The sequence below is a fragment of the Dipteris shenzhenensis genome, chromosome 26 (genome assembly GCF_047967505.1).
Source record: "Dipteris shenzhenensis isolate YYH24624 ecotype China chromosome 26, Dip_SZ_1.0, whole genome shotgun sequence".
Classification (NCBI taxonomy): domain Eukaryota; kingdom Viridiplantae; phylum Streptophyta; class Polypodiopsida; order Gleicheniales; family Dipteridaceae; genus Dipteris; species Dipteris shenzhenensis.
The window spans coordinates 22,545,692-22,689,870 of NC_141621.1; the positions used below are offsets into that span (position 1 = coordinate 22,545,692).

At 42.6% G+C, this 144,179-nt stretch overlaps 3 protein-coding genes across 5 annotated transcripts; all 3 read right to left on the reverse strand.

Annotated features, from left to right (window-relative positions):
• Positions 1-22,390: 22,390 nt before the first annotated feature.
• LOC147884831 (uncharacterized) lies at positions 22,391-23,919 on the reverse strand. Its single transcript, XM_087397219.1, has 5 exons — positions 23,844-23,919; positions 23,386-23,507; positions 23,024-23,126; positions 22,874-22,934; positions 22,391-22,795 (listed from the first exon to the last, which is right to left on the reverse strand). The coding sequence occupies exons 3-5, from the start codon at positions 23,119-23,121 to the stop codon at positions 22,391-22,393; spliced, it is 564 nt and encodes a 187-aa protein (XP_087253345.1). The 5' UTR covers positions 23,122-23,126; positions 23,386-23,507; positions 23,844-23,919.
• Positions 23,920-42,848: 18,929 nt separating this feature from the next.
• Positions 42,849-92,556, reverse strand: LOC147884832 (uncharacterized). The gene is made up of 3 exons (XM_087397220.1): positions 92,401-92,556; positions 92,150-92,314; positions 42,849-42,905 (listed from the first exon to the last, which is right to left on the reverse strand). Exons 1-3 carry the CDS (start codon positions 92,554-92,556, stop codon positions 42,849-42,851), a joined length of 378 nt encoding a protein of 125 aa, XP_087253346.1.
• Positions 92,557-95,674: 3,118 nt separating this feature from the next.
• On the reverse strand, positions 95,675-104,896 carry LOC147884833 (uncharacterized). Of its 3 annotated transcripts, none has more exons than XM_087397797.1 (5): positions 104,825-104,896; positions 101,709-104,653; positions 101,172-101,364; positions 100,917-100,997; positions 95,675-95,951 (listed from the first exon to the last, which is right to left on the reverse strand). In XM_087397797.1, the coding sequence occupies exons 1-3, from the start codon at positions 104,853-104,855 to the stop codon at positions 101,341-101,343; spliced, it is 3,000 nt and encodes a 999-aa protein (XP_087253923.1). In that variant the 5' UTR covers positions 104,856-104,896; the 3' UTR covers positions 95,675-95,951; positions 100,917-100,997; positions 101,172-101,340. The 3 variants fall into 3 exon arrangements, with proteins under 3 accessions (XP_087253923.1, XP_087253924.1, XP_087253922.1); XM_087397798.1 differs by lacking the exon at positions 95,675-95,951 and adding an exon at positions 96,941-97,018; XM_087397796.1 differs by lacking the exon at positions 95,675-95,951 and having other exon boundaries at positions 100,807-100,997.
• Between the last annotated feature and the right edge of the window lie 39,283 nt (positions 104,897-144,179).

A 144,179-nucleotide genomic window follows, 5' to 3' on the forward strand; every position in this document is an offset into this window, starting at 1 on the left:
CAAGCATTTCCATCGAGCAGCAGCAGACACTATGAAAGAGATTGCCGCAAGAAGCAGTACGACCAAGGCGGTCAATCCAGCAGTAATCGAGGGAATTCTCAAGGAAGAGGAAATCATCGTGGTGGACATTCTAGTCACAGTCATTTTGCAAATGAACATGGCAATATGTTTCTTGCAAGTGAGGAATTGCATCAGACTGATACAATGCACCTAGACACTGATTTCAATCCCAAAGAGGATTTCAGCTATCAAGTCGACCAAGTGGAATAGGATCCTTGGTACATCGACAGCGGTGCATCATCTCATATGACAAATCATCAGGAATGATTCACAGAAATGAAGCCATTAGAAGGACAAAAGAATGTCATCTACACAGCAAACAATACACCGAATCCGGTTCAAGGGACAAGTGTTATCCCTATGAACAATTTCACTGACACAAAAGGATTAGTCAAAGATGTGCTCTATGTTTCGAAGCTCAGCAAGAACCTTTTGTCAGTAGATCAAATGACGGAACACAACTACAAAGTCATCTTCGATGGTGATGAATGCACTACCAGAGACAAATCCAAAAGAGGTCAGCTAGTAGCAAAAGGTGTCAAGGAAGGATGCTTATACAGGATGCTAGCAACAGTACCAGATAAGCATGCCATGTCAGCTCAAATGCAACAGATGCCACTATCTGCAAAATGGCACAAGAGATATGGTCATGTCAACTTCAAGTACTTGTTAGATCTAAGGAATCAAAATGTGGCAATTGGGATTCCGAAGCTATAGTTTCTTGGAAAATTTTGCGAAGCATGCTGTTTCAGCAAACAAAAGCGAACCAAATTTGTCAGAAGTACCTCACGAGGTATTCTTGATTTGATTCATACAGATGTATGGGGTTATGCCCAGACCCGCAGCATCAATGGTTCACTTTATTACTTGACCTTCATCGATGACTACAGCAGATATTGTTGGGTCTACTTTCTGAAAGAGAAACTTGAAGTGTTTTCCAGATTTCCAGAATTCAAAGCCATGGTAGAAAACCAGACAGGCAGAAAGATCAAGGTTATGAGATCAGACAGAGGAGGTGAATACATGTCTTCAGCATTCATGAACTTTTGCAAAAATCACGGCATATGAAGACAGTTCACATGTGCAGATACTCCTCAGCAGAATGCAAGAGCTGAAAGGAAGAATGTGACTTTAGCAGACAGTGCTAGAGCAATGCTTAGTGAAAAGCATCTTCCGAATCAGTATTGGGCAGAAGCAATAGCTACAGCTAACTATTTGCTTAATCGGCTTCCTACCGAACCGATACAAGGTATGACTCCTTATGAAGCATTCACTGGACACAAGCCACGCATTGGGCATCTCCGCATATTTGGTTGCATAGCATATGCCCACATACATGATGATCATCGTAGGAAATTGGATGCGAAGTCACGCAAATGCGTCATGGTTGGCTACAGTGAAGAAAGCAAAGCATACAAATTATATGATCCCATCAACCGCAAGGTCATTATCTCCAGAGATGTAATCTTCGATGAGGAATCAGAATGGAAAACCTCACCTACACAGGAGATAGAAGCATCGACTTCACAGTCATCTACAGAACAGGTTGATGAAGAAGAGCAAGAATTGCCAACAACACCCCAAGCAGCGCCACAACAGCTCAGACAGTCTACTAGGGAAAGCAGACCACCAGCCAGATTGACATATGCTCAGAAAGGCAAAGCAATTCAGGTGGAAACCACCAACTATGCTCTTATGACTACCATCATGGCCACATAAGAGCCAGTGTACTTTGAAGATGCAGTAGATAAGCCAGAATGGCAAACTGCTATGAATGAAGAAATTGATGCTTTGTATAAAAATAACACTTGGGAATTATGCGACCTTCCACCAGGAAAGAAGGCCATAGCCAACAAATGGGTATACAAAGTGAAGTGCAATCCAGATTGCAGTATTCAGAGATATAAAGCCAGATTAGTTGCAAAAGGATTTGCACAACAATATGGTCAAGACTATGATGAGACTTATGCTCTAGTAGCAAAGATGGATTCCACACGGTTCTTGATATCACTAGCGAGACTCAGCAAATGGAATGTGTATCAGCTCAATGTCAAGAATGCATTTCTTAATGGTTATCTAGACGAGGAAGTCTACATGCAACAACCCACAGGTTATGTTGAACCAGGAAAGGAGAACAAGGTTTGCCATCTCAAGAAAAGTCTCTATGGCTTAAAGCAAGCACCCAGAAGTTGGTACAGCAGAATTGACAAGTATTTTGCTGATCTAGGATACATGAAGTCCAATGCAGATCATACTCTCTACTACAAAGTTCAAGGGGAAGATATTACTATTGCACTTTTGTACATAGATGATCTGATTGTGACAGGAAGCAAGGATAGCTTCATCAAAAAATTAAAACAAGACTTATCTGTAGAGTTCAACATGAAAGATCTTGGACTTATGCACTATTGTCTTGGAATTGAGTTTTGGAGAGATTCAGATAGCACATTCATGAGTCAAGTATGTTGACAGTCTCCTGAAGAAGTTTCATATGGCAGATTGCAAGATTGCAGCCACTCCCATGGAACAGAGTTTGAAACTTACTAAAGATTCAGAAAAGCCTACAGTCAATGACAGATACTACAAGTAGCTCATTGGATCTCTTATATATCTGACAATCACACGGCCAGATATTTGTTATGCAGTAAGCTCACTAGCAAAATTTATGGCAAATCCAAAACAGTCTCACTGGAATGCAGCCAAAAGAGTATTGAGATACATCAGAGGTACAAGACAGTTTGGGATAGAATACAGAGGAAGTCATCCATGGTTGTATGGATACTGTGATAGTGACTATGCCGGAGATCATGAGACCAGGAGATCGACACAGGGATATGCATTTTTTCTTGGTCAAGGTGCTATATCATGGTTGTCAAACAAACAGCCAACTGTTTCTTTGTCTTCGATTGAAGCAGAATATAGAGCACTCACTATAGGTGCATGTGAGGCTATATGGCTCAGAAGACTATTGTCAGAAACAGATTACTTTGATGAGTCAAAGCCAACAACAATATACTGTGATAATCAATCGGCTCAAGCATTGGCCAAAAATCCAGTATATCACTCCAGGACAAAGCACATTGATGTCAGAGAGCACTTTATCAGAGAAAGAGTGTTACTTGGTGACATCACACTGCAGCATTGTGATAGCAAAGAAAATGTTGCAGACATCTTTACCAAACCACTCGGTAAAGACCTATTCGAGAAACACCGACTAGCTCTTGGTTTGATGCAGAGGAAGGACATTCTCATTAAAGGGGTGTGATGGAATGTAATGCTCAGTCCTTCTTCGATTCCCCAGAATCATCATCTTGAGGGAAGGCCTACTTCATGATGTTGATCTTGAGGGAAGGTGTGGAGAGTTCACGCTCAACATCATGTGATCATGTGTGCATAGCACCATCACGTGATCATATGTGCATAGCACTAACCTTATAGAGTGCTATAAAGGAAAGGGTTAGATCCCCTAACCCTAACCCTAAAAGGGTTTGTATATATTCTATTTTTTCAACTAAATCTAGTGTACAGTTAGTCATTTGTGGTGTGCTCTCTAGCTGTGCCCTCTCTCCTCATCTCCACTCTTCTCCTCTCCCCTCTTCATATTTTGTCAATAAGTTCTAAAAATGCTTGATAACACTCTCAAAATATCCATACAAGGGATGACCTAGTATCACTGGAGACTGACCAAAGGGATCTGCTATGATCCTTGATCGTGATCCTTGATCGGACATCTGAAACATGTCTTAATTCAAGGAGATAAGGCAATAATTTTTCTATGAGTTCAACATTGCCTTGACTATGAAGGGTGAATGGCTCTGGAATAAACAAGTTCCAAGACAATTTACACAACCCTTGTATGGACTATCATCGATCAAGATAGTGTTTGTCTGATCATATTGTCCTTTCCATGATTCCCACATGATATAAAGGGGCTTGAATAATGCTTCTAGATTCTACTTGTCCAGTCTAAACAATGGAGTATTTTGCCTTTTATAACATTCCTCTTGTCCCCATATCATGAAGAAAGGCAACTTTTTATTTGCTACCTCTTCTAGTAGTTCAATTCTCTACTTCATATTCCGCCTCAAGGCACAAGATCATATGCCCACATTAAAGAGTTCTAGAATAATGTGGAGAAACTCTATGCATCCATTTCGTAGCAATATCTTCTCTCTCCCAATGTTATAACATCTATTATTAGAGAAGCTCTTATCAACCTTGCATAGCAATAATCCATTTAAGTCTAGAATGATGGCTCGTTTATGAACTCTTTGAGTCTCCTTTGTATGTGATGAACCATGCATGGATTCTTGCATTGAATAATTTGTTTTGGAGGACCCTTCTATATTTTCTCTTGAATCCTCTTTAGAAATGTCCATCTTAATGTCCTCTTGTACTAGTAGAGTATTTGCATCATCCACATCATGGTTAAATGACTCATGTGAGCAATCTCTAAATATATGCATAGATTCCCTTTCACTTAATGTGCAATGTCCTAACCTATGGGATTCTTCTAATGTGGAATAAGCCACAATCCTATGGGGATTGTTAATATCTAAGTTTTCATGCACATAAAGACTTCTATAAGGATCTTATATATATTTATCTTATTGAACATTTTTCTTAACAATAGTTATTAATTGAGAAGCACCTGTCAAGTACCCATATGAAAAAAATTATAAGTTGTGTCATTTATATATTAAACAAACTTTCAAATAAATTGTGTTAATTAGAATAAAGTAGTCTAGGGGTGCAAGGATTATGTGTCTTCCTTAGTGCTCTTCATATCATTGCAAATTGCATTTACATATATTTTGAACACATAAGAAAAGTTTAGCATTCGATATCAAAAGACTATTCTAACAATAACAACTAATATCAAACTAATAAAGAGAAAATAAAAATTATTAGATGTACCAAAAATAAATGTCAAATATTTCATATATCATCACTATCTTGTATCATTACCTCTAGTATGCTCTTCATCATCTGAACTCCTTGGAGATGTTGGATGAGGTTTCTTTGCTTTGTTGTATGTTTGTTTTAGAAGCTCAACACTTATTATTGGAGTTGCCTCGATGGATGCCTTGCCTTTAGCAGTGTCTATTCCCATCCACACCTTCAGAGACTCATCAACCTCAATAAGCTGTGCACACATTGCCTACAAATCTCCCACATCCCCTTCTGATTTTGTGAGGGCTAGACATTTCCTTTTCTTCAAGAGAGCATCATGATACTATGAATCAATTAAACGATCAACATATTTCAAATTCCATCTTTCTTCGACATTCCCTGTTTCTATCCAGGAGAGATTAGGTTCGCAGTCTGATGGCATGAGTTGGCCACGATTGTAATCATCTCCTTTATAAAAGCAAACATGAAGCGCCATGTATTGGTGCGATGTCCAATTGGCACTTGTATCATATGACCCCATGCTAAGACGGTTTTCTAGTTTTGCTACTTTGCACATTCAATTAACTTCCCAATGACTTATAAGTCCTTGACAAATCAATAAGAATAAATTTATTATGCTTATTGATAGAATCCAAGAGTGTGAATAAGCGAGAAAAATCCTCTTGACTCCACTAATGTGATTCTTCTTCAGACACCGTGTTGAGGACAAAATGCCCAAAAAAATATCACATGGAAAATTATTTAAAACATTTGTGCTTTCAAAATGTGCTCCTTTTGTAGATAATGTCCATGGCACCTTTTTATCTAATGGTCCTTGTAATCCAACATGTCGCTTATAGCATGAGGTGATCATATCTGTCACTAGAATAGCCAATTGTGTAGGTCTCTTCATCTTGCTTAATGCATTTTTAATCCACTCTTCAGACCATCTACTTATTTTGTTATATTCATCATCTGTAATTGCACAAGTAGATACGATAACATCCCAACTTTGCTTCTTATTACCTCCAACAAGTGTACTGAAATGTGCTGCAATTGCTCCTTGGAGAACACGGTCTGCTTTCATCTTCCTTGTAGCATCTTCCATATCTATCAATTGCTCTTTCTTCTTTGATTTCTTAAGACAATAGTATGCTTCATTATCTTATCTTGTAATTCTTGAATGTTGTCCTTAGATAATCCCTCCAAACAACAAAACAAGTTTCCACAAACAGGAGCTATATGTTGAGATATCGAGCTCCACTCGTGATATGCCACGGTGACCGTTGTGCATTTATGTCACCGACTTGTTAGCTGCAGATGCGGTTGGTACACTGCCCATGAATAATAGCTGGATGAAAGCTATCCTTATGTACTCTAGTTCATGGCTCAGTTAGTATGCTGCCTTAGTTAGCTAAGTTTGGTTTGAGACCCACATATATGGTTCTTCTATTTCTTTGTACAAGAGTTCTTTTGGCTTTCACAACTAAGAAGAGGAAAATTGTTTTTAGCCTCCACCTTTGTGTGTATTCCCCCATTGTGTATGTGAGAAAGCCACAAGTGAGACTCCTTCCTTCTCTCCCACTATCTTCACATGGTATCAGAGCCTAGTTTGTGGTAAGGAGCTCAAGAAAGCAAACCAATTTCGTGGTGTCCTGGTAAGAGAACCAGTGTTGCTTTCCTTTTTCGAGTTTGGGAGCAAATCTCGACAGGTAGCATAGCTAGAAAGTGCAAGAGTGCATTGTCTCAGATTGAGACGCCCTTCGCAGTGTGTCAAGAGGGCAGTATATGCTACGTGCAAAGGCGAAGCCCTCGTTGACTTTATTTTTCTGATTTGAGGCCATTTTGGGGCCCGTTTTGGAGGCAGAAGTTCTCCGCAAGCACTGAGAAAAAGGCCCTGTTTTTGCTGTGCGACCACTACTCTACAGGTCGGTGAAAAGTTGCCACAGAAATTGCATCGTATGCCTATGTGCAAAGATACTGGGTTTTATAGAATCATCCTTATTGCCTGTTGATGCAAAATCGTCACTAGGAAGTGACTGTGTGGTCAAATACCACTTTCGTCAGTTTTGCAGATTTGCCCGTGTGAGGCAGAAGCTGTGTTCTTTGCAGTGACAAAATATTTTGCAGTGTTCTATAATGGCGTTTGATTCTCTTTCATATATTGTCACTGAAAAGCTTGACAAGAACGACTTCCAAGCATGGAAGTTTAGAATGACGAATTTCCTTGTGGGAAAAGGCTATTGGGAGTTCATTACAGGAAATGAAGAAGAACCAGTTCTTCCTAATGTTCCCAATCAACAGGAAATGCAGGCATTTAAAGGATGGCATGAGAGAGCCAGAAAAGTTATGTACTGGCTGTCTATCAGTATTTTAGATTCTATGATTGTGCATATTCAAGATGCAAGTACGCCAAAGGAGGCATGGGATACTTTGGCAAAAATGTACAGCACAAATACACAAGCTAGGAAAATGCAGCTTAAGCAGGAGTTGCACAATGTGCAGAGAGAAAATATGAGCATCAATGACTACCGCATGAAGGTGAAGAAAATTGCAGATGCAGTTGCTTCCATTGGGTTGCCAGTGGAAGATGATGATCTACTTTCTGTGACCTTGAATGGTCTAGGAAAGGATTATGCATAGTTTTAGACATCCATTGCTGTCCGTGAAAAATTTCCTGATTTTGAGTTGTTTGCTCTTCTAATTTCTAAAGAGCAGAGAAATGGTGGTGTATCTTCTTTAGGAGGAACTTCAAAAGAAACTGTCTTCTACTCAAATGCTGGAAGAGGTAGCGGCACAGGTAGAGCAGGCCGATCTGGAGGCCATGGTAGAAATTAGAATATGCAATAAAATCAAGAAAACCAGTCCTATGGAGGAGGACGTGGTAACTCTAGAGGCAGGGGAGCCAAAGAGGTCATGGTGGATGGCAGAGAGGCCAAAATGCAAACAGCAATGTTGAATGCTACTACTGTGGTAAAATGGGTCATATGGCTAAAGACTGCTACAAAAAGCAAAATGACATTATGAATGGAAAATTGCAACAAGGCAATTATGCATCCTCTAGTGGACAGGGTGATGACAAAATGAGCATTTGTTTATGGTGCAGCACATGACCAATTCTGTGACAAGTGCAGAAGAAAGTAATGATGTGTTGTATGTTGACTCAGGTGCATCAAACGACATGACAGGTCATGCCGAATGGATGCAGGATGCAAGGAAAATGGAAAGACCAGGATTTGTGGACATTGGTGATGATACTGCACATCCTATCGTGTAGATTGGTAAAATTCCTTTGTCTATGTAGGATGGGAAAAAGAAATACCTGTCTGATGTATTTCATGTCCCAAATATCACCAAGAACCTGGTTTCTGTTGGTCAAATGGTTGAGCAAGGCTTGCAGGTCAGATTTAATCCTTATGGATGCCTTGTTGAGGATATGAAAAATAACGGTCGCTTGATAGGAAAAGGAAAGAAGAAGGGCATGATGTTTACATTGGATGCCAACATGCCTAAATTGAGTGCAACAGTGTTTGCACATGGGACCAGTGTAGTTACAGATATTGATATCTGGCATAAATGCATTGGTCATGTTAATGTACAGTGACTTAAATCAATGTAGGCCCAAAATATTGTTGCAGGATTCCCTAATTTCAAGGTTGCAGAAATGGATAAGGTATGTGAAGCCTATCAATAAATAGGCAAGGAAACCATTTCCTAGACATGTTCAAGAGAGTAAGAAGCCATTGGAATTAATCCACTTTGATGTGTGGACTAGTAAAGCTGCATCTATTGGAGGCTGTCATTACTTTGTCACTTTTATTGATGACTACAACAGAAAAGTTTGGGTGCATTTTATGAAAAAGAAAAGTGAAGTGTTTGGGCATTTCAAAGCTTTTAAAGCTATGGTTGAAAAAGAAACAGGCCTGCAAATAAAATGCCTAAGGTTAGATGGAGGGGGAGAGTACCTCTCAAATGAGTTTGCAAGGTTCCTATAGGAGCATGGCATAAAGCAGCAATATTCATGCAGTCATACCCCACAGCAAAATTGACTTGTAGAAAGGAAAAACAGGCATATGGGAGAGGTATCTTGGGCCATGCTAAATAAAAAAGACCTACCAAATTATTATTGGGCTGAAGCAGTTGCTACCGCAGTTTACATAATGAACAGGACTCCCACTGCAGCAATACATGGCATGACACCAGAGGAGATGTATACTGGTAGGAAAGCAGATAATTCTCATTTGAAAATTTTTGGTTGCATTGCCTATGTTCATGTGCCAGATGAGTTGAGGTCCAAGTTGGATTCAAAAGCTGAGAAATGCATCTTTATTGGTTATTCTCTACAACAGAAAGGGTATAGATGCTATAACCCTTCTACTCATAAGTTTACAGTGAGCAGAGATGTTGTTTTTGATGAGATGAGCAGCTGGTATAAACCAGTAAATGTGATTGATGATGTAGATGCAGAAAATGGTAATGTTGCACAGAATTCACAGCAGTAATCACAAAATATTAGTGGACTTGCAGTGTCCTCTACCAGTGGTTCACATACTTTGCCATGGACAGGCAGATTGAGATCAGAAGAATCTCCTTAAAGCAATGCAGATAGTGGTATGCATGTATCACGAAAAGGAAAAGAGAAGGTAGATCAGACCATGTTTGATGTGAATGTAGGTCACTCTTATGTGGATGGTGAATCTAGTGGCTCAGAACAGAGCATTTATGATGAGATGGGTATTCCTTCTCTTGTTACACCTAGAGTAAGGAAGACCAGGGATGTTTTGAGAGCATCTGGAAGTGAGCCTATTTTGCGCAGGTCTACCAGAGCTAGGTATCCTGTGGATAGGCTGAAATATGATGGATTATAGCCATTCACTATGCCTATATAGTCAAAGTGATATAGGAATGAGAGCCCACTTCCTTTGAGCAAGCCATGGGAAAAGAAAAATGGGAGAAAGCCATGGATGAAGAAATGGATGCCTTGGAAGCAAATGCTACATGGGAATTGGTGCCTTTGCCTAAAGACAAGAATGTAATTGGCTGTAAGTGGGTTTATAAGGTGAAGCACAATGCAGATGGTTCTGTGAACAAATATAAGGCAAGATTAGTTGTCAAGGGGTATGCACAGACATATGGCATTGATTATGAAGAAAGATTCAGTTCGGTTGCAAGGATGGCAACCATAAGAGTAGTCATTGCTATGGCTGCATCAAAGGGATGGTCTTTACATGAGATGGATGTAAAGAATGCCTTCTTACATAATGGTGATTTGCAAGAAGAGGTCTTTATGTAGCAGCCACCAGGTTATGTTCATGTTGTTCAATACACCATACAAATCCTAAAATGAGGACTATGGCTGAAGAGGTTTATAGAAGGGGGATTCTAGGAAAGGCTTCCAAGCTAGAACTAAAAGAAAATAAAAATAAAGAAAAGAGATGAGTAGAAGTTAGATAGTTAATGGTGATGTTAGTAAAGGAATATGAAAAAAGCTTTGAGGGTCACAAGAAACTCATCCAAACCCATATTGGTGTAATCACCTTCACCTTGGAGTTGAATCCATCCTTGAGACTAGCTTGTGGAGAACTGCTTGTCATTCCATGTGTGAACTCAAATACAAGACCCAGAAGAATTAGGCATAAGTCAGTGCCCTATTGTGTTTTGGCTCTGCTAAAGGGATGTGTTATTGATCCTGATTGGTGTATTAACTTTCCATATAGTTTCTAGCTTATCTTCCTGACCAAGGAGCCCTTGGGCTGATGTAGTTGTGGTTTGCTGAGTGTGCTGTGCTGACAGCCTAAAGAGGACTAACCACCTATTTTTGCTTGGTCCTATTTTCACCTAGGACTTCCACATATGACATATTGACCAATTGTGACCCAGACCTAGTAAGAACATCATTTTGTAGACCACTAGAGGAATATGAATTATATAGCTATTTGGGACCTCATGTAAGTCTGATAATCACTATGAAGGAGAGTCACTAAGACAAATTATGTAATCTTTGTTGGCGAGTAGTTGTCAACCCGTTGGTAGCAACATTGCTTGAAGTTCTTTGAGATCCTTGATTGCAATAGCAGGTTCTTGTGGAGCTATTCCATTTTTAGGAGCAAGTTCTTGTGGATCTACTATTCGCATGTTTCTTATTGTTGGTGCTGCATCATTGAGCATTGCGATCTCCCACATGTACCACTTCTATGATACTCATCATAATAAAGTGATATATGTTCTATGCTCACAAAGTTGTTAGGGATGAAGATAATTTGTTTCTCACATTGGAAGGTTCTTGTGGGACTTCCATTGTGATGGGCTTTAATTGTGTGGCCAATTCTTGCATAGCTTCCCTGATGATAGATGCCAAATTTTTTAGTAAGGAAGGATCTTGTGTGGCTCCCAACGTGGATTCAGCTTTTGTCTTGGCAGGTTCTTGTGTTACTCTCTCTTCTTTCAAGATAGGTTCTTGTGTCACTGCCTGTTGCCTTGAAGATGATGCAATAAATTGACATCCCTTTTGATAAACTTGCGATCGAGTAGGTTCTTGTGTTACTATCTCCCTTTTTGAGACAGGTTCTTGTGTAACTACTTGAAAGGAGGTAGATCAATTCCTTTGCATATAATCCTCATACATTGGTGTTTTTTCCTTGTCCTTGCAAGCAGGTTCTCGCTCTGCTCCTACTTTTACAGTGGAGATGGTGTACATTTAGGCTTAGGGCAAGCATGTATGGGATGTTAATTACTCTGGAGAGGCTTGGGTACCCATATATAAGAGTTGCCAAGGTAATATCCCTAGGCCTCAAGTAGTCTTGTGGGAACCCATTGGTAATGTACCTTCCTTGTTGGATGGTGTCTTCTTCTTCTTCTTAGTTGAGGTTTTTTGTTTACATGAGAGAGTGACTTGTGAGGGTGAGGCTTGATGTTTAGAGGAGGAGGTGGCTTCATATGTTGAGGTTTCTTTGGAATTCAAAAATATGATTCACCCTCAAAGTATCCTTGAGCCTTCAATAGATCCTTTCAGACCCATTTTCTCTCGTTTGCATTTTGTCTTCATCTTCTTCCTTGGTGGCATCCTTATCGAGGTGGGGAGGTGGAAGTAGTTGCGGATGTTGATCCTTGGCTAGCAATTGGTGCATCTTGGTGGGATGATTCATCACCAAAAAACCCTTTGTAAGTGTGTTGGATCCAGCTTTTACCAAGAAGGTACCTGTAGGAGCGACAAAAAACTTGCAAGGCACAATGTAATTGTCCAAGGAAACATTCAATATTATAGAACCAATAACCTTAATAGAGGTACCCTCTATGGATTGAATTTCAAAATCACATACTTGAAGCCTTACCTAGCCAAGATGCTTTAATGTCTCCCAGGAGATGAGGTTGTGGCTTGTTGCTCGCCCATCTACCATGGCCTATATTCGGCATGTTGCACCTGTTGATGTGATCTCTACCCAAAGTTGAGATGGAATCATATGTATCTCATTAGGATCAAGGGAATTGTCAATTCCTAATTCAATTTGATTAGGTAGTACCACTCTTATGGTGTAAAAAGGTGTAATGGAGTTAAGTTGTTCATCATCAAGGTGCATTGTCTGAGTGCCCTCAGCAGTTGGTAGATCTATTACTACCAGTGTATGCATCCAATCAAGTGAGTCTTCTAGTTTTGGTAAAGGAGCACACCAAGGCTCATCAAGACTCTTTTCACAATCCTCTTTCTCATATTTCCTAACCAACTTTACCGGCAACATAGACCTATCGGTGGTATCGGATTGAGCTGCAAATAGATTTCCATACCTAGTGTGAGCCTTCCATGTTTGGAGATCAACCATCATGACTTGCTGATATTTGCTTAGATAAATGTTATTGGAGCACCAATCATGGATCATCCTGCCATACACAAGAAAGGTCTCCCTAGAATAGCCTCATACCAAGGGTTGTTTTGGAAATCCATTACAACAAATCACACCCGATATGTGAGACCATAGGTTTTTACTTTAATGTCCTTTAAAAAGATGGTCCACACCACATCCAGTGCACAATGGTGATGGCGTATTAAATGCTAGTGCAGATGTGATTGGCTGCTTACATTGCCCCTTATATGGACACTCATTGGCAAGGTGTGGCCCTTGACACATATAGCATTGAATGGGTTGTGTCTTGTCCAAAGTTCATATATCCCATTTTTTGAGGAATCGGTGCCGTTTGGGAGATCAGGATGTATCGGTCATCTTGTATAATGTAGTGACTTATAATGCTAAACCGATTTGCATTGTCACCATTTTGGGGACAGTTGTGTCCATTATAGGTAGGTTTGGGGTCTCCCCAATCACTAGATAGCTCTTCCACCAATACTTGAATTAGGGGAGTATTTCATGGAGGTGGTGGTTGAAGTACCAAAATACTGGTAGGGGTAATGGAATATTTTGAGCCTTACATTGCCCTTGATTGGCTGATGTGGCTCCTTGTATTTCCAATTGTGCTTGATTGGATGGATTGGGTAGTGTAGGCATGGTAGATGCGGCCTTTGTTGATAAGTGGGTTGAGAAATCACCCTAGGATAATGACATTAGGATGTGTCATGATTTCCCCAACGAGCACAATGGGCACAATAGAGTGTTGGCATGGATCTAAGATGAGGGCATTCCTTAGTGGGATGATTTCCAGTGCATACCACACACCATATGTTATCTCTTTGTGGAAATAGATGGGGGTTTCTAGGGGCATCTTTTGGTGCTTCTATCTTCCATTGTTGGCTCAACTTGCTTAACAGATCTGTGGCCAACTCTTCCATGTCGAGCAGCTTGGGCATCATGCTTGCATCCTTAGTTGCTTCTAAGGTTGAAACCTATTCTATTTGGTACATATGTGAGGAAGCTAAGGATTTATCCTTTTGGGGCTTCTCCCTTATGTTATCCCCTAAGCACATCGCCATCTTGCTCATAGCTCAAATGATGTGGGATTCATAGCAAACAAATTATCATGCAGCTTAGCATCTCGTAGCCCTATGAGGAAGCATGGTAGAAGCTGCACATCACTCATCCTCTCATGGGGTCCACATTATGAGTTTAGATGTTTAATCCTAGTGATATAGTCTCCTAAGGACTCAGTGTCCTGCTTCACCTCATAAAGCTAGTTAAGTGGGCTCCATTTGGGACCACTAGGGGAAAACCCCACAATGAAAGATCTATGCAAAGTGTCCTAATTTATTTTCTCCTCAGGGTTTAAGGCTCTAAACCATTGTCCAGCCTTGCTATCAAGACTCAAGATAAAAGCATTGACCTTGTCTAGATCCTGCAATGACAAAAAAATGGCCAACCCAATGCCAATAAGAGCCAAATTCCTCAAGCATAAACACCATCCATGGGCATAAGCATCAATAATGTCTCATCCAGGAGAGCATAGCTATCCCTCAACATAATCTGTGTGCTAAACGTCCATCAATAAAGCATCCACAAGGCAATATGGGCCTATCACTGCATCCAACAAGGATCACAATGCATCCACATGGTCTATAAAGCATCCACTACAATCCAATGCAAACCACAAATGAGCGCACATGGCTCAGACTGCAACCAGAGTGATCTGCATAAGGTATGTCCCAAAAATCACGGCCCCACGGCAATGATCACTATTAAAAATAGGACGTGAAATGCCTCAAAACATGGGCATCACTGCATAATCAAACTTAGCAAGACAATCTGCAAATATATCTCTTCTACTAGAACTCTAAAATCCCAACTGATGAATGGGAAATGGGGAGTCCACCCTTGCAATTGACCTGTAATCAAAAAATCAAAGGTTTGAACCTTTGAATGGATTTTTGACAAAGAAATAGACGATTACGTCTCATAGAGATAGAACTTCACCAAATCTCCACACGGAATCATGCAAGAGCTGATAGGTGGGGGGTTTTGGGCCTCCGAAATGCAATGGAATAAACGGTTTTGGAAACCATGGTCCTAATCACCAGGTCCAAAACACGAACCAAAAAACGTTTTAGCAAACATATATGTTTGCAAACACCACTAGAGTGCAAATAATGAGCAACATAGAAGTTTTAGGACATTTTGAGTCCACCAGAAGTTACAAATCTATGAATGATTGCTTCAAACTTGAGTTTCAACACACTGGTAGAAAAACGTTGAAGCACAGACAGTGAGTCTTAGTGGGTTTGAGCGTTTTGGTGGAAGGTTGTGCTTCGAGACAGCCAAAGTGGCTTTGGTAAATGAATCTCTGCTACTTCACAAGAAACTCATGGCCAATGAGCTCCAAAGCCCTCAAGAGGCAACCAATAGCTCTCGGGCTATCCAAATAAGCAAGCCATAGTGGGCTATCCAAAGAAGCAAGCCATAGGAATGAGCAGATTGTTTGAGTCCAATGTGCCAAGAAGTAGGGAGAGCAGGTTTTGAGGTTGCCTAGCTGGAAAGCAATGTCGGCTATTGCTGCTAATGATGTAGAGATTCCAACTCAGATTTGCAACTGCTGCAACCCAATCCTCACCAACATAGCCACTGCTGGCCTACTTTTTGTGCCATTCAACCATGCAGGTTCATCCATTGTCTCTGAGTAGATTTGTTTAATACCATTCTTTGCTGAGGAAATAATAGCTCTACCCCCCGCCAAAGCATTAAGAACTAGGGGGTGAGAGCCTTTGAACTCCTGTCCTGGCATGGACACTAAAGACACCATGCTCCATGGTACTCCATCCATGGCTTCTTATAGCCTCGCCAACCCCTTCAAAGACTCCAAAGCCTCATTGACCTCCACAACATTTAGTGCTCATAGTCAAGGTAGGAATAGACTAGACTCCAACAAGGCCATGAGTAGAGTCTCCACCAATGACACCCAACCATCTAACAAAGAAACATGCATAAACATGGAAAAGCTGATAAAGTATCATACATATAAAATGGAGTAAGTATTGCCAAAAACATGGTTTTAGTGGCAAGAGTAGACTATATATATAAGCAAAGAGCAAGTTAGGCTAACGAAACAAACAAGCAAAAGAGAGTGAAGAGGAAGCTAGGAACCAATAATATATGAGTGACAAAAGGCTATGGTGGGACCATTAGTAGATATCTTGATTTTGGAGCACATGCTTTTAGTAGTAGCAGACATCAGACAACATTGTAGACTCCTACAAGAGAGAGGCCCTAAGGTGTGGTCCTAGTGGTGGGTAGGAGTGGATGGATTTGCACTTACTATACTAGTCACTTTCCCCAAATGTTTTTGATAATCAATGAAGCTTATTGTGAGGGATGTGGTTTTGATCATCCTACAGATGGGAGATTTTAGGATCAGGATCCTAAATGTATATGTAGCTACTTGTTGAGAGTAGCTCCTCTCTTTCTATTAGCATCTTACAAAAAGATTTCTAGATGTAGATCTTGGATTGTTGGAGAAGGCAATCTAGATTTTGAGGAGGATAAGCAAGATGGAGCCACCTTCTTGGTGTTTCCCTCTATCAAGTGGAGTACTTGGAAACAATTCATATTATTGGTCAGAACCTTGGAGGGAGGTAGAATTGTTTAGACTTCCTTGGAGTATTTGCTACCCTGTTTTCTCTGGTCAATGACAACACAATGGTCTACTAGAGAGACTTGAAAGATTTTACATAAGGGATTGGGTGATGCATAGCCGGGGACCCATGGGCATTTTGGCAAGGATGATGATGTCAATAGAAAGAGGTCTACATTCTTGATTCTTGTTATAGGAGGAGGAGGTGCAATAAGACACGGCTGGCAAAGATTTGGTAGATCCAAAGAGCACCCCCCTAGGTTCGTTGGGCCTCTTGGGATAGCCGATGCGATTCATAGTCATCAATGTCACTCTCTCTAGGAGAGAAAGAGAGCGATGCCAATTCAGAGGGGTAGTGAGTAGCTTTAGGCCTAGGCTCTAGATCAGTGTCAATCTCTACAAAAGTGAGAGAGAGAGAGAGAGAGAGAGAGAGAGAGAGAGAGAGAGAGAGAGGGGGGGGGGGAGGAAGGGAGGGAAGGAGGGAGGGAGGGAGGGAGGGAGGAGGGAGGGAGAGAGAGAGAGAGAGAGAGAGAGAGAGAGCGAGAGAGAGAGAGTCACTCTCTACAATTGTGTGTGTGTGTGTGTGTGTGTGAGAGAGAGAGAGAGAGAGAGAGAGAGAGAGAGAGAGAGAGAGAGAGAGAGAGAGGGGGGGGGGGGGGGGCAGCACTATAACATGGGATTTGGCTTCCATAGAGCATTTCAAGGAGTAAGAGCTAGCCTCAGGATGGCTAGCACATAGGACTCGACTAGACCTTTAGGCCAAAGAGATTTGAAGGGATGAGTTCTCTTATCACTCCTGTAGGGCATAGTGGATTCAGTTGGAGGAAGAGATGACTAAAGATTTTCTCCATACCACTAGTCCTTGCTCAATAGGGACATAGCTTCATTGGTTCCCGAATGTGATTTGACATTTGTATTTAGACACATGATATATTTTAGAGATGATGTGTACCTTCTATCGATAGTTGTTCTAGTTAGAGGATGAGTACCTAAGGTCCTTTCAGTCAAGAATGTAGTTTAGGCCCTCAGTGATCTCCTCTAGCATGGGTAAATGTTGGAGGCCCTCAGCGGTCTCCTCTAGCATTAGTATACTATTGGATGCCCCTTTAATTCATGAGGAGCTCGTGGGGAACTTCAAGATCCTCCCTTTATAAAAATGCCTTGGAGAGGATAGATTCATATCATCTTTCTTTTTTTGCACTTTGGCACTCCCCTAGTCATTGAGTTGAGGGTGGATTTATTTGACCTCAATGAGGGGGGATAAGTTAGACATTTGATAGAGGATATTGATCACCTAATTGGATACTCTTACAGGATCATTGCCAAGATCTTGAGCCTATAGTTGTGGCCCCTAAAGTTGGAAGCTATTGATTTGGTGAGGGCTTCTCAAGAACACACCCCACACTAGAGGTCGGTGGTAGTACTCCCACAAAGAAGGACTCACCCTAATGAGATGTCTTCATAGGGTTTGGTAGTACTTGTCGGGATGACTCAACCTAATGAGGTGTCTTCATAGAGTTTGGTAGTACTTATCAAGACAACTCATTTGGGTGGGCTTGTGGTGTCAAGAGGAATTTGAGCGATTGCCACTCCTGTGGCATGGAGAGGCTAATATTGGGAGGGCTTCATGCTAGGGGAGAGGACACTTTAGTCAAGAAAGGAGGATAGTGGCCCAGCTAGTTCATACAGGGCATGGAGCCGCCTCCCCACTAAGACAAAGGATCAATGGAAATTGACTATGCAATCCGATGTAGTCTGAAATGTGCAAAGGGGTAGATGATAATTTAGGGGGAAGTCCCAAGAAAGAGTGAAGTCTCATAGTAAATCCAAGGCAGGGAACATTGAGTGTTACCATTGTGGCAAGAAGGGCCACATGAAAAAGGATTGCTAAAAGATGAAAAGAGAGCAAAAGGATAAGAAAAAGAAAGAAAATTGGGGTGCAAATAAGAAGGAAGAGAGGCCAAAGGAGGACAAAGGAAAAATGAAGATCAAGGAGATTAATGCAGTCATGGATTATAGTGATAATGACATTCTTTTCATGTCTAATCTACTTGCAGACTTGCTTAGCACTTAAGATGATGCATATTCCCAGGATTGGATTTTGGATTTTGGTGCTTCATTCCATGTTACTCCCCATAGGGGATGGTTCTCCACTTATGACAGTGGAAAGACAAGTTGTGTGCATCTTGGAAATAACTATGCATCTAAGTTGCATTAATTCGGGTGTACTTTTTTTTGATTTAAAAAAATGCTCAAATACGCATTTTTAACAATTTAAAACGTTTCAAACATTTTTTGATATTTTATTCGAATGAATAACTTATTCGTACGAATAACTGGCTATTCATATGAATAACTTTATTCGTACAAATAACATAGTTTATTCTACGAATAAACCTAGTATAAACATGCAGCCACTGCCATTTTTGGTATTCATACGAATACAACCACCTGTCTTCCTTTGCACCTTAGCCGCTTGCCAGCCTTGCTACCTTCTGCTTGCTTATGGTACCTACCAGGTCACCCACGTTTCATAGGTACCTTCGAAACCCTGACTGACACTCATCTCTCTCTTGCGAGAGATGTGTGTTGTAGTCTTTCGTTTATTAATTAATGTTTATTTTGTTTTTTTTTGTTTAGGACTGGCACTCATCTCTCTTAGGAGAGTTGTGTGTTGCAGTCTTTTTAAATTATTTAATGTTTGTTTTGTATTGTATTTTAGTGTGTAGACGGACTAGCACTCATCTCTCTTGCAAGAGTTGTGTACTGTAGTCTGTTTTTGTTATTAATGTTTTGTTTGTAATGTAGTCTTTTAATGTTTGTTTTCATTTATGTTTGAGACTGGCACTCATCTCCCGTATGAGAGTTGTGTGTTGTAGTTTTAATTTTAATATAAATAATTATTTTTTACGTGAGGCAACTCTCTCATCTCTCTTAAGAGAGTTGTGTGTTGCTATCTTAGTTTGTATAGAAATGTTTGTTTGTAGGAACTCTTGGGCTGGCACCCATCTCTCTTAAGAGAGTTGTGTGTTGCAGTCCAAGCTTAGTGATGTTTTCATAGATGCTTATTCTGGCACTCATCTCTCCCTTGAGAGTTGTGTGTTGTAGTCTAAGTTTAGAGATGTTTTCAAGCACACTTAGTTTGGCACTCAACTGTCCCTTGATAGTTGTCCATTGCAGCCTAAGTTAGATATCATGCAATGTGCTCTTAGACACCTAGTCTGGCACTCAATTGTCCTTTGATAGTTGTGTATTGCAGTCGATGTGCTCTTAGACACTTAGTCTCGCACTCAACTATCCCTTGATAGTTGTGTGTTACAGTCTAAGTTAGATATCATGCAATGTGCTCTTAGACACTTAGTCTGGCACTCAAGTGTCCCTTGATAGTTGTATGTTGTAGTTGAAGCCTAGTGTTAGATGGTAAAGTCCATGGTTAGGGTTATACCTATGCCAGTTACATGCTTATTTTTTGTGTTTTGATTTTCTGTAGTTTGTTACATGATGTGAGTTTGAGATGAGAGGTTATACCTAGGTCATTTTTTAGGCTACTTGCATTGTCAATTGTTATGGCTTAATGAGTTTCTTATCGCACCTAGCATTGAATTCTTTTTTGAATTCTATGTTGTAGCTTATTGCATATTAGATGGCTCACATAGGTGAGAAGAGGAAGTTTCAGCAACCTGATCTTAGTAAGACTTAGAGGAAGGTGCTAAAAAACAAGAATGTACACTTCTTAATGAATGTTGATGAGGATGTCATTGAGACAGCTTTCAACAATGGTGAAAGCAATGTAAAGAATTCGGTTAGTACAATGGTAGAGCATGGAGGGAGGACCTTGCTTGACCAATTTCTAGATGTATTTATAGTAGAGTCTATAGACCAGTTCATGCACCACTTCACATTGAGAGTCAACAATGCCTCGGTCAAATAGATCGTGACATCACCTCCTGTGACACGAAGTGGGAGGGTCTTGTTGTAGAAGCCAAGGTCATGTACATCAAGAATGCGTGGCAAGGTTTCAAAGGCAAAGGAGCTGCCTCGTCCTCCCTTCCATCAATGCACCCACACCCCCAAGCACAACCACAACCCACAAGCACCAATGCACCCACACCCTCAGTCACAAGCCACATTGCACCCATCGTAGCCACAAGCACCACTGCAGCCACACCACGCATATGCACCAATGCATCAACCACAGCTTGTCTTCCCCCGTATCCCCTTTCCCCAAGTTCTTCCATACCCACAAGTAGTTCCTCCATGCGATCCACGTCTCCCACCACATGCACGTCCACATTTTGCCACTTTTTTTGCTTCTCTGTTTGTGCCTCCTGCCGCACATGCACACCAATTTCCATCTCCTTCATACTTGCCTGCATTAAGAATGCATAATCTATTTGCATAAGCAGATAGATTCCCATCTCCTTCATTCTCGCCTGCACAAGCACCACCCGCATCACATGGCTTGCATGATCGTGCACCAGTGGCAAGAACCATGTAGCCCATATTGCTTTAGCGATGAGACATTTGATTTACACCTAGTGCGGCTGTGGGCACAGGCACACGCAGAATAGTCAACATGTGCAATCTTCTTGTCGCTCCATTTGATCCGCACAAAATTTATGCATGTAAGGTGCTAAAGATTTTTGTGCCCACCGATGCATTGAAGGGTAGAGCCTTGGAAGAAGCCATCGATGTCGTACATCCAGACATCATCTGAGCTATAGGTCTAGCCCATGATGGGTTTTATAGGTATCCGAGCACAAAACCATGAGCAGAGAAGTCCGAGCAAGCCTTTTTGCAACATTTTTTAATGTATATTCATTCAAGGAATCATATTGAAACACTATTACGGTGGCATATGTTAAATACCAACTATATTTATTCAATTCTAACAATACAAACTTTCCATGTATAGTATTTAAAGAAAATGTTAAAACAGGTCAAGGTCATTTGCAACCCCCCTAGAATGATACATTATCTTTCGAAACATTCATATTTTTGAATTCATTATTATTTTTCTCTATTCTCCTCACACCCAAAGTAGTCTGTTTCTCTAAGTTGGCCACTCATGTATGTGATTCCATCCATGAACAAGGTTTGAGCATATTGCATAAAACTTTTACTAGATGTGGAAGTTTTGCCCAATATATTCCTAACCAAAAAAACATTAAATCCAGATCATGAATCCAGGATTCCACACTAAAAATTGTAACCCACAAGCGTAATTTAAATTTTGAATTTCAATGAACCAATCCAACCAATAAATGTACGTGTGCACTTCAACTTGCTTACCTATATGTAAGCCGCCAAGTGATTTTATAAACCACATGCAATAAGTTTACCAGATGCAGGTAATATAACAAGAGTGACAACGTATGAAGGAGAAGAAATGCATATCATAGAATCTTACATTAAATAATAATGTCAACCAACAAAATAGAAGCTCAAGATTGTTTCCAAAAGCCAAAACAATATGTACCTCCAATGTAGATTTTACTTGCGCATTAATAAACTAGAGTACACCCAAAAAAAGTTTTTCGAACTATTGTCTCATACGCATAATGTCACAAAATTTTAGAATCAAAATGATAGCCACAAATAAATATTGTGTATGTGAGATAGCACCAATGTCTAGTAGACCATAAAGTATAACCATGAACTAATTCTCATCGGTGGAGTCATCCACAAATAAAGTCCGTCGTCTCCTCTTCTCCCTCAACTCATAGTTATATGATTTGTCGTTCCTTTCCATGTGCATGGCCATACTCTGCGTAAGTTGGTAATTCACTTCAAAATGAAACTCTTGAACTCCCTTACATGTGTAAATGAAAGGTATTCATTCAAAGTAAAGAACAAAATTTTTTACTCACTAGTCCAATGGCACATCAACATTGATTTCTTCCTCCTCAGCATTGACGTCCATGAGCATATGCTACTGTGTAGATGATCCCACACCTGCATAAATAGCATCCACCACTCCTAGAAGTAGTCCAGCACATATCTCTAGGTCATTGTCTATTGCCAAGCAAGGGCGACTAGAGTGGAGTGCAGCCCTCAATCCTGGTCCTGTCCCTGCCCCCATCTCAAGAATGGAACCATTTGGAGGACACAACATCTCCAAGAACATAAGTATGAATGCAGGACTCTTCTCAAGAGATCCACGCCATGCACCTCCCTTCCCAACTCTTTTGGAATGATGGACTAAAGGCAAGTAATGTGGAAGCAAGTTGCCATCTAAACTCATCCTCATCATGGAGGCCACACCCTTTGCTGATTGCATGTTAAATGTGGGTCTTTGTCCTATCCTCCTCATAGCCATAGCATGGAAAACATAAGACTATTCAAAAAAGCATGAGTCAATTTCTATGTGATTTATGATACAGAAGTAGAAGCAAACATACATATGAAGAATCACCTTCACACCAATCCCAAGTGTGTCTGAAATGCCTTGAGGTTCCATGCTTTGTACGATCCATCTGCTTGAAACAAAACAATATGTACCAGAATCAGACCCTAGCCTATAACCCGCAAGACTTCATGAAGTGTTCAACAAAAATAAATTTACCTGCAAGCCACCTCCATTTTTAATCTTACTGCATAGCGCTCCACAGTAGGCAGAGTAGATGGGGAACAGAAAACCAATGTCCACCCATTGTCATCCATCACAGCTGTAGCAACGTCCAAGAAAGAGGAGATATGATCTTCTGTGATAACATTCCAAGGTGGAACCTCTCCTTTATCACCTGTAGCATACCCTGTGGGAAGATCCACAATGCAACAGTCCACACTCCATGTGCATTGTTTAGAGTTTCGTTTCTTCCCTTGTTGGTGTAGAAGTGCAAAAAAATCGTGTAATTCTTGATATCCATCTGCAAGCTGTGATTGCACTATCTCTTTGCCCAATTTGATATAGTCAAACTCCCATACCCTTACCCAACTCCTAGGTGTGAGGGGATGTTTCCAACGTGGTAAAAAAGACAGTGGAACCCAAATAAATTCAATGGAGAAAGGCTTTCTCACTATCCCAGAGTCATCAACTTCCGGAGTATCTGCAAACATAATGCATATCAAATGATAATACTAGACTAAAAGGAATTGGAAACCCTCAACAAAGATTTTGCAGCTTACCATCTCCATCCAAGTCAATATTCTTTCTTCTCCCTGGTTTTGCAGGATCAAGATTCCCTATATTTTCCTTTTGTTTCTCCACCAACATCTTTTGTTGCTCCTCTAAATTTTTATGCTACTCCTCTGTCTCCAGAGGATCCAGAATCAGATTTACACTGACCTTTCGAATGCCTTATCAAGAAATCCATGGAGCAAGTCAATCACAAAAAACTAGTTAAGAACAAGAGGCACATAAATAACCAACATGAGAAATATACCTCTCTAGCATTAATGCCTCCTCCTCCACACACTTTCCACTACTCATCTCTATCCACCATGGACAATGCTTTCTCTCCCACTCGGAAAGCCTTATAGTTCCTTTTGTAGTCATGTCCTCACGAAAAAGACTTTATGTGTGTACATGCAATATGTAGGATAATTGAGCACTGTCCATGCCTTGCAAATAGATGGAATGGTCTGTATCTTTTTTGTTTCCAGCAAATGAAGAATAAACCTATTCAAAACCCAGGCAGTTGAAAGCATAAGAACACTATGAAACAGAAATTCAAGAATAAGGCAATGAAAGATGAATGCTTACCTATAAACAACTCTTCTGCTTGCATTCACAAGGTCAACCTGTTTTGCAGGCATAGTAGCCACAGACATGAAGGATGCAAAAGGCTCATACAAATCACTCCGATGTCTTGCCACAATATCCTCAAAATATTCGCATAGTGTAGGATGCTCTGGCAACTCCAAAGGAGAAACACCAACAAAGGAAGCCTGAACCTATGACAATAACCTATGACACTCTTCAAGAACTTGGTCCATAAAAACTTCCTTTGCAAGCCACCCAATGAAGGCATGGTCACTTGATGGCATTCCATAACTATTCTTCAAATTCAAATTAGACCCAAGTAAAGATAATAATGAAAGCTACCTAGCCTTGCTGCAAGAAGCAATGGCCACTTGATACAACTTGTCTAGTGTAATTTTAGCAGTTGTGTCTTCATATGGCAAGGACCATAATTTGTGAAACCAATCTTTACCATGTGCAGGATTTATTATTGACAAAATCTGTGAAAACCACACAAAAGAAATTCAGCGTGACATTTGAAAGCAATACATAGTAATACTAGACAAAGGAAAATGCACACTCACCCTATGCACCTTTCTCCTGTATGTTTGAGTGACTGTTCTTTTAATACCAGCTATTTTAACAACTCTTTCATCTTTATCCAATCCAGGAGGCAGCTTGTTACAAGCTACTTCAAAATCAGATTTCCACTTGCCCTACAAAAGCAAGTATGCAGCAAAGCTATAATTCAAACTATATAGAGGAAGTGATGAAGTAAATGCAGAAAGAAAGAAATCATGAGGTAGAAAGTATAAGAACTCACAGCATAAACCATGCGACCAAGAATGGCCTGTGTGAGGGGATACCAAACCCTTCTTTCTTGACCAATCTCCTTTTGCCGTACAACCTCAATATTTTTCTTTTCTTCTTCCGTGAAATCCTCTAGAAATACTTGTGCATCACAACTAACAAGTGTACTTATATGATACAAGTAATCTTTAAGATTTGTTGTGACAATTGCCTCCTCATTCAATCTGGACAATGGAATCTATTTTAGCATTAAAGTTGAAAATAGAAATATGTTCTTGAAACAACTAGTGGAAGAAAGAAAGATGATACTCACAAGTTAAACCTTTGTAAAGCTGCAATCAACCTCAACTCATTGTCAGGCTCTGGAGCTATAATATGTGCATGAATCCTGATATGCCTTGCCTTGTTATTAACAAAGACCTCCCCAATGCTCTCCATCCATGAGGCAGTTCGATGGTTTCCCTCCCACACATATAACATCTTGCAGGACAAGAATTCCCATGTAGGAGTTTGTTGAAGCTCATGCTCAAACTCATCATTCACAGCATGCCAATGCTTATCCCATGAAGCTCTTATCTCATCGTCCACCTCTTTGGTTGTCCCATCAAACATCCCAATTGAAATAATAAAGGACCCCTCTTTCTTCATTTTAGAGCTCCGCTTTCGACTCTCTAAGTAATCTACACAAAGGGATACGGGGAGGTACCATTCCTCTTTTGACAGTTATGGACTCAAGAAAATCACTTCCAACATTACTATCCATTGATTCAGGGACAAATTCATCACCTTCCGTATCAACCTTAGCCTTTCCACTACATTTGAGGTGCGTGTTTCATGTTCAATACTACCTCGACCACTTACTTTTGTGAGCTGCGGTCATTCTTGTTCTTTTGCTTTGGCACCATTGAACTTCCCTAGCATGTGAGGTATCTCCACCTTCAAAAACTTTCCCTTCCTTTTTCTGCATTATTTATGGGGCATTAGACGGTAGATACTTCCTGACTTCTACAGTCTACAACAATTGCTTTCATAGATTTTGAAGCTTCTTCTGCAAAAGAAAAAGAATTTATCCTTGTTCGAAAGCTTTCTTATGGAAATGGAGAGTAGTGCTTTGCTTCATGACGAGAATGGCGTTTTGTTACTACAAAAGGTTGCTCAAAATGGTGTGTGCATGCTTGAGGAGAATGAAATAGTTTCGGTCTTCAGTTTGATTTCTTCTACCATCAGGATTCACCAGTGTATGGATGTGTCACAGCAAGAGGTTGTGTTTGAAGTGCCATTTGCAATGAGAGGAGATGGGAGGGAATATACCTTGGACATTCAATTCGGAAATAAGTTCATTGTGACTGGGGATAGATTGCCTTCAATAGAAAGAGACAAAGATAAGCCATTCCACAGTGTCATTGACTTGTTACGTAAATTGCCACCTTCTAATTCTCTTTTTATTTCTTTCCAAATGGTCTCTTCAATTAAATTTGTCAAGGAGCTACCTAAGTCATATGATGGAAATATTCTGTTTGAGCTGCCTCCAACATTCCAGGAGCAAAAGACACTAGGATTGGAAAACAAGTTTGATGGTCATGTCTGGAGTGAGGATGTTACAACAAATATTGCTAGCTTCAATGGGATAGTTAGATTGAGGAAATGTGCAGGTCGATTGCAATGTGATAGTAAGATGTGTCTTTTCTTTCTGAGATCAGGTGTTAGAAATGAGAGTCATTGGAAGGGACGATTAATAAAGATTCCAGAGATCCACCAAGTCGCAGGTGGTACTCTCAAATGCTATCATTGCAAGACTAGTCCACTTTGCATTGCCAGGTGTCCTTGCAAATTGTACATATGTCTTCCAAAAGACACCATGAAGCATCCAGTGAGTAGATGTGCGATTCACATTGGTTTTCATATGCATGTGGTGGCAGAGGGATCATCTAGGAGTGAATTGGATGAGTTGAAAGGAAAGGTTTCTAAAATGGTGGAAAGTAAGCATCCTTCTAGGCCTAAGGCTTTATAAAAAATGGTGGCAGAAGAGATGGTGTTGGAAGCTATCATTCCAAACAATGATCAATCCAATCCTTTGATTGACACTGAACTGGATTCATTGCTAAAAAAGATGGAGCCTTTGCTTGACAATAAGAGGTAAGGTGTTCAGTACTTTTTCATTACTCTTCTTCTTGAATGCACAGTTCCTACCTTTGATTTTAACGAGTTTAGATTTGTGCATGTGTGTAGGGTGTCTAGATGGAAGAAGGATGTGGATGAACAAAAGGGTGGAGGTGAACAAAGCCTTGATAGTATTTTGGAATTGAAGTCAAGGAGTAGATACGAATACATCCAAAGTATTGTTTTCCCAGGACAGTTATCTTTTTCATCCTTCAATAGATGCCACATTTTCAAGATGTCTACAAAAGGTCCTAGTTCTGGTGTGGACCTAGTCAACAAGATGCAACCCAATGGAGAGCTTGGGCAGTGCTAGGTTTGCTTTGATCATGTGAAGAGGATTCAGGTTGGTCAACAATGGCTTGCCATGTTTACAACCCTCATCTTCAACAACTCCAAACAATAGCCATTGGGGATTTCAAAGGTGAGGACACAGAGAGTCAGGTGATTTTTTGGGAATTGTTGAACCAAGTCATGGGGAAAGAGGGTTTTCATAAAGCACAGTTTCATGGTTTCATGGGGGATGAAGCTCAGGCGAATTGGAGGGCTGTTAGGATTGTCTTTAATGGGGGCCCAGAGAATGTGATGATGGGAAAGGAGCGCACTTGTTTGTGGCATTGGGAGGATAATCTTCATAAGCATGCTAAAAATGCATCCCACCTCATGACCAAGGGGAGTTCAAGATGAGATGTAGACAATGGAAGAATTCTCCAACCAAGGAGGCTGCCATGTATGTATTCAAATCATTGTGTGAATGGCTTGAAAATGGTCATGCAATTGAGGGCAACATCCACTTTATTCAGACATGGCTCATGTGGTGGCACTCAAGATTTTACCACTGGGGAGAATACATTTTGAAAGTGAGTGACTTGAAAATTTTAACATTGTTAATCCATTGAAATCTTGCATCACTGCTTCCTCCTTACCAAAGTTGATTTCTTATTCTTGTGTAGGAGATGGAAGATGAAGAACGTTACCTTGTTCCTAGGACTAACCTATCTGAATCAATCCATGGTAGTTGGTTGAGCACAAATAATGGCATCAAGTATGTGTCGTTGTATGATGCATGCATCACTAACATGACTGTAGCAATCTTGCAAAGTAGTAAACAAGGATCCTACATGAGAGGCAAACATATTGGTGAAGGTACGACAGTGCAAAAACTGAGAAGAAGAGAATCATTGTGGAGTAAAAAATCCTATTTGAGAAGAAATTTTATTGACCTTACAAATGATGTGGCTACAGAACTTGGAGTGGCACATGAAGGTGGGATTGACCTTGGAGATATTAGAATAGTACGGAAGAAAAGACCAAAATCCATGTCCTCTGCAATCCATAAAGATGACTCCCACAGACGTGAGTATCAAACAGTTAGCACACCAATGCCAAGAAGAAGACATTCAGGTTTAATTATGATTGACAATAACAATCTTGATGGTTGTGAACAAGGTGTGGCAGAGGTGCAAATACATCAGACAAAGTGGGCAATTCGACGTACACAGGCAGGGAGTCAAGTCCGCTGCCAAGGGTATCTACATCGAAGGGGGGGGAAGTGTAACAAGTTAATTGACTCAAAGGGAAGAAAAGGAGCTTTGGGAGTCCCTGCACCTTCATTTTTTGGGAGGATTAGAACACCGATAGGTGTAAAGTTACAAATGATCTGGTTCTGTGGGGATAGCATGGACCACTCTTGGAATCCAACAACAGCAATTGAGGCATTGCAAGAACCAGCGCCAGCAAAGTGGAAGGTTGCTGAAGGAACTAATATCAGCTTGGAAGAGTTGCATATTCTTATAGAAGGAGGATTTGTTCTAGAAGAACCACTTCAAAAAGGGTCAAGGAAATTTGAGCGGGGCCATAAAAAATGTTTGGAGAATCAAGCGAGGCCTGAATTTTGAGAGGGCTAGAGAGTTATCTTTACAAAAAAAATAAGTAAAGATATGCAGGCAAGGATGGATTCAGCAAGGGCTATGGAATGTGAGGTGCTTCATGTGAATGAGGTGGAGCCTAAGGAGCACGAGGAGTTTATTGTTGGTACAACTGGTCTCACATGAGGGGGCTTCAATATACAGTGACCATATCTATTTTTCCATCTTGCACTTGCGAAGACTTCCTATTTAGGTCTGGAAGATTGGATCATTACATTCCTTGCAAGCACATTTACTACATACTATTGCAGTACTTGGGTCTAGATGTAGAAAATCACAAAGAGGTCCACCAAGCATCAATGACAAAACAAGAGCTTTACAATGCACTTTCAAGAATCCCATGATGTGGACATACGTATCTACTACTCTAGTCTTCTATGGATAGAAAACATTTTGTGTCGAGGCATTGCTCACCGAATTGTGGTTTTGTGTACTCTTTGTGGTCATGACATGTCTGCATGGGTCTTTCACTCTGCTATAGTTTTGCTGCTACACCTCAAATTGTCACTATGTGAATGGTGCAACTGAGTTAGTGTCTACATGGCGTAATTTTTGACTATTTTGTCATTTTATAATATAGCTCGGTTTGGTAAATGTGTTTTAAACATATAATAATGAAAGATTCTTTGACATTTTTAACTGCTGGTTCTTTGATATTTTTGTTATCTTGTAATATTGTTGGGTTTGGTACATGTGTTTTAAACATATTACGATCAGAGTCTCCTTCACATTGAATAATTAAATGCTAAATATACATATTCCTTGGAATAATATTGGTGACGTGATGTACTACATTTAGGTCCAAGAATAATGTTTTTGGCCATATTCTCTGACATGTCGCTCACTACTCGGGGATTTCTGCTCGGAAAATGGAAACCCTGGCCCATGATGATAATCCAATGATACTATTTCCGTTCTAGAATGGAAATCATTTGGAAAGATGGCTAACCTACCTCAGACCATCTCCAGTGTTTCACAAAGATGATGCAAAAATGCTTGCTAGAGCTCCACGGGTTCGTCAGCATATGTATATAATATTTTAAGTGCACTTGTTCACACTATTCATTACATGCACCAACACAATGTCTTGCATAATGATTTGCATGTGCAAAACATTATGCCATACACTTCTCCGAGTCATATGAGGAAGTGTATCTGGGCATTTGTGATAAGGGATGATGACACTGTGATGCCAAAAATTGCTATTTTTATTTGGCATTGGTATTGTTTTCTTCTATGTTTGATAATAGTTTGAGTAGCAAGTGATAGCCTAGCGGCTCTCACTTAATTCTATTTTCTAAGATATTGTATGGGATTGAGAGGATGAGTGGAATGGATCATTGTAAATACCATAGGTATGAATTATGAATACCTTGGTATGGGGTGAGAGTTATTTGTGTATGGGATATTATGGTGTTTTTAGAAAATAGGAAGAGTGAGTCATATAAAGAGGTGGGCTCATGTCCAGGTGTTCCAATAATATAAGAGAGGCCACATGCCAAGTATGTGGAAGGCATGTGGAGGAGTGTGAAGTCAAGAGGAATCCTTCTAGAATTCCTGTGTGGAATAAGGAGGATGTGGACATGTGGAAAAGAGAGGGTCCCTATGCATTGTACATTAACATAACCAATGCGTTTATGCCAGATATCAATATCTGCAACCACACTAGTCGCATGTGCAAACATTGTTGCACTCAATTTGGGCATGTTTGTATCCAACATAAACATCCTACCCTTCTTCTTCCCTTTTGCTATCAAGCGACCTTTATTTTTCATATCCTCAACAAAGCATGCATGAGAATTAAATCTGACTTGCAAGCCCTGCTCAACCATTTGACCAATAGAGACCAGGTTCTTGGTGATATTCGGGACATGAAATACATCAGACAGGTATTTCTTTTTTTCATCCTGCATAGAAAAAGGAGTTTTACCAATCTGCACAATAGGATGTGCAGTATCATCACCAGTCTCCATAAATCCTAGTCTTTCCATTTTCCTTGGATCCTACATCCATTTTGCATGACTTGTCATGTGGTTTGACACACTTGAGTCAACATACCACACATCATTGCTTTCTTCTACACTTGTCACAGAATTGGTCATGTGCTGCACCATAAATAGATGCTCATTTCTGTCATCACCTTGTGTACTAGAGGATGCATAATTGCCTTGTTGCAATTTTCTGGTCATGATGTCTTTCTGCTTTTTATAGCACTCTTTAACCATATGGCCCATTTTACCATAGTAGTAGCATTCAACATTGTTGTTTGCATTTTGGCCTCTCTGCTATCACCACGACCTCTTTGGCTCCCCCTACCTCTAAAGTTACCACGTCCTTCTCCATAGCACTAGTTTTCTTGAATTTGTTGCATATTCTGATTTCTACCATGGCCTCTAAATTGGTTTGCTCTACCTCTACCTCTACCTCTTCCAGCATTTGAGTAGAAGAGAGCTTCTTTTGAAGTTCCTCCTGAAGAAGATGCACCACCATTTCTCTACTCTGCAGAAATTAGAAGAGCAATCAACTCCTCCAAATCAGGAAAATTCTCACGGACGACAATGGATGTCCGGAATTATGCATAATCCTTTCCTATTCCATTCAAGGCCACAGAAACTTAATCATCATCTTCCACTGGCAACCCAATAGAAGCAAGTGCATCTACAATCTTCTTCACCTTCATGTGGTAGTCATTGATGCTCATATTTTCTCTCTGCACATTATGCAACTCCTGCTTGAGCTGCATTTTCTTGGCTTGCATATTTGTGCTATACATTTTTGTCAAAGTATCCCATGCCTCCTTTGGCATGCTTGCATCTTGAATATGCATAATCATAGAATCTAAAATACTGATAGACAGCCAAAACATAACTTTTCTGGCTCTCTCATGCCATCCCTTAAATGCCTGCAACTCTCGTTGATTGAGAACATTAGGAATAATTGGTTCTTGTTCACTCAGCTCCAATAATGAACTCCAATAGCCTTTTCCCTTAAGGAAATTTGTCATTCTAAACTTCCATGCTTGGAAGTTGTTCTTGTCAAGCTTTTCAATGACAATCTATGAAAGAGCATTAGATGCCATTATAGAACACTGCAAAATATTCTACCACTGCAAAAGAAACACAACTTCTGCCTCACAAGGGCAAACCTGCAAAATTGACGAAAGTGGTATTTGACCACACAGTCACTTCCTAGTGACGATTATGCATCAACAGGCAATAAGAATGACTCTATCACTCCCAATATCTCTGCGCACAAGCATACAATGTAATTTTTGCAATAACTTTTCAGCGACCTGTAGAACAGTGGTTGCACAGCAAAAACAGGGCACTTTCCTAAGTACCTACGAAAAACTTCTGCCACTAAAACGGGCCCCGAATTGGCCTTGAATCAAAAAAATAACTTCCCCCTGTAGCATATACTACCGTTTTGCCACACCGCAAAGGGTGTCCCAATCTAAGACATTGCACTCTTGCACTTTCCGAGTGTGCTACCTGCAGAGATTTGCTCCCAAACTCACAAAAAAAGGAAAGCAACGCTGATCCTCTTACTAGAACACAGCGAACTTGGTTTGCTTTCTTGAGCTCCTTACCACGAACTGAGCTCTGATACCATGTGAAGAGAGTGGGAGAGAAGGAAGGAGTCTCACTTGCATCTTTCTCACATACACAATGGGGGAATATACACAAAGGTGGAGGCTGAAAACAGTTTTTCTCTTCTTAGCTGTGAAAGCGAAAAGAACTCTAAGTACAAAAGAATAGGTGAACCCTATATGTGGGTCTCAAACCAAACTCAGCTAACTAAGGTGGCATAGTAACTAAGCCACTAACTAGAGTACATAAAGATAGCTATCATCTAGCTATTATTCATGGGCGGTGTACCAACTGCATCTGCAGCTAACAATTCGATGACATAAATGCACAACGGTCATTGTGGCATATCACGAGTGGAGCTCGATATCTCAACACTCCTCCCTCCTCGTCCTCCTCCCTCCTCCTCCTCCTCCTCCTTCCTCCTTCCCCTTCCTCCCTCCTTCTCCTTCCTCCTCCTCCTTCCTCCCTCCTCCTTCCTTCCTCCTCCTCCCTTCTCCTTCCTCCTCCCTCCTCCTCCTCCTCCCTCCTCCACCCTTCCCCCTTGAATCCGCGAAGGAGACTTGCTCTCCGCTCCTCAACCTTGGACTCCTCCTAAACCCTACAACCCCCTCTAAACCTCGGAACTCCTAGTTAGCTCTCTCAACATTATTCCCCTTTTGAACTCTGAAATCCCCTTCTAAACCCTTGAACTCCCGTAGAGGCGAGAGCCTCCATCAATCGTTATAATCAAGCCCTCTTTCTCACCCACACATACATGAGATCTGCTTTCCATGCTTTAGCCTACACCTCTCACTAGAACACGACCTGAGGACCTATGCTACACTTGTGAACACCTATGCTACAATGAGCAATGATAAGAATGTAGGTGACCAACACCCTCAAAACCTGCACTTGGGATAAACAGAGATAAAATTGGGGGTACTTGATACTATTGGACGCCTTTTCCTTTTCCCTACATCATTAAAGCTCTTCATCAATATCTACTTGTGTCTAGATAACAAAAGAAAATCAAGTTACATAAAATGAGAGTCTACCAGGTTTAGGATGCTCCATGAGGGTAACATTAGAACTAAAGTTCACAGTTCTCTTAGAGGAAACCCTGATTTTATCTTGTGATTCTAATAAAGAAAAAATATCTTAAAAGAGGGAAAACTTACATAATGAGTTGACGAAAAATAGAAATTCAACTTGATATGAGGCATTATTTTGAGCAAATTTGTTGAAGTGATGCTTCAAAATGTGCTCAACATGTTGAAATATCACTTGGTAAAATTATTAAGACATGTACTTAATAATGCGATTTATCTTGTTGAGAAAACCTCCAATTGGCCAAATCTCTTTCTAGAGCACATTTCTTTAAATGTGCTAAGAAAGCGATTTTTCTTGTTGGATGCTTGCTCAGCATGATAAATCGCTTTGTTAAGCACATTTCTTAATGATTTTGTCAAGTTTAACATGTTGAGCACATTCTGAAGCATCACTTCAACAAATTGGCTTTAAAAAAAAAGTATACTTGGAATAGGTTGGCCCAAAATCAAAACTTGTTGGCTTGGTATCCTTTTGGAAGCTCTTGCCCTTGTCTGTTAGACCATATAAAGGAAAAGTATTTCAATGGCATGAACAACCAAAAAAGGAGAAGAACTTGACTAAATATGTCCTTAAAAGATAAACTAGCAGACTTTAACAATAGATAGATTTCTTATGAGGGCATTAAATTTATCTAGCTCAAACCAATGCAAACTCTTTCTTAAGCACACTTTTGCTTTATATAGTATCTACATTGATTTACATACATAGTATCTACATTTAGTCAAAATAAAACCAACAAAGCAATATAACTTTTGACAGAAAAATTGATGATTCTATCTGGTATAGGATTTTGGTTGGACATAATCTGGGAGGTGAAATCCAGCCTCCTTTTTTGGGATATTCTTCCTGGATCCCTTTGATCTGAAAAGAAATATAGAATTTTAGAGTGCTGAGCTTAAGAAATCATCTAACCCAAGGGTACTCAAAAATGTGCTTAACAAAGCGATTTTGCTTGTTGGCCATATCTGAAGAGCCGAAAATCACCTTCTCAAGCACTTTGTTAGGATTGTGCTTAAGAAAGTGATTTGTCCTGTTGGCTAGGTGTCCACTCCCTCAAATCGCTTTCTTAAGCACAATCCCAGGATTGTGCTAAAAAATGGATTTGGCCTATTGCCAGGCATTTAAAAAAATAAATTTGCACTCTTGAAAACATTGGGTTAGTGCGTACCTCCTGGGTGCTGCTCCATGGCCAAAGATGTTTGCTCTTGTAATTTGAGAATTGATATGGTGGTGCTGAAGGCTAGTCGGATGAGCAGAGTATGCCATGGAGACGAGGAGAGTATGGATGTGCTATAGGAGGTCAAAAGGGAGAACAGAAGAGGCAAGCAAGAATCAGAGAGTGGGAGGCATTCAATAAGCCCTTCTAGCCTTGTATACCCATGGGCACGACTCCTAGTATCCATACTATAGTCGTTAATGGGCACAATTTTCGGTGATGATGCATGTACGATGGCCGTACTTGGGGGCTAAATAGGGAGTCCTATTTATGGCATGTATGGTGGTCATACCTAGGGGCTAAATAGGGAGTCCTTTTTATGGCACACATGTGTACAGGCATTCCAAGGTGCCTTGATCGTTTAGGAAGGTGGGTGCATATACCTCTCCCGGTAACTCAGTCGTCTGATTTTTTGAGCTCTCTACTATCTCATACCATCACTCCCTCTCCAATCCACTCCCTTAGATCCTATCTTGTTCCATCACGTGCACTCCGCATCCATCAACTGCACTCTCTCCACGCTACAAAAATCGACCATCATGCTTGGTATTTTGAAGTCCCCCCCTCTATTTTGAATATACTCAGATAGTAAAGTGTGCTCAAGAAAGCAATTTGAGCTATTGGGCCAGGCTCCAACAATCCAAATCTCTCTCTTAAGAACAAATAAAAAATTTCTTTGGTCAAAGCACAAAATGCACATGTGTTTGGATTCTAGTAGATTATATTGAAAATGTGCTAGTAAAGTGTGCTCAAGAAAGCAATTTGAGTTTTTGGGCCAGGATCCAACACTCCAAATCACTTTCTTAAGAACAAATAAAAAATGTCTTTGGACAGGGCACAAAATGTACATGTATTTGGAATTTGATAGATGATATTGGAAATGTGCTCATGTTGGTCTATTGGTCGTGTTACCAGCTCTGAAAATCTCTTTCTTAGGCACACTTCCACAAAGTTTTTCTTGGGGATTATTGCTGGTGATATTCTCTGTAATATTTTGAATGTATTTGGAAATTGCAATACTTTGGGAAATTTTGGAGACAGCTCAAGTGTGCTCAACAAAGCAATTTGGGAACATGGGCATCCCATCAACACCCAAAATCGCTTCTTAGGCACATGTATGAAGTTTGTCCCAAGGTAGTTTGTTTTGAAGTAGAAGCATTAGTTGCTTTTTCATTTAAAATTTTGGTGATGCTATTCTCTTCAAGCTTCTAAAAGGCAGTTGTCAATCGAAACTCTAGGTGAAAATCTAGAGTAATAGGTAGACTGTGCCCAAGAAAGTGATTTGGGATGTTGGGCATTCTTCTAAACCTTAGAAAGCAACATTCTCCTAAACCTCAGAATTTATTTCTTAGGCACATGTATAAATTGTGTAATGAGGGTAGTTTGTTCTAAAGTAGGGGCATCAATCTCTTAGTATATATGTATAATGGAATCATATATGATAGTGTTAATCAACGATCGAGATCCCATCCTGAGAATTAAATAAGGATGGAGCTCCAACTAGATCCAATCTTGAGGATTAGAGTGGCATTATCCTCTTATGAATTCAATCCCCAAGATTGAATTAGCATTGATAAACACACAATGCCGCTCTCAAGGATCAAAATTTTGTGCAAACTCACACTAATGTGATTATGGGATTTTTTTTTGGAAACTCGTACTAATTTAATCCCAAGAATTGATTTCCTATGTGCTTTAGGATTTCGTCCTTCCATTTTCTCATACTCATTACTTGAATCATCAACTCTATTTTCCATTCCACAAAGTTTTTGTATAGAATACTTGCTTTTTTACATTGACAAAGTCCATTTACTATTATATTTTGTGTTTTTGTTTAGTATATACACTGGGCAAACCATTGAAGCTTAAGATTATAAGCGAGCAGGGGCGTGCTTTAAAGAGTGACTCCCTATTGTCTTCCTGAGATGTTACACATGCTAAGCAACTAAAGAAAAGAAGAACCAAGATGAGCTCCCAGATGTTGTTTTATACGTTATTGTTTGTGTCATCTTTTAGCTGTGTTGGCCTTCGTATCAATTTAGTGGAATGTGATAGATAAACAGATTGTATGGGATAGTATTTCAATAATGTGCTTAAGAAAGACACTCCCAACCCTCCAAATCGCTTTCTTAAGCACAATTTTGCATATGTTTCTGGTTGCATATTCTATCTTGCTCTTCTTCCTCTATAGGGCCAATAGGGAATAACAAAATATGAAGAGGGAAGAGGAGAAGAGTGGAGATGAGGAGAGAGGGCACAGCTAGAGAGCACACCACAAATGACTAACTGTACACTATATTTAGTTGAAAATGTAGAATATATACAAACCCATTTAGGAATAGGGTTAGGGCATCTAACCCTTTCCTTTATAGCACTCTATTGGGGTTAGTGCTATGCACATATGATCACATGATGGTGCTATGCACATGTGATCCCATGATGTTAAGCATGAACTCTCAACACTTTCCCTCAAGCTCAACATCATTAAGTAGGCCTTCCCTCAAGATGATGATTCTAGGGAATCAAAGAAGGATTGAGCATTACATTCCATCACAGCCCTTTAATGGGAATGTCCTTCCTCTACACGTCAAACCAAGAGCTAGTCGTTTCTCGAATAGCTCTTTACCGAGTGGTTTGGTAAAGATATCTACAACATTCTCTTTGCTATCACAATGCTGCAGTGTGATGTCACCAAGTAACACTCTTTCTCTGATGAAGTGCTCTCTGACATCAATGTGCTTTGGCTTGGAGTGATATACTGGATTCTTGGCCAATGCTTGAGTTGATTCATTATCACAATATATTGTTGTTGGCTTTGACTCATCAAAGTAATCTGTTTCTAACAATAGTCTTCTGAGCCATATAGCCTCACATGCACTTATGGTGAGTGCTTTATATTCTACTTCAGTCGAGGACAAAGAAATAGTTGGTTATTTGTTTGACAACCATGATATAGCACCTTGACCGAGGAAAAATGCATATTCCTGTGTTGATCTTCTCGTCTCATGATCTCTGACATAGTCACTGTCATAATATCCATGCAACCGTGGATGATTTCCTCTATATTATATTCCAAATTCTCTTGTACCTCTCATGTATCTCAAGACTCTTTTGGCTACATTCCAATGAGACTATTTTGGATTTGCCATAAACTGTGCAAGTGAACTTACTACATAACAAATATCTAGCCGTGTGATAGTCAAAATATATCCAATGAGCTACTTGTAGTACTTGTCATTGACTGTAGGCTTTTCTAAATCTTTAGTAAGTTTCAAACTCTGTTCCATGGGAGTGGCTGCAATCTTGCAATCTATCATATGAAACTTCTTCAGGAGAGTGTCAACATACTTGAGTTGACTCATGAATGCTCTCCATAACTCAATTCCAAGACAATAGTGCATAAGTCCAAGATCTTTCATGTTGAACTCTGCAGATAAGTCTTGTTTTAGTTTTTTGATGAAGCTATCCTTACTTCCGAACATAATCAGATCATCTACGTCCAAAAGTGCAATATTAATGTCTTCCCCTTGAACTTTGCAGTAGAGTGTATGATATGCATTGGATTTCATGTATCCCAGATCAGCAAAATACTTGTCGATTATACTGTACCAACTTTTGGGTGTTTGCTTTAAGCCGTAGAGACTTTTCTTGAGATGGAAAACCTTATTCTCCTTTCCTGGGTCAACATAGCCTGCTAGTTGTTGCATGTAGACTTCCTTGTCTAGGTAACCATTGAGAAATGCATTCTTGACATCGAGTTGGTACACATTCCATCTACTAAGTGTCACTAGTGATATCAAGAACTATAGGGAATCCATCTTTGCCTACTGGAGCATAAGTCTCATCATAGTCCTGACCATATTGCTATGCAAATCCTTTTGCAACTAGTCTGGCTTTGTATCTTTGAATACTTCCATCTAGATTGTACTTCACTTTGTATACCCATTTGTTTGCTATGGCCTTCTTTCCTGGTGGAAGGTCGCATAATTCCCAAGTACTATTCTTATATAAAGAATCCATTTCTTCATTCATAGTAGCAGTTTGCCATTCTGGCTTGTCTACTGCATCTTTGAAGTACACTGGCTCTTTTGTAGCCATGATGGTAGTTATAAGAGAATAGTTGGTGGTTTCCTCCCAAATTGCTTTGCCTTTCTGAGCATATGTCAATCTGGCTAGAGGTCTGCTTTCCCTATAGACCATCTGAGCTGCTGTGATTCTGCCGAGGATTCTGCTTGGGGTGTTTCTGGCAATTCTTGCTCTTCTTCATCAACCTTTTCTGTAAATGACTGTGAAGTTGATGCTTCTATCTCCTGTGTATTTGAGGTTTTCCATTCTGATTCCTTATCAAAGATTACATCTTTGGAGAAAATGACTTTGCAGTTGATGGGATCATACAAATTGTCTGCTTTGCTTTTTTCATTGTAGCCAACCATGATGCATTTGAATGACTTTACATCCAATTTCCTGCGGCGATCATCATGTATGTGGGCATATGCTATATAACCAAATATGTGGAGATGCCCAATGTATGGCTTATGCCCAGTGAATGCTTCATAAGGAGTCATACCTTGTATCGGTTCGGTAGGAAGCCGATGAAGCAAGTAGTTCATAGTGGCTATTGCTTCTATCCAATATTGATTTGGAAGATTCTTTTCACTAATTGCTCTAGCACTATTTGTGCTAAAGTCCCATTCTTCCTTTAAACTTTTGCATTTTGCTGAGGAGTATCTATGCATGTGAATTGTCTTCGAATGCCATGACTTCTGCAAAAGTTCATGAATGCTAAACTTCAACACATGTATTCACCTCCTCTATCTGATCTCATGACTTTGATATTTCTGCCTGTATGGTTTTCTACCATGGCTTTGAATTCTTGAAATTTGGAAAAGACTTGAGATTTCTCTCTTAGGAAGTAGACCCAACAATATTTGCTGTAATCATCGATGAAAGTCAAGTAGTAAAGTGAACCATTGATATTGCGGGTCTGGGCATACCCCCATACATCTATATGTATCAAGTCAAGAATATCTCCTGGATGAGAGGTACTTCTAGAAAAACTGGTTCTCTTTTGTTTGTTGAAGCAGCATGCTTCACAAACTTTTCAAAGAAACTATAGCTTAGGAATCCCAATTGTCATATTTTGATTCCTGAGTTTTAACAAGTACTTGAAGTTGACATGACCATATCTCTTGTGCCATTTTGTGGCATCTATTGCAGTTGAGCTGACATGGCATGCTTTTCTAGTATTGTAGCTAGCATTCTATACAAGCATCCTTCCTTGACACCTTTTGCTAACTAGAGCTGACATCTTCTGGATTTATCTTTGATAGTGCATTCATCTCTGGTAAAAATGACTCAATAATTGTGTTCCATCATTTGACCTACTAACAAACTTAACAACCTTAGGATATGGTTTATATAATTGAGGAGGCCAAAAAACATTATTGAACATCCATAAACGTCCTTATCTTTAAGTCAAAAATGTGAACACTATCTAGTAGGTCCACATTTGGGGACAATGATCCAAGACATCCAATAATATTTTTAGGCCTCTGCAAGATAAAATCCTATCATTAGCAATAGTGAAGCAACAACTCAGAGCTTTATTTATATAGGGATATATCAAATAAAGGAAACATAAAGATCAAGATGTGTATGTGTTCCATAGAAAGAATTCATACAAAAGGCTTGTTTTTGTTGAAGATCAATACACACTAGGCTCCAATGGTTGTTGTAAAAAGAAAATAGATACATCAATCAACATTACAACAACAAATGATAGAAGAAATGAAGTAAAATGTAAAATGTATTATTCACTCAGAGTGATAAGGCAACATGATGAGAGTGATCAAGGGGAAGTCACTATGTTTAAACCACTTGACAAGATCACTTGTAGGAACTTTTGGATTTCTTAATAAGGGAGACATGCAGGGATCAAGTACATGAACCTCAAATTGTTGCCGCTCTTTTAACCCTGCTCTATACATGCTAATAAAAATATTGTTGTCAGTACATTGTATGAAACTCAGTCCTCCATATCATCGATTAATCAAGAAATTCAACTCATATTCATCACCTAAGCATGAAGATCAATCACCTGAGAATTAAAAAAAGAATTGTATCATCACCCACTCTCCTTGTGACATCTAAGCCCACAAATAGTCTTGTGTCAGTGGTATATCTCTCACAAGAGTGCCATCTTGAAACTTGAGGACAATATTTGATCCCAACTCCATTATAATTTAATTATTTTTGAGGTCCTTTAGATCAGTCTCTTGGATGATTTGCCTATTGGAAGCATTCGTCTACTCTATCATGGCCTCCTCATAAGTAAACTTGCCCCTTGTATCCTTGTGTGTCACCTCCACTATATTTATCCCTTCATCCTTTGGTTTCCTTGTTGGTGGCACAAATAGAATCTCCCTCATTTTGAGGTCCACCCAATTGCAAGGATGAAGGAGTCTATTGTATCTATAACGGAATCTCTTTAGTGTCTCACTATCCTTCACCGCCATCAAGGTGACCCTATGAGTATGAGTAGCAACAATCATGCTATCTTGGAAGAACTCTATCATATAATCTTCAGCTGACTCTTGGAGGGAAAACAATGCAGACCTATGCCATTTATAACCTAACTGATTGTCATTATAGTTTTCCCTCACAAGCCTTTGAAAGGGAGCTTTTGGTATTGCATATCCCATGACCTTTTGTGGCTTCCTTATCTCCCCTTCTTCCCCTCCCCCTAACTAGTGGGACTTAGAGCGTTCTCCCTCCCCCCCCTCCCCCCCTTTCCCCCCTGATTCTTGGAGGAAAGGTAACAAGATTTAGAGGGTGGGAAGTTTGGGAGCATCGGCCTTCGTCATGTCTAGAGAATTGCTTGTTGGGCAGAGGGTGAGGAGAGCAGAAGGCCAAAGGCAGAGAAGGGACTAAAAGGAAGGACAATGAATTGCTTGGAGGGGAGAAAAAAACTAAGGTTTTAGAAGGGTCTTTAAAGAAGAATATGCCACAAGTGTGGCATACAGCCACACATATGTGCACTCACAAGTGCAGCATCGTAGCAGCTTAACGTCCGGCGAGTGTTCCATGGTCACATGCCCCACACCCTCGTGTGCCCCCCTTGGTTTGCTTAACCACTCCCCTTTCCTCCTTTTACTTTGCACTACCCTAACCCATGGCTACCTCTCCTCACATTCAATCATAACCTGATATTCTATTTTTATTTTCCATTGTAAAAACTAAGAACATACCCACTCCACATTCCTCCTTTTACTTTGCACTAACTGAACCCATGGTTACCTTTCTCTAGAGCACCAGTTAGTGCTTGCAGAGCACTTGAAGGATGGTTTCCAATGGTTCTTGGAAGATGGAGGGGGCAAAAGCACCGATTTTTCCTCAAACTGAGAGGGTTTCTGTCAAACTAGTCGAGTCGAACCAAGTATCGAATCACAAGACCTTCTCACAGCAGCATTCACACCAGGAAATGAAAAACTGAAAGGAAGCTTCTTGGGTGAGGACATTGTTCCATCAGCCTTCCAGAAGATCTGTGAGCTGCTGCCATGTTTGCGTCTAAGTTTCTTGGAGGTATTTAGATCCATCTCATTGGTGATGGCTTTCAAGTTGCCACTTATGGAGTAAGAGGGGTTGACTATATCTCTGAGGGAGAGATCGTAAGGAATTTCAAAAGTTTGTTCAAAAAGCTTTTGCAAGTGTTGCTTGCATTGCAAGGGGTCCATGACATCTAGCATCACCACCCCTGCCTCTTCCTCTTTCTCCCTCTCCCTCTCCTCACTAGATGGTAGTCCTCTCTTTCACCTCGACACTACCATCACTTTCCAATCTTCTTCCACAATCCACTCCACTTCTTCACCCGCCTCTGATCTCATGGGCTCCTGTCCCCCTCCCTTTGGTGCCTTAGCTCAACTTCTTATCCTCTTGTCAAGGAAGTCATGGACCCCTTGCAATGCAAGCAACACCTGCAAAAGCTTTACAAACAAACTTCTAAAAGTTCTTATGATCTCTCCCTTAGAAATATAATCGACCCCTCTTACTCCATAAGTGGCAACTTGAAAGTCATCAACAATGAGACGGATCTAAATACTTTCAAGAAACTCAAATGCAAACATGGTAGATTTCTGGATGACTGATGGAACAACATCCTCACCCAAGAAGCTTCCTTTTAGTTTTTCATTTCCTAGTGTGAATGCTACTGTGAGAAGGTCTCTGATTCGAAAACTGGTTCAACTTGACTGGTTTGATAGATGCCCTCTCAGTTCGACAAAAAATTGGCACTTGTGCCCCCGCCATCTTTCAAGAACCATTGGAAACCATCCTTCAAGTGCTCTGCAAGTGTTGACTAGAGCTCTAGAGAAAGGTAACCATGGGTTGGGTTAGTGCAAAGTAAAAGGAGGAATGTGGAATGGGTATGTTCTTGATTTTTACAATGGAAAATAAAAATAGAATATCAGGTTATGATTGAATGTGAGGAGAGGTAACCATGGGTTAGGGTAGTGCAAAGTAAAAGGAGGAAAGGGGAGTGGTTAAGCAAACCAAGAGGGACACACGAGGGTGTGGGGTGTGTGACCATGGAACACCCATTGGATGTTAAGCTATGCCACCACACTTGTGAGCGCACGCATGTGTGGCTGTATGCCACACGTGTGGCATCTTCTTCTTTAAAGACCCTTCTAAAACCCCAGTTGCTATCTCCCCTCTAGGCAATTCATTGTCCTTCCTTTTAGTCCCTTCTCTACCTTCATCCATTTGCTCTCTTCACCCTCTCCCCAACAAGCAATGCCCTAGACATGATGAAAGTTGACGCTCCCAAACTTCCCACCCTCTAAGTCTAGTTACCTTTCGTGCAAGTCATAGTCGACAAGGTTCTGGAGGGCACCGATGAGGAGGATAGCCCAGGTGAAGAGGAGCTCACAGAGGTGGCTAGAGATGAGGCCAATGGAGTCACCGATGTCCTTAGCATTGCCTAGGATGTTGATCTGCTACAACTAGTTATAGTTGAGGGAGGATTTGAGGAGGGGGGAGTAGCTACCAAAGGCATAGCTGATGCCAGCACAAGCTTGGATGAAGAAGGAAGCTACAAGGATGAGCAAGCGGCTACACTACAGAGAAGAAAGGGTTGCCAATGGTGATCGAGTACAAAGGAAGAAGATGATGAAGAAGAAGACAAAGCAGGCAGGACAACCATCAAAAAATAGTATTTGAGGTATGTTATTCGAACATGCACATATCCAATCGGTACAATACTATTAATACAAGTCAATATAATAGATGTTGAGGATTGTGCAACGTATCGTTCCCATCAGATATGCTTTGGATGGTCAAACTTGCCACAAACCTCATTTTTCACCAGGTGTTATGCACAACCACCAAAAGTAGGTATGTTATTCAAATGCGCACATACTTGATGGGAAAAATACTTTTCAAGTGTATCAATACAACCTATTTTAATCTTTATGAAAAGTATTGTGCGCATCAAATATGCTCTGGATGGTCAAAGTTGCCACAAACCTTGTTTTTCAGCAAGTGCTATGCACAACAGTGAAAAAATAGTATTTGAGGTGTGCCATTCAAATGCCCTCAATCCTATGGGTGCTATACTTTGTATACACATCAATATAATATATGTTGAGGTGTGTGAAAAATATATTTCCCATTATATATGCTTTCGATGATGGTCAAACGTGCCACAAACTCCATTTTTCACTAAGTGTTATGCACAAGTGCCAAAAAATAGCATCTGAGGTGTATTATTCAAATGCTCTCATACCTAATGGACATGATGCTTTGGACACATGTTAATATAACCTAATTAGAGATGCATGAAAAATATCATGTCCATTAGATATGCTTTGGATCATAAAATGCGCCACAAATTCCATTTTTCACTAAGTGTTACATGCACATCTGCCAAAGAATAGTATCTGAGGTGTGTTCTTCAAATGAACTCATACTCGATGGGCACGATACTTTGCACACATGTCAATACAACCTATTTTGAGGTGCATGCAAAGTATTGTGCCCATCAGCTTTGGATAGTCCAAGGCTTTTCTGTGATTTCCTCCTGCAACTTTTTTGCGGGATCTTCTACTGTTATTCAATTGCAGAGATTCAACTTTTGGGACCTTGACTGCCATTAGGGCATGCAGAATGGATAGGTCATTATCAAAGATTTGATCTTCAATTTCAGCATTTGCAGCCTCTGATTCAAGGTCCCAAGGAAAATCTGAGTCATCATTGGTATGGGTACCTTCTTCAGGTTCATTATCCCACTCGAGGTCAGCCATAAAGAATGGCATCTCTAGATCGATTGGATCTTCATGTGTCGGTGGAGGATCGACCTATAGTGCGTTAGCATCTATCTGTGAGAAGATGGGGTCTAATGAATGGCAGTTGTCAATGGTTGCCAATGTTTGTATCTAGTTATTGACATTGCTTTGTGAGTCACCTGCTATGGCATGCTGTTGCAATGGAGCTGATTTGCTTGAGATTGTCGTGGAAGATGTGTCATCCAATGCTCTAGGCACAATTGGTTTAATAGCTCCTGTCCCCACATTCACCCTGACTATAGTGTCTCGATTCTAGATTGTCAGTCCATCAGTTCCCCAGTCATGGAGGACTGATGCTTCCTGTAACCAAGGATGTCCCAGTAAGATTTGATAGGATTTTTTGGGGAGATCCAAGATTGTGAATTGAAGGGAAAAGCGGACTCTTGTGATCTTTGTGGACACGCCATTCACTATTCCCAAAGGTTTAGCCCATGAATCATCGGCAAGGCGTATGTTAAAATTAGCCTTTTGCATTGGTGGGAGACCCCATTCTTCGTAGAGCTCCTTTGATAAGACATTGACACCTGCTCCACCATCCACTATGGCTTGGACTTCATTATATGCCTTGTGGATCAAAGGCACAGTAATGTTGCGTATGTCATCTCTCTCACCCATCCGCACAGGGATATCTTCCATGTCGTTCATAGTTGGAGGGAGATTTGCAAGTTCAACCCATCCTTTGAAACTCTCCGAGAGATTGGGACAGTTCTGTAGGAGGATTTTGATGGGAATTGACACAGGGCAACTCAAGATGCTAGAGAGTGCAGCTCCTTCAAGTTGACATGGCGGTATAGTCTGTTGTTGGAACAAAGGCTCGAGTACAGTATCAATACTTTGTGGGACCAAGTCATGGATTGGGTCGTGAGCTTGTTTCTCAGCCTCAAATTGAGCTTGTTCATTTTGGACCCATTGCTGAAGTACCTGAAAACGAGCCTTCTCCACCCCTGCATTCAGGTATGGAGCTTCTTTTATTTGAGGCTCGGGAGTTGATGTGGATGAGCTCGGCTGCTCATTGCTTGGCGGAGGTGGAGGCACTTGTGCTTTCTTTTTCAGAAGTCACTTTGGTTGGATTGGAATGATAGGGTCCTTCGTGGCGTCTTTCTGTTGGCGTGTAATTACATTGATAGGTTGTGACTTTACACTTGCTGGACCCAGACTTTGATGGTCCACCCCAATGATGCCGATGGGGATGTCAAGCTTAATCTTTGTTCATTCTGGGATCTTATTTTTCATGGGACAATCCATACAGGCATGTCCTATGCCACAATCTCTGCAGAGTGGTTGGAAAGTAGCTGGGCTACCATGATGAGGGCACTCTGCAATCTGATGAATTTCTCCACAACCATAACACTTGATTGGTGCTCGAAATGTGTTGGATTGTACTTGATTGGCATAAACTGGTATTAGACCCTCTGCACCTTCTACATAGTACACTGGGTACTCTACTTCATACTCAAATAGCGAGTCTACTTCCTTGGCTTGTAATTGATGTATTGGAACTGCCTGAGGAGCTGGGTTTGGTGCTCTTGGATACGGTCATGGATTCGGATTCCTGAGTAGTTGTGGGACTTGTGTCCAAATGGGAACATGATTTAGCCTCAGAGCTGGTGGCGTTTGTGCAAGTGCTGGTTGCCTATATACTGGCATGGGCACCGCTTGGTATTGTGGAGGTCGAGGCGGATTGTTGCGCAGGTTGAAGATGCATCTGTTCTCATCATGGCCACCAATGACGCAGGTATGGCACCACAACCGTGACGGTGGATTTGCTTGTGCAGTGATCCTGGCTCTTAGGACTGGACACTCATTTGCTATATGATTTGCCAAGTAGTGTGGACACCAGACATTTTCTCGCCGTGGATATGTTTGAGTTGGCGGCTGAGACAAGTGGAGTTTCTGATCCATAGCTGCATCATATCTTCTTTCAGCTTCAAGGTCATGGCATCTAGGCGATCTTCATTGGATGTTTCGGTAGTGTCCTTTGATTTACCTTTTTTCAAGTGCTTATCTTGTGTATTTGATCTGCGTCATCACTGCTAGTGTTTGAGTCTGTCATGCCATCTTCGATGTCAATGGCTGCCACATGAGCAGCACTGAATATTTCATAGCTACTTATCTTTTTCATATCCTTGCGGATTTTCTTTCTTAGGCCTACTATGAACCATGCTGTGAGGTACTTTGCATCTGGGCATGGGTCACATTTTGCGATCAATCTCTTCATCTTTCCCAGGTATGTGCATACATCTTCTCTTCGGCCTTGTTCGATCTTGCTGAGTTGGAGAGCGGGATCATCTTGTAGCCTCTCCATTTGAAAACGTCGTTTGAATTCGGTTTGAAGTAGTCCCATGTGGCACATTCTTCCACAAGAAGGTCGAGGTACCATTCTGATGCTTCATTAGTTAAGGCCATTGGAAACCAAGCCACCTTGGTTTCATGGGACTGATTGCCACCTGCTCGATATGTGGCATCAAAATGCTGGAGGAAGCGAGCTGGGTCTCCCCTACCATTATATTTGGGAAGTTCCAATTTTCCCAAGGGGCGTCGGCCTTGATTGTTGTGATTTCTTCGATTGAATAAGTTGTCAGCCTCTACATCAAGCTCGATATCCCCATCATGGTCATGACGGTGTCTAGCCATATTGGGCCATGGAGGAGTTAAAGGGAGTTGTTGAATCTCAGGGGGGGACTCGAGGTAGAGGATTGGCGGGGGCAGTGGTTGCAGCAGAGTTAGATGCAGATGTGGCAAGCATTGGAGTTGAAGCCATTGGCCGAAACGTAACTGCATGCTAATTGTGCGTGATTTGCCAAGGGTGTCGTTGCCTTAAGTGCGGGTGTGGATGTGTTGTTATTAGGAGAGTTAGAGTGGTGTTAGTTTGTGTAGGGACCGTCGTGTTAATAATGTGCCTAAGATTGTCCTACATGTGTAGGGAAATGTGCCGATGCAGACGGATCGTTAATCGGAGGTCACGGTGTGAAAATATGAGTGAATTAATGCAAAATGAGGCCCAGACGGGGGCACAAATGAACGTGTGCTAGGGGTGCCAAAATGGTGTACGATGGGTTGGAAAAATACCCCATAGCGTGGTATTTCCATGTGTGAAATCTGGGTTCAAATGGGGTTCAGTTTGGGTCCCAAACGGATGAGTTTTGAGGGGTAAAGTAGGGGTAAATTTTGTGTTGGGGGGTCCTAATGGTGGTGTGAATGGACTTTAAGTCCAACCAAGGGGTTGAACCCAAGTTGATCTAGTTAGATGAAGTGAAGTTAGATGCCTAATTAGTTAGGGTTAAACTACCCACAGTTAGTTCAACTAACCTAGTTAGTGTAACTAACTCTCAGTTATACTAACTGAGCTAAGGTTAAAACTAACCTAACGTAGTTTAATACTAACCTAGGTGAAAAATAACCAAACCTAGCCTAGTTTAACTAACCTACTTTAACTATAGTTAAACCTAACCGTAGGTTAATACTAACCTAACCTAGTTATCCTAACCTAACTAAGGTTAATTTGACTTTAGGGTTAGATTTAGGTCCTTTTTTTTTCTTTTTTTTTCCTTTTTTCTGTGGGGGGGCTTCCCGATGGCAGCGCCTAGGGAGGGGGTTTTCGCAGGGGGGGGGATTCTGTGTGGGGGTGATTGGAAGAGGGGCGGCACTGTGTGCGCCACTGGGGGCGAGCGCGGGTGTAGAGCGGGGGGTGAGCGGGGCGGGGGGTGAGCGGGGGGCGAGGGAGTTGCGAGGGGAGCGGGGGGGCGACGGGGGAGGGCAGGGCGTGGCGAGGGGCGGGGGCGGGGCGGGGGAGTGGTGCGGGCGTGGGGCGGGGGGTGGTGGGGGCAGGGGCTGTGAGCAGGGGGCAGCACTGTGTGCATCGCCGCGGGAGCGGGGGGGTTAGAGAGAGGGGGCGGGGCGGCGATGTGTGTGCCGCCGGAGGGGAACCAGGGGCAGGGGTTGTGAGCGAGGGCGGGGGCGACCAGGGGGTGGTGAGCGAGGGCTGTGAGTGGGGGGCGATGCTGTGAGTGGGGCCGGGGGCGGCTGGGGGGCTGTGAGCGGGGGGTGGGGGGTGACACGGGAGGGCGAGGGGTGGCGGGGGGCGAGGGCGGGGCAGGGGAGTGGCATGGGCATGGGGCGAGGGGTGGCAGGGGCGGGGGCTATGAGCAGGGGGCGGCACTGTGCGCGCCACCGCGAGGGCAAGGGGGTTAGAGAGAGGGGGCGGGGCAGCGCTGTGTGCATTGTCATGGGGGTGGGGGGTTAGAGAGAGGCGACGAGGTGGCACTGTGTGCAGCATCGGAGGGGTGGCGAGGGCGGGGGCTATGAGCGAGGGTGGGGGCGGTCAGGGGGCGGTGAGCGGGGCGGGGGGGTGAGTGGGGGGGTTTGGGTTGCATATGGGGAAAAGGGGGAAGAGAGGAGAGAGAAAAGAGAGAGGGGGGGGGAAGGGGGAAAGAGGAGAGAGAAAAGAGAGAAAGGGGGAAAGGGAAGAGAGGAGAGAGAAAAGAGAGAGGGGGGGGAAGGGGAAGAGAGGAGAGAGAAAAGAGAGAGAGAAAGAGAGAGGGAGGGTATGGGGAAGAGAAAGAGAGAGTGTGTGTTAGAGAGAGGTGGTGGTGTGGAAGGGGGGAGGTGGAGATGGAGGGGGAGGGGGGGTGGAGATGGAGATGGAGGGGGAGGGGGGAGGGGGGGTGGAAATGGAGGGGGAGGGGAGAGGGGGAGGTGGAGAAAGAGGGGGAGGGGGAGATGAAGGGGGAGGGGGAGGGGGGTGGTGGAAGGGGGGAGGGGGATGAAGTGGTGGAGATGGAGGGGGAGGGGGGAGGTGGAGGTGGAGATGGAGGGGGAGGGGGAAGGGGGAGGTGGAAATGGAGGGGGAGGGGAGAGGGGGAGGTGGAGATGGAGGGGGAGGGGGAAGGGGAGGTGGAAATGGAGGGGGGGGGGAGAGGGGGAGGTGGAGATGGAGAGGGAGGGGGAGGTGGAAATGGAGGTGGAGGGGAGAGGGGGAGGTGGAGATGGAGATGGAGATGGAGGGGGGAGGTGGTGGTGGAGATGGAGGGGGGAGGGGGGAGGTGGTGGTGGAGATGGAGGGGGAGGGCGAGGTGGAAATGGAGGGGGAGGGGGGAAGGGGAGGTGAAGATGGAGGGGAAGGGGGGAGGGGGACGCAGAAATGGAGGGGGAGGGGGGAAAGGGGGAGTGGAGATGGAGGGGGAGGGGGGTGGTGGAAATGGAGGGGGGATGGGGAGGGGTGGTGGAGATGGGAGGGGGAAAAAAAACGACACAAAAACTTGACAGACAGAAATTGAAAAGGAGGGAGAAGTGGTCACCTAAACGCTCTCCAAGTCTTTCTCGATGTAATGAGATTGTTGTGGAACAATGGACGGGTCGGTGGAAGGCTGGGTTATTACTGTGAGAAGGGCTCAAAGTCACTTACAATGCGAGGATGGGAGTAAGGTGGTGGTGGATGGACAGGGAGGAGTGTCTTGCGTGGGGCTCGGATGAAGAAGAGAATGGAGGCAAAAAGTGAAAGATGAAGAATGAGGGGGTGGAGTAGGTTTTTATAGGATTTGATTTTAGGTTTAGGGTTTAACCCTAAACTCTTCCCGAGCCATAACTCTTTATGGAGAGCTTGGTTTGCTGTTCTGAAAAAAGATAAAATGATCAAAGTTGCAAGCTCTACGCATTCGTGTCCACTACCTAGCCTGATTGTATATCATGTGGCTTCTATTTAAGAAATAAAGAAAATTTCTTAAGGTAGTAACCCAAGGTTGATGCCTGGGGTTGATATGTTTGGCTAGAAATGGGAAAAAATTTTTACTCTCCCTGCCCTTGAGTGTATGTTCATGAAAGTTCGAAGTAGTTTGTTGTTTTACACATACCTACGTATGTGTACTCACTACTTGAGATGCTAGTCTCCCCAGCAACGGCACCAAATGTTTGCTCTTTCCTACTGCTTTCGTAGGAAGAGCTGGGTATTCTATGTTTGTAGGGTTCCGAGGCTTTTTGTCACCTACAGATATATTGGGGTTGTTGGTTATAGTATATGTGTAGCTTAGGACCTCGAGTCGTGTTCCGGTGAGGGACGTAGGCTTAAGTGTGGTAAGCAAACAAAGTGCATGCATGTGTAAAAGGAACGTAAATCATCTTTGTTGAAGTAATAATGGCTTTCGCCTTCATTGGGGGTTGTAGGGTTTAGGAGGAGTTTAAGGGTTAGAAGGAGGTTCTAGGGTTAGAAGGAGGTTCCAGGGTTCAGAAAGAGGTTCCAGGGTATAGAAAGAGTTCCAAGGTTTAGAAGGAGGTTCTGGGGTTCAAAAGGAGGTTCCGCAGTTCAGAAGGAGGTTCCAGGGTTTAGAAAGAGTTCCAGGGTTTAGAAGGAGGTTCCAGAGTTCAGAAGGAGGTTGCAGGGTTTAGAAGAAGGTTCCAAGGTTAGGGGAGAGTACATGGTGCAGAACTCGTCTCCCTCGTAGATCATGGAGTTTTAAGGGTTGGGGAGCATAGGAGTGGGAGAGGAAGAAGGTGTAAGAACATGGGGGAAAGAAGAGAGAGGAGGGAGGAGGAGGAGAGAGGAGGAGGAGGAGGAGGGAGGAGGAGGAGGAGGAGGGAGGAGGAGGAGGGAGGAGGAAGAGGAAGGAGGAGGAGGGAGGAGGAGAGGGAGAGGATGGGTTGCAAGGTTGGAGGAGAGGGGAGGAGGAGTTGCAAGGTTAGGACATGCTTTTGGATGTGCAGTGCAAGAAGCATGGACACTTGAGACAAATGCTTGGAATACCAAAGTAGACTTAACACAATGCCCCAAAGAGTGTGGGCTTCATTCCATTATGGGGTATTTATACAAGTTGGAGAGCCTCTCTCTCTACATGTAACACAAAGTTGTAACACAAAGTCGTAACACAAAGTTGTAACACAAAGTTGTATCACAAAGTTGTAACACATTCTCTCTCTACATGTAGAGAGTTGTAACACATTCTCTCTCTACATGTAGAAGTTGTAACACAAAGTTGTAACACAAAGTTGTTACACAAAGTTGTAACACAAAGTTGTAACAAAAAGTTGTATCACAAAGTTGTAACACAAAGTTGTATCAGAAAGTTGTAACACAAAGTTGTATCTAGAGGTTGTAACACAAAGTTGTATCACAAAGTTGTATCTAGAAGTTGTAACACAAAGTTGTATCACATTCCCTTTCTACATAAGTTCATGTTGGCACAGAGTCAACAGTGCACCATTTATTAATCAATTAACATATATCCAATACATTATCCATATGTCAATTAGCCATTTAAACCTACCTAGCCTACCTTGTAATTATTACATTTGATCATGCTAGCCTAATACATTCTAGACTACAAAATTGTGTCGTGACATGCCCTCTTGCTTGGGACATAGATGTCCTCATCTACTAGGTATTCTTCTAAATTATCTTCATAGTATTTAACATTCATTAGGTTCTTGTATAAACTTCCATACAACATCTTCAATGTTTCATCTTTATGTCTAGTACTCCTGCCAAACAAGTCCAACATTAGTATATTCCTTCAAATCAAATTTCAAAATAAATCAATAAGAAAGACATAGTATTTATCTTTCATGTTGTGTTGTCCATGTACTCCTTTGCTTTGGACATTCTTGCAATGACTAATTTGACTTTATCCATTAGGGTTAGTAGGAATCCATTTTCCTTCTACTTTTCCTTTCCAATCGGATATTATTTCCTAATCTATCTCTTTCATATGCATGCATTGGTCCAAGTTCCAAATGACCAGTTTGGAACCATTAGTTTTAGGTTAATCAGACCCAAAACTTATAAGATAGGCCTAACTTACAAGATCAAGATCACCAGATCTTGCCTGAGTACTCATTATAGACCACCAGGTCTAATTGTGGATCCACCCATAGTCATGCATCCATGACTTACCACAATTACTTGAGATCTCTCTAAGGTCACCAGACCTTACTCAGCGCTTACATATCCACCACCTAGTCCAACACTGAGGTAGGACTATGGATCCTTTTAGTGATGATTCGAAATGAATCATTCTTTTAAATGTCCTAACTTCTTAAGATTTCAACTCAACTAATCTAGTCTAATTAAGGTTACCAAACCTATGGCCATGTATAGCACCCTCTTGCTTGGGAAGAGCCCAAATACTACCTTGTCTCATCAACCCAACCTAAGAGAATGACTTAACCATCTCTAGTACTCCAACTTCAAGACTCTTGGCACCATGGATGCCTTCCAAAGTCTAGCTTGGCAATGGTACGATACCGTTGTGTACAATTCCAAGGTACAATTCCAAGGTAATAATTGTGCATGTGCTCAATTCTTGAGTTTCTTAATTTTAAGTAAATCAATCCTTTGACCCTTGTCATCATCACGCAATTGTGTATTCCATTCGAGTTTTCTCCACTTCTGTAGCCTTCACTTTATTTTTTAATACTGCTTTGTAGCAGTCCCCTCGCTAATTGTGAAGCGACCATTTTTCATCTATTGTACCCCTTGATTTTATGTTCTCATAATCTTTCCTACGTTCTATATCCTACAAATTACTTCTTCCTCAAATCCCAATTCTTTTTATTTTCTTTGATATTCCCTTTATTTTCTATCTCGAATAATGCAACTATTATTTTCCCTATCACGTTTACTAGCCTACTTCCATTCTTTAATTGTCTAACCTCTTTTTTTTTTAATAAACCTTATTCCTTTTGTTTTCTTATTCTTCTTTTCTAACCCCTTTTTTTTAAATATTACCTAATCTCTATTCTTAAATTATTATTTTTTAATCCTTCTTTTTATTTTAAGTTCTTTTTTTCTCTTATTTTCTCCATTTTTTTAATATTTTATCTTTATCTCTCTTTTTTTTTTAAAAAGAATAAAATTGCAAAGAAAGGAGGGGGAAAACAGCCTTAAAGGAAGGGGTACTTATAGCCTTAGAGGAGGGGGTGCTTAACTAAAGGGAAGGGAGGTGATGGCGTGATGGCTTCACACTTGGCAACTTTGGCATGTGGCAAGGCAGAGGTCAGAGGCGACTACAGGAGGGGAAGAGGCAATGAGTTTGTGGGCATGATAGAGGGTTGCAGAGGCTGCACCGTGGCAAAGGTGACAACGATGGTAGGTCGACACGTGGCAGCGGGGCGGTGGGTCAGAGAGTGGTGATTGGAGGGGGGTATAGAGGGCAGAGGGAGGGCTTTAGAGCATGCAATAGAGCAATGCGCCACGTGGCTACAAGGGCAGTGGTAGAACAAGGTGCATGATTGTAGCCTTTATTAGGCTGTGACTGTAGGGTGGCCGCAATTTGCGACATGGATTGCATGCACCTTGGGGCATTGTGCACCACCCATGCGCCTCAAGCTTGATCAGAAGGCCTACTCAAGGGCCAAGGCCTTACACAAGGCCTTCTCACTAGTCCTTAAGTCGAGGATTGCACCATGATGGGGCATAATCAATGAGGCGCACCGAATCCCTGAAGGCCCACGATTGGCATGCGCATTCCATCACCCCTTTTCTTCCAACTATGTACTAAGCATCTCCTCCTGTATAGAAAGAAAGGAGAGATTTAATTTTAACCGAATTTCAAAGGGGGAAAAGAGAAAGAAGCCCCCTAGTAATTTCTTGATTCTTGTTCTCTCTTTGTGTCCTCGATGATGTCATGCTAATGTCAGCATGCTACAACATGGCAGGTCCACACAGTCAAAGAATCATTGCTCTGATACCACTTATCACGTACCGGTTGGAGGATGCAAATGTGTGAGGTAATGATGCATAAATTGGGAAGCATTGGCCCTCCAAATTTGGTGAAGTAGTGCCCACGTGAGTCTACTTTTGCTATTGACCAATGTAGAATGCTTGTGCAATCCACAAACTACATATGAATTTGTAATGCCTCATACACACGTTCCATGCATACGAGAGGTCACAACCTCTCATGCCTCTTGGGATCCATCCCTTGGGCATATCCCATTGTTCTACCCTTAGCCTATGACTCTTTTATGCCTACCATTTATTAATGCATACCCATGAATTCCTACCCATTCCTATCCTAGGACCTACATGTGTGAGTGCACCATTTATTTATGAATTAACATATATTCACTACATTATCCATATGGCAATTAGCCATTTAAACCTACCTAGCCTACCTTCTAATTATTACATTTGATCATGCTAGCCTAATACATTCTAGACTACAAAATCATGTCATGACATGTGCACACACTTGATGGGCATGATACTTTGCACGTGTGTCAATACAAACTATGTTTATGTGTATTTAAAGTATCATGATCATCAGATATGCTCTGGATGGTCAAAGTCACCAGAAACCCCGTTTTTCACCAAGTGTTATCCACAACTGCCATAAAATGTATCTGAGGTGTGTCATTTGAATGCACTCATATCTAGTGGGAATGATACTTTGCACACACATCAATACAATTTATGTTGAGTTGTATGCAAAATATTGTGCCCATCAGATTTGCTTTGGATGGTCAAATGTGCCACAAACTCCATTTTTCACCAAGTGTCATGCACAACTGCCAAAAAACAGTATATCTGAGGTGTATTATTTAAATGTTTTCATACCTGATGGGTAGGATGCTTTGCATACATGTTAATATAATCTAATTACAGGCGCATGAAAAATATCGTGTCCATCGGATATGTTTTGGATGGTCAAATGCACCACAAACCCCATTTTTCATCAAGTGTTATGGACAATTGCCAAAGAATAGTATAATGTGAGGTGTGTATTCAAATGCACTCATACCGGTAGATAGGCACGATACTTTGCACAAACATTAATCCAACCTATTTTGAGGTGAGTGCAAAGTATCGTACCCATCGGATATGCTTTGGATGGTCAAAGCTCACACAAACCTTGTTTTTCATCAAGTATTATGCACAACCACCAAAAAATAGTATTTGAGGTGTGTTATTCAAGTGCGCACCTACTGGATGGGCATGATACCTTGAACTCATGTCAATTTCACCTTTTTTGAGTCTTGTTCCACTTGTATCATGCCCATGGAATATGATTTGGAATGTCAAACTCGCTACAAACCCTATTTTTCACTGTCATGCACAACCATTGCCAAAAAACACGATCTAAGGTGTATTATTCGAGCATGCACATACCCGATGGACATGATACTGTGTGTAAGCATCGATATTGCATATTTTGATGCATGTGAAAATTATCATGCCCATCGGATATGCTTTGGATGGTCAATGTTGCCACAAACCCCCATTTTCACCAAGTAATATGCATAACTACCAAAAGAAACTATCTTAGGTGTGTCATAAGAATACGCTCATACTTGATGGACATAATACTTTACACATGTTAATCCAACCCATGTTGAGGCACGTGTAAATTATCATACCCATCACATATGCTTTGGATGGTCAAACTCACCACAAATGCAGTTTTTCACCAAGTGTTATAAGAATCTAAGGTGTGTCATTCGAATGTGTTCATACTTGATGGGCACGATACGTTACATAGGAATTGGAAAATTCTAACCATAAAGATGACTCTAGATGGCTTATGCTGATCGATTTGGGTACTTGGAGGGCTAAATTTGGGTCTCATATGAGGAAATTATGTTAATTTTTGGGCAAATTTATCAAATTTCAAGTTTGAAATATTAGCTAAACTAGAAGGGGAAAGGGGGGGGGGGGGGGAGGGGGGAAAATGATAAAGGTGGGAGGGGAAGGGGGGGGAGGATTACCAAAAAGCGAGCAAAAAAAGGCGAGCAGCCCCAAATAAGTGAGCAAGATTAAATAGGTTTCAAGCGAGCGAGAACCTCATCCAGCATCTTATTCCTCTCAATATCATTGGAACAATTGATGTGATCATAAGCAAATTAAACATATTCCAACAATGAAGGCATGCCTGAAACTCACAATTCACTTCTCTTTCATCCCCATACTATCACATTTGAGTTGTGGTGGAGAGGTAGAGACACAACAATACATAAAATTTGCGATAAAAAAAGCAAACACTACTCAGATTTGAACATCCACACAGCAAGATAATGATCGATCACAAGGTAGAATATATGACTGAAAATATGTAAACATGATCATGTGCTACATATACATATCATGTCTTTTATGCTTGTAGAAGATCGTCTATACATTCGATCCAAAAACATGGAAATAGAACCAACTATGTCAAAAGAAAAAAAACACATTTTCATCATAAGGATTAATATTGCTTAGTAAAAATACCTATGGAATCTGGACGATACCATGCTTTTAAAAACTTAGGGAGCCAAAAAAGGATTTTAGCCCTCCATACTTCTATTATGACCAATGTTTGAATGATAGTTCTATCGGAAACCATTATGTTGATTGCTCTAAACCATTATCGGAAATGAATGCATCTAAACCATTATGTTGATTGCTCATCCAGTATCCTATAGACTATTATGTTAAACTTAATACGTGACCACAAACTCAAGCATAAGAGGAGCATTCTAGCACTTGAGCCGTACATCAATTTCCAACACTTGAGGCACATAGTGGCTTTGCCCATGCAACGTTTCCAGCTGCAATCCAAGCATCAAGCAATCTCATATTCTATATCTAGAGACATCATGAGGGGTAGAGCCTCTTTTTGGTAGTCTCACTAGCAATATGTATTGAAAAAAAATGTATTCAATTATTATATTCTTCCTTGCTATATGAATGCTCTTAATGCATCCAAATTGTAGAACTACTTCAATACTACTTCTTAGTTATATTGTATAATAACCTCCATATATATGCTCGTGAGACAACAAAAAAGAGACCTGGCAACCCAAAATGACAGCACATTGACACGCTACCATTTTTGGGATACCATGCCTCTTTTTTAATGTCTCACGGACATAAGAACAAGCACTTGTGTTCCTTACCTTCCTTTCCAATGGGGGTCTTGATTTTGGGGGGTGTATGCCAAAAATTGATAAACAACATTATTTGATGCATATAGTTTTATTAAATAGATAAAATAAGCATGAAAACATCTAAATTGGCTCTTGCCATTCGATTTAATGTATGACATGACCCCATTTGGATTTGTAATTCCAAAGATACGAGGTCTTATTTTTAAAGCTTGAATGCCTGAAATAGCACGCTGCCTATTTCATACATTTAGGCCACAAAAGTAGGACCCCATGTAGGACCAAATTGTAAAGAATAAGGGAGAGAGATAGGAGACTCAAGTTCAGCTTTCTTCACAACACACAAGAGAGAGGACACAAGGTTGGAGGGTGAAGCCTTTCTTCACTTTTGCACACAACAACAATACAATAGAAGAGGGAAATACCCTATATGTCAAACCCTAGAATACGTGGTTCATATGTGAACCCAAACCAAAAACATACGTGGTAGTCTAACTACACCACGAGTACAACTAACATAGGTGGTGACATAAATGATAGTCATCCAGGAGATATATCGGGGGTAGAGCTTGATATCTCAACACTCCCCCTCAAGCTCAAATCCATCTCACATACACCAAGCAAGCTCCTAAATCTGCGAAGCTTCTCGGTACCCAATGCCTTCGTAAAAATATCAGCCACCTGCTCCTCAGTGCTGACATAGACAAGATCAATCTCACCAGCTAGAACCTTCTCTCTCACAAAGTGATAATGCACCTCAATGTGCTTCGTTCTAGCATGATAAACTGGGTTATTAGCAAGCATGATGCTGCTAATGTTGTCACAATGAATGACAACTGCTGCATGAATTGACTGTCCCATATCTGCAAGTAGCTTCCGTAACCAAGCTACCTCACATGCAGCCATTGCTGCACCCCTGTACTCAGCCTCTGTGCTCGACAAGGCAACTGTTGGCTACTTCTTGCTGCTCCAACTGATGGCACCACTCCCAAGGGAAAACATAAAACCACTAGTAGATCTCCTGTCTGAGACACTACCAGCCCAGTCAGCATCTGTGTATCCATGTACCTGTAATGCACACCCAGCTTCATAAAATAGTCCATAATGCAATGTGGACTTCACATACCGCAGTATGCGTTAGCCGCATCCAAATGTGGCTTCCTCGGTGCCTGCATAAACTGACTCACCAGCCCCACAACATAGCTCAAATCTGGTCTGGTTATAGTCATGTAAATCAAGCTACCTACTATGCGCCTGTACATAGTAATATCTTCAAGAAGCTCACCTGTCTCTGCATTGAGCTTCACATTCTGCTCCAATGGAACAGAGATAGGCTTACAGCCTGTCATCCCATATTTGGACAGCATGTCCAAACCGTATTGCCTTTGCAACAGCCATATCCCACTCGGGGATCTAATAACCTCAATGCCCAAGAAGTAACGCAGCTCTCCCAAATCTTTCATCTCAAATTTCTGCTTCAACAGCAGCTTCACTTCATTAATGTCTGCATCACTATCACCTGTAATAATCAAGTCATCAACATAGATGACTACAAGCACAATCCCTCTGTTTGTCCTTTTCACATAAAGTGAAAAATCTGAATTGGAAATCTGAAATCCAATAGTGACAAGATATTGCCCTATCTTGTCTGACCATGCCCTCGGCGCCTATTTTAAGCCATACAAGGCTTTGCGCAACCTGCATACAAAATCGGGGTGTGAATTATCCTCATAACCTTCTGGCTGCATCATATAAACCTCTTCCTGCAAATCACCATGCAAGAAGGCATTTTTCACATCCATCTGATGTAAAGACCATCCCTTTGTAGCAGCCATAGCAATTACTGCTCTCACGGTTGCCATCCTTGCAACTGGGTTGAAAGTTTTCTCATAATCAATTCCATATGTTTGTGCAAAACCTTTGGCAACCAATCTTGCCTTGTACCTGCTAACAGACCCATCAGCATTGTGCTTTACTTTGTAAACCCACTTGCAGCCAATAGCCTTCTTATCATGAGGCAAAGGCATCAAATCCCAAGTGTGGTTTGCATCCAAGGCAGCCATCTCTTCATCCATAGCTGCTTCCCAATTTTTATGCCCTGCTGCATCCTCAAAACATGTGGGCTCTGGCTCCTCTAGAACCTTGACCATATAAGCATAGTGATGTGCTGTATACCCATCATATCTCAGCCTGTCAACTAGATACTTAATACGAGTGGACCTCCGTACAACTGGATCAGTTGCAGGAGTCTTTAAATCATGCCTGCTTTTCCTTGCACCAGGTGTAACAACAGAAGGAATCCCAAGTTCCTCATCAAGGCTCATTTCAGAGCCGCTTGACTCTCCATCAACATGAGAGCTACCAGCAGACACATCAAACACTGGAGCATGGTCTACTTTTTCTTTTCCCTTATGTGATACCTGCACAACACTATCAGGGCTGCCATGTGACGATTCACTAGATCTCAATCTCCCTGTCCATGCATTAGATCCACTAGTAGAGGACTCTCTGGGTCCACTCAAGGCTTGAGATTGCTGCTCTGCATTTATTGCAGCATTCCCATTTCCTGCATCTGCATCTCCTACCATAACAGTTGGTGCATACCAGTTGCTCATTTCATCAAAAACAACATCTCTGCTCACTTGCATTTTGCGGGTGGAAGGGTTATAACAGCGATACCCTTTCTGGTGCAGAGCATATCCAATAAAGATGCATTTTTCTGCCTTTGGATCCAGCTTTGTTCTCTTCTCATCAGGAACATGAACATAAGCTATGCAACCAAATACCTTCAAGTGAGAAATATCTGGTTTTTGGCCTGTATACATTTCTTCAGGCGTCATGCCATGGACAGCTGCAGTGGGAGTTCTGTTCATAATATAAACAGCAGTTGCTACTGCTTCAGCCCAAAAATAATCAGGCATGTTTTTCTCATTTAGGATCGCCCGTCCTACTTTTGCAATATGCCTGTTCTTCCTTTCTGCAACCCCATTCTGCTGAGGGGTAGACCTGCATGAGTACTTCCTTTGAATTCCCTGTTCTTTCAGGTATTCACAAAATTCTTCTGAAAAGTACTCTCCCCCTCCATCAGATCTTAGCACTTTAATATGCACACCTTTCTCTTTTTCAACCATGGCCTTAAAAGCCTTGAAATGGCTGAACACTTCACTTTTGTGCTTCATAAAATAAATCCACACCTTCCTAGTGTAGTCATCAATAAACGTCACATAATAATGGCATCCACCAATAGAAGCAGCTTTGGTTGTCCAAACATCTGAATGGATCACTTCCAAAGGTCTTCTGCTCACCTTAGCATTTTTGGGAAATGCATGTCTGGCCTGCTTACCCATTTGGCATGCTTCACATACCTTTTGCATTCCCTCAACTCTGAATTTAGGCAAACCTGCAACAATGTTTTTCGTTTGCATAGATTTCAGCCTTTGTATATTCACGTGCCCAATGCGCTTGTGCCATATCTCAATATCTGCAATGATACCTCTCCCATGCGCAAACATAGCAGCTTTCACCTCAGGCATATCAACATCCAAGGTGAACATTCTGCCATTTTTGTTGCCTTTCGCAACCAAGCGGCACTTATTTTTCAAGTCCTCAACAAAGCATCCATCAGGATTAAATCTAACCTGCAGACCTTGCTCAACCATCTGGCCAACTGAAACCAGGTTCTTAGTGATTTTTGGAACATGAAGTACATCTGCCAAGTACTTCGTTTTGCCATCCTGCATAGCCAATGGCACTTTACCAACCTGCGTAATTGGGTGCGCAGTATCATCACCTGTTTCAACATAACCTGGCTTATCCAAATTTCTAACATCATGAAACCACTCACCATGACTGGTCATGTGGTTAGAGGCACCTGAATCAACATACCAAACATCATTGCAAGCTGTAGCATCTCCTGACATGGAGTTAACCATATGTTGCATCACAAAAAGGTGCTCATTTCTGTCGTCACCATGCCCACTTGATGATGCATAGTTGCTTTGCTGCAACTTCCCACTTTTGATGTCATTCTGCTTTTTATAGCATGTATTCTCCTTGTGTCCAGGCTTTCCACAATAATAGCATTCTGTGCTGCTATTTACTTGCTGGTTCCTTTGCCATGAACCACGGCCTCTTTGGCTCCCCCTGCCTCTAGAACTACCACGTCCTCCTCCATAGGACTGGTTTTCCTGTTGTTGCTGTTGGTTCTGATTTCCTGCACGGCCACCAAAACGGCCTCTTCCTCTACCTCTACCTCTACCTGTATTCGAGTAGAAAGCAGTCTCTTGAGAAGTTGAGGTGGCTGAACCACCATTCCTTTGCTCTTCACTCAGCAAGAGAGCAATAAGTTCCTGAAAATCAGGAAATGTTTCACGGACTCCAATGGATGTCCAAAACTGTGCATAATCTTTCCCAAGACCATTCAAGGTCACGAACACTAAGTCCTCATCATCAACAGGTGCTCCAATGGAGGCAAGAGAATCTGCAAGGCCTTTCACCTTCAAGGAATACTCATTTATATTCAGATTTTTCCTTTGCACATTGTGCAACTCCTGCTTTAGCTGCATCTTTCGTGCTTTGGTATTTGTGCTATGCAGCTTCACCAATGTATCCCATGCCTCTTTAGGCGTCTCTACATCCTGTATATGCACAATCATAGAATCTAAAATGCTAACTGACAGCCAATACAAGCATTTTCTGGCTTTTTCATGCCATTCTTTAAAGGCCTTCAATTCAGCAGGAGTGGGAGCAGCACCCAAAACTGGTTCTGCAGTTTCACCACTGATGTACTCCCAAACTCCCTTTCCCATAACGAAGTTTGTCATCCTGAACTTCCATGCTTGGAAGTTGTTCTTGTCAAGCTTCTCACTGACAATGGTAGACAGATTCTCAGACATTTTACAAATCATGAATTGCAACAGCAACCTGTAAACACAGCAAATGTCTCACAAGGGCAAATAGCAAAACTTCTGCAAAAAGCCTCACAGGGGCAGATCTACAACACTGACGAAAGTGGTATTTCACCACACAGTCACTTCCTAGTGACGATTTTGCATCAACAGGCAACAGGCATGAATCTGCAACTCCCAATATCTCTGCACACAGGCATACGATGCAATTTCTATGGCACCTTTCCACCGACTAGCCGCGTAGTGGTCGCACAGGGAAAAACAGGGCCTTTTTTTGAGTGCCTGCGAAGAACGTCCGCCTTCAAAATGGGCCCCAAAACAGCCTCAAATCAAAAAAATAAAGTCACCGAGGGCCTCTCAATCTGAAACAGTGCACTCCTGCACTTCTGGCTGTGCTCCTGCAGAGATTTGCTCCCAAACTCGAAATAGGAAAAGCAACACTGGTCCTCTTACCAGGACACCACAAACTTGGCTTGCTTTCTTGAGCTCCTTACCACGAACAAGGCTCTGATACCATGTAAAGAATAAGGGAGAGAGATAGGAGACTCAAGTTCAGCTTTCTTCACAACACACAAGAGAGAGGACACAAGGTTGGAGGGTGAAGCCTTTCTTCACTTTTGCACACAACAACAATACAATAGAAGAGGGAAATACCCTATATGTCAAACCCTAGAATACGTGGTTTATATGTGAACCCAAACCAAAAACATACGTGGTAGTCTAACTACACCACGAGTACAACTAACATAGGCGGTGACATACATGATAGTCATCCAGGAGATATATCGGGGGTAGAGCTTGATATGTCAACACAAATGAGGTCCTACTTTTGAGGCCTAAATGCATGAAATAGGCAGCACATTAACAAGCTACCTATTTCAAGAATTTAGGCCCTAAAAGTAGGACCCCGTATCTTTGGACTTACAAATCCCAATGGGATCATGTCCTATATCAAATCAAACGCGGCAAGAGCCAATTTAGATGGTTTTCATGCCTATTTTCTCCATCAATCAAAACTATATGCATGAATATTTCCATCAAGATATGCATTAATATATGCATCAATATATACATATGTATGTATGTATGTATGTATATATACATATATATATATATATATATATATACATACATACATACATACATACATATGTGTGTGTGTGTGTGTGTGTGTACACACACACGCACACACACACACACACACACACACACACACACATGCACACACGTATATATACACATATAGATATATATGTATGTATATACATACATATATACATACTTACATACATATAGCAAAACTAGGACCCCATTGGTTGCCTATTTCATGCATTCTGTTGTCTCATGAGCATAAGAACAAGCACTTATTTTCCTTACCTTTATTTGCAATGGGGGTCTTGATTTTGGGGGGGGTATGCCAAAATTTGATAAACAACATTATTTGATGAATATAGTTTTAGTTGATGGAGAAAATGGACATGAAAACCATCTAAATTGGATCTTGCCATTCGATTTGATATATGACATGACCCCATTTGGATATGCAAGTCCAAAGATATGGGTGCTACTTTTAGGGCCTGAATGCGTGAAATAGGCACCGTGTTAACGTGCTGCCTATTTCATGCATTTAGGCCTCAAAGTAGGACCCCATATCTTTGGACTTACAAATCCAAATGGGGTCATGTCATATATCAAATAAAATGGCAAGATCCAATTTAGATGATTTTCATGTCCATTTTCTCCATATATCAAAATTGTATGCATCAATATATACATATATGCATCAACATATACATACATACATACATACAAACATCAAAAGTAAGACCCCATTGGTTTCCCATGTCATGCATTTTGTTGTCTCATGAGCATAAGAACAAGCACTTGTGTTCTTTAACTTTCTTTGCAATGGGGGTCTTGATTTTGGGGGGGTATGCCAAAAATTGATCAACAACATTATTTGATGAATACAGTTTTAGTTGATGGAGAAAATGGACATGAAAACCATCTAAATTGGATCTTGCCGTTCGATTTGATATATGGCATGACCCCATTTGGATATGCGAGTCCAAAGATATGGGGCACTACTTTTAGGGCCTGAATGCCTGAAATAGGCAGCGCGTTAATGCACTGTCAATTTCATGCATTTAGGCCTCAAAACTAAGACCCCATTGTGTTGCCAATGGGGTCCTACTTTTGAGGCCTAAATGCATGAAATAGGTAGCGCGTTAACGCGCTGCCTATTTTAGGCATTCAGGCCCTAAAAGTAGGACCCCATATCTTTGGACTTACAAATCCAAACGGGATCATGTCATATATCAAATCGAATGACAAGAGCCAATTTAGATGGTTTTCATGTCCATTTTCTCCATATATCAAAATTGTATGTATCAATATATACATCAATATATACATATATGCATCAACATATACATACATATATATACACACACACACACACACATACACACACACACACACACACACACACACACACACACACACACACATGCACACACATATATATACATATACATACATACATCATACATACATATATATATATACACACATATATATATGTATGTATGTACATGTACATACATACATACATACATACAAACATCAAAAGTAAGACCCCATTGGTTGCCTATGTCATGCATTTTGTTGTCTCATGAGCATAAGAACAAGCACTTGTGTTCCTTACCTTTCTTTGCAATGGGGGTCTTGATTTTGGTGGGGTATGCCAAAAATTGATCAACAACATTATTTGATGCATATAGTTTTAGTAGTTTTAGTACACATACATACATGTGTGTGTGTGTGTGTGTGTGTGTGTGTGTGTGTATGTGTGTGTGTGTACATACATACATGGATGCATGCATGCATGCATACATACATACATACATATTGATGCATATAGCTTTACTAGATGGGGAAAATAGGCCCCACTCCGATTTTTGTGGAGAGACCCAACTAGACAAATAGAGCAAGTCCAAGGGGTCACTAGGGACACCCCTCGACAAATGGAGATGCCCGGTATGCAATTTTAGCACCAATTTTGGGACGTAAGTTGCATAGTCATGTCCAAAAAAAATAGTGTCAATTCTTGGATTAAATGTAGGGTAATGAATATATCCTATTCTGTCATGGGGTCGAAGAAGACGGAGGCAAAAAATTGAACCTCCAAAAAGACTTCTTTTACCAGTCTATGGGGACCGGCTCTTACTAGTGTTGAGAGTGGACAAGATAGCGACCATTAGTGTGATATGGGAGTCTCCCAGTCTATAATTTTAGCACCAATTTTGGGATGTAAACTGCATAGTCAGGTCCAAAAAAAGTTGTGTCAATTCTTGCATTAAATGTAGGGTGATGAATATATCCTATTTCATCATGGCGCCTGCAGAAGACGGAGGAAAAAAATTAAACCTCCAAAAAGACTTCTTTTACCGGTTTATGGGGCCCAGCTCTTACTAGCATTGAGAGTGGACAAGACAGCTACTGCTGGTGTGATATGGGAATCTCCAAGTCTCAAGTTTTGGGGTACATGAAATTAGATCATGGTGACAATAACTCTAAGAGGTTCCAAAGGTAGGCAACATTCTTCATCATAGCTAACTCAAATGCAAGGCAGTGAAAATGCCAGGAGAGTTGCTAGGTAGCAATGATTTTGGGAAGGGATATGATGATACTTTGTTGTTTTATGTAGGATATTAATTTCCATTAAATTTGGGACATGTTAGATATAACTTCATAAAATCCTAAGTCATGAAATTAATACATTACAAGTTCAAGCATAAATAATAGTCATGAAGTTAATGCATTAAATATTCAAGCCTAAAGAAGCATTAATCAAGACCTAATGCACCGTACCAAACTTTGGCCTTACCCTCATTCCATAGACTTGGCAACGTAAGGCCAAAATTGTCATTCTTAAGAATATATGGAAAGACCTTACGTTTGGCCCACTTTTGGCGAAAAAATTTCATTCTAAAGAATATGTGGAGTGAAATTGTGTTTGATAAATACAAATCAATGCTCAAGTTTGGACATAAATCAAGGTATCCTTTTGAAGATATTGGAACACATGAGAGAAATAATATTGAAGATACATTAATTTTTAGACATACTATTAAATACAAATGAACATACAATGGATGAAATCCTATTGATGATACATGAATTTTCAATAGAACTATCATTCAAAAGATTTGATGGATTGAATGCAGCTTTAATACATTATCCCTTTTACAAGGGTGTTTGAGTTTGAGGCTTAAAACCTAAGAATGAATCTGTGTTAAAGCCTAGTGGTTTGTTAAGGATATGTGAAACTTATAGTAAAAGTACTTACAATGGAAGGGATTATATCATGATCCTATTAAGGACATGTGAACATATAGTAGAATAATTCTACATAAAATCAATGGATCAAACTTAATGGCTCAAAAGCAAAAAAGGATGATGGTGCAACCTAGGGGCTACTTTATGGCACTATGGCAGCAATCTTTGTAGTTACTATCAAAGATAGTGTAACTTTTTTATCAAGGAAAGAGACACGAACCACTCCACATGACCTAGATCTGTATGACCTAGGTTGCACTGACATGTTTCTTTCATGGATAAAAAGTGACCCTTAGGTGATGCTATAGCACTCCCTTTTTTGGTCCATTATTATAGCACAGTTGGGGCCTTTTGACCTAATACTAGCTACCCATCAAATATTTGTTGTAGATGTTAGGGGTAGTTACCAAACTACTAATGATAGTTTTGTCACTACCATTAGTAATTTTATTAGAGTGTTCCTTAATGGTAGTTCTCCTACTACTACATACAATATTACCAATAGTAGTCCTAATCCCAATGATAGTACACATAATATTATTACGACCGTCCAACTTTAATCATCATTATATCCATGAATGCATATATATAGGTCTATCCATATCTATACCTATTTATTCCTCGTCCAATACATTTGCATTTATTTTTGGTGCTTTGCTTGCTTTGAAACTAAAGATAATGTGATTTCATTATTGTTTGCATTCTTGTCAAACATGAGGAGCTGGAATGCATAAGAGTTGGGAGGCACATTATAATTTCTATGCAAATTTGAGCCATTGAATAGCCTATTGATTCTGATTGTTTTCTTTCTTATTAAATCCTTAATTTTGTTATTTCACACCGAATATCGCCATATCAATTCATATTTTTTTAATTCTAGTAATGTCCTATCACAGTATAGTCCAGGGTTTGATCATACAAGATAAATGGGTGCTCACATTTAATATATTTTTGAGAGTCAGAAGATAGTGGCTGTAGACTACAAAATCATCACTTTGAATAAATTTAGCAAGATTCTTCTTATAGAAGGAATAATTTCTATTGCATTAACGATGAAAGAAAATTATTGAAAGGCTGATACAAGGCTCAAAATCACACTGGTGCTACTAGGCTTAATAGTCGTAGGCTAGTAGTAGTACTAGTATATTTATAAAGTAGTGTGCATGCCTCTCCTCATTAAAATTCATAGTCTTCAAAAATATATAATACATAAGTCAAAATATCCTAATGTTGAAACTGACTTAAATTCATAGTCTTCAAAAAGGTATAATACATCATTCAAAATATTCCAATTAGTTTTATTGTCCTCATGTTGAAACTGACTTTCTCTTCCTTTGTCTCCTATGAGCTTCAAACCTTCAATCCATTAATCTCTCAAATAGTAAGAATGGTCTTGTATTAAGAGGCGATGATATCTAAAGTGATCTACAAATACTAAGAATGGTCTTATATTAAGAGGTGATGATATCTCAAGTGTTATACAAATCGGAAGAATGGTTTTGTATTAAGAGGTGATGATATCTCAAGTGTTCTACAAATAGTAATAATGGTTCAAGTGTTCTGCAAAAGTATTAGGTACCTCTTAGTGGCGGAAGGGAAGGAGTGATGATATCTCAAGTGTTCTACAAATAGTAAGAATGGTCTTGTATTAAGAGGTCATGATATCTCAAGTGTTCTACAAATAGTAATAATGGTTTTGTATTAGGAGGTGATGATATCTCAAGTGTTCTATAAAACTATTAGATACCTCTTAGTGGTTGAAGGGAAGGGGTTGGAAGTATCGGCAAAATCTCTAAGAACTACAGGATGGTTGCAAGAACAATTTTGAATGTCATAAATGACTGGTTTTTCAACATACGGGTGAACTATTTTTAAACATTCACTTCTTTCATGGTTGATAACACTTTTAATAAGAAGAACCATTTCGAATGTCATAAGTGTTGATGCAATCCCATGCTATGAAGTCTACATACAGTTTTTTTTTCCGCGCATATGGGTGAAGTGATGTTTACGTTACTAAGTTCAACATATCAAGCAATGCATTTGTTTTGATTATTGAAGGAGTTTGATAATAAGACCCATTTCAAATGCAAAATAATTGTTGTATCAGTAATGGAATCCGCTTTTGAGTGGACATTCGGTTTCTTTCAAACCCACATACTATTGTTGCATAATGTGAGTATGGCTCCAATTGGAAGTTAAGGTAGACTATAATTTGCAATGTTGATATGTTGCTACTTAATACCTTTCGGAGTGCTCCTGCGAGCCTCCCCTCCCCCCCCGCGAGCTCTACCTCCCCCCCCTAGCTCCTCCTCCTCGCCTCGACCACCCCCACCCCCTGCCTCTTTGCCCTCAACCCCCCCTCACCCGCCGCCTCACCTCGCTGTGCCCCTCGCCTCCGCTCTCACCCCCCCTCGCACCCTCCGCCCCCCCCTCGCCTCTCCGCCTCAGCTCGCCTCTCCGCTCCCTTCCCCCTCGCCCCCCCCTCCACCTCACCCTGCCTCACGCTACCCCCCCCTCGCTTCACCTCACCCCCCCCTCTCGTCGCTCCGCCTCACCTCCCTGCCCCCTCGCTTCACGCGCCCCCTCGCCCCCCATTCCGCTCCTTCCCCGCCCCTCCCTTCACCTCCCCGCCCCCTCACCACACCACCCCCCCGCCCCTCCCGCCCTTTCACCTCCGCTCCTCCCCGCACCCTTCACCCCGCCCTCCCGCCCCCGAACCTCCCGCCCCCTCACTCCGCTCCGCCCCGCCCTCCACCCCGCCACCTCCCGCCCTCCCGCCCTGCCCCGCCTTCCCCCTGCTCCCGCCTCCTCCTTACTTCACCCGCTCTTCGTCCCCACTCCCCCACCCCGCGTCACCTCCGCCTCCCGGCCTTTCGCTTCGCCTCCTCCGTCCTCCGCCCCCCTCCATTCTCCCTGCCTTCCGCCTCCACAACCGTCCTCTTCACACCCAGGCTCCACCCTCCCGCTTCTATCCCCCCCTTTTTGGGTGGCAGCCTTTTCTTCATCGGAAGCTCGCAGTTTGTCTTGGCGGTATGGCGGCTCCCTGACGGAGGCCCAGTCGGCCCCTCCCTCTCCAGATGCCTACCGCGTTATCCTGACAGAGCAACAATCATCTCGGGTTCAGGAGGTTGCCAATGACTTTGCCCGTACCTCTGTTTACGGCAGAGTCATTGGACACTCTCCCTCCAGATCAGCCATTAGGGACTGGCTCCAGTCCACTCTCATGCTAGAGGATGGCCATATTGAGGAGGTGGCCCTTATGGGAAGGGGCATCTTCTGGCTCAAACTCTCCAATGAGAAAGCTGCGAGCAACCTGATTGCTGGTTCCCCCACGTCGGTGGATGGAAAGATTATCATGATAGTCCCGTGGTACCGTGGATTCAGCGCAGAGTGGATTTTGATGTTCGGTTCCGTATACCTTGCCATCTAGTGACGCTAGTTTTTCCAGGTCTTGCTGCTGAGCTGCGGCCGATTGTCAGGGACCTGGGCTCCCATTTTGGCTGGGTTATGCACGACACCTTCGCCGATGCGGTGACTACGGTAGGAGCCCCTCGAGTCCGTGTGGCTATGGCGGATCCTGCGACTCTCCCTGCAGTGATCGAGATTGTGACAGATACCGGTAGCATCACCCAGAGCATGGTAGTCACCGGACAGCCAGGCTAGTGCCTGAGGTGCCACGGCTTTGGGCACTTGGCGGTTGCTTGTCCACTTTTCACCAGCTCTTCTCGGCCTCCCCCGCCCCTGCCCCCTCCGCCCTCGCCCCCCCTTCGGACAGTCACGTCAGGAGGAGCCGAGGCAACCGGAGTCCGGCCCAGAGTTAGTGGGCGGTTGGACTGAGGTTAGAAGGAAAAGAGGAAAGAACAAGAAGATTTCGGATAAAGGCAAGGAGGCAGAGGTTACCCATCCTCCTGCAGCAGCACCTCAGAGACCTGACAGGTAGCCGCCCCAGGGACCTGGGAGAGCTTCTTCTTCGACGGTAGCCCGCCCTTCACAGCCTCAGATCCCCCTCTCTTCCGCTCTTCTGCCCCTTTCCACTCAGTCCCAGCCCCTTCCCCAGTTTCACCCCCCTTCTCCCGACCCGCAACTTCAGCCCCCGCCTCTTCCTCCTCTGTCTCCTCCTCCTCCTTCTCAGCCCCAGTTCCAGTTGCATCCCCATCCCCCTCCTCCCGTCTCTCTCGACTCTCTTGCAGAGTTAGCTGCACCGACGGCTTCCCAACCGAGGGCAGCCCCCGCTTCCCCTCCTCCACCTCCTTCGCTAGTCGCCTTCGTGGAGTCTAAGTCGCCAACCCCCCAGCCTCCTCCCCCCCCTCCACTGGCAGGACACCTGGAGTCTACACCACCACTGGAGCAGGCTTCCCTGTCCGCTAGCCCCTCAGTGGTAGACTCTGATGGGTCTCAGCTTCAGGAGAGAGAGCTTCCTCGAGACTTTTACAGATCTGGCCCCTGGGACTACTTGGATGTGGCCGACCTCGAGACCTTCCCGGCTTGTCTCGACATCAGTATCTTCCTACTCCGCAAAGGGGTGGATGGGAAGATTTCCGCCTTGGCCCCTAGGGATAGCCCTAGCTTTGCTTTCACGTTCCTCAGCGACGGCACCGAGACCTGGACAGACGACTCGGTTTGGGAGGCTCTCCGAGAGCAGACGCACGCTCAGGTTTGCTCCTAGATAAGCCCGTCCGGTGGGCAGCTTCTCGAGACTCAGTGGTCCGAGGGCGATGTGCGCCTGCGGTGGCGTTGCGCCGCCAAACGCTTCCGACTGATTATGATCCTCAGGCCTCCCCTATCATGGCCCCTCCCCCAGGATGTCAGAGCCTGGTCCCCTCATAAACTCCGAGCCTTCTACGGGATGACTACTTCAGAGATCTCGAGCTGGCTCGAGAAAGCATTTGCTCATGGCACCAAAGGCCTCTCGCCTTTGCTGAAGGTGTTGAAGAATGGGCAGGACGACCCCGCCTCCCCCTCTAAACCTTCTCATAAGCGGCAGCGCCTCCACTCCGAATTGTCAGCTTCTTCATCGACTTCGACCGCGAGCAGACAGTTGTTCGCAGCCTCCCATTCCTCACCATGAGCCTACACCTTGTATCCTGGAATGTGAACGGGTTTCACTCTTCTGGCACCCGTGGTCCCAGGAAGCTCATTTTGCGACAGGAACTTCAGCCAGCAGTGATTGGTCGTTTGGATGTACTTCTGCTCCAGGAGCACAAGCTTTCTGCGGCTCATTCTCGTAGCTGCGGGAAGGTTCTCCCTGGACGTTCCCACACTTATTGGGAGCCCTCGATCGGCGCACAAGGGAGGAGTGGAGGTGTCTGTACTTCCGTGTGCGAGCAGTTAGCCCAGGGAGTTTTCGGTCATGGCACGTTGATCCCAGGCGGGCCCTTTGGGTAGGCCTGGAACAAGAGGGTTCCAAAATAGGAATCCTCAACATTTATGCTCCCACAGACCTCCGGTGCAGAGCCACCTTCTGGAGGACACTTACAGGGATTCTTCCAGACATGGATTCCTGGATTGTTGGAGGCGACTTCAACAATCTGGAGACCTTGGAGGACCAGCAGGGTAGAGGTCCGGAGTTTACAGGTATGGCTCAGGCAGAGCAGTCTCCTTGGGACTCTTTCATCTTCGTGACAGGAGGTAGGGACAGTTGGATAGACCCATCCTTCCGGCGTTGGCACGGGAGCCTGGACTTCTTGTGGGGCTTCCGCAGGGAAGGAGGCAGACTCCTGGAGAGGCTGGATAGATTTTATGTCAGTGATTGGGCCATTAGCAGAGGTGGTCAGGCAGGTATAGTTCCAGGGACGACACTTTCCGACCATGCTCCTGTGCTCCTATCATTAGACTCGGTAGCCCAGGCCCTTCCCCCCCATTCATGCCAGATTCCCGACTCCATTTTCTCGAGGGTGGACGTGCGCAGCAGTATCTGCAGTCTATGGGACAGAGATTGGGGCGAGTACGTGGATCTGGTTGATTCGGTGGCGCAGGCTTTGCAGGAGTCCATCCAGATTTGCCAGCTCATAGCCCTACAGGTTCGACAGGAGTGGTGGGGCAGAGAGAGAGCTCTTCGGAGGGACCTCGCCTCCATTCAGCGACTCCAGCAGGCAGCCCCGAGCTTGGAGGAGCTTTGGATCCAGGCCCTTCAAGCCAGAGCCCTTCTTGAGGAGACCCTCCAACGCCAGTCAAAGTTTTCCTATCACGCCTCCCTCTCCTTCTGGGCTCAGAAGGGTGACCGGATGAGCAGGGAGTTCTTCAAGACGCATGGCCAGAGAGCAACAGTAGTAGGTGATCAGCTCCGGAGTCTCAGGACAGTAGAGGGGCACATTGTTACGGATCCAGGTGAGGTCTTGGGGTTGGCTACCGACTTCTATAGGACTCTTTTCCAGCAGGAGCTGCTTGCCCCTCGCACTGGACGCTCCCCGCAGGAGGTGTGGAGGCACATTCCATCCCTGGTCCAGCTCAGCATCATGCAGGCGACGTTGTTGGCACCGTTCACTACGGACGAGATGTTGGAGGCCTTGATGGCCATCGACGGGCATGCCTGGGCGAGGATGGGCTATCCCGGGCATTCTTCACCTCCTTCTGAGATCAGATCCATCAGCCCCTCCTAGCAGCTCTTCAGAGGATTTTTAGCAGCGGTCATATGCCAGAGAGCCTCTCCTCGGGACTGATTTGCCTCATCCCGAAGGGAGGAGATAGACAGGAGATCCGTCAGTGGCGCCCGATCACCCTACTTACCACTGCTTACAAAATCCTTGCCAAGATGATCAGCGCCAGAGTTCGGCCTCTACTTCCAGACCTCATTCATGACACTCAGACAGGCTTTGTCCAGGATCGCAGTATCCTGGATAATGTCTTCACCTTCTCAGAGGCAGCGGAGTGGGCTCAGCATAGTGGGTCACACCTAGCCATCCTACTTCTCGACTTTGAGAAGGCCTACGATCGAGTGGACTGGTCCTTTTGGAGGGGACTCTGGAGCGACTAGGTTTCCCAGCAAGATGGATTCAGGGTATTTCAGCATTGTACAGCATTGTACAGGACAGCTTCTAGCAGGGTCATCATTGGCGGCAGGATGGGTGAGCGTTTTCGTCTGGAGAGATCAGTGCGTCAGGGCTGCCCCCTGGCTCCTTACCTGTTTCTCTTCTTCACTGAGGCTATGACATACTACCTTCAGGCGAGATCTACTAGGCTCAGGGGTGTTCGCCTCCCACTCCGGGAGGACACGGAGGAGCTCCTGGACTCGGAGTATGCGGATGACATAGCACTGTATGTCCAGGATGATGAGATGATGCTGGAGAGGGTGAGGTTGGCCCTAGAGATCTTCTTTTCGGCTACCGGTGCGAAAATCAACTGGAACAAATCAGTTGGTTTTCTCACAGACCCGGGGCGTGCTCTCAATGGGGGAGTTTTTTGGGTTTCACGTGGATTCCGCAGGGACAGACAGCTAGATATCTTGGTTTTCAGGTCGGCCTGGATATCACGCCAGCTCAGCAGTTTCTCTCGGTGCTAGATTCCATCCGATGAAAGCTGGCTTTCTGGAGCACTGCTAAGCTCTCCCTTGCAGGTCGTGCCCTGGTAGTCAACCAGGTTCTCCTAGCCACGGCTTGGTATGTGGCTTCCTATTGGTGTTTCTCGAGATCCAGCATGGCACAGCTTAGGAGGTTGGTTCGGAACTTCCTTTGGTCCGGGGAGGATGGCCTCAGAGATACCAGAGCCAGGGTTGCTTGGCAGACAGTCATTCTTCCGCAGGCTGAGGGTGGCCTGGGGGTCATTGTTGAGATATCAAGCTCTATCCCCGACATATCTCCTGGATGACTATCATTTATGTCACCGTCTATGTTAGTTGTACTCGTGGTGTAGTTAGACTACCACGTATGTTTTGGTTTGGGTTCACATATGAACCACGTATTCTAGGTTTTGACATATAGGGTATTTCCCTCTTCTATTGTATTGTTGTTGTGTGCAAAAGTGAAGAAAGGCTTCACCCTCCAACCTTGTGTCCTCTCTCTTTTGTGTGTTGTGAAGAAAGCTGAACTTGAGTCTCCTATCTCTCTCCCTCTTTCTTTACATGGTATCAGAGCCTTGTTCATGGTAAGGAGCTCAAGAAAGCTAGCCAAGTTTCTGGTGTCCTGGTAAGAGGACCAGTGTAGCTTTCCTATTTCGAGTTTGGGAGCAAATCTCTGCAGGTAGCACAGCCAAAAGTGCAGGAGTGCACTGCTTCAGATTTGAGAGGCCCTTCGCGGTGCGGCGAGAGCCGTTTCGGGGCCCGTTTTGAAGGCGGAAGTTTCGGGGCCCGTTTTGAAGGCGGAAGTTTCGGGGCCCGTTATGATTTGAGGCCGTTTCGGGGCCCGTTTTGAAGGCGGAAGTTCTTCGTAGGCACTCAGAAAAAGGCCCTGTTTTTGCTGTGCGACCACCGCGCGGCTAGTCGGTGGAAAGGTGCCACAGAAATTGCATCGTATGCCTATGTGCAGAGATATTGGGAGTTGCAGATTCATGCCTGTTGCCTGTTGATGCAAAATCGTCACGAGGAAGTGACTGTGTGGTGAAATACCACTTTCGTCAGTGTTGCAGATCTGCCCCTGTGAGGCTTTTCGCAGAAGTTTTGCTATTTCCCCTTGTGAGGCATTTGCTGTGTTTACAGGTTGCTGTTGCAATTCGTGATTTGTAAAATGTCTGAGAATCTGTCTACCATTGTCAGTGAGAAGCTTGACAAGAACAACTTCCAAGCATGGAAGTTCAGGATGACAAACTTCCTTATGGGAAAGGGAGTTTGGGATTACATCAGTGGTGAAACTGCAGAACCAGTTTTGGGTACTGCTCCCACTCCTGCTGAATTGAAGGCCTTTAAGGAATGGCATGAAAAAGCCAGAAAATGCTTGTATTGGCTATCTGTTAGCATCTCAGATTCTATGATTGTGCATATACAGGATCTAGAGACGCCTAAGGAAGCATGGGATACATTGGTGAAGCTGTATAGCACAAATACCAAAGCACGAAAGATGCAGCTAAAGCAGGAGTTGCACAATGTGCAAAGGAAAAATTTGAATATAAATGAGTATTCCTTGAAGGTGAAAGGCCTTGCAGATTCTCTTGCCTCCATTGGAGCACCTGTTGATGATGAGGACTTAGTGTCCGTGACCTTGAATGGTCTTGGGAAAGATTATGCACAATTTCGGACATCCATTGGAGTCCGTGAAACATTTCCTGATTTTCAGGAACTTATTGCTCTCTTGCTGAGTGAAGAGCAAAGGAATGGTGGTTCAGCCACCTCAACTTCTCAAGAGACTGCTTTCTACTCGAATACAGGTAGAGGCAGGGGTAGAGGAAGAGGCCGTTCTGGTGGCCGTGCAGGAAATCAGAACCAACAGCAACAACAGGAAAACCAGTCCTATGGAGGAGGATGTGGTAGTTCTAGAGGCAGGGGGAGCCAAAGAGGCCGTGGTTCATGGCAAAGGAACCAGCAAGTAAATAGCAGCACAGAATGCTATTATTGTGGAAAGCCTGGACACAAGGAGAATACATGCTATAAAAAGCAGAATGACATCAAAAGTGGAAAGTTGCAGCAAAGCAACTATGCATCATCAAGTGGGCATGGTGACGACAGAAATGAGCACCTTTTTGTGATGCAGCATATGGTTAACTCCATGTCAGGAGATGCTGCAGCTTGCAATGATGTTTGGTATGTTGATTCAGGTGCCTCTAACCACATGACCAGTCATGGTGAGTGGTTTCATGATGTCAGAAATTTGGATAAGCCAGGTTATGTTGAAACAGGTGATGATACTGCGCACCCAATTACGCAGGTTGGTAAAGTGCCATTGGCTATGCAGGATGGCAAAACAAAGTACTTGGCAGATGTACTTCATGTTCCAAAAATCACTAAGAACCTGGTTTCAGTTGGCCAGATGGTTGAGCAAGGTCTGCAGGTTAGATTTAACCCTGATGGATGCTTCGTTGAGGACTTGAAAAATAAGTGCCGCTTGGTTGCGAAAGGCAACAAAAATGGCAGAATGTTCACCTTGGATGTTGATATGCCTGAGGTGAAAGCTGCTATGTTTGCGCATGGGAGAGGTGTCATTGCAGATATTGAGATATGGCACAAGCGCATTGGGCACGTGAATATACAAAGGCTGAAATCTATGCAAACGAAAAACATTGTTGCAGGTTTGCCTAAATTCAGAGTTGAGGGAATGCAAAAGGTATGTGAAGCATGCCAAATGGGTAAGCAGGCCAGACATGCATTTCCCAAAAATGCTAAGGTGAGCAGAAGACCTTTGGAAGTGATCCATTCAGATGTTTGGACAACCAAAGCTGCTTCTATTGGTGGATGCCATTATTATGTGACGTTTATTGATGACTACACTAGGAAGGTGTGGATTTATTTTATGAAGCACAAAAGTGAAGTGTTCAGCCATTTCAAGGCTTTTAAGGCCATGGTTGAAAAAGAGTAAGGTGTGCATATTAAAGTGCTAAGATCTGATGGAGGGGGAGAGTACTTTTCAGAAGAATTTTGTGAATATCTGAAAGAACAGGGAATTCAAAGGAAGTACTCATGCAGGTCTACCCCTCAGCAGAATGGGGTTGCAGAAAGGAAGAACAGGCATATTGCAGAAGTAGGACGGGCGATCCTAAATGAGAAAAACATGCCTGATTATTTTTGGGCTGAAGCAGTAGCAACTGCTGTTTATATTATGAACAGAACCCCCACTGCAGCTGTCCATGGCATGACGCCTAAAGAAATGTATACAGGCCAAAAACCAGATATTTCTCACTTGAAGGTATTTGGTTGCATAGCTTATGTTCATGTTCCTGATGAGAAGAGAACAAAGCTGGATCCAAAGGCAGAAAAATGCATCTTTATTGGATATGCTCAGCACCAGAAAGGGTATCGCTGTTATAACCCTTCCACCCGCAAAATGCAAGTGAGCAGAGATGTTGTTTTTGATGAAATGAGCAGCTGGTATGCACCAACTGTTATAGTAGGAGATGCAGATGCAGGAAATGGGAATGCTGCAATAAATGCAGAACAGCAATCTCAAGCCTTGAGTGGACCCAGAGAGTCCTCTACTAGTGGATCTAATGCATGGACAGGGAGATTGAGATCTAGTGAATCGTCACATGGCAGTCCTGATAGTGTTGTGCAGGTATCACATAAGGGAAAAGAAAAAGTGGACCATGCTCCAGTATTTGATGTGTCTGCTGGTAGCTCTCATGTTGATGGAGAGTCAAGCGGCTCTGAAATGAGCCTTGATGAGGAACTTGGGATTCCTTCTGTTGTTACACCTGGTGCAAGGAAAAGCAGGCATGATTTAAAGACTCCTGCAACTGATCCAGTTGTACGGAGGTCCACTCGTATTAAGTATCCAGTTGACAGGCTGAGATATGATGGGTATACAGCACATCACTATGCTTATATGGTCAAGGTTCTAGAGGAGCCAGAGCCCACATGTTTTGAGGATGCAGCAGGGCATAAAAATTGGGAAGCAGCTATGGATGAAGAGATGGCTGCCTTGGATGCAAACCACACTTGGGATTTGATGCCTTTGCCTCATGATAAGAAGGCTATTGGCTGCAAGTGGGTTTACAAAGTAAAGCACAATGCTGATGGGTCTGTTAGCAGGTACAAGGCAAGATTGGTTGCCAAAGGTTTTGCACAGACATATGGAATTGACTATGAGGAAACTTTCAGCCCAGTTGCAAGGATGGCAACCGTGAGAGCAGTAATTGCTATGGCTGCTGCAAAGGGATGGTCTTTGCATCAGATGGATGTGAAAAATGCCTTCTTGCATGGTGACTTGCAGGAAGAGGTTTATATGATGCAGCCAGAAGGTTATGAGGATAAAGCACACCCCGATTTTGTATGCAGGTTGCGCAAAGCCTTGTATGGCTTAAAACAGGCGCCGAGGGCATGGTCAGACAAGATAGGGCAATATTTTGTCACTATTGGATTTCAGATTTCCAATTCAGATTTTTCACTTTATGTGAAAAGGACAAACAGAGGGATTGTGCTTATAGTCATCTATGTTGATGACTTGATTATTACAGGTGATAGTGATGCAGACATTAATGAAGTGAAGCTGCTGTTGAAGCAGAAATTTGAGATGAAGGATTTGGGAGAGCTGCGTTACTTCTTGGGCATTGAGGTTATTAGATCCCCGAGTGGGATATGGCTGTTGCAAAGGCAATACGGTTTGGACATGCTGTCCAAATATGGGATGACAGGCTGTAAGCCTATCTCTGTTCCATTGGAGCAGAATGTGAAGCTCAATGCAGAGTCAGGTGAGCTTCTTGAAGATATTACTATGTACAGGCGCATAGTAGGTAGCTTGATTTACATGACTATAACCCGACCAGATTTGAGCTATGCTGTGGGGCTGGTGAGTCAGTTTATGCAGGCACCGAGGAAGCCACATTTGGATGCGGCTAGGCGCATACTGCGGTATGTGAAGTCCACATTGCATTATGGACTGTTTTATGAAGCTGGGTATGCATTACAGGTACATGGATACACAGATGCTGACTGGGCTGGTAGTGTCTCAGACAGGAGATCTACTAGTGGTTTTATGTTTTCCCTTGGGAGTGGTGCCATCAGTTGGACCAGCAAGAAGCAGCCAACAGTTGCCTTGTCGAGTACAGAGGCAGAGTACAGGGGTGCAGCAATGGCTGCATGTGAGGTAGCTTGGCTACGGAAGCTACTTGCAGATATGGGACAGTCAGTTCATGCAGTAGTTGTCATTCATTGTGACAACATTAGCAGCATCATGCTTGCTAATAACCCAGTTTATCATGCTAGAACGAAGCACATTGAGGTGCATTATCACTTTGTGAGAGAGAAGGTTCTAGCTGGTGAGATTGATCTTGTCTATGTCAGCACTGAGGAGCAGGTGGCTGATATCTTTACGAAGGCGTTGGGTACCGAGAAGCTTCGCAGATTTAGGAGCTTGCTTGGTGTACGTGAGATGGATTTGAGCTTGAGGGGGAGTGTTGAGATATCAAGCTCTATCCCCGACATATCTCCTGGATGACTATCATTTATGTCACCGTCTATGTTAGTTGTACTCGTGGTGTAGTTAGACTACCACGTATGTTTTGGTTTGGGTTCACATATGAACCACGTATTCTAGGTTTTGACATATAGGGTATTTCCCTCTTCTATTGTATTGTTGTTGTGTGCAAAAGTGAAGAAAGGCTTCACCCTCCAACCTTGTGTCCTCTCTCTTTTGTGTGTTGTGAAGAAAGCTGAACTTGAGTCTCCTATCTCTCTCCCTCTTTCTTTACAGTCATCGATCCAGAGCTTCAGAGTCAGGCCCTATTAGGCAAGCTAGTCATCTGCGGTTTGACCCCGGGGGGGCAGACGTGGAAGATGTTACTTCAGCAGGGGGTCGGTTCTTGTGTCCCGCGCCGAGGTGGAGAGTGGCTTCCGTCCCTCAGGTGGATCTTCACTTCCGCCCCGCTCACTCAGCCCCGCTCCCCACTCGTTCGTAGCCTCCTCGTGGTTTGGAGGCGGCTCCGCCTCAGTCTCATTCAGTCCCCTCCTAGCTGTCAGGAGGAGATCGATCGCCAGCCACTTATCTGGAATGATCAGGTCAGAGATGCCGAGGGCCTTCAGTTGGGGGAGAGATCACACATCAGGTGGGATGGCTGGATGAGGGGGCCAGCCCGGTCCCTTCGAGTTTGGAGGGACACGTACAGACATTTGGAGACGGCTGATCTCGCAGACGCAGCTGAAGGTACCCGTGGAGCCCAGGCGAGACGTACGAAGATTGATGGCGCGATCCCAGCTGATTGCTTGGTTCCACCTGAGCTTCAGATCCTCATGCCTGGTGATGACCATTGGCTAGGACAGTTCACCCCTCGTGGCATCCCACTGGTGGTCGCAGGACGGCGGATGGACGACTCCTCTGTTTCCTTCTTCGTGGTTATGGGGGATGGACGACTCAGGAGAGAGGATGTGCTCATCGACCCCCTACTCCCATGGCAGAGGGTTCAGGTCATAGGCCTCATGGGGAAGGTCTGGCGGACCCCGATCCTAGCATAGAGAAGGATCAGCTGCAGCTTTGGCGACTCTGTCTCTGGGAGGGGCGGGCCTTGTCAGAGCTTGATTGGGACCCAGGAGAGTGGAGATGGCCAGAGATTGTGACAGGTCAGGGGCCGACCTCTTTCTTTGCCTACAGCACGACATTGGGCAAGCGAGTTCTTGGGAGGATGCAGAGCCGCCCCCCCACCCAGCGGCCCAGCTGGTATGCACAGGGCATTTCCAAGTTCTTTTTGCAGGCCTTCTGGAAGGCCTTGTGGGAGAGTTGGCGGCCGCGGAAGATCTCCTACTTCCTGTGGCTTCTTGCCCACAAAGGTCTTCCAGTGGGGAGCTGGTTGCGGCAGATAGGCTAGGATGGACGTTGTCAGATCTGTCATGAGGAGGAGTCACCAAAACACTGCCTGTGGAGTTGCACTCGCGCCCAGAAAGTGTGGAGGTGGACTTTCGGGATTCTTACTCGTGCAGCTCCGGAGCTAGGATTGATCACTTGGGGCGCATTCTGTTGGTGCAGCACCGCACCTAGTTTTCATCACTTATTCGAGGCATGTCAGCAGGACCCCACATTCCTTATCACACAGGGGATGTGGGGGCCGCTCGAGAGTATCCCGCAGCATCTAGCAGAGGATGATACAGGAGCTCAGGAGAGGCAGCCAATCTGGGAGATTATTAGCAGCATCGCAGGATGGCACATTTGGACCTCGCGCTGCGCATAGATCCTCGATGGCACCCCCTTATCGACTGCCCAGATCATGACTGATATTTGGAGCGAGATTATTCATACCCTCAGAGGCCAGTGGGACCAGATACAGGGGGACTCCCGGGCCGGTCGGGAGAAGCGGAGACGCTTCCTCCGGGTTTGGGACACACAGGGCCTCTTTTTCGAGCAGACTTCGCAGGGCCTTCGGTGGTGCTACTCACTACCTCTCTGGCTGTTCATTCACACTCGCCTTATCCCTCCGTGAGAGAGAGCTTTACTTTTTTGTTACCTTTTTGGGCTGCGTCCGATTTGTGAACGCAGCCCACCAGCTACAATGCTGACCTCTTGTATCTTGTTCTCGAAGTAATATAATTAGCACTGTTTTTTCGGCAAAAAAAAAAAGAATTTGCAATGTTGGTATAATTACACATAGTAACATAAGTTTTATTTTCGAGAATCTTCCCAAATAGTGGTTTTCACAAAGCTATGTTGAGTACCTCGATAAGGAAATTGTGGAAAAGCTCGCTCGCTTTTTTGGGCCCCGCTCACTTTTCCTTGCTCGCTCTATCGACTGCCTCTTCTTGAGGATGGGGGGAGGGGAAATGGTGGAAAGGGGGAATGGGGGGAGGGGGATGGGGGAATGGGGGGAGAGGAAGGGGGAATGAAAGAAAGGGGAGAAGGGGGGAATGGAGGGAAGGGGGGAAGGGGGAATGGGGGTGGGACGGGAAGGGGGAAAGGAGAGAAAGGGGGAAGGGAAAGGAGGGGAAGGGGGGAAGGGGGGAAGGGGGAGGGAAAAGGGGGGAATGGGGGAATGGGGGAAAGGGGGGAAGGGGGAGGGAAAAGGGAGGGAAGGGGGGAAGGGGGAGGAAAAGGGGGGGGAAGGGGGAAGGGGAAGGGGAAAGGGGAGAAAGGGAAAAGGGAAGGGGGGAGGGGGGGGGAGAGAGAGAGGAGAGAGAGAGAGAGAGAGAGAGAGAGAGAGAGAGAGAGAGGTGGGGGGGGAGAGAAGGAGCGGGAAGTTTAAATTCCTTGAGGGAAGTATATTGACTCTTACCTATCCCATAAATCATTTTCAATCACACCCTCCCTCTCATCTTGTTGCCCTCCCTTCCTCTCTCCCTCTCCCTCTCCCTTGCATTGTGCTCCCTTTCCCCTCTCCCTCTCCCTCTCCCTCATGTTTGTGCTCCCCTTCCCCTCCCCCTCCCCCTCCCCCTCTCCCTCTCCTTCTCCCTCTCCTTTCTCCTCCCTTCTCTCTCTCTCTCTCTCTCTCTCTCTCTCTCTCTCTCTCTCTCCCTTTCTTTTCCACCCTTTCAAGTGTCTTCTTGACCTAATCAATTGTATAGTGTGCCCAAGAGATTGCATTGTGGTGGTGACAAAAAATAAATAATAATTTTCAAACTTTTTTTTGTGCTACCACAACAGCGCGATCTCTTCCCTCCTCATCACCCACCTCTCCCCTCTTATCTAATTAAATTTATTTTTTTAAAATTATTTCTTCCCTGCCTCTCTCTCTCCCTTTCTCCCCTCCCTTTCCCTCTCCCATTCCCCTTCCTCCTTTTTTGTGTTAAATTTATTGCTACCGTGCAGCAGTGCAAGAGACCTCTTTTCCCTTCTCTCTTCCCCTTCCCTCTCCCATTTTCCCTTCCCTCTCCTCTCTCCTCTCTCCTCTCTCCTCTCTTCCTCTTCCCTCCCCCCCTCCGTCCCTCTCTCTCTCTCTCTTTCTCTCTCCCTCTCTCTCCTCCCCTTTCGTCTCCCCTATACTCTCTCTCTTCCTCTTCCCCCCCCCCCCTCTCTCTCTCTCTCTCTCTCTCTCTCTCTCTCTCTCTCTCTCTCTCTCCCCCTTCCCTTTTTAAATTTCTTACTGCCACTACAACAATGCGTCCCTTCCCTCTCTCTCTCCCTCTCCTCTCCCTCTCTCTCTCCTCTTTCCTTCCTCTCTCTCTCTCTCTCTCTCTCTCTCTCTCTCTCTCTCTCCCTCCCTCCCTCCCTCCCTCCCTCCCCCCTCGGCAATGCAATAGACTGTGCCCCCTTTCGTCTCCCCTCTTCTCTCTCTCTTCATCTTCCCCTCTCTCTCTCTCTCTCTCTCATTCTCTCTTTCTCTCCCTCCCCTCGCCCCCCTCTCCCTCTCCCTTCCCTTTTTTAAATTTCTTACTGCTGCGACAATGTGTCCCTTCCCTCTCCCTCTGCTCTCCCTCTCTCTCTCTCTCTCTCTCTCTCTCTCTTCTCTTTCCTCTTTCCCTCCCCTCCCCCCTTGCTCTCCTCTCTCTCTCTCTCTCTCTCCCTCCCCGCAACAATGCAAGGGACTGCACAAAAAATATATATATATACTAATTTATTTATTTTAATGCTTCTCTAGTAGCGTGAGAGCTTCCTTGGCCCCCCCCCTCCCCCTCTCTCTCTCTTTCCCCCTCCATTCTATCTCTTCCCCTTCCTCTTCCTTTTACTTATTTCCCTCTCTTTCCCCTCCATCAAGATACCTCATTTGAAGATGTTTGCTTTAAAAACCTTTGTAACTATTGCAAGGTGTTTATTGGCACCATTATAAAGTTCTTTGAGATAATACCATTTTTGCTTTTTGAAACTCTGAAAGGTGTTTATTGGCACCATTATTAACTCTTATTTTAGAGTTTCGAAACTCTGAAAGGTGTTTATTAAGTCTTGGAGATTTTAGAGGACTCTCATGGTAAATTAATCTCATGCATGGACCATATATATATATATATATATATATGTATGTATGTATGTATGTATGTATGTATGTATGTTTGTGCATATGTACGTACGTACACACACACGCACACATAGTTTATCGATGGATTTAAATGATTTTCATTTGTTGAAGTTATTAATAAGTTAAGAAAAAGTTACACTTTTAAATGAGGATTCTTAAAAATAAAAAATTATACTAGGATTTTTGCAATATAAAGTAATGTAAGAATTACATTTCTTAGTTTTTGCATTAAGTAAATAAACTCTTTGTTTCGAAAGGGTAGTGTCATCTTTTGGTTTTGGAAGGATATTTTCATAAAGTAGATTTTTTCAATAGAAATTTAGGTACAAAAATGAATCAGGACTGTGCACTAGTATATGTAAGAAGTTATGTTAATTTTCATAATTTTAGTTTTATTTGCTACTGTTTCTCATCTTTTGGTGTAGCTTATTTGTGTTACGCTTTTATAATTTTGATTTTATTTCTTTCAAAACACTCTAAAAAATTATTTTTTTTAATGTTTTTATCTGTGTTTTGAAGAGTGAGTTTTTCCTTAAATTTTATCCATAAACTAGTCCAAAAGCATTAAGGGAGAATTAGGGTCTCAAAAGGGCCTCATAAGGAATGGATTAAGAAATGGATTAGTCCTAATGAAAGGGCCAAGGTAGGTCCCAAAAAGTCCTAACCCCCCCTCACCTAGGTGGGTTAGGCCCACAAGTGACCCCACCTCTTACACCTCTTACAAAACTCTTACTCCTAGGTGGGAACCAAAAAATTCAAATTTCAAATTTTCAAAATTCAAAAATTCAAATTTTGAATTCCCTCCCTCCTCTCTCCTCCCTCCCTCCCTCCCCCTCCTCCCTCCCCCTCCCTCACTCCCCCTCCTCACTCCCTCCTCCCCCTCCCTCCCTCTCTCTTCCCCCTCCCCTCTCCTCCCCTCCCCCTCCTCACTCCCTCCTCCCCCTTCCTCCTCCTCCCCCTCCCTCCCTCCCTCCTCCATGCCTGCTCCTTCTGCCCTCCCCCTCCCTCCCTCCCCCATGCCTGCTCCTCCTGCCCTCCCCCTCCCTCCTCCTCCACTATTGTTCCTCCTCCCCCCTCCCTCCTGCTTCTCCCTCCTCCCTCCTTCCTCCTCCATGCCTACTCCTCCTCACCCTCCACACCTACTGGTCTGCCCCCCTTTCCTCCTCTTTAACTACTAGTCCTCCCTTCCCCATCCCTCCTCCTCCTTTCCCTCCCTCTTCTTGCATGCTGCTCCTTCAAGCCTGCATCTCCACACCTTCTCCTTCTCTACACTCCTTTAGTCATGGCACCATTCAAGGATGTTTCCAACAAGTACCAGGTTCACTTAGAGTTGGAGGCTGAATATGCAAGCACATGTAGTCTAGGATTGCGGGGAGCTTCCAAAATCCACAGTCTTCATTCACAAGGAAAGAAGCATCTCGACCTTTGGGTAGAAGGATCCTTGTATCCTTTAGATCCTGCCAACCAAAAGAGCTCTCCTTTCCATACAATGCATGAGCTAGTTCGGTTTGTTGAAAATGGGCATGCGGGGTTGCTTGGTTATTGCAATCGGTTAAACAATGCCCAGTCAATGGCTATGCAAGCAAGCGAGATGCATAGAGCCCAAGCAGAGATGCTAGCACATTTAGGAAATAGCTGCTAAGGAGGTGATGAAGGACTTCAAGGATATTGTGGATGCAAAGGAGATGCTTGCAGCTTGTGATACTGCCGGTGTAAGTCGTGAAGCTTACACATCTATTTTCAAAATTTTCAAGTCTGCTATTTTGGAAAAGTATAAGAAGTCTACAGTGCCCCTACCCACACCTTGGTCTATGAGATGTGCACAGTGAGAAACAAACCAATGTGCAAGAGAAATGCTTGGAGGGTACCATTGTGTAAGGGGCACAATGACTTGGAAGAGTAAAAATAAATCTGGCTTGCAAACCTTTGAGATGAATGCTTTCAACAATGTCTACTTAGATGTTGAGAAACTGCACTGGTCAAATTATATGGCATGAGAGGAGATGGTAAGAGGAAATCCATTATAGCATTGCACTTTACTTAGTTCATTTCCTATATCATGTTTATCCTAACAATTTTTCTCTTTTGTTGTACAAATTGCAATGGAAAGCTCATATTTGTCATCAAAATGGATGAAGCTCAATTGGTGAAAGAACACAAGTTAGAGAGAGTCAGCATCTGCATTATGAATAAAGCCTTAGCCTTTGTTCAAGGAGAGAAGAAGTAGAGCAAGGTTTCTCAGTGCAATCAGAGAAAGATATATGGTGGCTTATAGCATTTAAGACTCCGAAAGAGTGCCATGAGACATTGAAGTGGGTTCTAGATAGAACAGGAATCCCATCGACCATCCGAAGAGGAAGGGAAAACATTGATAGTTGATGGCCATGAAACCTTTCAAGTTGAATGGCATCTTGCTGGTGATTTGAAAACCCTCAAGTGCTTACATGGTTGTGATACAGGGGCAAATGCAATGAACACATGCCTTTATTGCATGTGTTCGCAATGTAAGCAAAAGGCTAGCTTACAATGGGAGAATGGCATTCTATCTTGCAGCCAAATGCAAGCTCCAAATCGCAAGCTCCAAATCACGACAAGAAGGATCCAAAGTGGGATCCCATCTTGCCCATCCCACTTGAGAGAGTACACATATGTACTTTACATGTAGAACTGCGCGTACTTGATAAGTTGTTGTATTTGCATATTGTTTATGCTTGGAATTTAATTCAGCAAGAAGTATCCGCACGGTGCATTGTAGAAGCTGAGAAGTTGTTGTCAGAGATGGGATTCCATGGAGGACATGTCAAACTTAAGGAGGATAAGAAAATGTCTGGGCAACACAAAATCTTCCTACAAAAGTGTCCATGGTGGAGGGAAGGCAAGGAGATTCCTATCGAACCACAATCTCAACAAAGACAAACATACATTGTCTCAAAGTAGTTTGGGTTGGGAATAGTGGAAAGCATTGTGTGAATGCACAACCAATAAGGCTTCTCATCCTCAAGTAGCAACTTTGAGAGCTAAAGTATGGACAAAGGTAGATGCATTGATAAAATTGCTTTGCCAGGTTCAAATCGATGAGATGTATTATGAAAGGTTCAAGATGGCTGTGAAAGAGTTTATGCAATTAATGGTGAAAGCATGGGGGGAGTCGCACATTACACATTACATGGTAATCTTGGCACCATCATAATATTTAGCACTTGCTTTATAAACAGTTTTTGTTTCTCATCCTGTTTGCAGCATATTCTCTATGCACACGGACCATGGTTTGTACAAAATTGGGGTACTTTGTCAATTTGGAATACACAAGGCATGGAGAAGTCACACTATAGAGCCAAGGCAACCTACTTCAAGAACTCAAGGCATGGTGGTGGTGTCACTCACAGCAATGCATTGCATGAGATGTTCGACTGGTTTTTTAGATGTTTACTAGGAAGGACTTTGACATCTGAAAAGGCAAAGGCATCAGAACTTGCAAAAGCAGTTCAAATTATATCAAAGAATAGAAGGCATAGTGCTTGGAAAGCATCATAGGGAGTTAAGGAGGCGCACGAAGCTAGAGTGAGAGAAGGGAGCAGATGGGTCCAACCACCAACAGAAGCTATGGTGTAATTGTATACAAATATGAAATAAATATATTGCTTATTTTGACCACAAACAGAAGCCTTCCCCTTGCCTCAGCCTTCAGCATTCCCCTCAGCCTTCCCCTCAACCTTCCCCTCGGCCTTCCCCTCCCCATGAGATCCCTCTCTCAATCGAACAAAATGTGTTCAATAACCTCTCGGATATAGAGAGGCTTCCGAAGGGTCAACAGACTGCTAGGAAGAGCACCATCTTCCCTCTCCCAGAGATACAGCCCATGGCAGAGATGACCCTTGTGCCCATGAGGAGGGTAAAGTAGACTCCGAGGAAGCCCCATCCCAAAGAAGGCCAAATCCCTAGACGTCAGCAAGAGGAGGACTCGGAGGACCAACGCAAACAGGAGCAACAGAAGAAGTTCAAGGCAGACAGGAGGCCGTGGGAAGGTGTTCAAGTATCTGTAAGGCCCCCACCAAGAGTTAGGAAGCCGTACCGAGAAAAACCACGAGCGAGGGCACTGAGGGAGATCAGGCAAATGCAAAAGACCATCGACAACTTGATCCCGCGTGCTCCCTTGCAATGTGTGGTATGGGAGATCGCACATGGATACAAGGATGATGTGCGCTTCAGCATAGGAGCTATGGGGGCACTTCAGGAGGCTGCAGAGCAAGTGACCACCGCTCTATTCGAGGACACCAACTTGTGTGCCATCCATGCAAAGCATGTCACGATCATGGACAAGGACATGGCTCTAGCGAAGCGGCTACGGAGTGACCCAAGTTTGAAGCCCTAGATTTGGCGACGTGCCGGACACTTTTCCCTTCTGTGCGATAGTGAAATTCCTTCAGGATTTGACAGAAATGAACTCTTGATACTCAGAATTGGTGAAAATGATACTAAATTGGCTAGAAATTTATTAAATTAACACAATTAAAATGATGGAAAAAATATATCATCAATGACTCAAACAAAATACAATGGAATTCATGATGAGCAATGATAAAACAAATAATAAAGACATGTATCCATTTAAATATATGTTTATATATACAAAAGGCCTCACAAGCTATCTTTCTTCTTGGCTAGTTCGAGTACATCAAGAATAGGGGTCTTTGAATCCCCTAGTGGATTCCTAGATATAGATCTAGCTGCAACAGCATTAACATCCTCCTCTCCTACTGCAAAGACATAGCCGTTGCCGTCCATGCCCTGCCATGAATGTTCGATCCAAAGGCATTGATAGCAGCTAGGCGGTGTACCAAAATGACTTTGTTGGCATTCCGAGTAATGTTGGAGTATCCGATAGCGCACGACAATGCCTTGCACTTCAGCAGCTCCGAAGGACCTCGAGGATAAATTTTGCTATGAAATACCATGATATGCTCTGCGACTTTGCCAAGGTAATGGGCCAAAGAATGATCTCGCCCAAATGTGCTGTGAACATTACCCCGTCGAGATGAGAATTCATCAAGCTCGAACGCATCCTGCAACAATTCAACAAACATTAGAAGACCGACAAAACAAATTATATTGAAAGAACATCAAAATAAAAAATATTGTTCAAACTTACCACTACAGCGTCGTCGGCTTCTTTCCCTTCCTCATTTGCAACGTTGATGGAACCAGGTGCTGTGTGATGTTCCATTTGGGAGGTGGACGCTTTCTCCTGGAGGTGGAAGCTTCTCTATGAGAGGGTTGTGCATCGTATACGGACATGTCTGCATCCCTCATTGAAACCAGCGTCGTCAAGAAAAAGTTTTCCGTTGTCTGGTCTTCAGTACCTAAAACGCCAGGATCTTTGACTCTTGTGTCAACGTCGAACCCCGATAGGACTCCGAGTGCCTCATCCTCTCGTAGTCCAAAAAGAATCTCTATGTCATGGAGGAATATGCACTCTTCTCCATCGATGATGAGGGGGGACAAGGACCATAATTCTGAGTCTGGGTCAATGGTCTCCGATGCAGATTCTTGCTCTATTAGGGGCTCTTGAAGTAGGCTCAATGCTTGAGCTGCTTCCATCTCCTTTGTTGGACCGTCAAGACTCTCTTCCATGGAGATGTCCGAGTCTAGTCTAGGAACGACCAGATTAGCAGTTCTAATACAGGGGGTGCTAGACGATGAGACTTCTTCCTCTAAATTTCCTTCTTGGAGAAGGAAGATGAATGTCATCTCCCATGAAAGGAATTTAGTGCTTGTATTTCCTGTGATCCCTGTGTCTAGGATGTCTTGAACTTCGACTGTCCTAAACCCTTCATCTGTAAGGTTGTCACAAAAGCGGGCCAAGTGCTTTACAAACTTGAGTTCCTCTACGAACAAATACTTTATGTGATCTATGGAAACCCATCTCTTTGAAGTGTGGTCAAAAGTATCGGCCAAAATTTGAGAAATTATCTTGCATGCAAAGGATGAGGTCTGAGAAGTCATCCTTGGCTCGCATATATGTGCCTAGGACATCTAAAGTCTTATCAAACACTAAAAATAGCTTTTCCTCACGATCTACAAATGCAGTTTGTGAGATGAAGTCATGGAACGCAGTTCTAGTTGAATCTATGGCAAATAGCAATTGATGTAGGAAGTAACTTCTGAGGATGGGAGTTTCTATGGCTCTCTAAAAGTGAAAGTGAGAATGTGAAGTAAAAAGGGCTCTTACCCCTTAATATATATCAAAACCCTAAAGATTAAAATTCATCATAAAATCCCCAAATTTTTTTAAAAACATTTACCACCATGAACTGAAAGGAGAAAACATTAAAAGAAATAACATTTTAATTTAATTGTCCATCATCTTTTGAAGCAATAATCAGGATTTGACAGACAAAAAATTAAATGTTGAACTAGTCAAACACATTGTCAGCAATCTTCAAAGTTCCAAGAGGAATGAAATTGGCACTATGCATGCACTTCTCCACACAAAGGCTAATCTTACCACCATTTAAGGTAAAGTAGAAGGACTCTGACATGCCATCCTCCATGACGAATAGGTGTTCTCGCACATCCCTTAGTGTCTATTGCAATGTGACATTCACATTCTTGACAGCTCCCTCTTCAACATCAATAGACAAACTTACCCCCGTATTGTCTTTATCATTAGAGTCTAGGGGAAGCCACCGGCCATTTATTTTCTTCCAGCGCCTGTACTAAAAAGCTAAATATAACATTTGGTGTGACAAATGGTGTCTAATAACCACATTGTCTTTACATGCATGACATTGAAACACATCACCCTTTTGGTCACCTGACTTGGTTTCCCAATTCATCCCAAGTAAATCTTCAAGAGCATTTTCATCTACACGCTTGCAGGACCACATAGTTTTTGTTCTATGCATATGTATATTTTGAAATAAAGAAGCAAAAATGTGCACAGGCATAAACCAAAATAACCTTGCCCATTTGGATCCAAATGTAAACTTCATGGCCATGCCCACATCCTTTGCAATCTTGTCCGTGTACGATTGCAATGTCCTCGAGTCCACATTGCTGCAATCCATGTCTTGAAGTTGTGATGGTGCAATGGTTTGCAGACGGCCATAGCTTGATGATGTCATTGGATTGATGTATGTTGCATTATACCAATACACATTCTTCATTCACAAGGAGGCTAACTTCTCCTCGGCATGCATTTGCTTACCTAAATCCTCATGAATCGCAGTGAATTTGCCAGGCATTGATAGCAGCTAGGTGGTGTACCAAAATGACTTTGTCAGCATTCCAAGTGATGTTGGAGTATCCGATAGCACACGACAATGCCTTGCACTTCAGCAGCTCCGAAGGACCTTGAGGATAAAATTTGCCGTGAAAGACCATAATATGCTCTATGACTTTGCCAAGGTAATGGGCCAAAGAATGATCTCGCCCAAATGTGCTGTGAACATTACCCCGTCGAGATGAGAATTCATCAAGCTCGAACGCATCCTGCAACAATTCAACAAACATTAGAAGACTGACAAAACAAATTATACTGAAAGAACATCAAAATAAAAAATATTGTTCGAACTTACCACTACAGCGTCATCGGCTTCTATCCCTTCCTCATTTGCAATGTTGATGGAACCAGGTGCTGTGTGATGTTCCATTTGGGAGGTGGACGCTTTCTCCTGACCTGTGTTGGAGGTGGAAGCTTCTCTATGAGAGGGGTGTGCATCGTATACGGACATGTCTGCATCCCTCATTGACACCAGCGTCGTCAAGAGAAAGTCTTCCATTGTCTGGTCTGCAGTACCTAAAACCCCGAGATCTTTGACACTTGTGTCAACATCGAACCCCGATAGGACTCCGAGTGCCTCTTCCTCTCGTAGTCCAAAAAGAATCTCTATGTCATGGAGGAATACGTACTCTTCTCCATCGATAATGAGGGGAGACAAGGACCATCATTCTGAGTCTGGGTCAATGGTCTCCGATGCAGATTCTTGCTCTATTGGGGGCTCTTGAAGTAGGCTCAATGCTTGAGCTGCTTCCATCTCCTCTGTTGGATTGTCAAGACTCTCTTTCATGTAGATGTCAAAGTCTAGACCAGATCATCAGTTCTAATAGAGGAGGTGCTAGACGATGAGGCTTCTTTCTCTAAATTTCCTTCTTGGAGAAGGAAGATGAATGCCATCTCCCATGAAAAGAATTTGGTGCCTGTATTTCTTGTGATCCCTGCATCTAGGATGTCTTGACCTTCGACTGTCCTAAACCCTTCATCTGTAAGGTTGTCACAAAAGCGGGCCAAGTGCTTTACAAACTTAGGTTCCTCATTCACTCCTCTCACTTCGATCGCAGCTCATACAACACTCAATGGACTGACGTAGATGATCACACTCAAATAGAAAACCTTTCTCAAAGAGAGAGAGAGAGAGAGAGGGAGAGAGAGAGAGAGAGAGAGAGAGAGAGAGAGAGAGAGAGAGAGTGAGAGACAAAACTTAGATGTATTCTTCCACTATCTGTGGGTTGACAAAAGCTCAGAAGGTGTGCAAAGAAAACAGCAAAGAGACACTGATACAAAAGGGCTAAGTGTTCTCCTCTCCTAGACGCTTGCTCGGGTGCAAGGCTTTTAGTGCTTGTAATGAGGAATAAGGGGGAGTAGGTGGGCTTTATATAGGAGGGCTTGGAGCCTCCACCTGGCCGACTAGGGAGTTGGATCCTTGTCCAAGATACCGACCAGGTCAGGACCCCCTAACCGACCTATTTGGTCGATTATTTGGGGTTGTAGGTGGCCGAAAAGACCATGCTGGTCTTGCCTATAAATAGGCCCCTTTGTGGGCCTTTTGGGCTACTGATGCCAAGCCCAAATGTCCTCCATATGCTACTCTAGCCCCTCCCGTGTCTACTAGCACGTTTTCCACACAAGGTGCTGCCTCCATAAAGCCGAGTATGAACCTCCCTTCCCCCTATTGTCTTCTGCCCCCTTGTCCCCTCAAATCAGGGGCTCCCATGTGGGGGCAGTGACATTCTAACACTATAAGCCTATTTTCCTGTGATTCTTTCTAGCACATGTTCTGTAAAGGGCAGCAGGTAATGGTCTTTACATGTCATAGCATTTACCTTTTTTAAATCAACACATACTCGGATTTTACCATTCTTTTTCAGAACAATCACAATGGGGGACACTCAGTCCATATGTTCAACCTCATAAATGAATCCTACATCGATTAGCTTCTATATTTCTTCTCTCACGATCATCGTGTATTTTGAAGTCATTGAGTAGGGTCATTGTCTCACCGGTCTAATGTCATCCCATCATCGGGATGGTATGTTACATGACCTCGAGTGGCACACCCTTCATGTCAGAATACTTCCAAGCAAAGCAATCTTTGTATTCACGTAGGAGGGCAATTAGGGCCTCTTCTTGCCCGATTGTGAGGTCGTCCGCTAATGGGCATGAACTTGTTCATACCCTGTAGTTCGTCAACTTGGTTTTGCCATCTTGGGAACATGTAGAGTGCATGCACATTAAAGTATGTCTACAAAAAGATGTCTATGGAGTGTCAAAGGGATGACTCCCTGCCATACTTTCCTTGTAATCAAGGGCTCCGTCTAATGTACTCTTTTTTGTTCTAATACAATTATTAAAGTAGTCATGACTACAAATGACAACTTGTAACTGTACCATTAGCTTCTATCGTAGCAAACGTCAATGGGCCACGGATTGTAAGCAACTACAAAACTGAGGATAACATATTGCAAATTTCACACAATCAACGCATGAAAACAATCAAAGCTTTAACATTCGCATACACTCACACCCATCTTTTAAGCACATCACACTACACATATAGCACAACCAGAAAGAAGCTGCAAACAATGTGACCCAATCTTTCTACCATGCCAAGCATATCCTCCACACCATAAATTACCTCCTCATTACTTGTTCATATTACTCTTCTCGCACCCTAAGAAGACCCAAAACACCACAAATTGGTAGATTCTTAACTCATGTTCTTGCAAATAGTGTTAGTGAATTATTATCCCTTGCTCGATCATATTGATGCCAGCTATTTATATCTTCATAAGACTAGAATATATCCAATCTTACAAATTAACATTTCTACAAAACAAGTGAAAGAACAAAGGAAAGAAGGGAGTCTACAAGCAATTTTAAACTAAATTATGACTAAATGAGAAAAATAAAAAATAAAACAAGCAAACATATCCTTATGTTCTCATCAAAGCAAGATTCCAGAATTTCTTGTGAACCCCAATGCATGGGCTGCCATTTGGGGTCCGAAAGATTCCAGAATTTCTTGTGAACCCCAATGCTTACCAAGCTTTGAAATCCCAACCCAAACACCAAAACTTTGATTGCGAAAGGAAAGATATAGAGAAGGAAATAAGAAAATGAAACGAGAGAGAGAGAGAGAGATTACGTTGAATTTCCAACACAACAAGCCACCCAAAAAAGTAAAGAGCAACAACAATAACTAATGCTAACAGAAGGGAAAGATGAACCGTATATATATGAGAAAACAATTGAAACACCAATGCAAACATGAAGGAAAAATATTATCATTATTTTTTAATTATTTAGTTTCTCCCCCACCTCCTTATATTATTATTTAGTATTAGGTTAAAAATTCAAATAAACACATGAGGATTTCTTATGTGTGTCAGACGGCTCTTTTGTCAGAAGAGGTGAAAACCCACGTAATAAGTAGAAAGACTAAAATTCACAAAGAGGAGCTCCCAACAAAGACATCACCAGGCCATAATAAAAGACGCCCTCAACAAGAACTCGATCAAATCATCCATAGCCAATCATTGGGTTTCCAGAAAAGTATGCAAAGGAGCTATTTTTCCAATATCAAAATGACGTCCTTTGATCCCCTTACGATTCTTGTGAATGACGGTATTTCCGAATTTTTGAAGCAGTGAGATCAAACACTGACTTCATAAGGGGGTGAAAGAGCTCTAGATCAACATAAGTATCAGAAGCTGCTGCTTGGATCATTATATTTTGTGAAAGCTCTGGCACATGAGACTCCAGGGTAGCCAAGCGCATATCCTGAGCATTTAAATGCGTATCTTGCTGTTGCTGACCCCACCATGTCACCAACTGCGACGATAGGCATATCTGCATGAACATCGTTGGTCATATCTACAACATCAAAACCAGTATAGAAACAACAGTATCTAGAGGAGCAATAAATGTTGAGCTGTATCTGTGCCCACAGCCTCCACACTGCATGTAACAAACCTCCCACGGTACTGAGGTAGATCTCTGATCTAACATAGAACTCGTACCGGGCAATATGACATATATTCTTTGGATGGGTCAAAACAAGGATCCCATGGCATAAAATGAGCCCATAATCCTTGTCCCCAAGTGCCGCCTTGACTAAATAAAGAGCAGAGGATTTCTGACAAGGCACACTAAGCATAATAGAAGGCTCTACCAAGAAAACTAAATTGGAAGGTGGCTGCCCTTGGATTGCTAGGTGTCCAATAGTGGGTACCCCTTGGATTGATGTGACTCCAAGGGAAAAGGAGCATTAAGTAAGCTCATGTCAGAAGTTGGCCAACTTTGCAGCCAAGGTGAGGGGTGGAAAAGCCATCCTATCAACGTGATTGAAGGGAAGTAGCATTGAAAACAGTCAGCTACGTGGAGATGCATTGGGAGCTGTAGATTGAGAAAGATAACTTATTTCTCCAACAAGGCAAGCAAAGTGGCAATCATGGAAGCAACCAAAGTAATAACTGTGGAAGTCTCTTTTGTAGAACCTAAATCACAGCTTTCCAAAACTCCAATTAACAACACAAATTTTAGTGAGGTTGACCTTTGGTGTGACTCACCTCAAACAATCCACTTGCCAATTCAGTTTCCTGCCCTTACAAGGCAAAAGTTCAATAATCACAAATGCAACTGTGATCACAAAAGTCTAGTATGAGAGTAGGAAGCTCCAATGTAAGACAACCTTTAAGAACCACCAGTATTTTTTCGGCAAAGAGCCTTATAAGAATCAACAACTTGAGATCCTGCAATCAATTAGCATATGTGGCAGGAACAATCTTACAAATAAGCCATTGAAAGATCCCACAACCCGGCAGCAAGGTCACGTCATTTATGTTCTCCCAAAAAAACTGTAGCTTCCTAGGAAGATATGTGTTCTTATTTGTTCTTCAGTACTCCTTCTACGCTTTCTACAAATGAAGGAGTGCATTGAACAAAAATTACTAACCCTCATTCAAAGATATAACGGAAGTGAAGTTAAAGCACTCAACCACTAAGTTTTAAACCTATCTGAGGAAGTTAAACAAAAGTATACCTGGACAAGAGGGTTACAACTGTTGCAAAGCACTACAATGACATATACCTTTGTAAGACTAATAATATATCCAATCATACAAATTTAGATTTTTTGTTCTAAAGTCCAAAAATCTACACACAAAAAAAAGAAGAAAAAAGAGGTAACAAATTTTGAAAAACATAAGGAAGACATACTTAGCAAGCAAAGCAACACTTATGTCGTCATCAGTGCCCAAGCATAAGCAGCTATACTGGGTTTCTAAAGACCCGCAGAGTCTCTTGGGCAAACCCAATGCTTACTAAAATACATCACATAAACAAAAGAGAAAGAAAACAAGAAAAAAAGAAGAAAGGAAGAAGGTGACTAAGAAAAAATAAACAAGCAAATCAAGAAACAAAAACTTCCAAAAAACAGTAATAAAATCTCTCTCTCTCTCTCTCTGTCATGTAGGAAAGAAAGAAAGAAATTACAGAAGGAATGAATTATGTATTATGTACGGCTTCCTACAAAGGTGCAAAATTACATTCCTAACTTAGAAAGCACATGCATACTAAATCAAACTGTCACCACAATGTAAATATCCTAAGTCAAAGTACAGTTGACCATTTATTTGATCATAATTAAAGAGTTTTATATGTGTTAATTATGGTCAAAGAATTCTTTTAATGGTCAAAGGATTGACTACGGCCAAAGATACTTGACTCTAGTCAAGTAAACCTGACTTCGGTCGGGGAGACTTGGTTTATTACCAAGAGGGTTAACTGCGGTTAACCAGAGAACTACAGAGCTGACTACGGTCAGAGAGTGTTGACTTCGGTCAACAAGACTTGGCATACGCCAAGAGGGTTAACCCCGGTTAACCAAGATGTGCCAACTTCGGTTGGAGAGACTTGGCTATAATTAAGGCGCCTCGACCCTTGGTCAAAGCTCCTTAATTATAATCAAGAGTGTTGACTCTGGTCAACCAGAGAATAAATATATTTTTTTATATTTGTTAGGTGTGCACATGTGTTCAGTGGGGACGCCCACCGTGACTAGAATTAGTCCACAGTGTGTTATTTGCATGCAAAGCGCTAACAATTAATGGGTGCCATGGTGGTGCGCTTTAATTAATTGTTGCAGGTACTAGGAAGAGTTATTTTTCCTAAGCGCTACGGGAGCCTAACAAGCATCTAGAAGGCAGTTCGTGTGACCAAGTGCTTTGAAGACTCCAGAGTGGCCCTTAGTGGCATGTAATAGGACTTAGTCTAGATTTTAGACAAGTGCCATGTTCCCAATTTGAAATGAGCTTGAAGCTCTTGTAATGAAGGGATTTTCATGTTTTTAGAGGATGTATTAGACAGCTCTACGCTGAACTTTTGTAACAGATTCTCTTCAAGTAATAAAATACCTTCGAAGGGGTCCAGCCCGACATGTTGTCCTGGGCCCTAGTGTCTCTGTTGAGAGAGGGAGAGATTGCGTTCACATCTCTGGTATTGGATGCACGTACGCCATCAGCAATACCAGGACTTGCGCTATTCCACCAGACACTTGCACCAAAGATTAGTGTCATGTTAATTTTCCACCCGAGGCGTCACTCCCATGGGTAGCCTGTGTCCTGTTGAGACATCACGCAATCGTCTGCTCAAAGCTCTCTCCAAGGAATGACACAAACTCATGCTCCTGACTCCTCGCTTAGCTTACTAACTGCAGGACCCCATGAACTTTCGCACTTTGCCTGGCCACCGTCCTGCGTATAGCCTTCATTGGTGCATCCAATGGTAGATGGTCACCAGGTGTTTTAAAAAACTAGTGCTTGAGAACCAGAACTCGTAGCCCACTGTTTGGCGGAATTTGCAAGCAGCCAAAATAGAGCATTGAGAGGTCCAATGATCTTCTGATCACCCAACCACACATCCTCAAGCCTTTCTTGGATCGTCACCACCTGAGAAGATGGCGAATCCCAAGCTCTGATACCAATGCAATACTAGCTCTCGTAAAAGACAGCAGAGACACTCTCATTTGGAAAATCTACGGAATTGGAAAGAAATGACTCCATATTTTGCCAAATCAGAAATGCTTGAGTCAATGTGAGGCATTTTCATAACTGTAAACCACTATATTCAGGTTGTTCACGTTTATCATATATATCAACCTCTAATCCTAGGATAGATTGAGAAAGTCTAAGATCTAAGAAGACACAAGAGTCCCCTCTTGAAGTGCAGTTCAGTTAGTCACGAGGATATATTCCTTCTCCAAAAGCACAAGTGTCTTTGTACATAAAGTCTTGAAACTCAGGAACATCCGGTACAAATAAATCATCTATAAAACGCCCACAACTTGGCTAAGCTTATAAAATGATAGGGCAGGTATTGATAGAAATAAGACGTTGCATAAACTCAAATTCATAAGTGAAAAGATAAAAGTTTGCTAAAAAGACAGCACAATTGGTGCCCATAGGGAAACAAAGAATCACCTATTGTGATGTAAAGATTATCTACAAGAAAATCTATCCAAGAGCAAACATCTTCAACACTTACTAACTTTGTGTGTCTTTTCTTTTTAGAACAAATGTCACGATCTCTTTTATTTAGCCACAAAAAGTTAAAACATAAAGCTGTTTTCTCAACTTTTAGCACTTTTACCTTTGTCAAATCTCAGCTTAAAAACTTCAGCCATTAGCTTTTTAATTCTAAACTTCAGATCTTCCAGCTCGATCTTTATATAAAGCGTAGTAAAATCATAGGTTTGAAGGACATAGGAGACTGAATGCTTCGAGAGGAATTAAAAACTTTTACAATAAGAATCACTCCTACAGAGTCATTTAAAATCCAGCTTGAATGGAGGGGACATCTGCCTCCTTTAAGAAGTCCCTCCAAAGTTCATGGACACTAGGCAACATTGCTTTGAAGCAGTAGCTTAGCCATTTAGAGACATCTGTCAAAGTAGTCTCACAAGCAGCTGCAATAAATCTTGGCTTTTGTGGAGTTCTATGAAACTTCCAAGAGCAGCACAAAGAAAATGGATACTTGGATTGCAAACAAACCCTGAAGACTTGCAAAAGCTCTAGTGTTTTGAGATCAGATCCTTTTGAGAAACTAAGGCAGGGACGTAAGTTTTGGCAGACAAGTTCACTTCTCTCAAAAGATTTTCTAAGCAAAACTTTTTGCAAATTAAAACAAAGTTATTGGAACATTTGTCCACATAAGAAATGACAAATTTCATATGGAATTTTCAAAGAAGGATTTCATCTTCTTTAGAAAGATGGTTACTTTTCTTTGAGCAATTAATGGAAGGGACTTCTTCTAGTTTCAAAGCAACTTTCTTCAAAATCTTCCCTTTCCATTCTAATAAGATATTTTGAACTCCTAAACTTTCTTCTATTTGCAAAGCAAACTTTGAGATTCCCCTAGCAATAGCTTTTAAAAGGCAAAACTCTTTGAAAGAGCACAATGACATACTATAATACTGTTCTTTTCATATTCTGATTAACGTACCAGCACCAGAAAAATGTTCAGGGCTGGCCATAGTATGCTATGAAAATTTATATACATGAACGCTATTGTCTAGATTGCAATCATGGCACACACTAGCTGCCACAACCCTACAAATATACAGACTTTACTGTACACATGATATGCAGTTGTTTAACTCATCAGGCCAAATTTCTCCTTCTCAACTGTTTTGCACATATGCGTTCACTAAAATAATTTCCATACCACAGCATTTTCAGTTACAGTCGGCTATTTTTCAAATCTATGTAGTTCAAAAGGTGTCCTTTTACTTAGAAATTGAAAGCAGCAGAAAAATACCTGTGGCTATTGGCAGTAACCATCTTCAGAACACCCTCAAAATAGCGATGCTCACAACATAAAGGTTGTCGTGTGCTTGATCTACAGGTTTTGCCCAAGAAGTTCCAAGTCAAAAAGAATGCTAACAACAAGCTTATCCTATGCTCTGTAGGCTCTGAACAAATAAAGTGTGAACTTGCATACAAGGAGCACAAAATAAGAAATACCAATCACAATAAGCCATTCAAGAAAAGGAGGCCAATGCAGAATGCTTACATGCCTCACATTAATGTTATAATCTCAATGCCTGCCACTGGAATGCTTGTGCCAGGCAGCTATGGGCTACACAACTAGACACGAACATGCCGATCGGTTCAGTTTTGTAAATCCACAGAATCAGCACCCATGCACTCTAGCCGTTGATGCAGCCACCCCACTGTTAGAACTAGCCGTTGTTGCCCGTTAGCACCTGTATGTCAAAAAAAAAGAACGAAATTAAAAACAGAATCATTCAGCCCAGTCCAGGGTTACTTGAAACGAAGATCGCATCACACCCAAAAAACTGCAAACAGACCTGCTGTAATGCTTTGAAACAAGACCATAGAGACATATCCACACAAACTAACTTGCAGGGGATTCCAAGTTGAAAAGATTTCCATTTCAAAAACAGGAAATGAGATGGCATGATCACAGTAAACCAAACAAGAGTAATGCTTGCTGACATAGAACTGACTGATTGCCCTCCCTCAGGCAAGCAAAAGAAAACTAACAGACGATGCTGAAAACATTCTAAACCAGCATTATGTTTCTTACCTTCTTTTCATTTGCTTCTATTTCTCCTATGGAAATCATAAGATCTGTCAAGGCTGCCATCGCCATATCCAACTCTTTATTGCTTAAGCAAGCATGAATCACTTTGAGCTCAGACAAAATAGACTCAAAACAGGTTTTTTTCATTATCCCCTGCAGAAGCTTCCTTGGCAGGCTAGCTTCGCCGTGCTTGCAAAAGTAGCTAATAACCTGGATTAAAAATTTGCCATGATGAGAAGAGGCATTTTCCATTGCTTTGCATAATACAATAGTTGCACCAGCTGAACCTTCTGTTTTGCAAAGGCCTTCGATCAAAGCTTCTGTGGCATTACTTTTTGGCCACTTACCAATTTCCACCAGATCTTTGAAGACTCTGCTAGCGCTCTCAAATTTCCTTCCTTTACAAAATCCCAGTATTATAGCATTGTAAATTTTACCACTTGGAAGAAAGCCTGCTTCCACCATTTTCTTCAACAATTTATAAGCCTCTTCCACTTTACCAGCATCACATGCACTTCCTATGAGCACACCATAAACAACAATATCAGGAACACATCCCTTGTAGATTAATTCATCGAACCATTTCAATGCTTCTTCCACATTCCCTCTCTTGCACAGTCCATCAATTAATGCCTTGTAATTATCAAGATTTGGAGCAGAACCATCTCCAGCCAACTGATTCATCAAATCATAAGCCTTTGCAATTTGGCCAGATTTGCAGAGACCATTGATGAGTGCACGGTATGTTATAGAATCAGGAATACAATGATTTCGAATCATGTCATATAGAATACCATAGGCCAGCTCAGCCTTGTTCATTTTACACAATGCATCCATAATTATAGTGTATATAACATGATTTAGAGGTATACCACTTTCAAGCATCTCATCCAAAAGTTGCAATGCTGCTTCCAACCTGCCTGCCTTACAGAATCCATCCATTAATACCCCGTATGTAATAGCATCAGGAGCACAATTTCTGCTTTTCATATGAATGAAAACGTTCCAAGCTTCATCCATTCTATCAGCTTTGCAATATCCATTGATCAAAGAAGTAAATGTTTGCACATCAGGAGCACAACCACTTTCCTGCATTGTCTTTGAGAGCTCATAAGCATCTTCTTGTTTGCCTGCCTTGCAAAGGCCGTTGATTAATGTGTTGTACGTGATAACAGTTGGAATGCATCCCCTCTCTAGCATTTCGCCCATCAATCGGTGAGCCTCATCCACTCTACCTACTTCACATAAACCAGCCAGCAATGTGTTGTAAGAAGTCGTAGTGGGCAAACATCCCCTCGTTATCATCTGTTGCAAAATTGAAGACGCATCGTCTATTCTCTTTGCTTTGGAATAGCCATGCATAAGCGTGTTAAAAGTGACTGAATCTGGGGTTTGGCCCACTGTCAACATTTGATTGTACAATGTTTTCGCTTTCTCCCAGTCCCCTTTTTTTACATAAGCATCCAGAAGTGTATTGTACGTTAGCAAGTCGGGAAGACAACGGAAGACTTTCATCTTACAGAAGACAGACCAAGCCTGATCAATCATTCCTCCGCGTACAAAGCTTGATATTACAATGTTAAAAGTTACTGTATGAAACTTGCATCTATCTAGTCTCATTGCTGATAACAAGTTCTCCAGGGCTTGGAACTGCCTAGCACGCCCTACCACTGTCAGGATGCCATGATAAGTGACAGAATTATGTTTAAAGCCATTCTGCCTCCCAGCCCAAATGAAAAAGCCCACTGACATTTCTACATTCTTCACTTGCTTTAGCACTTCCTGTACATGGACTGACGTCAACTTTCCCACAGCCCCCTTAAGTGCAATCTCAACATCATCTTTGCACCAATTGTTCCTGCTCAGGATTTCACAAATAGCCTGCACTTCCTGGTGTAGCCTTTCTCTCTCATCACTTTCAGCAGTCGCATTGATCTTCCTCTTTCGTTGAATAGTACCTGTTTTCCTGTGAATTTTTCCCTTTACATGCCTGAGAGAGGCTCCACATCTGGGTTCATGTGCCTTCTCGTTTACGCCTAAGACAAATAACCGGTGAGCCTCATCCACTTTGCCCAATTCACATAAACCAGTTAACAATGTGTTGTAAGAAGGCGTAGTGGGTGAATAACCCCTCCGTATCATCTGCTGCAAAATTGTACAGGCCTCCTCTAGTCTCTTTGCTTTGGAATAGCCGTGCATAAGAGTGCTAAAGGTAACTGAATCTGGGGTTTGACCAGCCTTCAGCATTTGATCGTACAAATTTTGCGCTTTCTCCCACTCCCCATTTTTTACGTAAGCATCCAAAAGGGTATTGTAAGTTAACACGTCGGGATGGCAGCGATAGACTTTCATCTTACAAAAGACAGCCCAGGCCTGCTCAATCAATCCTGCCCGTCCATAGCTTGAAATTACAATATTAAAAGTTGCTGTATGATACCTGCATCTATCAATTCGCATTGCTAATAATAATGTCTCCAGAATTTGGAATTGCCTAGCATGGCCTAGCAGCCTCAGGATGCCATGATAAGTTACAGAATTATGTGTAAAATCATGCTGATTCCCGGCCCAAATAAAAAAGCCCACTGACATTTCTACATTATTCACATGCTTCAGCACTTCCTGTACATGGATTGACGTCAACTTTCCCACAGCTCGCTCAAGTGCAATCTCAACATCATTGCACCAATAGTTTGTGCTTAGGATTTCACATATGGCCTGCACTTCCTGATGTAGCCTTGCTGTTTCATCTTCACCAGTTCCATTGGCCTTACCCTTGCGTTGGAAAGTACCAGTTTTCCTGTAAGTTTTGAACTGTTTATGCCTGCGAGAGGCTGCACATGCGGGTTGATGCGCCCCCTGGTTGGCGACTAGGGTGGTAAAGCACATTGCAACGAATAACCTTCCAAGGGAGATGCTGTAGAGGGTGACGCTCTTGAAAATTGGACGACCTAAGAAAATGCCATAACAAAGAGATGCAGATGAGGGTCGCAGAGACGAAAGAAAAGGGAGATAATGGAAGATCTAAGCAAATGCGATAACAGAGAGCGAGGTGGGAAAAAAAATGCAAACCCAGATCGCAACGAACTTGAAAAACGAGCAAAAGCAGGCGAATTCAAGACCTGAGGCGAGAAACAGAGCATGGGCTGCCATCGTTGAGCAGCCTCAAGCGTCTTGGGTGAAAGATCGAAAACAAGGTGCCATACGTGGTAATTGAAATGTTATTTCGTGATGCAGAATTAAATTATTGAATGATAGAATGGAAGGATGCCGAGTGTTTCGTTCATTCATTTCCCACCTATTGTAATTGAGTGTTATTCCTCATGAATGGGTTGTTTCGTGTTATTATTGATGCGTCATGGTCCTCAGGTGGCTCGAAGTAAATTCCAGCCCCCCCATCCCGTACATTCCGTTGGCAAAAGTTACATCACGGCATGCGAGACATCAACGTCACTCTTCCACGCTCATCTGTCACCATCTAACCTGGGAAGATCGCCAGAATCCAAGTTGGCAACGTGGAGGATGAAGCACGGGTCACTATCCCCAAGACCTTGATTCCCCAAGGGGAGGCATTTCCCAAAAATCAAATGGCGAGCGGCGAGAGAAATGCCTCCCTTGGGCATTTCCCTCATATCATAAGTAAATCATGATGTCTGAGCTCTCGAGTCAGCACTCTCTTTCTGGAAAAAAGTGTCCCTTTCACTGCTCACCCTTCTAGATTAGGCTACCTGGTCCTTGCTTTGCCACATGGTTATCCAGGTTCTATTACTATCTAAGGCACTGGTCATGAGTGGTTACACTCCCTTGTTGTTTATTTCCATTATACCAATAGTGGTTTGTATTTGTATATCATGTCTATCGTAAGTCTCCAAGTATTGTTATATGGGGATGTTTAAGCATCTGATGGATGTAAGAAGTGAGGGATTCGTGGTTTGATGTTGGAGGCCTCGATAGATGTAAGAGCATCCAAGATTTTTTGTCACATGTGCTATCGTCGCCCTGATGCCATTGTGTTAAAATGTTTTAGTACTAACTCTATAAGTTTATGTTTGCAATGGTTGGATAGAAGAGGAACAAAATCATAATATAGATCTAGACTTTGAATGGCTAGCTTTCCCTTTTATGTAGCATGACTTCAATTGCATTTATACATAAGCATGCTCTCAACCAAGTTGCCTAGGCATGTGATTAGGGCAATGGTTTGTTGCCATGTGTCATGGGGTATGGGCCACTAGGTTGTGCCACATGTGGGGTGGCCTCAAGTGCTTCCACCTAGCCACACATCCCTGTAAGTTTCCCGAAAATGCCCTAGAGAGGTTGCAAACCATGGGCTTTTTGGGGTACTCATCAAAAGCATGTGTGGCTAGAATGTTAGGACTTGAGGGTGTCCACATGTGACAACCTAGGGGCCTATGCCTCATGATACACTGTAGCAAAAATATAGCTCAATGGTGGTACCAAAGCTAGGCATACTTTGTGCATGGACTTAATGTCGTGGCATATGGGAATGTGACACTCCAATATCTTAAAAGTAGCTACTTTGACAATCTCTACACACTGCATGCACTATGATTCCAAGAACATTGTCACCAAATGCCATTATTCATGATCGTCTAGGCTCTAGCATTCGCCATGGGAGATGGCAACCCACGAGTGATAGCAAACTATGACAATCAGTCAACTAAGAATTTACCTTGCTTGGGGGCGTTGCTTTTTGGTCACTCCATGTGTGGAAACTTTGGCAAGTGGTGGCTCATGTATATGGAGCTTGTTTGTACTCTCTTGTGTATGTGGAGATGTTTGTTAGGTTTCTCAAGAGTGCAAAGGAAAAGGAATAAAGAGTTGCAAAAGTAGTTCATCTCGTGACGAAGACCAAGAGACATACGACTTGGAAGTCATCCACAGGGAGTCGAGGGGTCGCACTTTGGTTGCAACATAAAATTAGACAAGGAAGCTGATGGGCCCATAGAGAACCTACAGCTATTGAATAAATGTAAAATGTTCTATGATGAACAAAGTGAACATTTTTTGGAGTTAGTCATGTATTCTAGATTTTGCAAAGAAGTGAGGTAAATGTGTGTGGAGTGGTTTGTGTGTGTGCGCATGCACACGATACTTACAAAGAGAGGGGCTAAAAGGGCTCTCTTAAACTTGATATATAAGGCAAATTTAAAACTTGAACTCAACTTCACTCTCACATTATATGGCAAGAACTAATCTAACACTACTAGACCAAAGCCTTCTAGTGCAAAATCGCAACACCTACTAGGGTAGCAGCAATACCTCAGCCTTCTTCCCCAAGTAGTATGGCATCCTCTAAGCATACTACCGTCTCTTGAGAGAATTCTCCTACTCCCTCCCACGTGTCCCCTCGAAAATCCCTTAGAAATCCATTCAATATCACTCATTCCCCAATACGTCTCCTAGCCAAAACCCTATATCGACCCTCTCCAATGCTCCACCTTCCACTGAAAGAAACCCTACTAGATCCCATGGTGCCAACAATCTGCTAAATACTCCTATCCCTAAAACAAGTGATATTGAACAACCAAGAAATCCTTGGCCCGCCCAATCAAGTCCCCAAAGTAGATGTGCAAGGAATGACACCTATTGTTGCCACTTTTGTGAGATCAGTCTCAACATAGACAATTTGCCTACAAACCCTCTCTTGGTCAACAACCAAACGGTTAGCAAGTCCACCATAGTACTAGGATTAGGTGGTGCCTTTGCAATGGTAGAAGGCTAGCCAACATTAGGGTTGGAGATAGTTACCTACATAGAGCCAGTTTAAGTAGTACTGATTCAAGCACAGGCAATGAAGAAATGGAGTAAAGTAGACACTGAAGACAACCCACACTAAGAAGTGTATGATTTGGGAGGAGGAGGATGTATCAGAGGAAGAGGAAGTAGAAGATAACAAAGACACTAAAGAAAACCCACACTAAGAAGTGCATGATTTGGGAGGAGGAGAATGTATCAAAGGAGGAGGAAGCACAAGTTCTAAAAAGACTGTTTGCCTTGGAGCAATATTCTTGTACTCCAACAAGCTCCTAGGATGAAGAGGAGGAAATGACTGAGCACAAAATCTCTCTAAGAGATTATGAAGTACCAAAATTATAGGTTCTTTGGGGGCAATACAAGAGGCATCAAAACAGATGTTGACTATGGAGCTAGAGGACTCCAATTTGTGCTATCAATGTAAAGAGAGTTAATATTGTGCAGCAGATATAGCACTACCATGGTGCCTTTGATTAAACAACGGAATCCAAGACAAACTTCATGGTTTCTCAGTTTATTTTGGAAAATCTTGTTTCAAATGTTTATTCATGTCTTTCTTAGTCCATGCTATAGGTTCTGGTCAAAAGATCAAATTTTCATGGTCACGATGAAGAAATGTGACTTTAGCGTTGTGGGGCTTAAAGGCCAATGTATCTTAAACCGAGTTATGTACAATACTCAAACACATATATATATGGATGACATAGAAGATTAGGGTGTTTTGTACCCACCAAAACTTGTTTGGCTCTCTCTTTTGGCTCTCCCTCTCTCTCACCTTCCTCTGTTCCGCTTCCATTGTTGAGATCTCTGAATTGGTATTAGAGCGCGCATGTTCTAGCTGAGCCCGAGTGTGAGCCTAGAGCTCGAAGCCTGCTCTACTACAACTCTGTGGGAGGAAGGAGAAGCTCCATTGGGTGACTCGACCTGCATCCTGGTGTGCAGAAACCTTTGGAAAATTCTATGAGTAGTTTTTTGCAAGCCAGCAGGTGGTTTTGGAGGAAAAATATGTTTTTTGATGATTCCCCTGTTCCTTTCGATGATAGCTGAGAGTCTGGAATGCCTTGCAGAGGCAATTGTTGCTTGCTTTTGGTGTCCATTGCACTTTGGGAGTTCAAAAACTCTATTGTTCTTGAATTTGGGATCATTTCATTGGATTTCTGGCTCACTGTCTTTGCTTCAACGTTTTTCTGTTGCAGTGTGTTGGAACTCAAGTTTGAAGCAACCATTTGTAGATGTGTCAGTTTTGGTGGACTCAAGAGGTCTTAAAACTTCTGTGTTACTCATCATTTGCACTCCGTTGTTACAAACATGTTTGTTTGTAAAAGCATTTTTTGGTCCGTGTGTTGGACCCAATGATTGGGACCACCGTTTTCAAAACTCTCTATTCCATTACATTCCGAAGGCAATGTATGCTACCTTTGTAACTGAAGATGTTGAACACATATGGCAATGGTGGACTCATTGCAATGGATGCTACCTTTGGAACTTCTTAGGAAGATTTCTTCCTCATCCTCCTCAAGTTCAGCCACCATGTTTACACCTTCTGCTCCGTCTCACTGAGCTGCTGAACCGTCTGCTTAGGGGTGCACCACTAAGAATTCCTAGATATCACATGCGCTCAAGGGGTATTAAAAAAAACCCCTCAGCTAAAATTTTTTCCCCAATAAAACCACCCCTCTTTACTTATGAACTAATGGATTCTTTTCTAAATTTTTTAATTAAAAACCCCCTCCTGTTATTGTAAGCGTGTTAAAATTTTTCCAAAAGTGGGATTAAAATACCCTCCTTTTGAATGCACGCTATAAACTAAAATTTTGGGAGGTGAACCCCTTGAGACCGTCTGTTTCTCTATCAAAAATCCATTCAAAGGTTCAAACCTTTGAGTTTTGGATTACAGGTCAATTGCAAGGGTTGACTCCCCATTTCCCATTCATCCATTGGGATTTTAGAGTTCTAGCAGAAGAGAGATAGTTGCATATTGTCTTGTTGAGTCCGATTATACAATGATGCCCATGTTTTGAGGCATCCCATGTTCTATTTTCACTAGCAGTCATTGCCGTGGGGCCGTGATTTCTTGGATATACCTTATGTAGAGATCACTCTGGTTGCAGTCTGAGGAGTGTGCACTCATTTGTGGTTTGCATTGGGTTGCAATGGATGTTTTACAGGCCATTTGGATGCATTGCGGTCCTTGTTGGATGCACTAATAGGCCCATAATGCATTGTGGGATGCTTTATTGATGGGAGTTTAGCACACAGATGCTATTTTATGCTGAGGGAAAGCTTCGACACATTGTAGTTGATGCACTTACAGTGCTATGCTCTCTTGGATGAGACATTATTGATGCTTATGCCCATGGACGGTGTTTATGCTTGAGGCATTTGGCTCTTATTGGCATTGGGTTTACCATTGTCTTGTCATCGCAAGTTGACATTTTATTTTGGTCCAGATTTTCTCATATGGATGCATAGTATATGCACATGAGTCAAATGCATTTTGATGCTTTGAGCCTTGAGTTTTGGTGACACTACCTTCATTAAGGCAAACATATTTGGGTGCACCTCGTATTTGGTGTCATTTCTCTCTTGCAGGTACTAGCATTTGGGATTTTGTTTCATTTGCATCATGGCATCCTCTTCCATGTCTAAAAAGGAGTTTTTCAGCATTAATGGGACAAACTTTTCTTTATGGAAAGAATAGATAGGGGATGTGCTTATTGAAAAGAAGAAGATTAAACCCTTGGTAGGGATTGGACCTAAGCCTGTGGATATGTCTAAGGATGATTGGAATGAGTTGGATGCATTAGCAAAGTCTTCTATTAGACTTCATGTTATAGAGTCAATCTATTTCATAATGGTAAATGAGTAGACCATGGAAGATTTATGGAAGAAATTACGTGCCACTTATGAGAAGGAAACTGCCTCTAATAAAGTTTACCTCATGAAGAGGTTGTTTGAGTTGCAGATGAAGGAAGGGGTCTCCATTGCTTCTCACTGGAATGAATTCAATATTATTTTCAGCCAGTTTTAGGCTCAGAAGACTAAGGCAATATTCCTCTTGTGTAAATTTCCATCCTCATGGGATACCTTCAGTACAGCTATCAGTAACTCTGCACCTGGTGGAATACCGAAGTTTGATGATGTTGTGGGTAGCTTGTAGATTAGATGGAAGTCTATGGATGGCAACAAGTAGGATGCAGCCTTAAATGTGCAAAGGGGCAAATCACAATTCAGGGGGAAGTCCCAAGAAAGAGGGAAGTCTCGTAGCAAATCTAAGGCATGGAACATTGAGTGTTACCATTGTGCCAGAAGGGCCACATGAAAAAGGATTGCAACAAGCTGAAAAGAGAGCAAAAGGATAAGAAAAATAAAGCAAATTGGGGTGTAAATAAGAAGAAAGAGAGTCCAAGGGAGGACAAATGAAAAATGAATTGAGGAGATTAATGTAGTCACACTGATGATAGTGACAATGACATTCTCTTCATCATGACTAGTCTACCTATAGACTTGCTTACCACTTTAGATGATGCATATTCCTAGGATTGGATTTTGGATTCTAGAGCTTCATTCCATGTTAATCCCCATAGGGAATGGTTCTCCACTAATGACAGTGGAAAGACACATCTTGGAAATAACTATGCATGTGACATAGTGGGAGCAAGTGACATATAGTTTTCTTTTGCAAATGGGTCTACATTTGTTTTGAAAAATGTGAGACATATGCCTAAGGTGACCAAGAGTCTCATTTTAGTGGATTACTAGATGATGCTAGTTTTTAGACCACTTTTGGCTTTCAGAGTTGGAAATTTCAAAAGGGCTCTATGGTTTTGGCTAGGTGTGGGACTTTTAGCATATGTGAGATCTTTGGAGCTATAGGACTATATTTAAAATTAATGCCATTTCTGAAGGCACTAGTGACTAATTTAACTATATCCTTTTTCCACCTCGAGTATGAAAGTTACTAGCATGTCAAGCAATGAGACCATCTGCAAGATACGTCCATACACTTGATTGAGCATAAGCCACTATGCATCGATCTTGATGCATACAATATATCGCAAAAAATACACATTTAATATGTATGTATGAAAACGAGGAAAAGATGAACACACACGCACACATCTTTGAAAGGAGATTACATGTATCAGGGGTGTTTGATCATGTTGTTGGAATAACCAAGCAGCCAAGTACTTTTGCATATACCACCCACATAGTTCTTAAGGTTTTCAATGCAAAACACCAAAGACAGAGCATGCTTGTTGGCCTCTGAATAGCAATGCTACATTTCAAGCATCTGCCACCACCGTGAAGCAAACTGAATGGGATACATGAACCGGTCCTCCCCTTGTTGGATAAGAATTCCTGCTAAAGTGTGTTACCCAAACCATGAATTGATGTAGAAGGTCTTGGACCAATCAAGATTGCATAGGATGGGTTCAGAAGAAAGAACACCCTTGATTTGCATAGACCCTTGATCACAGTCCTCATTCCAAGTTAAAGCAACACCATCTTTCAACAACATAGTCATGGGCCATGTGCAAATGGCATATTGGTCAATGATGCACTGGTAATATCGTGCCAAATTCATAAAGGAGCGAATGTGATGCTTTGTAGTTGGTGGAGGGAGCTTAAGGATTGCATCTATCTTTTCTGGATAACACCATCTACTGAGACAATGTGCCCAAGCAATCTACCTTGAGTGGCTTCAATAGTGCATTTCTCAGGGTTGAGGCTACCATTTGCTTCATCAATCCTTGAAAGGCCATGTGGACCTTCATGACATGATCATTTTACGTGGAGAATATGCAAAAATCATCTAGGAACACCTTTAAGAAAACCCCCAAATAAGGGGAAAACACCATTTGCATGAACCATTGGAATGTGGTAGGGCATTTGGTGCGACGAAAAGGCATTACCTTGAAAAAAAAAGTCCCCCATGGGGTAGCACACATCCTCCTCGGCAATTTTGATATGATAGAATCCAGAGTAGCCATCACAAAAAGTGTACATTTCATGGCCGCTCACCTTCTTTAATATGATGTTTTGAAAATGTAGAGGATGATGATCTCTCTTTATGGTAGCATCGAGCTTCTTATAGGTCAATGCAAACCTGCCACTTGTTCTTCTTCTTCAAAACCCATTCACTATTGTGAATAGGAACAGTGAACCTTACTTCTACCAATTTCTACACCTCTGTGCATAGCACAATGGTTTAAATTGGTCCCAATCTCTGAAATTTCTAAGCTACCAGCCTAGCAGCAGGCTTAAGCTCTATTTTATGCTATATGGTAGTCACATGGTGAAGATGGTGGATAACTTGTTGCAAAGAGGTCAAGGAAATCTTTCAACATCTCTAGGAACTCATCCTTTTCACTAGAAGTAAAATTAGTAGAGAAAGCATGGATTCAAGCTGTTGAGGATTGGCTATTACCTTCATTGCAAGCTGCGGTGCAGGGGACACATGCATAATGTATATTTCTTTCTCAGAGACATCCTCCCCCCTATTTGAATCCTCTATTGACCCTGATAATGCAGATGAATGATGCAGTGCCACTTTCTAGGTCTTTCTCTTCTTTTGGTTTGGCAAAAATAGGTTGTACAGGAATCTTCTCTTTTAAAGCACCACAAGACGTGTGTCCAGTTTTCCAATAATTGACTCTCAGCCAAGGTCGCCCCAGTATGGTGGGGTAGCTTCTTCATGTGTCTTTTATGTTGACTACATAGAAATTAACTGTGGTGGTCAACCCATTGATAGTGATGGGCAAATCCTACATAACCCTCATGGTGGCAAGTTGCCTCCCATCTGCTGCCTTGATTTGAGTAGAGGAGTGCCTTGGACATTTCAGATTCAAAATTTTCATGATACGGGGTACCATGATGTTGCATGCATCGCCACGATCAACACACACACTTTTGATGTGGCAATTATCAATGACAACATCTATTGTCTATGTGTGGCGATCGATATCTTCAAAAAGTTGATGAAATCGCTCACACTTTTGCCTTATTTTTGGACCTTCGTGTAAAAGCCCTTGTTGTAGCTCATGCCTTACTTTAGGACTAATGCTATCAGTTGAGGAAGCATGATATTCAAGGGCCGGTGGGCAATGTCCTGAACTAAGGAATAGTCTTCTTGACTAGACCCAATGGGTAAATATGATGGCGACCACTTACTTCTACGGGTTTTGGGGGCTTTAGCTTTATCTATAGGTTTTAGCTTGAGGAAGAATTCATCTTAGCTCTTAAAATTAGATAACTCAACATGTGTTGAGTCATTCCAGTTTAGAATTTGGCATTGTCTTCTTACGTGGCAATCAAGCGATCAAGGAGTACGACTGATCAATCCCATATTGGCACGACATCTCACCTTCCAACTGCTTCAAATTTGCCACCTGCAAATGCACATTCTCCTGCTCTTCATCTTTGCTGAAATACTCAATCATTAATGCCGTTAGCCTTGGCCAACTTGATGAACTGCCTTTAGCTACTTCTCATAACATGCCTATGCCAACCCTTCCAAAAATGTGGGAAGCACTAACAATTAATAGTCTTCTATTAGAAAATTAAGAGAAACACATTGGCGCTTAAAGGCCACAAGATACTCAAAAGGATTTTCATCCATTTATCCTCTAAACACTAGGATATCAGCCATTGTTTGAAAGAGAGAGATTGGAAGCAAAGGGAAAGGAAAATTTATATAGGGGCGCTATTGTCGAGGCACACAATGTTGCATCATCAAATTATCATCAACGTAAAAAAAAAAGCCAAGATAAAAGTGAGGAGTTGTAGAGCTTGCACATCACCCTCGGCCTCTTCAAGCTCTTGCAGCTTGCACGCGATTTCTTCTAGTGGGGTGCGGTTTGGCATTTTAACTCCTTTGAAAAGGTACCAGCTTTTGACTCAAAAATGGCACATGCATGTGTGTTAGCCACACTATTCTAGGACCTTGGAATGTGACATACTTGAATCTTTTGGAGCTCTTAGCAAGAGTGGCGTTCTTATGGCATGGGGCCAAGGTTTGACTCTGCACTTTCTAATCATTGCTTACTTGAGTTGTTCGTGACACATGAGTTGAGAATCCTCCTGCACTTCAAGTTAGATGATTTGATGATCTCTTGCATTTTGTAAGCCAAAGATGAGGGCCAAATACTCAGATTGGTTGCAGGTGTCTACCGCGCCATAGGACTACTATATCAGAACTCCACCCTATCAGGCGAGACAAAGGTCACAATGGCACCTACTGCTTTTGTTGAGGACTTGTAGGCACCATCAAAATGCATCACCCATGCTGTCATTATATAAATATCAAAATACATACATCCCAAGTGTCATTGTAATCCAAGATTGGAAGGATGAAAGAGTGGGGAGAAGCCAAGACTTTAGCCAAGTTTTGGGGACCAAACAACCTTAAGATTCTTTGCTGAAAATTGACTTTGTACTCAAACAATATCACAACATGCAACTCATGGTGCAGAACAAAAGGTTGATTTGGAACCAACGGATTTTTGGGCCTGAACATGTTATCCATATAAGTGCATGCTACTCCAAAGAAACTCAAAGAATCCTAACTTCTTAGCATTATCATAGTAGTAGCTTTTGGGCTTTTTAGATACCTTGACATTCCTCTTGAAGACTTTCTTCTTCACTTTTAGGGACACTGAGTTGGATGAACATGAAGAGTTTGGCATCTTGGACAGCTAATGTAGTACCTACAAACATTATTTTAAAAGAGCTTGACACTCCACTGGTCTTTATTCTCCATGAGATATATTTCCAAATGAACCATATACTAGTCAAACAATATAAGTTTAATGACTAGGACAAGGCAAAAAATCCTTAGAATGAAACCCTAGTCCTCAGGCAAGTCCCATCCATCAATAAACCTCACTTCACATACCACTTTGGATGATGTCAAGACTTCAATAGTCGTGCAATTTGGAGTACTAAAATCAAAATTGACCTAGTGAATGCAAAATAGCTCAATCTCCTTTATCTCTCACAATAGGAATTCCCATCCATCTCATTAAGCTTAGCTAGCAAGTAGACTATGTGGTGCTGCAAGTCAATAGGAAGCTCTAGGAACACATCCTGCCAATTATCCACCGTAGTTGGTTTTAGACCTCGGAGGAAGCCTTTGAGATTGAAGATTTTGGTAATACAAGCCAAACTATCACCTTGATGAGCCTTTGGTTGAATATGATTCATTGATGTCGTTGGTTTCAGAGAATAAAAGACTTTTCCTTTTGTAGCACCTCAAACAGAGGCCTAGAACAAAAGTTACAATCAATTAACGTTAAAGCGCAAAAACGGATTTGAACTATTGCACCTTTGCAAACCCTCTATTTCTTGATTTGAACAATCTGCTAATGAAGAGCTCTGAAAACTGAACACTTTTCCCTTTTGCAGCATGCTCAAATTCCACTACCATCAAAAGTTATGGACTCCAGAAGCCTTTGATCTAGCATTAAATTAAAATATCTCCAATTTATCCCCCATAATTTCAAGAAATTTTACTTGGCCTGATGGTAAATTAGATCTTTTGTAAATAAGTGGTAAAGGGTTCAAGTCCCTTAATGGCTCCACAGTGCCACATCACCAGAGGCCTTGTCACAGTAGTAAGGCACATGGGGATGCCACATGGCAAAAAGCGTTGGGGTGCCACGTGGTAGTATGGTGGTGAGACACATGGTGATACATACGGACATGTGCTTGTATAGAGACGAGACATGTGGTAGTATAGACAGACACATGGCAAGCAACAACAACACCATGTCAGCAGCATCAGGGTCAGCAAAAGTGCCACATAGGTGGTCGGTGGCGGTGGCCACATCAGTGCAAGTGAGGCGGTGCCATGTTAGTAGGGGCTGTGCACCACATAAGTGTGGGGGTAGTGTAGACCACGTTAGCGGTGGCAGGGCATTTGTGGGGGGTGGCTATGTAGAGTGCCATGTAGCACAGGGTAGCAAAGAGTATGGGGGGGCTTAAGGAGGGAGAGAGAGAGACCGAGAGAGAGAGGGGTGGGGGGTCATGAGGGGAGAGGAGTGAGGGTTTAGAGAGAGGTTGCGCGAGAAGGGAAGAGAGTGGGTGAGGGAGAGAGTGGGTGAGGGAAGAGAGTGGGTGAGGGAGAGAGGAGAGAGTGAGGAAGAAGAGAGAGGGAGGGTCATGAGAGGAGAGAGCGTGTGAGGGTAGGGAGAGGGGAGTGCAAAGAGAGAGGGAAGAGTATAGCATAGAGAGAGGAGAGACAAAGAGAGTTACGAGAGGAGAAATATTCAAAAGAATAGGGAGCATAAAAAGAGATGGGTGGGAAGAGAGGAGCGAAAGTGTAGAGGGAGCTGGTGACGGAAAGAGGGCAAGTAGAGAGTGAAAAAATAGATATCGTTTTTTTTCCCTTCAAAAGGATGAAGGTAGCTTGTTGAGGTTTACATGTGCCGAAGAGGAAATTCTGATAGAGAGGTGGTCTTCATGAGCCATAGCGATGGAGATACGGATCCTAGCAGTAGCCACACCACTTTTTTGTCATGGGAAAAACAAACCACCACATGCCGACACAACCACACCACTTTTTTGTCATGGGAAAAAAAAACCACCACAAGCTGACAGGTGCAAAGCAAGGCAATGCTCTATAGCCATGGGAAAGAGGGAGGATGAGAAAGAAAGTGATAGCATAGGAGGGGAAGCGAGGAGAGGTGGGAGGAAAATGAATAAGGGAGCTATGGTACAAGAGACAAGGGAAATGGGGATGATGAGAATATACATGGCAAGAGGGAATAGAGAGATGGAGACATCAAGAAAGAGTGGGCATAATTTATTGAAAGTGAGGGAGAATGAGAAATCAAAGTACAAGAGTGGTGGCTATACAAGAGTGAGTGTGTTGCATCAAGGAATAGCCCCTCCTTTTATAACCAAAGGGAGGGGGCTTCCCTAATAAATGCATCCTCCCACATGCATCGTGTGTGTGAAGGCATCCATGTGAGCTAGGTGGGTACACATTCTCAATAGCATGTGACAATTCCTTTCCTAATAAATCAAACCATCTTATCCTAAATCTAAGATGCCCCATGGCTCCTTCTCAATTTTATAATACATAGGAGGACAAGCAGAGGGCTGGCACAAAGATTATTGCCACCTCATCCTATTCTTCTCCATATTGAAATATTATTTCTTGAACTATACACAACCACCTCACATGGGACCAACCCACATGGAGGAGTAAGTCCAAGATCCTTTGCCACCTCCACCAATTTTATACTATATATCCCATTGACCTTGACCATATCGCACTTAATGCTTGCATGGGACCACCTTGGTGGAGACGTGGCACATGGGGATACCCTGCCAACTCACCATAATATATTATTTTTTCCATGGACTATGTACAACACACGTATGGGTCCTCTTACATGTAAGGATGGCACATGGACTTGCCCTGCCACCTCAACATTGGGCCCTTGGTGCACTATATTTTATTCTACTAGTGTCACACACATATCTATTTATACCATTTTCCTTGGTAAATTTTTTGCCTATAACTCTATGTGCATTAGGGGAGAAATGGGGTCTCAAAAGGGCCTCATAAGGAATGGATTACTCCTAATGAAAGGGCCATGGTAGGGCCCAAAAAGTCCTAACCCCCCTCACCCAAGTGAGTTAAGCCCACAAGTGACCCCACCTCTTACACCTCTTACACAACTCTTACTCCTAGGTGGGAACCAGCAAATTCAAAACTCAAAATTTAAAATTTACCTCCCTCCTTCTCTTTCCTCCCTCCCTCCCTCCCTCCCTCCCCCCTCCCCCTCCTCACTCCCTCCTCCCCCTCGCCCTCCCTCCTTCTCCCCCTCCCTCCCTTCTCCACGCCTGCTCCTCCTCCCCTCCCCCTCCACCGTCCTCCTCCATGCTTGCTCCTCCTCCCCCCTCCCTCTTGCTCCTCCCTCCTCCCTCCCTCCCTCTTCCTCCATGCCTACTCCTCCTTACCCTCCACACCTGTTGGTCCTCCCCCCTTCGCCTCTCCTCCATGCCTATTGGTCCTCCCCCTCCATCCCTCCTCTTCAACTTCTAGTCCTCCCTCCTCCATCCCTTCTCTTCAACTTCTGGTCCTCCCTCCTCCATCCCTCCTCCTCCTCTCCCTCCCCCTTCTTGTGTGCTGCTCCTTCAAGCCTACTTCTCCACACCTTCTCCTTCTCTACACTCCTTTACTCATGGCACCATTCGAGGACGTCTCCAACAAGTACCAGGCTCACTTAGAGTTGGAGGTTGAATATGCAAGCACACATAGTCTGGGATCGCGGGAAGCTTACGAGATCCATAGCCTTCATTTGCAAGGAAAGAAGCATCTCAAACTTTGGGTAGAAGGGTCCTTGTATCCTTTAGTTTCTACCCACCAAAAGAGCCCTCCTTTTCATATAAGGCATGAGCTAGTTTGGTTTGTTAGAAATGGGCATGCAGGGTTTCTTGGTTATTGCAATCGGTTAAACAATGCTCAGACAATGGCTATGCAAGTAAGAGAGATGCATAGAGCCCAAGTAGAGCAGCTAGCATATTTAGGAAATAACACCATTGCTACAATGCATAACTTTATGCAGGAGCTTTAAAGGCAAAACAAGGATCTTCATGATAAAGACAAAGAATTGGACTTGGAGCGACAAAAATTATGAGAGTCACTCTGTAAGCTAGCTAAAACCAAAAAAGGCTTGGAAAGTTCTATTTACAATCAAGTTCAATGAGCCATAGAGAAGGAATTAGAGAAGGTAGAAGAACGAGTGCAACAGATGAAAGAAACACCTTTGGGATGGAAGGATAGCAAAAGAAGGTACATACATAAATGGATGTATTGGCACCCAATCGTGGTACTAGAAAGAGGAGAATCCGGGCTACAAGGTTGGTTATCAAATGTTCTAATGAAATTACACTCTTTTGTGCTACACTATTTGTGACTAACTTTTGCTTGTGTTCTTCTTTAGGAACTTCATGGAAGATGTGATGGGAAGAATGGATGGGGATGATATTGACTATTCATATTCTCTAGCCAATTTATTGAAGTCAAGTAAATGTCATTGGGATACTAAGGGACCCAAGACACAAGCGCCTACATGTGCAAGTTGTTGAAGAGGTGATGAAGGACTTCAAGGACATTGTGGATGCAAAGGATATGCTTGTAGCTTGTGATACTGCTAGTGTAAGTGGTGAAGCTTACACATCTCTTTTCAAAATTTTCAAGTACACTATTATAAGAAGTCTAGGGTGCCCCTACCCACACCTTGATCTGTGAGACATGCATGGAGAGAAACAAACCAACATGCGAGAGAAATGCTTGGAGGGTACCATTACGTAAGGGACACAATGACTTGGAAGAGTAAAAAGAAATCTGTTTTGCAAACCTTTGAGATGAATGCTTTCAACAATGTCTACTTAGATGTTGAGAAAATGCAATAAGCAATGGTCAAATTCTATGGCATGAGAGGAGATGGTAAGAGGAAATCCATTATAGCACTGCACTTTACTTAGTTCATTTCCAGTATCGTGTTTATCCTAATGATTTCTCTCTTTTGTTGTACCGAATGCAATGGCAAGTTCATATTTGTCATCAAAATGGATGAAGCTCAATTGGTGAAAGAACACAAGCTAGAGAGAGTAAGCATCTGCATTATGAATAAAGCCGAGGGTTTCCATTTTTTGAGCAAAAACCCATGAGCGATGAGCGGACAAAAGGTGGGAGGGGTCAAAATATATAGGCTCGTCATTTTTGGGGAGCAAAAAATTCCAAATTATTTCAAGGAATATGTAAGTAAATATGAAACATTGATAAATAGATATAGATATAAATATACCTTTATATAATACATATATAATGTCCAAGTGGTGACTTATTTTATGACTTTCAAAAATCCTTTCTTTTCCTTTCACCATTGCTTGGATCATGAAATTTTGAGCAAATATCCTCTTTACGGTTCCTTAGGATAACCTAAGAAAAATGAATAGTACCTTTTTAATAGACCCTCTAAGTGTATTTTGCCAGAGGAATATGGTTTTAAGAGCTTGCCCCAACCCTATTCCACCGGCGAAATACACTTGGAGAGCCTACGCAGAAGGGGTCATAACTTTTGCTCCTTAGCTCACATTGAGGAGCTGTAAAAAGGAAAAAATGTTCAAAAATTTAATGATCTATGCAATGGTAGGCTTAAAATTATACTTTTTATAGTTATAAAGAGAAAAATTAAAAATTTCAAGATGTATATGAGAGTTACAACTTCTCCCTAATTCATATTATGGTAGGAAGGAGTTTAGTAGAGACCACATTTCCTTAAAAGTACTGAGGTTTAGAGAATTCGGAATATTTTTAAAATCCCTACCTTGCATTCCCATATTTGATAATGTATTAGAGATTAATTTATGATCGATTATAATGGCTTCAAGTATGAGGTTTCTAATATCTTTTTCCTAGTCATCCAAGGAATATGGTATACATTGTTATATGAGAGCTTCAAATATGGGATTGCTAAAGATTAGGGAAAGTCTTTTAAATTGATTGAATTATCATAATACTCAAAAGATAGTATGGTAGGGAGGCATTTATAGGAGTTTCTAAAGTGTTCACTATTTGTTCATATATAGATGATGTTCTCTAAAATGAGGATTATAATGAAAAATAAGTAAGTATATGGTTCCATAAATGAGAAATTAAGAAAGAATTGTATATTTCTTTGAGAAATATACAAGCATGGTTGGTCTCAACTTTCCCCCCTCCATCTCCATCTCCATCTCCATCTCCATCTCCCCCTCCCCCCCTTCCCCTCCATCTCCACTACCCCCTCCCCCCTCTCCCTCCATCTCCACCACCACCACCCCCCTCCCCCCTCCATCTCCATCTCCATCTCCACCACCCCCTCCCCCCTTCCCCCATCCCCCGCCATTTCCACCACCCCCTTCCCCCTCTATCTCCATCTCCCCCTACCCCCCTCCCCCCTCCCCCTCCATCTCCTCCACCACCACTCCCTCCCCCTTCCCCCCTCCATCTCCACCACCCCCTCCCTCTTTCCCTCCCCCTTTCTCTCTGTCTCTCTCTCTCTTTCCCTCCCCCCCCATCTCCACCACCACCACTCCCTCCCCCCTCCATCTCCATTTCCACCACCCCCTCCCTCTTTCCCTCCCCCCCTCTCTCTCTCTCTCTCTCTCTCTCTCTCTCTCTCTCTTTCCCTCCCCCTCTGTCTCCACCACCACCACCACCACCCCTTCCCCCCTCCATCTCCATTTTCACCACCCCCTCCCCCCTCCATCTCCACCACCCCCTCCCCTCTCTCTCTTTGTCTCTCTTTCTTTTTTCCATCTCTCTCTCTCTCTCTCTCTCTCTCTTTCTTTCCTTTTCTCTCTCTCTCTTACTCTCTTTCTCTCTCTCTCTTACACACACACACACACTCTCCCTCTCTCTTACTCACACACACACACTCTCTCTCTCTTACTCTCTCACTTTCACTCTCTCTCTCTTACTCTCTCTCCCTCTCTCTTTCTCTCTTTATCTTACACTCACTCTCTCACACACTCTCTCTCTTACTCTCTCACTTACACACACACACACTCTCTCTACCCCTCCCCCTCATCGGCTGCTCCCTACAAACTACCTACCCTACCTACCTAAAGTAAGGGCCTAAGCCCTTGCTCTACCCTTGCTCTACCCTTGCTATGTAGGGCGCCCCCGCCCCATAAAGGCACCAGGTAGTGCCCTACTACGTCGCCCCGCAGCACCCCGTAGCACCGCCCCACCCGTGGTGTGCCATTGCCTACGCGTAGCACTGCCCCGCTCATGGTGCACCACCACCCGTGCCCAGCCACATCCCGCCCATAGCGTGCCACCACTTGCACCTAGCCCTGTGCCGCCACACTCCTCCGCCCCTTCCCTTCCCCTCCCCTCGACTCTCTCCCTTTGCCCCTCTTCCCCTCCACTTGACTCTCTCCCTCTGCCCCCGCCCCGCGCCCACCCGTCCCTCCTCTGTCCCACCCTCCGTCCTCCTCTCCCCTCCCTTTGTTTTCCCCCTCTGCCCAAAACACCCCCCCCACCATCGCCACTGCCGCGTGCAAAAGCCCCCCCCCCCACACAGTCTAACAAAACAAAAAAATAAAATAAAATTAAAAAAAAAACCTAACCTAAAACTAACTTTAGTTACGTTAGCTTAGGTTAGTTGGTTAGGTTAACTAGGTTAGTTTAGCTAGGCTAGTTAGTTTAACCTAAGTTAGGTTAGTATTAACCTACATTAGGTTAGTTTTAAGCTTAATATAGATGCTAGTTAGTTACCCTAACTAGGTTAGTTGAACTAATTGTGGTCAGATTAACATTAACTAGGTTACGTTAGACTAACTGTTAGGCATTTAACTAGCCAAATAGGTTAGTTAACCTAGCTAGATTAACTTGGTTCCAACCCCTCAGTTGGACCTAAAGTCCATTCACACCACCCTTAGGAACCCCCCAAAAAAAAAACCAAATTTTATCCCTACTTTAACCCCTCATAACTCATCCGTTTGGAACCCAAACTGGACCCCATTTGACCCCACATTTCACACAGAAACACATGCTATGGGGTACTTTTCCAACCCATCGCACACCATTTCAGCATCCCTATCACTCGCTCATTTGCACCCCCATGTGGGGGCCTCGTTTCGCACGAATTCACTCGTATCTTCACGTCGTGACCTCTGATTAACGATCCGTCTGCACTGGCATAGTTCTTTACACACGTAGAACAATCTTGGGCACATTATTAACATGATGGTCCCTACACAACCTAACACCACTTTAATCCTCCCAACAAAACTACATCCACACCCGCACTTGTGGCAGAGACACTCTTGGAAAATCTCGCCCAATCTGCATGTAGCTATGTTCTGGCCAATGCCTTCGACTCCAACACTCGCCACATCTGCATATAACTCCATTGCAACAGCCGCCCCCACCAATACTCTGCCCCAAATCCCCCTTGACATTCAACCACTCCCTTTAACTCCTCCACACCCCAACATGGCTGGACGCTATTATGAGAATGATGGGGATATCGACCTCGATGCAGAGACTGACAATTTCTTTAATCAAAGAAATTATAACAATCACGACAAATGCCCCTTGGGAAAACTAGAACTTCCCAAATATAATGGTAGGGGAGATCCAACCCGCTTTCTCCAACATTTTAATGCCGCAATGTTGAGCAGGTGGCGATCAATCTCATGAAACCAAGGTGGCTTGGTTTCCCATGGCCTTAACCGATGAAGCGTCTGAATGGTACCTAGATCTTCTAGTGGAAGAGCATGCCATATGGGACCTACTTCAGATGGAATTTAAAAGATGCTTTCAAACAGAGAGGCTACAAGATGATCCCGCTCTCCAACTCAGCAAGCTCAGCTAGAAAGAAGATGTACGCACGTACTTGGGCAAGATGAAAAAATTAATCGCCAAATGTGACCCATGCCCAGATGCAAAGTAACTCATGGCATGGCTCATTGCAGGACTTAGAAACAAAATTCAAAAGGATATGAAAAAGATAAGCAGCTATGAAACATTCAGTGCTGCTCATGCGGCTGCTCATGCGGCAGCCATTGACAGCAAGGATGGCATGACGGACTCAGACACTAGCAGTGATGACGACAGATCTAGTACCCGAGATAAGCACTCCAAAAAAGGCAAATCCAAGTCCATTGCCGAAACATGAAATGAAGATCGCCTAGAGGCCATGACCTTGAAGCTGAAAGAAGATATGATGCAGGCCATGGATCAAAAACCTCAGTTGTCTCAGCCGCCAACTCAAACATATCCACGGCGAGAAAATGCCTGGTGTCCACATTGCATGGCCAATCATATAGCAAATGAGTGCCCAGTCCTTAGAGCAAGGATCACTGTACAAGAAAACCCACCGCCAAGGTTGTGGTGCCATATTTGCATCGTCGGTAGCCATGATGAAAAAAGTTGCATCTTCAACATGCCCAACAACTCGCCTTGACCTCAACAATGCCAAGCAGCACCTATGCCAGTGTATAGGAAACCGGCACTTGCACAAGCGCCCCTAGCTCTGAGGCTAAATCCTAGGACACAAGTCCCACAACTACTTAGGAATCCGAATCCATGACCATATCCAAGAGCACCAAATCCAGCTCCTCAGGCAGTTCCAATACATCAATTACAAGCCGAGGAAGTAGATTGGCCATTTGAGTATGAAGTAGAGTACCCAGTGTACTATGTAGAAGGTGCAGAGGGTCTAATACTAGTTTATGCAAATCAAGTACATTCCAACACATATTGCACACCAATCAAGTGCTACGATTGTGGAGAAAATCATTGGATTGCAGAGTGCCCTCATCGTGGTAGCCCAGCTACTTTCCAACCACTCTGTAGAGATTGTGGCATAGGACATGCTTGTATGAATTGTCCCATGAAAAATAAGATCCCAAAACAAATAGAAATTAAGTCTGACATCCCCATCGGCATCATTGGGGTGGACCATCAAAGTCTGGGTCCGGCAAGTGTAAAATCACAACCTGTAAATGTAATTACATGCCAACAGAAAGAGGCCACCAAGGACCCTAACATTCCAATCCAACCAAAGCGACTTCTAAAAAAGAAAGCACAAGTGCCTCCACCTCTGCCAAGTAATGAGCAGCCGAGCTCATCCACATCAACTCTCAAGCCTCTAATAAAAGAATCTCCATGTACCCAAATGCAGTGGTGGAGAAGGCTCATTTTCAAGCACTTCCACAGTGGGTACAAAAGGAACAAGCTCAATTTGAGGCTGAGAAACAAGCTCAAGACCCAATCCCCACAAAGTATTGATACTATACTCAAGCCGTTGTTCCAACAACAGACTCCACAATAGAATGTACTACCACGTCAACTTAAAGGAGCCGCACTCTCTAGCATCCTGAGTTGCCCTGTGTCAATTCCCATCGGAATCCTCTTACGGAATTATCCCAATCTCTAAAAGAGTTTCAAAGGATGGATTGAACTCGCAAATCCCCCTCCACCTATGAATGACATTGAAGATATCCCTATGTGGATGGGTGAGAGAGATGACATACGCAACATTATTGTGCCTTTGATCCACAAGGCATATAATGAAGTCCAAGCCATAGTGGATGGTGGAGCAGGTGTAAATGTCCTATCCAAGGAGCTCTATGAAGAATGGGGTCTCCCACTGATGCAAAAGGCTAATTTCAACATATGCCTTGTCGATTCATGGGCTAAACCCTTGGGGATAGTGAATGGTGTGTCCACAAAGAACGCAGGAGTACACTTTTCCCTTCAATTCACAATCTTGGATCTCCCCAAAAAATCCTATCAAATCTTACTAGGATGTGCTTGGTTATGGGAAGCATCAGTCCTCCATGACTGGAGAACTAATAGATTGACAATCCAGAATCGTGACACTGCCGTCAGGGTGAATGTGGGGATAGGAGCTATTAAACCAATTGTGCCTAGAGCATTGGATGACACATCTTTAACAATAATCTCAAGCAAATCAGCTCCCTTACAATAGCATGCCATAGCAGGTGACTCACAAAGCAATGTCAATAATTGGATACAAACATTGGCAACCATCGACAACTGCCATTCATTAGACCCCATCTTCTCACAGATTGATGCTAAGGCACTACAGATAGATCTTCCACTCCAGCATGAAGAACCAATCGATCTAGAGATGCCATTCTTTATGGCTGACCTCAAGTGGGATAATGAACCTGAAGAAGGTACCTGTGACGCCAAAAATTGATATTTTTAACTTGGCATTGATATTGTTTTTCTCTATGTTTGATAAGGGTTTGAGTATCAAGTGATAGCCTAGTGGCTCTCACTTATTTCTATTTTCTATGATATTGTATGGGATTGAGAGGATGAGTGGAATGGCTCATTGTAAATACCATAGGTATGAATTATAAATACCTTGGTATGGGGTGAGAGATATTTGTGTATGGGATATTATGAGTTTTTTAGAAAATAGGAAGAGTGAGTCATATAAAGAGGTGGGCTCATGTCCATGTGTTCCAATAATATAAGAGAGGTCACATGCCAAGCGTGTGGAAGGCATGTGGAGGAGTGTGAAGTCAAGAGGAATCCTTCTAGAACTCCTATGTGGAATAAGGAGGATGTGGACATGTGGAAAAGAGAGGGTCCCTATGGGCTCCATGTGGGGAGACTCTTGACTTTCTCAATATTTTAAGAGTCTTGAGCATCTTTTGATGGGACACATGGCAAGAGTAGCCAAAAAGGACATGGATGGTGACATACCTGCTTATGTGATTGATGGGGAAAGGAATCTACAGGCAACAATTGTAAATGGGTGAAGGAGGGTAACAAAATCTCTATAAAAGGAGCCCTCCTCTCCCTTGTTCATCAATCTCTTCCACCATTAGGCCTCATGTTGCTGTAGCTCTAGTCTCCCCAAGCCTCTTCCATGAGCCTTCTCTCCCTCTTGTAGATATTCTCTTATGTAGACTCTTGAGTCCTTCTCTCTCTAGTTTATTCTCTCTCTATGAGTAGTCTTGGAGCTTCCGCTCCCTCTTGTATGTATGAAACCTCCTCTTCTCCCTTGTGTTTGTAGTGTTGAAGTGGATTCTCGCTCTATTTGTAATGAAGGTCACTTCAAGTTCTCTCTCTCTTGAGTGTCTCGTCCCTTTTCTCTTTTAAAGCCTTGAAAGTTCTTTCTATTCGGCCGCTCATTGTGCACACATGGTCCCTCTATTTCCCGAGCCACCATGCAAACTTCTTCCCCTCTTCTAGGAAAAATCTATGAGGGGTGGATCGTTGATGAAGGTGGAGTCTTGAGGGAGCATCCTGCTCAGGCAAAATTAGCCTGGGTGGAGGGTAGTTTTCATGACAGTTTGACCCCCTGTTAGTGTTTTGCTTATGACTTTCTGGTCGATAGTCCGATTGTAATGAAATTTACATTAGCACAAAGCTCTCTTCAAGGCGCATGTTTTTGTGTGATCAGATCTTGAATCAAATATTGCTATAAAAAGTTATGAGTCTCTGTGTTTGACAGTCTATTTTCATGATAGTTTTTACCCCCGTCTAGTAAATTGTCCATAACTTTTGGGCCGCTTCTCTGTTTCTTATGAAACATATATCAACACGAAGCTCTCTTTAAGAGCATGTCTCTATGTGCTTAGATCTTGAATCAGATACTACTATAAAATGTTATGAGTCTTTGTGTTTGACAGTCTGTTTTCATGATAGTTTTTACCCCCTTCCAGTAAACTGTCCATATCTCTTCAACCGCTAGTCTATTTTCAATGAAACTTATATCAGCATGAAGCCATCTCAAGGCACATCTCTTTGTGTACTTGAATCTTTGATATCATGTCTCTACTGAAAGTTATAGGCCTCTGTGTCTAATGACAGTTTGTAGAGTGTTTTGAGCTAAGTGTAAAGGTGTCTATGAAGGAGGTGTAATGTTTCCTCGGAATCTACCCATCTGACCTAATCAGCCCCTTCAAACTCCTTGATATATATCAGTTCATGTCATGTTGAGCCGCAAGATCTTCTTTCAACAACGTATCGCTCTTCTCTTTGGCGCAGACCGGCTCGCTGAGATTATGGCCTCTGCTGATCCTTTCCTTCTCCCTATGCTTGATTACAACATCACTTGGGATGTTACCATCTTCATTCTCATATGAGGGAGGAAAGTATGGTGTGGTATCTTGGCATAAAAGCTTTTTTCTAATGTCCCATTCTCAATGATAAATATCTTTGGCTGTCAGTTCGAAAGTAGCAGGAAGTGAAGAGGTGCGTGAAGTTTATTACCCCCAACTTCATGTCACATCTTTTGGTGGAGACGCCGGGTCATTTGGTATTGGATTCATCCCACCTTACTAAACGGTCTCGGGTGTACTTGATTGCATGTTATGCCTAGAAGAGGCATATGTTTTGATGAGATAAAGAAGATGCCTGGAAGAACTCCATTAGAAGAGATTGCAACCCGTTTAAGAGAACTTGAAGATTGTGAAGGTGATGCTCAAGCTATTCGCACAGTCACCATGATAATATCCTTTATGTTTGCATTGTTGAATATGTTGGTGAATCGACAACGCCGGCAGCAGGCACAATGATAGATTGGGGATTGTTCCATGCACTAGCAGCTTGGTGTGAAGAAGAGTTGAGTCTTTGGGTAGTTTTTGACTATAACAGTGGAGTGGTGATTCTTAATGCTTTCAACTTCTTTTGCTATGCAAATGATGAAGAGTACAATACCTTGAAGCTTTTATGTGCACTTCCTATTGTGAGAAGGGTGATTCTAGAATGCATGTATACACAATGTTTTCATGGTGCTAGTTGGTCACTTATTTTTGAAGACTTTGTGGAGGATCACATTGTGGAGGGTTTTCAACAAGTGGTTATGCATAATAAGTTGGTCTTGGTATACTAAGGCTCTGTGAGATCTTGTTCGGATCTTGTTTGGGATATTAGTTGGATCTTGGTGTTTCCTTTTTGTGTTTCATCATGGTGAAGATTCCAGTGTTTCGAGGGACCCAAGGGGAAGACCCGGAGTCTTATCTTCAGGATTTTGTTCGAGGATGCCAACTTTCTGGATGGTCCATGAAGGATCGGGCAGAGATTTTGCCTGATTTTCTTGAAGGTGTAGCCTTGAGTTGGCATGAGACCTTGCCAGACTCTACCAAGGAGGACTGGGACCAAGTGGTGGCAGCAATGAAGCAAAGATTTGGGGCAGTGGAGTCGCCAAATGCTTTGATGTTGCAGTTGGACCGGTTCTATCAAGGAGAGGGTGAGTTGGTCTCTGCGTTGGCAATCCGATATGAAACTTTATGGACAAAGTATGAAAGGGCAGCTTTGCGAGGTGTGGCATCTACATCATCAGCCCCTCAAAGTCTCTCAGGGATGGAGCACTTAAAGATGAGCAAATTTGTTATGGCTTTGGAGCCTCGTCTTCGCTCAAAAGTAATGAGTAAAGATCCAACAACATACATGGAGGCACTTCGCATTGCAACCAAGAAAGAAGCTTCTCTAAAGATCGAACCCTCTTTTGTGTCTTTAACAGCTTCAACTTCTAAGGTGGAGGTAATGGGCACTCCTTAGGTACCAAAGTCCTCTGAGTTAGATCATAATATCTCCCAATTGATGGCAGAATTTGCTGATTTGAAATTGCATCTGGTTAATACACGACAACCTAGAGCACCAAAGAGTGAAGATAGGCCTCGAGATAGGAGTGGGGTCACTTGCTATGAATGTAATGAAAAAGGTCACTATCGCCTCGAGTGTCCTAGATTGAGAAAGAAAGAAGAAAAGCAAGTATCCTTGTTAGAAGCTTCTTAGGGGATGAGGAAAGAGAGGTAATGATGGCTACACGGGGGCGTGGTAAAGCAAAAGAAGAAGAAGAAAGCAAGGAAGAAGTAGATGAGGAACATCAGGAAGAGGAACACTGTAGTAAGAAAAAAAAGGCATCTAGAAGGAGAATTAGCCAGTTAGACTTTCCTTTAGGACAAAGAATTGGAAGCTATGACTTGTTGTCTGACCTTAAAGAAAAGGAAGCTCATATCACCTTTGGTCAATTACTTGCTTTGTCTCCAAAACTACAGAAGGAATGGGGAAAACTAGCAAGCACAAGAGTGTCAAACAAGAAAAAGAAGAAAAGTGCCATTCTTGTTGTTCAAAAGGTAGATATAGATGTTGGTGATGATGTACCTATGGTTGATGTGATCATTAATGGTCAAGTGATTTCTAATGTGTACATTGATGGAGGTGCATCGATTAATGTCATGAGTGAGAAGACCATGATAGATGCTGATTTAAAATACTCTAGTACTACCTCTCCTTATCGCATCAAATTGGCTGACAACACTAGGGTTAAGACCTTGGGAGTTATGAAGAATCTAGAAGTGGATGTATGTGGAATTTCTGTGCCGACTACTTTTCAGGTGATCCCTACCAAGCCAGATGCACGTGCCTATCCATTGATTTTGGGAAGGCCTTGGCTACACAAGGTGAAGGCTATTCAAAAGTGGGATACTGGAGAATTGATTTTGCAGGGAAATGATAAGAAGGTGCGCTACAACATCAGAAGCCGCAAAAAGGAAGTTGTCAAGGAGGAGTCTTCAACATCAGAGAGTTCAAGCTCTGACTTAACCAATGAAGAAGAAGAGACAGGGTGTAGCTCCGAGGAGTCCAACTCAGAGGGTGAGGTGGAAGGAGTGGCCTTTGGTCTTTGTCTTGGTGCTGATTCGGATGAGTCAGGAAGGAACAAGGTGGTGGTGCAAGAAGATCCTGTAGAGACACTTCATGTGGAGGATGTGGAGCACATGAAACGACGCCAATGCAATGAAGAGCTTCTTGATGATTCTCTATCAGGTAGTAAGAAGCTCCAGTACTTAGATATGCTAGATGATTTTCCATGTCTCTTTGCAACAAGCTATTCACAGGTTCGGCCAGTCTCTCTTGTGGAGCACAAGATTGAGTTGAAGCTAGAAAGCAAGCCAGTTGTGCAAGGCTTAAGGTGATTGGGGGTGATCCAAGCTGAGGCACTAAAGAAAGAGGTAACACAACTACTTGAGGTGGGATTCATCTTTCCTGTTGATGATTCAGAATGGAGTTGACAAGAAAAGGAGTTTCTTTCCAATGGGGTATGGAGCAACAAGAGTCTTTCCAGCAACTTAAGGAGGCCATGAGTAAGGGCCCAATATTGAAGCCCCCTGATTGGTCTCAAGACTTTTATGTAAATCCAAGTGTATCTTTGCATTCAGTTGGTGCTGTATTGCTACAAAAAGGAGAGGCAGGTCGAATGCAACCCATCTATTATGCCAGCCGACAGCTTACAAATGTGGAAACAAGGTATGAAGAAATGGAGCAGCAAGCTCTCTCTTTGGTGTTTTCTGTCAGAAAGTTTCGCTCCTATTTATTACCTCGACCATTTCTCTTCCTTACCTCTCAGTCTGTATTAGCATATCTAGTTCGCAAGCCTAATCCTGGGGGGAGATTTGCAAAATGGTTGTCAGAGCTTCAAGAGTTCTCTTTCTCTTTTGTCACTGAAAATACCACTAGGTCCACTATGGCAGATTTGCTCACAGGACGGGAGGATCTAGGAGAAGAAAAGAAATGAAAGGAGAACATTAAAGATGAAAGGGATACACCACCAACAGCTTTTGTTTTGTATTTTGATGGGGATTTTAGTCCTTCATGCCAACAAGGAGCCGGGGGGATAGTCTTGATGAATCCTGAAGGTCAAGAGGTATGGGCAAGAGGACAAGAGCTTCCAGGTATCACAACTAACAATGTAGCTGAGTATAATGCTTTGATTCTTGGTTTGGAGGGTTGTCTTCAAAGTCAAGTTAAAGAATGGGAAGTAAGAGGAGATTCTCAGCTTATTATAAAGCAAATGCAAGGGCATTACAAGACAAGAAGTCCTCATTTGAAGGAGCTTAATCAAAAGGCTATGGCACAATGTAGTCGCTTTGATTTTTGCAAGTTTGATCATATAAACAGAAAAGAAAATCAAAGGGCAGATGAGTTAGCTAAAGCCATTGTAGTGCCAGACCGAGGGGCGGTTTCTTGGGTAGACACTGGATGGCAAAAACTACAAGATGTTCAGCAATATGTGGAAGAAGGCATGTTTCCTCGAGGGTTAACTCCACAACAGAAGCAGAGATTGGTTACTTTTGACCACGCCTCCATAAGGATGTATATGAATGTCACGAATGGAACCTATCAGCTTGAGGATGTTGATGGTATGGTGATACTCAGAAGCACCAATGAGTATCGCCTTAAATTCTTCTATGCTCAACCACCTTGAGGGCCAGCAAACCCTCTCTGTACTAGAGAGGATCTGCTGGGGGGGAAAGATGTGATGCAAAAAATTGATATTTTTAACTTGGCATTGATATTGTTTTTCTCTATGTTTGATAAGGGTTTGAGTATCAAGTGATAGCCTAGCGGCTCTCACTTATTTCTATTTTCTATGATATTGTATGGGATTGAGAGGATGAGTGGAATGGCTCATTGTAAATACCATAGGTATGAATTATAAATACCTTGGTATGGGGTGAGAGTTATTTGTGTATGGGATATTATGAGTTTTTTAGAAAATAGGAAGAGTGAGTCATATAAAGAGGTGGGCTCATGTCCATGTGTTCCAATAATATAAGAGAGGTCACATGCCAAGCGTGTGGAAGGCATGTGGAGGAGTGTGAAGTCAAGAGGAATCCTTCTAGAACTCCTATGTGGAATAAGGAGGATGTGGACATGTGGAAAAGAGAGGGTCCCTATGGGCTCCATGTGGGGAGACTCTTGACTTTCTCAATATTTTAAGAGTCTTGAGCATCTTTTGATGGAACACATGGCAAGAGTAGCCAAAAAGGACATGGATGGTGACATACGTGCTGATGTGATTGATGGGGAAAGGAATCTACAGGCAACAATTGTAAATGGGTAAAGGAGGGTAACAAAATCTCTATAAAAGGAGCCCTCCTCTCCCTTGTTCATCAATCTCTTCCACCATTAGGCCTCATGTTGCTGTAGCTCTAGTCTCCCCAAGCCTCTTCCATGAGCCTTCTCTCCCTCTTGTAGATATTCTCTTATGTAGACTCTTGAGTCCTTCTCTCTCTAGTTTATTCTCTCTCTATGAGTAGTCTTGGAGCTTCCGCTCCCTCTTATATGTATGAAACCTCCTCTTCTCCCTTGTGTTTGTAGTGTTGAAGTGGATTCTCACTCTATTTGTAATGAAGGTCACTTCAGGTTCTCTCTCTCTTGAGTGTCTCGTGCCTTTTTTCTTTTAAAGCCTTGAAAGTTCTTTCTATTCGGCCGCTCATTGTGCACACATGGTCCCTCTGTTTCCCGAGCCACCATGCAAACTTCTTCCCCTCTTCTAGGCAAAATCTATGAGGGGTGGATCGTTGATGAAGGTGGAGTCTTGAGGGAGCATCCTACTCAGGCGAAATTAGCCTGGGGGGAGGGTAGTTTTCATGACAGTTTGACCCCCTATTAGTGTTTTGCTTATAACTTTCTGGTCGATAGTCCGATTGTAATGAAATTTATATTAGCACGAAGCTCTCTTCAAGGCGCATGTTTCTATGTAGTCAGATCTTGAATCAAATATTGCTGTAAAAAGTTATGAGTCTCTATGTTTGATAGTCTGTTTTCATGATAGTTTTTACCCCCATCTAGTAAACTGTCCATAACTTTTTGGCCGCTTCTCTATTTCTTAAAAACATATATCAGCGCAAAGCTCTCTTTAAGATGCATGTCTCTATGTGCTTAGATCTTGAATCAGATACTACTGTAAAATGTTATGAGTCTCTGTGTTTGATAGTCTATTTTCATGATAGTTTTTGCCCCCTTCCAGTAAACTGTCCATATCTCTTCAACCGTTGGTCTTTTTTCAATGAAACTTATATCAGCATGAAGCCCATCTCAAGACTCATCTCTTTTTGTACTTGAATCTCTGATATCATGTCTCTACTAAAAGTTATAGGGCTCTGTGTCTAATGATAGTTTGTAGAGTGTCTTGAGCTAAGTGTAAAGGTGTCTATGAAGGAGGTGTAATGTTTCCTCGGAATCTACCCATCCGACCTAATCAGCCCCTTCAAACTCCTCGATATATATCAGTTCATGTCATGTTGAGCTGCAAGATCTTCTTTCAACAATGTATCAGTCTTCTCTTTGGCGCAGACTGGCTCGCTAAGATTATGGCCTCTGCTGATCCTTTCCTTCTCCCTATGCTTGATTACAACATCACTTGGGATGTTACCATCTTCATTCTCATCTGAGGGAGGAAAATATGGTGTGGTATCTTGGCATAAAAGATTTTTTCTAATGTCCCATTCTCAATGATAAATATCTTTGGCTGTCAGTTCGAAAGCAGCAGGAAGTAAAGAGGTGCGTGAAGTTTATTACCCCCAACTTCATGTCACAGTACCCATACCAATGATGACTCAGATTTTCCTTAGGACCTTGAAATAGAGGTTGCAAATGCTGAAATTGAAGGTCAAATCTTTGATAATGACAGCCATTCTGCATGCCCTAACCTCAACATAAGAATCACCACCTCTTGAATGGTCCCCTAGGGGACTGGAAGGAGTATGTGCAGCAAATGAATCCTTACTTGGGAACAATTTACTAGTGGAAAAGCTACCCCACAGTTCCCAGTGTAAGAAGTTTAGAAAGTATAAGCCACATGTGCGTATGAAGATCGATCAAGAGGATTCACCCAAAAAAAAAAAAAAAGACAAGAAAGAAAGAAAGAAAAAAAGGACTCCAAGAGCAAAACAAATTTTGTTATAATTACACAAGTGGCAGTGTCCCCATAGCAATGCCAAGACCACTAAAAGAATCAAAAGTTCTAGCTGTGCTGCTAGCAACATTGGACGGAGTCCAATTCAACACAACCATAAACGGGAGCTGATTGAAGCGATACAACATCATCACGCAAGCCATCCCCGACAATTATGAAGTTTTGGGAACCCCAAGTCTTCAATAGTTTGCACTAGATTGTTACACGCGCACTCACTAGCATATGCACGTCTTTGCACATATAGTTTGCACTAGATTGTTACATGCACGCTCACTAGCATATGCACGTTTTTGCAGATTTAGGAAGACCTAATCAATTTTGTATTAGGGATGATTGAGTCTTAGTTTCCCTATTAAATCCCACAAATAAGCATATAGTTAGTCCCTACCTAGTCCCTACCTAATCGACACATCATATGCATTCACACGATTTTGCATAGGCACATAATAGATTGCATCAATAATAGTATCACACACTTTCATTCCTTACTCTCAAAGCATGCAATGAATTTACAAGTAGGACAAGAAGCTATGCCAAATCTCAAGATGAATTGGCAAAAGAGTCTATAGCCTCATCAACAAGACCCTCGCCAAACATCATAGCTGTCTCCTAAATGCAAAAATATCAGGCTTGCATACAAACTTATCTATAAGCTAATTGATACGGGTGCAATCGCATCCAACATGTATGCAAGATAGCAAGAAATGCCAGCCTCAACAACGAGACCCCCGCCAAACCTCTTCCCAAGAAGATTCAATGGCAGAGTCTGCAACCTCAACAACAAAATCCCCTCTGAAATTTATAGCTGTCTACCCCTCCTTAAGAGGAGATAAGTTTCTTGACTACACACCACAAATTATATGGTGCAAAAGCATTACAGCTAGAATGAATCGCATGCCACAAGCTCAACAACCACTGGGTTACGCACATGGCATCCCAAGTGCGAAATCAAAATAAGCCATAACCCGAGGACGGGTAATCAAATGGATCCGAGAGTATGTTGACTCTGTGCCAACATGGACTTAGGTAGAACAAAATGTGTGTGTAGAGTAGCGGCAAAACTTCGCTTGTACTTGCATAAGGCTAGAAATAATCCCTCTTAGAAATCCAATTTGCATGTTCTACATGCAAGTTCTACATATGACTTGTACATGCGAGTTCTACATGCAAGTTCTACATACGATTTCTACATGTAGAAAGAGAATGTGTTACAACTTCTACATACGACTTCTACATGTAGAAAGAGAACATGTTACAACTTCTACATGTAGAAAGAGAATGTGTTACAACTTCTACATGCGAGTTCTACATGTAGAAAGAGAATGTGTTACAACTTCTACATGCGAGTTCTACATGTAGAAAGAGAATGCATTACAACTTCTACATATGACTTCTACATGTAGAAAGAGAATGTGTTACAACTTCTACATACAAGTTCTACATGTAGAAAGAGAATGTGTTACAACTTTTACATATGACTTCTACATGTAGAGAGAGAATGTGTTACAATTCCTACATGTAGAGAGAGAAGCTCTCCAACTTGTATAAATACCCCATAATGGAATGAAGCCTGTACTCTTTGGGGCATTGTGTTGAGTCTACTTTGTTATTCCAAGCATTTGTCTCAAGTGTCCATGCTTCCTTGCACTCCACATCCATAAGCATGTCCTAACCTTCTAACTCCTCCTCCCCTCTCCTCCAACCTTGCAACCCATCCTCTCCCTCTCCTCCTCCCTCCTCCTCCTTCCTCCTCCTCCTCCCTCCTCCTCCTCCTCCTCCCTCCTCCTCCTCTTCCTCCCTCCTCCTCCTCTTCCTCTCTCCTCCTCCTCCTCTCTCCTCCTCCTCCCTCCTCCTCCCCCCTCCTCTCTCTACTTTCCCCCATGCTCTTACACCTTCTTCCTCTCCCACTCCTATGCTCCCCCTAAACCCTTTGTTCCTCAACCCTTAAACTCCATGATCTATGAGGGAGACGAGTTCTCCACCATGTACTCTACCCTGAACCTTGGATCCTCCTTCTAACCTTGGAACTCCTTCTAAACCCTACAACTCCTTCTAAACCTTGGAGATCCTTCTAAACCCTGGAACATCTTCTAAACCCTGGAACCTCCTCCTAACCGTTAAACTCCTCCTAAACCCTACAACCCCCAATAAAGGTGAAAGCCTTCATTACCTCAACCATGATGATTCACGTTCCCTTTACACATGCATGCACTATGTCTGCTTACCACACCTAAGCCTACATCTCTCATTGGAACACGACTTGAGGTCCTAAGCTACACGTATACTCCAAAGACAACCCCAATATATCTATAGGTGACAAAAAGCCTCGGAACCCTACATACTAAGAAAACCCAGGTCTTCCTATGAAAGCAGTAGGAAAGAGTTAATAGCACAGCCAAAACAGGGCACTTTCTTGAGTGCCTGCAAAAAACTTCCGCCACCAAAATGGGCCCCGAGATGGTCTCGAATCAAAAAAATAATTTTAGCAAGGGCGGCCCTCTCCCGTAGCATATACTATCCCATCGCCACACCATGAAGGGCATCCCAATCTGAGATAGTGCACTCTTGCACTTTTTGGCTGTGCTACCTACAAAGATTTGCTCCCAAACTCAAAAAGAAGGAAAGCAACACTGATCCTCTTACTAGAACACCGCGAACTTGGTTTGCTTTCTTGAGATCCTTACCACGAACCGACTGAGCTCTGATACCATGTGAAGAGAGTGGGAGAGAAGGAAGGAGTCTCACTTGCGGCTTTCTCACATACACAATGGGGGAATACACACAAAGGTGGAGGCTGAAAACAATTTTCCTCTTCTTAGTTGTGAAAGCAAAAAGAACTCTCTAAGTACAAAAGGAATAGTTGAACCCTATATGTGGGTCTTAAACCAAACTTAGCTAACTAAGGTGGCATACTAACTGAGCCACTAACTAGAGTACATAAAGATAGCTGTCATCTAGCTATTATTCATGGGTGGTGTACCAACCACATTTGCAACTAACAAGTCGGTGACATAAATGCACAATGGTCACCTTGGCATATCATGAGTGGAGCTCGACATCTCAACAGATACTTCCCCTAGGTCCCGTGAGCCCTACTGTAACTCTCGTGAGCTCTCGTCGAAGTCCCATGAGCCCTCTCCCAAGTCCCGTGATCCCTCTCCCAAGTCTTTGAGCCTTCTCCTCTGTATATATTATATTTTTTCAACTAAATCTATTGTACAGTTAGTCATTTGTGGTGTGCTCTCTAGCTGTGCCCTCTCTCCTCATCTCCACTCTTCTCCTCTCCCCTCTTCATATTTTGTCATGGTATTAGAGCTCCCTTGCCTTCCGCTAAGGCATTGCGATTCTTGAGAGTGTTAGATTGTGAGATTGAGAGTTCTCTTGAGTGATTGTGATATCCTTCCCTTCACTTCCATTGAGAGAAATTTCCGTCCATTTGTAAGGAATTTTTGTTCATCTCTTTTTGATAGTTTGTGAGAGATCTATTGAATGAGAGAGAGTTTTTCGTTCATTGCTTGAGTTCTTTGTGAGGATTTCCATTGTGAGATAGATTGAGAGTTGTCCATTGAGAGCAATAGAGAGAGATCTTTGGAGGTTCTTAGAAAATTCAGTGAGAAAGAGAGATTTATGCTGAGAGATTCATTTCTGAGAGAGAGCCTTTGCACTTTATGTGAGAGAGAGCCTTTGCTTCTACCCTTAGTCTCGACTCTCTAGTGACTAAAGCGAGCTTCTACAGTGCATCTACGAGCCTACATAGGAGACTCAAAGGCCTCCTCCACCATAATGGCCCTAAAGCTTAAAAATGTCTTTTTCTTTGAAAACACTTAACAGGCTCTCAAAACCACATTGCAAAACCAAAGTGACTTTCCAAAGGTTCCATCAAGGTCTTTGTGCACTTGGATGCAAGTAAAGTCACCCACAGAGCTTCTCCTTCCTCCCAAAGAGCTATTGAGCTTCCAGGCATTCATGCACGCTCAGCTAGATCACCCAGGCTCTAATACCAATTAAGAGTGCTCTCAACAGAAGCAAGAATGGAAGAGGGAGAGAGAGAAACAGACAGCCACACAAGTTTTGGTGGGTGCAGAACACCCTAATCTTCTTTTTCATTCATTTATATATGTGTTTGAGTATTGTACATAACCAGGGTAAAGGCACAGTGACCTTTAACCCCATACTCGTCGCCCATGGGGGCTTACCAATCGGCTCTTGGCTGGAGCAGATGAGGGTTAATGGTGGCAGGTAAGCCCACTGTGTGGAGAGAAAGACACTTGAAAATCTTATTTTTACCTATTTTAACTGATGATCCACTAATCTTATGGATGAGGAATGATTGAGACTGAGGTGTGCATATATAGGTTGCTAGATTGCAAATCCACTCAGGAAGGGTTATGTCAGCCTATTCAAACTGGGCATAAATGATTATATTTATCTAATATAGATGGTTGGGTTGCTCAAATTGGGATGGCTTGAACATTTAATATACTAATGGTTGTTACTCACTTGCTTGTTTGGGAGCTTGAACACCTAGATTGTGATTCATCACTTGTTTTTTGTTTTTTCCCTCATAGTCTTTTGGCACTACTAAGAGTTGAACATAGGCTTGTTGGGTGCTATTGTTTGCAGCCGTGAGCTCCTCTCCTTCATATATGTAGATTTAAATAGTGCACATAATCTAGATATCTCATATCGTGAGTCCCTCGTATTGCCTCCAAAGTGAGATCGAAAGTCATAATGTATCTCTCACATATTAAGGACTCTTTAAATTCCTCTACAAAAGAATATATATTTACATTATGGAATTTATAAATTTTGCAAAATTTTACGGAGGGGGTATAAGGAAATACAAAAAATAGGTTAAATAGGGGTTTATAAAATAAGCCCTAAACGCACATGATATAGACATATTAAACTAAGTGACCCCCTGAGGGTTAATCTATCATGGAATTGAGAAAAACAAGTGTGGTGGTTGTTTGGGACACATGATGAGGATCCAGGTGGCCTTTCTTGTGACACACGTTGAGGATCCAGGTGGCTTATAGTCTACACATTCATTGAGGAGACATGGGCATTGATCCCCATGGAGCAATGCTCCAATACGACCAGATCTCAAGTCATTCACAGCTTGCCTGCATAGGTCAAAGCCTATGTGTGTTTGGCAAATTGGCAACAACAAACATTCCTATCATTGAGTTTCCTAATGTACTAGGGCTTCCAATGCTCAACGCTCCTCTACCCAATTGAAATGTCATGATTCTGATTCATAAAATTGAGATAGAAACTGTCTGCTATTGTTGCTACTACTGACCCAACATGCTGGCCGCCTTTTTGAACTACTATGAGGAAAACAAAACAAAATACTGTATGTGCAAAAATGTTGTCTAGTTAAACTAATCAACCTATAGGAAAATAAAACCATTTCAACCCCCAGGATGGTTTAATACAGTCATATATAATAAGATACTAGCAAAACAAAACAATTTCAACCACCGTGTTGGTTTAGGACATTCACAATTTCAACCACCAAGCTGGTTTAGGACAGACAGTCACTCTTTCAACTACTTGGCTGCTTTAGCTTGAGGGTCACAATTAGACAATAACAAGTACGTTGCTTTTCATTTTTGAATTTCACAATTAGAAAACAACAATATATTGCTTTTCATTTCTATACCGATATATTGCTTTTCATTTATTTATTTTTGTTCAACCATAATTGCAATCAAATACTGCTATTTGACTTGAAATAGCACCGGACTGGCTTAGGACAATCACAATCACATTAAGTCCAAGCCATTCTAGTCTAGAAACTAAGTGGTATATGACCCTAATAGTAGGAAATTAAATTTAACAAATTTAAGTACTAAGAAACATAGTAATTTTAACCACCAAGCTGGTCAACAACTAATGTATGTTCAACCACACTGGTGTTTGAGCTGAACCAGCCACAATTGCATGACATTCCAACCACCGTGTTGGTTTAGTAAAATAACAATATATTACTGCTCTATTGCAAAATATATTGCTGTTACTTTTTGTTCAACCACACTGGTTCAAGAAAATCACATAACTAGTGTTTGAGCTGAACTAACCACTGTTGCATGATGTTCCAACCACCGGGCTGGTTTAGGACAATCACATTAAGTCCAAGCCAGCCTGGTTTTGGTGTTTGAGTTGAACCAACCATGGTTGCATGATATTCCAACCACTGAATTGGTTTAGGACAATCACATTAAGTCCAAGCTAGCCTAGTAAACTATCCCAAAGCTCAATCATAAAAAACCACCACCGGGCTAGTTTAGGCAACCATTAACCTATGTTGTATCAAGAAATGAAACAAGTAAACTACCCAAAGCTCAATCACAAACAACCGTCGAGATGGTTTAGGAAACCAATACTAACCTGGGTTGTATCAAGCATGTGTGGTCTTGGTTAACTCACAATGCAAAATACTTGACTAACTTTAATCAAAAGCAGTACAATTTCAAAGAACAGTACACAGTTGGAAGCAAAGCGGATAACTCAAAAGAAGACTACATATAGATTTCTAGACATTCTTGAACACAAAAGTCTCTCTTCTTGATACTTTCTTGAACAACAACTGAGCTTAGCTTGAGCCAAAAATAGACTAAAACCTCAATCAGACTGCAATCCAATAACTATTGGCTGCATACATCATTGTAGGAACAAAATCCAAGAGAGTTCTTGGAAACAATTATAACCGTTTTTCAGCTACAAACTATATTATATGCTTGGAAGTAGTGGTTAATCTTTTTGAGAAAAAAAGATGTAGACTCAAACACCCTTACCCTACTAGAAATACTCCTTGCTGTACTAAAAATTGGTAGTCTAGCTACATCTAGAGAATGGTATGGCCTTAATGAAGCACCTAGAGAATGGTATCAGAAGTCTGATGCTTCCATTTGGTCCCAGTGTTTCAGAAGAAGTGAGATTGATCACTACCTCTACACTAAAAGGGCTAAGGATGATAGCATGATACTCTTGGCACTTTATGTGGATCATATACTATTGGCTAGCAAGAACACTTATGAGCTAGATGCATTGAACTCCAAGTTGCATGATGCCTTTGACATGAAGGATTTGGGACCTGCAGGTCATATTCTTGGTATGTGCATCACACGTGATCGGAGTAGGAAACTCCTTTGGCTTTCATAGAAGGAGTATGTTCCAAAAGTGTTGTAGCATTTCAATGTGGAGGGGGGGAAGGCAGTAAAAGTACTCCATTGCCTCCATATGTGAAATTGAGTCATGCAGATAGGCCCAAATTAGATGAGGAGAGGGCCATGATGGCCAAGGTTCTTTATGCATCAATGGTTGGGAGTCTATATGCTATGTTGGCAATCTTAAAGTCTTGCATAATTTTCAAGGTATATGCCTTATATTTTCTTGGAGGGGGGACATGAGATTTTCATATTTTTCCTTTGCATATTTGAAATTTTTAAAGGAAATCTATGCATATTCTATATGGACCTTGTCCCCCCACACCCTAGATTTTGGATGAGGGTAGTAACATAATACATATTGAGTTGGTGCCCCAGGGACTAGGCATGAAGGAGCGTGCATGTGGAGGACGAGGAGGAGGTTGTTGGTTGCAGAAGGGAGGAAGATGGAGGAAGGAGGGGGACAAGGAAGAGGAGGAGGAGACATGTGGGAAGATGGAGGAAGGAGGGGGACAAGCAAGAGGAGGAGCAGGAGGAGGAGGGAGGAAGGAAGGAAGGGGTTGGCAACCCACATACATCAACAATTGCAATCATGTTCTTTAGGTTGCGACAACTCAGCTTTCACATTTGAACTATGTAAATAAGATCATAGGGAAAAGCAAAAAAAAAGCAAAAATTGAAAAAACTTACGAGAGAGGGGCATGCTCTCTCATTATACATGACCAAAGAGGAAGTGTGCCATCTCAACCTGTACATCAAGTATGGATTTTTGTTCTTTGTTTTACAATGTTCTTATTTTACACTTTCATAATTTACAAATTTATCTTTTTTTTTTTTTTTGGGAAGGGGATTAAACTCCAACAATCCAAGGAAGCCATTGCCATATTACTTGATTAATTCTCAGTGGCATCAGACCCTTCGGATCTATCATCAATATATACATTCACACATCTGACACATGCTCAGTCTCTTGGCATTCAACAATTCAACACTTCAATGTGACACTTGGCAGAGTGAGCTTCCTCTTAGATTTGGGATTGTTGTATTCATCTTGCACACACATATACCACCCATGTAAAGTCACGATGTACTCTTAGAGACAAACTTTCATAGGTATCATATGCTTGAGTAGAGCAAGCAGGTAAGTAAAGCAGCGAAGGCTATTTTACTAAATATTTTGGTCACAAATCTTGCCAGTTTTTGTTTGTTCATGTTTTTCCACAATCATGTCACAAGAGAATTCCTTTCATTTTTTAGAGTCAAACAAGTTGGATGGACAAATTATGCTATGTGTGCATTCATGGTGAAGCAAACTTAATTGGCAAAGTCCTCTGGGAAATTATGATGGGAGAGGAGACTCGTCCTCTTGATGTGCCTGCAACTCCTACATACAGAGATTCATATGTTTTCTCCAGCTTTACTTCTATTATCTCATCAAAGGATCAGAAGAACTTTGACAAGTGCAATGGACAAGCCATGTTAGTAATAGTGAATTTAGTCAAGAAATTGGTGAAACGTACTCTAAAATCTTGAAAATTGGCAAAGGATTCATGGGATAAATTAGCTAGCATGTACGATGTCAGGAATGAGGAGAGATTATTTGCCTCTAGAAACTCAACTCAAGGAGCTAAAAATGTAGGATAATTAAACCATTCTTGAGCATATCACCAAATTGACTACTCTCCATCATCAATTTGTAGCTATTGATGAGAGTGTTGGGAATAAGAAGATGATTTCAGTCACACTAAGTAGTCTTGCCCCTTGCTATCACACATTTGTTACCTCACTAAATATTACGCTATGTGTTGCACCTATATCTTTTAATGATGTGGTAGGGCTATTATTGCAAGAAGAGCAGCGAATTTATGACTCTCTGAGAGAGTCTAATTTTTTGAACTAGTTTATGCTATCCAAGGTCAAGGAAAGGCAAAGAAAATGCATAATAAGATAGCTAAGTCTTTATAATACTAGCCACAAAAGGGTGTGATTTTTTTGTGAGCTTTTTGTCATGAGCTTTTTTTCAATTTTCATGAATATTGTGAGCTTTTCATTCACCTGAGAGAGAGAGAGAGGGGGAGGGGGGGTTTCATGGAGGGGGGTGGGTGGAAAGTTTGTGTTGTGGTTGCAGCTAAGAGGAGGGAGGGGGGGGAGGGGAGATAAAGGAAAAGGGGAGGGATGGTCGCATGGGTAAAGTGGCATGGAGAAGGGAGGGGAGGGGAGTTGGAACATATATTCGTTATCATAGTAAGAGGGGGGACTTA

Bases quoted from the DNA above. Each gene is read 5' to 3' on its own strand.
- LOC147884831 (XM_087397219.1), bottom strand. From the start codon at position 23,121: ATGGATGACAATGGGTGGACATTGGTTTTCTGTTCCCCATCTACTCTG. The intron at 22,935-23,023 runs GTAAATTTATTT...TGTTTCAAGCAG, and splicing joins AAAATGGAGGTGGCTTGCAG to ATGGATCGTACAAAGCATGG. The intron at 22,796-22,873 runs GTGATTCTTCAT...TTTTTTGAATAG, and splicing joins CACTTGGGATTGGTGTGAAG to TCTTATGTTTTCCATGCTAT.
- LOC147884832 (XM_087397220.1), bottom strand. From the start codon at position 92,556: ATGTCCGTATACGATGCACACCCCTCTCATAGAGAAGCTTCCACCTCC. The intron at 92,315-92,400 runs GTAAGTTCGAAC...GAATTGTTGCAG, and splicing joins AAGCCGATGACGCTGTAGTG to GATGCGTTCGAGCTTGATGA. The intron at 42,906-92,149 runs GCATTGTCGTGT...AAGCTTTTGCAG, and splicing joins CGGAGCTGCTGAAGTGCAAG to GTGTTGCTTGCATTGCAAGG.
- LOC147884833 (XM_087397797.1), bottom strand. From the start codon at position 104,855: ATGGCAGCCCATGCTCTGTTTCTCGCCTCAG. The intron at 104,654-104,824 runs GTCTTGAATTCG...GCATTTTCTTAG, and splicing joins TGCTCTGTTTCTCGCCTCAG to GTCGTCCAATTTTCAAGAGC. The intron at 101,365-101,708 runs GTAAGAAACATA...TTTGACATACAG, and splicing joins TAGAAGCAAATGAAAAGAAG to GTGCTAACGGGCAACAACGG.